This window comes from Gopherus flavomarginatus, chromosome 3, assembly GCF_025201925.1.
Source record: "Gopherus flavomarginatus isolate rGopFla2 chromosome 3, rGopFla2.mat.asm, whole genome shotgun sequence".
NCBI classification, from domain to species: Eukaryota; Metazoa; Chordata; order Testudines; family Testudinidae; genus Gopherus; species Gopherus flavomarginatus.
In genome coordinates this window covers 215,957,001-216,101,179 of record NC_066619.1, presented here as the reverse complement: position 1 = coordinate 216,101,179, position 144,179 = coordinate 215,957,001, and the positions used below count along the sequence as shown (strand labels likewise).

At 40.7% G+C, this 144,179-nt stretch overlaps 2 protein-coding genes across 14 annotated transcripts; one reads left to right on the top strand and one right to left on the bottom strand.

The window, feature by feature from the left end:
* Positions 1 to 53,634: 53,634 nt before the first annotated feature.
* On the bottom strand, positions 53,635 to 98,551 carry CEP44 (centrosomal protein 44). Of its 10 annotated transcripts, none has more exons than XM_050945377.1 (12): positions 98,434 to 98,519; positions 95,520 to 95,841; positions 89,057 to 89,206; positions 78,580 to 78,730; positions 73,609 to 73,755; positions 71,643 to 71,753; positions 66,065 to 66,196; positions 65,195 to 65,404; positions 58,463 to 58,538; positions 56,292 to 56,419; positions 55,992 to 56,029; positions 53,635 to 54,790 (listed from the first exon to the last, which is right to left on the bottom strand). In XM_050945377.1, the coding sequence occupies exons 3-12, from the start codon at positions 89,143 to 89,145 to the stop codon at positions 54,670 to 54,672; spliced, it is 1,203 nt and encodes a 400-aa protein (XP_050801334.1). In that variant the 5' UTR covers positions 89,146 to 89,206; positions 95,520 to 95,841; positions 98,434 to 98,519; the 3' UTR covers positions 53,635 to 54,669. The 10 variants fall into 10 exon arrangements, with proteins under 10 accessions (XP_050801334.1, XP_050801333.1, XP_050801339.1 ...); XM_050945376.1 differs by lacking the exon at positions 98,434 to 98,519 and adding an exon at positions 98,314 to 98,404; XM_050945382.1 differs by lacking the exon at positions 95,520 to 95,841 and having other exon boundaries at positions 98,434 to 98,551.
* Positions 98,552 to 98,612: 61 nt separating this feature from the next.
* On the top strand, positions 98,613 to 128,608 carry FBXO8 (F-box protein 8). 4 transcript variants are annotated; one of them, XM_050945390.1, is made up of 7 exons: positions 98,613 to 98,808; positions 108,999 to 109,335; positions 111,166 to 111,292; positions 113,451 to 113,570; positions 123,646 to 123,764; positions 124,888 to 125,084; positions 127,972 to 128,608. In XM_050945390.1, the coding sequence occupies exons 2-7, from the start codon at positions 109,007 to 109,009 to the stop codon at positions 128,157 to 128,159; spliced, it is 1,080 nt and encodes a 359-aa protein (XP_050801347.1). In that variant the 5' UTR covers positions 98,613 to 98,808; positions 108,999 to 109,006; the 3' UTR covers positions 128,160 to 128,608. The 4 variants fall into 4 exon arrangements, with proteins under 4 accessions (XP_050801347.1, XP_050801345.1, XP_050801344.1 ...); XM_050945388.1 differs by lacking the exon at positions 98,613 to 98,808 and adding an exon at positions 98,962 to 99,130; XM_050945387.1 differs by lacking the exon at positions 98,613 to 98,808 and adding an exon at positions 99,233 to 99,302.
* Positions 128,609 to 144,179: the final 15,571 nt, after the last annotated feature.

The following is a 144,179-nucleotide window of genomic DNA, read 5'->3' as shown; positions in this document are numbered from 1 at the left end:
ACTTGGGTGTGGACTGTATGTCTGGAAGCCATGAATTAGGGTCCTGATTAACTGTTTGTTACAACGGTTTCTGTTCTGGAAATCTGATTAAAAGGGACCATGGAATTTTGTTTAAAAATGTTTAGCTTTTCCTTGCATGGGGTCGTTAAAGTGAATCGACTGTGGCTGTACTTGGGGAAGTTAAGGTGGGATACACCTGCAGCCCCACACCAGACTGCAAGGAGGCTCTCAGGGATTGCCTGCACTTTTACAGCCCAACTGAGTTACTAAGTCAAAATATTAAGTTTTCAAGGTATAAAAGTTAAAGTGGAAATCTTAGAAATGTTAGTTTAATCACAAATAATTATATTAATATGATAATATTTTTAAGAGCTGACCAGTATAAATCTGTACTACACAAGTTACAAAGAAAGACACAGGCCCTGACCTGAAAAACCTATAGTGACTAGTGGCGGGGGAAGCACCATAGGGTTCCACACTGATTATGTCTCAGTTATGTCTCAAATTCAGCTTGCAATCTGAGTGCAACTGAATTTTTCTTCATATGAACTGTCACCAATAATAAATGTTTTGCAGATTAAATTAGGCCATATGTGACATCAGTATAACATAAATTGTCTTCAGTGGGAGCTATACAGGTGTTACATATTAGAACTTTGAGCCAGATTGTGTTTATCCTTACATGTGGGCAGAGATGGGATGGGGGGAAATGACTGAGCAAGGAGCTTTCATCCCCTACTTGCATATGTCCTGTATAAATACTTGTAACAATACAATCCCTCACTCAGGGGAGGGTAATGACTGCTTCTTCCATTCAGCCCCAGAGGTGCATATTGTCCCAAAGTGGGAATGATGGGGACTCCATTTATTAGTCCATAAAATGTGCCCGGCACATCAAAGAGAGCTCTGAAAGGTAATTTTTCCAAAGCAGAACGCCTCTCAAAGCTCTCCACAGGATGGTGTGGCTTCACGTTGCTGCCAATCCAGGACTGTCCTTAAATGGCACAACCAACGCCTTAGAAAACTATTCTGATGATGATGCACAAGCAGGAAGAGAATCCAGCTCAATCTCTCTCAGCAGAGCTATACTTGTCTTTCAAGTCAGCAGATATGGTCCTGAAGGTGTCCCAGGACCAGATATGTGGAAGAGGAAGATGGCATTTTCACAGTGTTCTATATCAGAGTAGAAGCCAGTGAAGAGAATTGAAGATGGAGTGATGTTATCTGAGTGCTGGACAAAAAAGATCATTGTAGATGCTTCATTCTAAATAGACAGGAGGGAACAAAGATGGAAAAAGGTGAAGCCAGGGAGGAGGTTGAAACAGTTAAAGTGAGAGACAACCCAGGCATTGACAAGCATCTTAGCCAGTGGGACAGAGAAGGGAGATGATTTTATTTTTAACCGATTAGACCTGGGTGAATACCAAGCCCAAGTATATACACAACTGTTTTCTTGAATTGGAAAATGTATTTGCTTTGACTATGCTTATGGCCTTCATATTTTCATGAACATTCAAGCAATTGAGTTTAATTTGCATGAATGCCAACAGGGAGCTTATTTTAATATCGCGCCCACATATTCCCAGAAATACTCAAAGTTACTAAAAACAGTATTTTTTGATAAACAGAGGAAGAATTCTCCAAAAGCCTTGCCAGAACTCTGACTCAAGGACAATTAAAGGAACAAAACAAGGATCTTACCATACTCTAGACAACTATAAGTATGACTACACATTCTCATTCAAATACTCTATGAATGAGCTGAGATAAAATCATGTGCAAAATTTATACCTAGTCATTCAGTCTTATAGTAGCCTATATTGTCCAGGAATGATGCATCTGCTAAGGCCTATGTAGCCCAGAAATGAAAAGCTTTATGTTGTTGTTTTTAAAATTACGTGATCATCTTTCACATTTTTCTGATATTCAAAGCTCTGCTGGCTGGCTCAGGCAGTTACCAAGCTAATTAGTTGGCAAGTTGTGCTGAAGCTGCAAATCAAATGAAAAACTAAGAGAGAAAGAGGAAAAAAGTGTTCATGATTTTGTTGCAAAAAGCATAAATTGGCCAAGCCATATTCAAAGGCTTTATGAATGGTAGCAACCTTTGACACATAGCTTCATGTTTCTTTTCAAAACTTCTATTTTGTTTAGCTCTACATTTTGTAATCAACATTTTGCACAGCTACAGCAATTTTACAAAAGCTAAGACGTGGGTCCAAATTCTGCTCTCATTTAGCTACAGCAACATAAAACTGGAGTAACTCCATTGAAGTAAATGGTGCTACATCAATGTATATCTGTTATAAGTGACACAGATTTGTGTCCTCAGATTCCACATACTAAATCACACAAAAATGATAACTAGAAAACAGTTGTTTGCAAAAAATTATATTTTCACTTGAGGATTAAGTGCTACTCCCGATACCCTATCAATCAGAGTGTGATCTGATATAATAGTTACAGTTCTCAACAATGGAAGACAAGAGCAGGGAACAAGTTATGCAATTTGCAAACTTCCCTCTATGCTTGTTTTATTGACTGTGGGTCTAAGATATTTAATAAAACAGCTGTTTTCAGAGTCTCACACACTAACCTGGAATTACTCCATCATTTGACTCCAAAAAAATCAGTCTGGTATAAGTATGATTGTGTCCTGAATTACAGTACATCCCCCATAATAGCCGTCTGAGAGCACAACCAAGCACTCTTGAGATGTCAAAGAGTATGGAACATTTTATTGAGACATCATCACATTATTGTCCACAACAGAAAAATTACTCAACTGTCTAAGAACCAGAGTGCTGTAAAGGGGGGCATTTTGGAATGGTTCTCCAAAAAACCAAAAACAAAAAACCACCTCTGTCAAATATGGGGGCCCAAAAATTATAAGAAAGAGTTAACACTGAGATAGAGTTTGAGTTACTTGAGAAAGAAGACAGTGAAGGCTAAGTAGGGCTTCCTCACTGATGAGTTAACAAAAAAAAAAAATTTGAAACTCAACATTGTTCCTTGAATGGCAAATCCCAGTTATCAGAAAAGGAAACTGGAACCAGATACAATACATCTTTATCATATTCTCAGAGATACAATTGAGCTAATAAAATACACTTTAAAATGTAGTATACTATATGTTTACATAAGTTAATGGCAGGAGAGAACAGTCTTTGAAAAGACTGTATACACACCATATAGCTGGATGGACAGACTCTATAAATGGAAATATAAAGAAGCAGATATTCTGATTTGATGAAGCACGACCACAAGTTGCCAAGTATTGCACATGCCGGGTTGCCACGTGGCATTAGCAATAAGAATGGTTACATTCATCTTTATGACATATAGGGCCACATATTTAAGTCCAAGGATGTAAGAATATCTGTTTTTACTGCAATCACATGTGAAAGTGGGGTAAATGCCATACACAGACAGCAAGTAGCACATGAAATTGAAATGTACTATTTGTTTTCACAGCACTCAAATTTTGCTAGGGGTTGTACTAGTATACAACGTATTTTGTCCACAGCACATTTTGTGCTATCCTTTCAGACTGTAAAAAATGGCTCATAACAGTGTTTAATAAGATATACTAGACAATTATATTCTAGTGTAGATTTGTATGAACAAGAAGGTTCATACATATGACAGTGCAGGTGCTCTCCAATAGTGACTCTTCTCATTCATGTGACATCTCAAATGGAGCGAACAAGGCTGTGTATCTGCTTCAGTGCTGTTCAGTTTGTTCTTTTCCTGTGTCTTCAGCCATGCCACAAGGGACTTGGGTTAGGGGATATATATTTGCTACTGAGTAGATGACTCTCTTTGATCTTTGAAGACAAGGCTGAGACCAAGACACAGGAGAGACGTCTCACTGTAGCACTATTTGCAGATGACTCTGCCCTGATGGCCCATAGACATAACCTTCAGGCCATTGTTGATAGATTTTCTGAAGCATCCCAACTCCTTGGCCTTACCATCAGTCTCAGCTAGACAGAGGTCTTATTCCACCCAGTACCTTATTCCAATACCCCAGTGCTGCCATCTCTATCCCAGGTACACAGTTGAAAAATGTGGATCAGTTGAAACGTTTGGGCTGTACCCTCTCTAGTGACGGTTCGCTTGCTAAGGAAATTGCCTCCAAAATCAGTAAGCCAACCAGGCCGTTGGCCAGCTCCGAACAAAAGTCCTTAACAGACACAACATTTGTCATTCCACCAAATGGAAGACCTATAATGCAGTGGTCCTAACATCTTTCTTGTATGGTTCCAAGACATGGACTCTTTATAGATAGGACATTAAACTGCTTGAGCAATTTACCATGCACTCCCTCTACACAATAATGAGCATTTGTTGGAGGGACAGAGTGGCCAATATTAAGGTCCTTGAGAGAGAAAAAAACAACCAATATTGAGGAAATGCTACTACGAGCACAACTAAGGTGGACCGGACATGTCATCAAAATGGAAGACTATTGCCTCCCAAAACAGATGGGGAGCTCACCCAGAGCAAAAGAAAGAAGGGCCATCCATTTAAGCGCTTCAAAGATAACTCGAAGAGCAATCTTCATTGGGATGCTTTCAATCTCAAAGAACTCAAGAATACAGTTCAGAACAGGACTCATTGGTGGTCTCTGACAAGATTAGAAAGCAACAGATTTGAGCAGGATTGGCTAAATCATCTCCAGTCTGCACGTGAAAGGTGCCACAGAGATGCATTGTCAAACATCATGCATAGGGACTTCATGTCCTTAGTGCAGCAGATTTTGTGTATCAGGGTTTGGACTTCAGAGGCATGTACGTAGCCACAGATGAGAATTGCAACAATATCGTCAGCCATGGACTACTACTAGTAGTATTTTCTAGTATATTTCTGCCTAGAAACAGCGCATACATGCTTTTCGAACTATCAGAGTGACAAAGTGAAATGTCTACTTCCACAGATATGGACAATATTACTTTATTTAACTACTTACAAATAGTTATGAGACTGTATACATTTTTTATGATTACAGAAATATTTCTAAACATTTTTCACATACTAGGATGTGGATTAAGAGGTCAGAAATAATTACCAATATTTAATACCTAGTTAATGAGACAACATTGTCCCACCTCAAACAGATCATGAAGCTACAGAGATATAAATGTGCTGGCAACTTTCACCAACTGTCCCCAGATCAGAATACTTCTAACCCTCTGGAAAATAATTTGAAAATCCTGTCATCTTGCTTAGCTTGATTTTCTCATTGACTCAAAGTAATAAAAAAGAGTAATGACATTCAAATAAACTAGTTATAGTCAACAATAGCAAAATTATTGACAATAATAAGTTTTTCTTTAAATATTTATATTAAATATCTATTTTCCAAAATATATTAAGTATACCTTATAAAAATGCATATACACACACAAAAGTATTCATACTCATATCAGTCAAAGGAAAACTTTACATAGAAATAGACTATACTGAAAACAATATAACACTGATAAATTAAATTATATCAAATTTAAAGTCAAGTATGTGTCCCTTAGCTTAAATATCTCTGGACCATCTCAGAAATCAATCAGCATGGATACGAATTACGTTCTAATGGGATACTTGCATGAGATTTGCGTGAATCATTTCCATTTTGGACACAGATCCTGGCACACTATCAGCTGGCAAGAAATCGGATAGTGCAATTTTGGTGTGGTAGACCAAACAGAAGAATAATGCGATATGTTAACCTGATGACCCATGTAATGTATCTGATACCAGCACAATACTCAAATTTAGAACAGTATCACAAAGATCTGTATTTTGATAGCTATTTCAGTAGACTTACCTGATTCTTCTTAACATATATTAAAACAGAAGAATTTTAAGCAAATTATTTTCACCACCACTGCTCATGTTGAGAGGTTTGAGAGTTGGGTTCATGCCATCCCTGAGGCAGAGGGTACAAAGTCCCCAGAAAGTGTTTTATTATTAATTATTAATTATTATTATTATTATTATTATTCAGGACAATCTAGTTTTCCATAAGGTTGAGCAAACTGTTTTTCACCCATAGTTTCGAGGAGCCAGATATTGGCATCCATGAAGTAAAGTATGTGAACTGATTAATGCATAATCCATGTTCACTTTACATTAAGAGCAGCCTGAATAACTTGTTTTAAAATCATTTGTTTCATAGTTTGTCATTGAACTTGAATTTGATAAGGTAGCACACAACCATTTGGTGATTTCCTAGAGTACACAACAGTCCAGATTCTATACCAACCACTCCAAAAGTATCCTAACATAGCTGTGAAGTATTTTGTTTCGCTGTTGTGATGAAAAATGAACAAGCATCCATATTAATTGCATTTTTGGTCTTCACCCAAAATATTATTTATGTGCTTGATTTCTAAGATTATATGTTAGACTAAGGAAGGGGAATTGAGGGGGCCGCATGTGCTCAGGCTATGTGCACACTACACCTTATGTTGGTATAAGTCAGGGTTAGCCAATTACTTTTGGCCAAAGTTGAGTCAAGGTCCAGACTCCAGAGACAATTTATTTAAAAAAGGCAAATAAAAAGATTTTGGGGTCCATTCAAAAGTGTCTGGCAGTCCAAATTTGACCCATGGGCCAAACTACCCCGGATATAAATTATTTTGCTCAGCGATGTGAATAAGCCACCCCTTTGCAGCTTACACCAACCTAACCACCAGCGTGGGCAGCACTATGTTGGCAGGAGAAGCTCTCCCACCAATATAGCTACCATCGCTTATGGGGACTGGAGTATCTAAGTTAATGGGAGCAAGTTCTCCCACCAACAGCTGTCCACAGCTGTGCCACTGTAAGCTTGGTAGTGTAGCCATAGCTTTAAGTTTCAACACCTCACCTATATGGAAGATGTACGAATCAGGTCAGTGGTTACAACTCATTGAGACTTGAATGGGTCTAACCACTCCAACAACGAACCAACATCATGAAGGCAGTCTCCTTGATAGGTCTTGGTGGGTGTTCTGGGGGAAAAACAGCTTGAAGCACCAGGAGGACTTCACACATGGGACTGGAAACAAAGAAAATGATTAAGCACTATGGTAATAGTTTCCCTGTGGAATGGGAGGGCCTCTCTTCTATTTAAGACAGACTCTCCCAAAAAAATGGGGCAAGACGAAGATCAGAGGGCACAATGGGAATGTAGTCAGGGTGGGTCATAGAAGGGTCTTGGCAGTTGAAACCATGTGAGTTGTCGCAGTTCTGTTCCTGTAACTTAAGAGGAAAGCCCATCTAAATTTAGCTTATAGTGAAGCACAAGATTAAATGAGACTAAATGTGTGTAGGCTGTTTTATTTTAAAATGCTTTTTCTGTGATGCTTTGTTCCAACTGCTACATAAAAATACTTCATTTTAAGAAGGCTCTTCATCAAAATCACTGGTCACAAGGTCCTAAAAAATTACATACAGGTGCCTGAAACCCAGTCAGAGAAGCAGGCTAATAAGCAGTTAGTATACGCTGGATACTATATCTAGGTCTCAAGCTAAGAGTGGAAGGATTGCAAGATTCCACTCCTGCTGCAAGTAAAAAGACAAGAAGCCTACATCTGAGAGGATGCACTCAGAGACCAGAAAGGGGAAGAGATACAGCTCGCCCCATAACTGACATATCGGTGGCAGAATGTGTGGATTATGATGGTGGTGAATTTCCAATAAGTGACATCAGCAAAAAATGAATAGTATTGTACAGAAAAAGCAAGGGAAATGTTGTGTTCTTTTGAGGAAGAGAATAGGAGAAAACAGGCTGGAAAATGAGTTATAAACTGTCCAGAAAAGATGAGCTCGTGGAGTCATTCAAAGAAAGTTGAACTGTAGGGATCTTAAAAAGATGCAACCTATTAGCCTGCTGCACTCAGACAACTAGAAAAGAAATGGTTTGTAAGGACTTAAAAGGAAGAACCAGTACAATGGTGGAGCCTGAAAATGTCAAGGTTGATAGACGCCTGAATGGACTAGGAGAACTCGGATATTAAGAACAATGACAAGATTTTAAACAAATGTGCAGATGAGGATGCCTGAGCTGTATATAATGACTAGATGGGCAAACCAGACACCCTCCAGACCAAGGACTCTGAACCAGAGTAGTCCAGGGTGGAAAAAACTGCATCTCAGGAGAAAGAAGGTGGAGAGAGACTGGTTAACAGAGAAAAAGACCAATAGCATGAACTGGAGAGACTGTGCAAGCAGCTATCCACCAACTGAATAAGTGGAGACAGACTTTGCTCATAGATTGTTACCTCAGTATAAAGACAGAGATAGCGATGTATTTCTAAAAGCTTTCAAGAGTGGGTGTGAATTAAACCTGGTGGCTGCTGAAGATGATGCACTATCTGACTCCCTTACTATTGGGGAAGGCCTTACACACCTATAATAAGATGGCTGATGAGGACTACAGAAATTAAGACTATTTTACAACTTGATATATTTCAAAAATTGGAATAGATACCTGAAGCACATAGGAAGAAATTTTGGAAGGGTCAGAAAGCAGGAGATACAAATTATTCCAAAGTTGCAAGAGAAGCTAAGGACTATATAAGGAAATAAGTGGGGCCTGACAATTATTGAGGGGGCCTGTGATCTAATGTGGCTTGAGTAGATTTATGCCTTATATTTATATGACATAAAATTGTGGTTAATAGACCAAAAACCTATAGAAGTTTACACAGCTAATAAATTGGCTGATAAATATAGACTGTAGCCTGGGACCAATAGGAAACAAGAGGAATGGAGGCCACGGACCAGGCCTATTGCACTTCTTTGGACGTTTACATTTTTTGTCATGTTTTGTGAGAGGAGACAGAAGAAAACCATCTTACAATCAATTCTTATTATTAGTCATTCCCATTCTGTGTCTTTTGATCTCTTTTAACGTGACAGCCACAGCACTTTTACCTTCAGTTACAAAAGTTATCCCAACGTGCTTTGAGGTTTTATTACAAAAACAACAAACTTATGTATTTGCATATCAACAACCAGTATATTTTAAAATTATGTGCAAGATCATGGTCCCTGCTGGACTTAATTTTAAAATCCAGGCAATTAAAGGGGAAAGTTTGCACTTTCATATGTGAAGCACAGTGAACTAGTTTTCATTAATAACTTTTATGGGGTATTATTCACCTTGATTCCTCAATATACCTGTTTTTAACCTTGCTGCAAATAGATCCTAACCTTCTTTGTAATGTGTAGAGCATGCAGGGCCACCCAGAGGAGGGGGGGAAGGGACAGTTTGCCCCAGACCACCCATCTGAGAGCTCCCACCCCCAAGTGATGTTGCAACTTGGCACCAGGGGCCACAGTACCAATCAGATTTGACCTGGTCACTCCTCCAGCATGGGGCAGCCAGTCCAAACCTGAGTGGTGTTATGAGCCTGCAGGCAGGTCACAACGCCTAGAGTCAGGAGCAGGGCCCAGCCTCATGGGACAAAAGCTGCCACTGCAGGATGAGTTTGGTTGGAGAGGGGGGAATGGCTCACTCTCCAATCACCTCCTCCCCTGTGGCCTCTTCTCTGTGTTTCTGCACACTTGGTTTCTTTGGAAGGTTGTGGGAGGGCCTCAGTTTCACGTTTTGCCCTGTACAATGCAGAAACCTCTCTGCAGCCCTGGGACCATGCAAAGTCATTTTGGAGTTTCTCTAAGCTCTGCAAATTTAGGTTATATTAGGATAGAAGCAAAGAATACATGTGACTGTTTCCAGATATATTCCTGTATCCAGTCCTATTAGAGAAATATTGCTGTCTCATACTAATGGGGAAAAAAATTCAGGGCTTACATACAAATTCTCCATCATTTTCTTCATGCAACTGAATGTTTGTAATCATCTCAGACATCTGATTCAGCTACAAGTGGGAGTTTAATTGGTGTGGTACTATGAACTCATTTACCTTTCCAGATACCGTAATATTGCCCATGCATATGAGGGGGGTGGGGGGATGGAGATAGAGAATAGACATTTATACCTAGAGAGAGGGTCATGTTATAATTTACAGCTATTGCAAATCAGGCATCAATCATCAGAATTACTGGATAACTGTACATTCAGCTATGGTGATATTCTCCCATAGCTGCTGGCCTTTGACTCTGGCTCCAGCTCTTACCATTGGCTCAATTCCCAGCTCCAACTCTGACCACTGGGTCTGACTGCCCAAGGCCCAGTCATGGCTCCAACTACCTATAAGAAAGTAAATTTATAAAGGAATTATAGAATGCCCCTTTTCTCCAGGAGATCCCTCAAGTCCTATGGATTTAGGTGGGAAGGAGGGGGAGGGGGAAGAGGAAGTGAACACATCTTGTCTCTTAGGCTATGTCTACACTTCAAACCTTACAGCAGCATAGGTGTAGGCTACGGCTGTGCCACAGTATGGTTGCCCATGTAGCTGTTCTTTGTCAGCAGAAGAAAACTCTCCTGCCAGCATAATTAAACCTTCCCAAACGAGTAGCGTCAGCTATGCCTGTGGGAGAGCGCCTCCTGTCAACATAGCGCTGCCCACAGCAGCACTTTTGTCGGTCATGAGGGTGTTTTTTCCACACCTCTGATTGACAAAAGTTTTGCAGACAAAAGTGCTAGTGTAGACAAAGCCTTCAACAGGTAATGACACTGTTCTTCCCTGACAGAAAAATTACTAGGGGACTTATGAAGATTCCATTTCCCTAGCAGCTTGTACTTGCCTTGGGGAACATCAGCCACTGAAGTCAACAGATTTTATTCAGATTTAAGTGTAAGTGAGGGTAGAATCTGCCATAACATATTACTTGTATTATCAGCACCTAGAAGCTCAATCATGGACCAGGAACTCTTTGTGCTAGGCACTGTACAACCACATAACTAAAAGACAATCCTTCCCCCAAAGAGCTTCCAATCTAATTATAAAATACAACAGATGCAGACAGACAGACTAACAGGTAAGTACAAAGATATGAGACAATATTGGTCAGCAGGGTAGACTGTGGTCTCAGTGCTCCAGCAGCTTCCACAGTTATCAAAAGGCTGCTCCCCTAAATCCCAACTGCTCCCTCAAATCCCAACTGCTCCCCCAATATGCTCTTGTGCATAGATCTGCAAGGCAAAAGAGCCGGAGGGAGGAGCAAGATAAGGCCTACATTATCCCTGTGCTGCTTCTGCACTGGGGTTATTCTCAAGGAAAAGGGAGAGTTCTGCTGCCTGTAATACTCCTCTATGCCTCCAGAGCAATGTAAAGCCTCTGTGGAGGACAGAATCTGCCACTCAACCTCTGTTCCAGAAGATAACTAAAAATAGATAAAACCACCACATTGTGTGATGAAGCTCTTGTACATGATGCATACATTTATATCAACATTTTATAGCAGAACAAATAGCCAGAGCATAATAGATTGCCATTTTTAAATAACTGTATGAAATTTCCTTTGGTAACAAAATGTATGATAATATCAATTACCATATATTATAGCATCCAGAGCAATACATATGGATATCTAATCACCACAATAAATGATGCTTGAGTCTCTAATGAAATACTATCCTGTTCCACATGGTTTTTTAATATACTGTAATATTTCTAAAGAGTTCAGGCTGCTGATAGTAAACATTCTACAGTAAAATCACCAGCCTCAGCACACTGACAGCAAACAAAATACTAAAGGATACCTCAGTGATAAGGCTGAAATTAAATTAAAACTAACAGCAAGAACACCATGAATGTAACTCTCAGACATGCAAACACTACCTCTGAGGAAGTGGCATATTGTGGGAGAGTGGTTAAACCCAAAGAAATTCTGGTCTGGATTCAAGCCCTTATAAACCTGAATCTATGGAGTTCGACAAGGTTCTCATTTGTATTTAGGATATTTGATGTTCCCATATGCTGAAAGAAAATGTAGGACTTGGGTCTTGCAGGCTTCAGGTACAGATTTAAACCTAAATAAATTCATATAAAAAGGCGTCAGGGATGCCAACTCTGGGTAGTGCTCCACCACCTTCTAGCATCTGAGCTGTAGAAAACAGCCTCTACATGAAGTCAGTGATACGTGGGGAAGGAAATCCTAAGTTTTCCTTTCTTTCCACCAAACCAGTCACCTATTTATATCATTAGCTTTCTCTTTCTCCAATTGGTACATTTAGTTCCCAAATGTATATCCCAGAATATTTTGCAGTGGCTGCAGTAGTGTTTTAAAGGTGATGCAGTAGCAGCCATGGCAAAGGATCCTTGGGTCTCTCTGAGATGTTAAACCCACTCACTGCATGCAACTCAGCAGAAATGCATACAGCTCACCTGAGTAAGACAGCCAGTGTTTGGTCCTACTAACAGAATATGCTCTCCACTACAGACAAGTATGAATGCACCTAGTTCCTAGAAGTTAAATTACTACACAAATTAAACTGCATCTGCAAACATTCTACTCCTACTTAACAATCTCTTATTGCCTCCCACTTGCTATTATAAATCTATTTGTTTCTCAATTTGCAGAACATGTCTGTAAAATTGTTCTGCACTCTCTCATGCTGGTGAAGGAAGTTCCCATGGGTGCCATGATCTGGAACCTCCAGGAATGACAAATGTCATCAGCTACTTAGAAAACCAGAAACACAACACCAAATTCTCTGTTGGTGTTATTCCATAAACAACTGGTACTTTTCAGGTGGACAACTAAGTGGAGGTAGAGCTGAGCACTGCTGTTGTGTGGTGTGTTGCTTCAGTTCAGACAGATTGATGGTGAAATTGATTGTATAGAACACTGATCTTCTAAGGAAGCATTTTAAGAAGGCACTTGAAATCCCTGATTGCAGCAATACTTCTTAGGCACTCATATACCATGGTGGTGATGAGTGTGGTATGAGGAACTACTTGGATTAGACTAATATAGAATTAAACCATTGAAAGAGACCAGAATACTAAACAGGCCTGTTTATTTCAGAACATCTGTATTGTCCACTTACAGGTTTAAATAGATTCTGTCAGAATCTACCTATTATTCTACTAACAATCTTATTTAGCATTAGGGGCCAGTTAGTATTGTATCTTCCAAAAATTGCTCTCTTCTATAGTTTCCTGAATAAAAGTGAGTTAAATCAAAAGAACATGACATAAGATAATCTACTTAGCATTCCTACTTTTAAGTCTACATCTGTTCTTACATGTATTATAAACTGTAGTGTTACAATATAGTAATGAGAGCTGATGGAAACTTTCAGGTTTTTCAATCAAAAATGCCATTGAAAATTGAGTTTAACAAATTGTCAAAAACTTGAAATTTGGAATGTTTCCTGCACCTTTAATAATTTTATCTTTTTATTCACCATCCTCTTGTACTCTATAAGGGATAGTAACAGGATAGGATTTGCTATAACAGAGACCCTCCCTAAGTATGTGTTCTACATATCTAGATTCTTATACTGCACCCACTCCCAATGTGTCTGAAATCAAGAATACCAGACTAACAATATCTACAGATCACAGTACTCCCTAGTTTTCTTATATACTTTTGGGAACCTGTTCAGAATCTGTCAAATATTTGTTTGACTGAAGAGCATGAAATGTTAGTATTGTATGGAGCTTTAAGAGTTAATTGCCAAAACTACTTTGTAGCACCTGCTATACACACAGCAGGAAGGCAGATTACCCAGCAGCTGCAAGAACAAGGACTTTTGTTATACAGCCTCAGAGGTCCCAAAGCTGCAGATTGAGACATATGTGTAGCATATCAACACTGCAAATGACTGGTCTGCAAGGTGCAACAGCCTCCTGATGGTCATTATGTCCCTAAAACCCAGTTTTATAGAAGATCTAATTTATTACCAGAGAACTGAACATTAGAAATCACTTTAATTTCTCAGAGCTATCAATTATTTGTGCTTGGAAGAGCTACAGGCCTATGTTCTCTTCAATAAGGAATTGATATTAGTCTACAATGTTACTCCACATCACTCGAGCATCAGATTGTAAGGGCTTTTGGGCCTGTTTCCCCACAGTTGTATAACTTCCACAGATTCACTGACACTCATGGAAGTTTTATATGCACATATCAAGGATGAAAATAACCACCTTTAAAGCTGATAAAAATGGATCCTGTTGTGAATAGCTGTATAAACCAGGTGGGCTAAATACTTCAGGTTACTTTAAGTCCTTGATTTTTGCTCTGGGATATGCAGACGTAAGTTGATATACACACAGACATGTCCATATTTATATGACAGACACATACACACACAATAAGTGACTCTGCATTTGCAAGCAAGCTTTGCAGCCAATTTTGCAAGCAACATGATGTTATGCACCCATGTTTTGGAGGGAAGTATCAATCTCTGAATCAATAGAAATAAAAGACATTCTTTAAATATTTTTAAAGATATTAACAGAACAGAGTTGGGTCTTATAGGGTCTGCATCATCTAGTATCTAGAATAATGGGCCCCCAACATCCTACTGAAACAAGTTTACAGAGTTCCTTGTGTGGAAGTTGGGAAAAGCGCAGACATTCTTAGTTTTCTAGGATCGAGCAAGAGTCAGGCTAACACAGTCAGGCTGACACTGACTCTAATAACACGAGACTTGAAGGCCTAGGCTAGTAGAAAGTGAATGAGAACAGACTGTAAGAGATACTGTTTTGACCTTGTGTTAGATAAGAATGGAACGTAGACTGTGGCAGAAATGAATGAGAAAAGTGAGATCAGGAAGAAAATGTATAACAAAATACATTTGTTGCTCATTATTGTATGTAATGAAAGGTATAAAAGCTTGCCTAATTGTTTATCTAACGGAGACCTGCCCATGTGTACTCTCCTGAGCATTTGCAATTGCTCAAAAATAAAGTTGCCTCTGGATTGTTGCTTCAAACTCAGAGTGAGGACTCCTTTTTCTTCCACACTTGCTAAAATGTTGCTACCAAACTGAAGAGATGGGCAGGGGCAATTTTCCCTGCCTCCAACTGAATAACCCTTTCTCCCCATACTGTTAAATCATTCCTGCCAGAGATTCCTTAGAACACAAATAAACTCTGCAAACACATACTTTGCCTTTGTAATGGGATCAGACTGCACTAAGCATCAGGTATTTTCAAAAACGTTTCCTGAGGGAGGATATTCCCATAATCCACTACAGTATCTTTTCTGTTGCTCTTAGATGCACATACTTTTCTATTTCAAAGTACATACATTGAATATATGGCATACCATCAACAGAATATTTTTTTCAAAAAATGTCAATGAAGTGCAGCCTCTGTAAGCCCACATGCACCCTTACACATATGATTTATTTATCATTTTGGCAAAATTCCTGAGGATAGCTCAGAGAGAACTTTCGAAAGAACCCCTCCTTATTGACAGCCAATAAATGTTGACTTTTTAATGGTGACCACTTTACGTTGCTTAGTACATTTAATAGGACTTAGACTACTCTAATAAAGTTACAAGCTCTCAGAGAAAACATGTAAAGACGGTAGGAAAACAACTTGTGAGAGATGAAGTATATTGCCACTGCCAACAGATGATGGACAAGCACCACATGAGCAGGTGAAAAAAAAAATCTAGTGATGGTGAAGGTCTGATGACAGCTGTGGGTCTACTTCATTTATTAATCTGTTTCCATTTATACTCACTTGTGTATCTTATGTATTTAGGGTTTTATTTTATTAGTAACTTTTGATGTATTTAAGCAAGTACTCAGGCACATTTGTTTAAGACAATTAAATGAAAAAGTTAATAGGGGCACATTAAATGACACAAGAAGGTTAGTGAGCAAGGCATGCTCATTGCAAGTAAAAGCAATAACTGGTGAACATTATTATTGGTTCTTTATCATTTAAATAGTTAAAATTTTTTCTCTCTGTTTTATTCATCTTCATAATAGAGCAAGATTGTCTGGGACAGATTATAACAAATACATGTATGTACCATATATGAGGACCTTCACATTCTAAGGTTTCTTTACTGATCCACCCCATCTCCTCCCTGTCCCCAGCCCCATATTATAGGATGTTATTTTATAACCCATTCTATGATCTCATCTGCCTTCCTCTGTATTTATCTTGTGACAGAGGCACTGATTCAGAAAAGCACTTACGTATGTTTCTCATCTATGACTGCCAGTAACAAAAATCCCCAATGGCCCACAAAGAGACACTAGATGGAAAAGCCCAGGTGTCTGGCTGGTGGGATGCCCACATGCTCATACTTGAGGTCAGGATGGAATTTTTCCCCAGATCAGATTGGCAGAGCCTCTGGGAAGGTTTTGCCTTCCTCTGCAGCATGGGGCACGTGTCACTTGGCGGTTTAAACAAGTGAAAATGGTGAATCCTCAGTTCTGTGGCGATCTGGAAGCCTACTTTCGCCATCTCCGACTCAAAGAATACATTCAGGACAGCACTGAACAGCGCACTGATACACAGTTACACTCCCACCAACAGCACAAGAAGAAGAACTCCACATGGACTCCTCCTGAGGGTCGAAATGACAGTCTGGACCTATACATTGAATGCTTTCACCGACGTGCACAGGCAGAAACTGTGGAAAAACAACATCGCTTGTCTCATAACCTAAGTCGTGCAGAACGCAGTGCCATCCACAGCCTCAGCCTCAGAAACCACCCTGACATTATAATCCAAGAGGCTGATAAAGGAGGTGCTGTTGTCGTCATAAACAGAACTGACTACCAAAAAGAGGACGCCAGACAACTCTCCAATACTAAATTCTAGAAGCCACTTCCCTCAGATCCCACTGAGGAATACACTAAGAAACTGCACCATCTACTCAGGACACTCCCTACACAAACACCGGAACAAATCAACATACCCTTAGAGCCCCGACCAGTGTTATTCTATCTACTACCCAACTCGCAAATCCAGGACGCTCCATCATCCCGGGCATTGGCACTCTCACTGAAGGACTGTCTGGATGTGTGGACTCTCTACTCAGACCCTATGCCACCAGCACTCCCAGCTATCTCCGTGACACCACTGATTTCCTGAGGAAACTACAATGCATTGGTGACCTTCCAGAAAACACCATCCTAGCCACCATGTTTGTGTAGAGAGCCTCTATATCCATCCCACACACAGATGGAATACAAGCTGTCAGGAACAGTATCTCTGGTGATGCCACAGCACAACTGGTTGCTGAGCTCTGTGCCTTTATCCTCACACACAACTATTTCAAATTTGATGACAATATATTTCTCCAGATCAGTGGCACCACTATGAGCACCCGCATGGCCCCACAATATGTCAATATTTTTATGGCGGACCTGGAACAACGCTTCCTCAGCTCTTGTCCACTCACACCCCTTCTCCGCCTACGCTACATTGATGACATCTTCATCATCTGGATCCATGGGAAGAAGACTCTGGAAAACTTCCACCCCACCATCAACCTCAGCCTGGACCAATCTACACGGGAAGTCCACTTCGTAGACACCACAGTGCAAATAAGTGATGGTCACATTACCACCACCCTATACCGAAAACCTACCGACCGCTATGCCTACCTTCATGCCTCCAGCTTCCATCATGGGCACACCACACAATCCATTGTCTACAGCCAAGCACTGAAGTACAACCGCATTTGCTCTAACCCCTCACACAGAGACCAACACCTACAAAATCTCCACCAAGCATTCTCAAAACTACAGTAACCGCACAAGGAAATAAGGAAACAGATCAACAGAGCCAGACGTGTACCCAGAAGCCTCCTACTGCAAGACAAACCCAGGAAAGAAATCAACAGGACTCCACTGGCCATCACATACAGTCCCCAGCTAAAACCCCTCCAACGCATCATCGGGGATCTACAAACCACTCTGGACAATGATCCCACACTTCCACAGGCCTTGGGTGGCAGGCCAGTCCTCACCCACAGACAACCTGCCAACCTGAAGCATATTCTCACCAGTAACTGCACACCGCACCATAGTAAATCTAGCTCAGGAACCAGTCCATGCAACAAACCTCAATGCCAACTCTGCCCACATATCTACACCAGTGACACCATCACAGGACCTAACCAGATCAGCCACACCATCACCGGTTCTTTCACCTGCACGTCCACCAATGTAATATACGCCATCATATGCCAGCAATGCCCTTTTGCTGTGTACATTGGCCAAACTGGATAGTCTCTACGGAAAAGGATAAATGGACACAAATCAGATATTAGGAATGGCAATATACAAAAACCTGTAGGAGAACACTTCAACCTCCCTGGCCACACAATAGCAGATCTTAAGGTGGCCATCCTGCAGCAAAAAAACTTCAGGACCAGACTTCAAAGAGAAACTGCTGAGCTTCAGTTCATCTGCAAATTTGACACCGTCAGCTCAGGATTAAACAAAGACTGTGAATGGCTTGCCAACTACAAAACCAGTTTCTCCTCCCTTGGTTTTCACACCTCAGTTGCTAAAACAAGGCCTCATCCTCCCTGATTGAACTAACCTCGTTATCTCTAGCTTGCTTCTTGCTTGCATATATATACCTGCCCCTGGAAATTTCCACTACATGCATCCGACGAAGTGGGTATTCACCCACGAAAGCTCATGCTCCAAAACCTCTGTTAGTCTATAAGATGCCACAGAATTCTTTGCTGCTTTTACAGATCCAGACTAACACTGCTACCCCTCTGATACGGTGAATTCTCTGTAACTTGCAGTCTTTAAACCATGATCTGAAGTTTTCAGTAACTCAGACAGAGGTTAGAGTTCTATTTCAGGAGTGAGTTGGGTGAGGTTCTCTGACCTGCCATGTGCAGGAGGTCAGACTAGATGATCATGATGGTCCCTTCTAACCTTAAAGTTTACGAGCTTGAGTCCCATTGACTGCAAGTTAGTCAAATTAGTCACATGCTTAAGTGCCCTTCCTGAATACAGATGCTCTGCTCAGTCATGGTCTAAGAGCATTTAGAATCATTGCTGGTCTGGATCATTCTCCAAAAGTGCTCTCCTACCTACTTATTGCCTCTTGAGGAACAACACACTGTTGACAGAGTGCAGTGTAAGTTTGTGGTAAATGTAGTAAAATAATATTAATAGATGACAGTTTCCTGAAAAGCTTTAGAAAAATGTATTACAGAGAATTAGCTTAAAAACAGGATTAAGTCACAAAATGTGGATGTGAGTTTCAACTTCCCTGATTCTTTAAGGGCATAAGGAGGTCTGATGCAGGGCATTAGAGACAGCCCAACCCTTAAAGTTTAGCCCCCAATCTGGAGGTGTAGTTGCTCAAAGTTCAGATCTGGGGATCAAGTTTAGGCCTAACCTGTCTTGAGCCCATTTCTTATTCTGCACCTGAAGTTACAATCTCCTCTTTTTGATATCATGATCATCACAGCAAGTAATTGTCATGTCACTTAAAAGAAACTAGGACTGCTAAAAAACATAAGCAACAGAGGAAGATGAACTCAGTGAAAACACGATATTGTCTCGAAACATTTCCTGAACAATCAAATTACAAAGAGAAGCAGAGAACATATAGAAGCATAATTACATCTAAACTGTATTTTTCCAAGAGATAGCAGCAGATCCTTACAGCTGAACATGTTTTATAAAAATTCCAAGTTTGCCATTCCCTGCAGTGCAGAAGTCCAAAAGTTCTCTCCTAACTAGTCTTTTAGCTTCTTACTGTAACTCATGGCTTTAAATATGCTAATGTATGCACATACAGATCAATTGCTTCAAGCTCTGAGATGCTTATGAAGGGAGTTAGCATTTGGCATGGAAAATGAACACAACAGGAATAGCACAAGCAAGGTGATGTCAAAACTCAAGCAAATGCTTGCAGGACTTACCTTCTCTTCTTACCACACTGATATATTTTCTCAATTACATACTTCTGTCTTTATACCACAAAAATCTCCTCCTGCATGCAGGACTCACTTCCTTAGTAGAACTAGTTGAAACAGCTGGATTTGTCTTACTAATACCTTTTTACTTAGAAAAAGAACACTCTTGTACAATTTATAATATAAGTAGTAATAAGTTATATACAAAATTAATGTATCATCCTGCTGTCATTTGCAAAGTTTACAACAGGACCTGTAAATATGAAGTTAGTGAAACTCCTTAGAGGCCAAGCCATACGAAGCACTGGTTTGCAAAAGGTGCAGTAGGGGCATGAGGGTTCATGAGAATTAGTACTGTTGTGATAAGGCTCATCAGAGATTATATAAAAAGAAGATATATTCAAAAGTGTATGTTGTTGACTAGGCTGTAGTCCCAAAGTGGAAATCAAAATACACACCTTATATCTACACACAGACACATATGTACATACATACAGGTATGTACAAAAAAAGAGAGGGGAATATATAATGGTGTTGTGTATGAAGATTTATTGGCATGCGTTTAGGATAGCTCTCATTCACAAGTTTCAAAGCTATGAATGAGTTACACAGGTCATCTCAAACCCTTTATACTATCGCGTATGGCCATGCCCCACATTTTACCAAATGCTTTTTAAAAAAATTTTTAAAAAGGTTCTAACATATTTTTTCTTCTCTGTCCTGCAGGATTCTTTGGTACCATACACAACATGGTATAGCCCTTGTAGGGAGAAGATTTTATTTTAAACTCTAAGAAATTCCCTAAAATGAAAATATTCTAGAAGTGAGTTATGATTTTAAGCTCTAATATGTAAATTAATGGCCAAGGCCCCACCTATCTTAGGAATTGCCTCTTTCAATGCCACACTGCCACAGCTGTGCTTGAGCTAGATTCCCGTTGTTACAAAAGGAGCAGGGGGAGGGAGAAGAGGTGGCTGCCAAGCCATTTTTTGGGAGGGCTCCAGAACTTTTTCCTCACTTTGTCCAAAGTACACCAAAACCGATGACCTTCTAGGCACTCTGCAAAAGACAGCTGTTTGGAAGGGTTTTACAAGAGGTCCGTGCTTCTAGAACAATGAATGGGTGGAAAGGAGTTTCTGTAGGTGTCTGACTGGCTGAGTTTCTGTTAAAATGATTAATATAATGAAATCTCAACAGCATGAATGAAGTGTTAAGGTGCCTGGAGCCTTGGATAGGCATCTTTTAAGGTATTATTTAAAGTCCCAGCTTTTGGAGTTATGTTATGTAAAGGTATGTCTACACTGTACACTCTTTTGGTAGCATTGACAGTACATATACTGCATGTCCCTCCCAGGACCAATATAAATAATAGACAATGAAGCCCTGCTTAGGTGAGTAAAGACACTACCGAGCCCTGTGGGTATATACCTTCCGTGGCTCTCTTCAGACCTAAGCAGTGCCTTCACCCATCTACACTGCTACTTTTAGCAGTGTAGCATCCTCTTGCCTCCCAGTCTTCCCTGCCACAGGGAAAGACTCCAGCAGTAGCTCAAGGCTCTGGCAGGGGGGAGGCAGCGAGGAAAGACTTTGGAAGCTCCCTGCTGCCTTCCCTCTGCCAGAACCTTTCACTCATAAGTGTAGCCACACAGTGCAGGATGGACACAGCCTGCTTTTCACTATGGCATTTAGCTATGCAGCCCCTTCTTTTGTTGATCTTGCACTTCTGGCTAAATCTTGCTTTGGATTCCACTAGTAGACCAAATGTCAAGACAAGAGCTAGTATTCAAGCGATAGATTGCACAATGGAATGGAAATGAATTAACCTTCTGTCATAAACAGATAGCTAAGGGTTAATGTCTCTTTCACCTGAAGCACCTGACCAGAGGACCAATCAGGAAACCGGATTTTTTCAACTTTGGGTGGAGGGAATTTAGTGTCTGAGTCTTTTGTCTGTCTGCCAGCTTTCTCTGAGCTTTGGAGAAGTAGTTTCTACTTTCTAGTCCTCTGTTTCTAAGTGTAAGGACAAAGGGATCAGATAGTAAGTTATATGGTTTCTTTTCTTTGGTATTTGCATGAATATAAGTGCTGGAGTGCTTTGATTTGTATTCTTTTTGAATAAGGCTGTTTATTCAATATTCTTTTAAGCAATTGACCCTGTATTGTATCATCTTAATACAGAGAGACCATTTGTATGTATTTTTCTTTCTTTTTATATAAAGCTTTCTTTTAAGACCTGTTGGAGTTTTTCTTTACTTCAGGGAAATTAAGTCTGTACTCACCAGGGAATTGGTGGGAGGAAGAAATCAGGGGAGATCTGTGTGTTGGATTTGTTAGCCTGATTTTGCATTCCCTCTGGGGGACTAGGAAAGTGCTTTTGGTTTCCAGGATTGGGAACGGAGAGGGGGAGTCACTCTGTTTGGATTCACAGAGCTTGTGTCTGTGTATCTCTCCAGGAGCACCTGGAGGGGGGAAGGGAAAAAGGATTATTTCCCTTTGTTGTGAGACTTAAGGGATTTGGGTCTTGGGGTCCCCAGGGAAGGTTTTTCAGAGGGACCAGAGTGCCCCAAAACACTCTAATTTTTTGGGTGGTGGCAGCAAGTACCAGGTCCAAGCTGGTAACTAAGCTTGGAGGTTTTCATGCTAACCCCCATACTTTGGACGCTAAGGTCCAAATCTGGGACTAAGGTTATGACATGGTGGCAGAGGTGGGATATAGACAGAATCCAGAAGCCAGTAGGAATATTATATTTTTCTCTTCTCTGCTAAGGGCTTTTTAGCAGAGAGAAACAGTTGGTTTTAAAAGGGAACCAGAGAGAAATTTTTTTTTCTGCTCTCTCTGGCAGTTTGTGGCTTGCATGTTAAGCAAGAAGCCATTACCAGAGTGTTAAGGGTCTTTTGTCATGCAATAGCCCTCCCATTAGGAGGCAAGTACCAGCACTATATGCATGCAAATAAAGTGGTTTTTCAGGTTTAAGTAACATTGAAGATTAGCTAAAGGCACTGTTGCTAGGCAGACTTCAGGAGGCAACAGAGAACCTGCAGTTCAGAAGATAAACACCGGAGGGCACCCCAACACAAGAAAACAGGAATCATGACTTCTAAGGCAAAAATTGAGGCCGAAGAGCAATTCAAAGAAGCTGAACACAGGCAACAACTGGAGCTGAAAGAAAAGGAAGAAAGCATCAAACTGGCAGCCTACCAAAGAAAACAGGCAGCCAAAGAGGCAGCACACAAAAGAAAACTAGAAGAAGAAGAGGTGGCCTACCGAAGGAAACAAGCAGAAGAAGAGTTGGCCCACAGAAGGAAGCAAGAAGAAGAAGAGGCGGCCCACCGCCGAGACATGGAAAAACACCAAAAAGAAATGGAAAAACAACAAAAAGAAATGGAAAAACAACAAAAAGAGAATGAAGAGAAGGAAAAACAGAGAAAACATGAACTGGACTTGGCAAAAGCTGGGCTGCATGTGCCAGCCAACCCTAACAACCCGGCGCCAATTATTGCTCCACAGCACAGGAAATTTCCCACCTACAAGGCAGGGGATGACACCGAGGCCTTCTTGGAAAATTTTGAAAGAGCCTGTCTTGGGTACAACATCCCCGAAGACCAGTACATGGTAGAATTAAGGTCACAGCTCAGTGGACCTTTAGCAGAGGTGGCAGCTGAAATGCCTAAGCAGCAAATGAATGACTATAAACTTTTTCAAACCAAGGCCAGATACCGAATGGGGATAACCCCAGATCATGCCCGTCGGCGCTTCAGAACCCAAAAGTGGAAACCAGAGGTGTCATTTCCCAAACACGCCTACTACATTGCAAAAAACTATAAGGCCTGGATAACAGGAAACAACGTTCAAACCTTGGAAGAACTGCACCTCCTCATACAAATGGAGCAGTTCTTGGATGGTGTTCCTGAAGACATCACACGGTACATACAAGATGAAAATCCCAAAGATATCGCTGAGGCGGGGGAGATTGGAGCCAAATGGATGGAACTGGCAAAAAGCAAGAAAGCTATTGTCAAGGGGAACGATTACCCCAGGGGGCACACAGACCATAAACCCTACAACCGAGGACAGCCAAAGACCCCACATACCACCCAAGTAAAGCCACAGATACCCTACCCTTCAACCTCACCAGTCTCCAGTAACTCACCTCGGCCCAGTGACCCATCAGATGGAAGATGCTTTAAGTGTAATGAACTGGGACATATCAAGGCCAACTGTCCAAAGAACACCATGCGAGTGCAATTCATTACACCACCATCACACCAAAGATCCCCAGGCCCGGATGCCTCTCAAATACCCTTGGAGCGAAGGGAAAATTTGAGAGTGGGCGGAAAGAAGGTTACTGCGTGGAGAGACACGGGGGCACAAGTGTCAGCTATCCACCAATCCTTCGTTGACCCCAAATTCATCAACCCAAAGGCCAAAGTTACAATTTACCCCTTCATGTCACAAGCTGTAGACTTGCCTACAGCTCAACTGCCTGTCCAGTACAAAGGCTGGTCAAGAATGTGGACTTTTGCAGTCTATGACAATTATCCTATCCCCATGCTACTGGGGGAAGACTTGGCCAACCAGGTGAGGCGGGCCAAGAGAGTGGGAATGGTTACACATAGCCAAACCAGGCAAGCTTCCAGACCCATTCCTGTTCCTGAGCCGTCCACAGAGGCCCCGTCTGTGTTACCAGAGACCCAGACAGAGGTAGTGGACCCGGATTCCATGCCTACCACTGAAACAGCCCCAGCATCTCCAGTCCCAGGCCCGGAACTGGAACAGCAACCAGCACCAGCAAGTGCAACCACATCTTCAAACTCAACGCCAGTGGGCGCCAGCGAGCCACAACTGGCAGAAGCAACAGACAGCCATACCCAAAAGGCTCAGCCAGAGCCTGAAATACCCTCAGGTGCACCAGCGGAGAGCGGTTCACCTGCAACGGAAACAACCCCATCACCTACATCACTTCCAGAGGGACCAAGCCCAAGTCCACAGTCTGAGGAAGAACTGGTGACCCCAGCCTCAAGGGAACAGTTCCAGACTGAGCAGGAAGCAGATGACAGCCTTCAGAAAGCTTGGGCGGCGGCACGGAGCACCCCACCGCCTCTCAGCTCTTCTAATCGATCCCGGTTTGTTATAGACCAAGGACTTTTATACAAGGAAATTCTTTCTGGTGGACACCGGGAAGAATGGCAGCCGCAAAAACAGTTGGTGGTTCCAACTAAGTACCGGGGGAAGCTCTTAAGCTTAGCCCATGATCATCCCAGTGGCCATGCTGGGGTGAACAGAACCAAGGACCGGTTGGGGATGTCCTTCCACTGGGAGGGGATGGGCAAGGACGTTGCCAAGTATGTCCGGTCTTGTGAGGTATGCCAAAGAGTGGGAAAGCCTCAAGACCAGGTCAAGGCCCCTCTCCAGCCACTCCCCATAATTGAGGTCCCATTTCAGCGAGTAGCTGTGGATATTCTGGGCCCTTTCCCAAAAAAGACGCCCAGAGGAAAGCAGTACGTACTGACTTTAGTGGACTTTGCTACCCGATGGCCGGAAGCAGTAGCTCTAGGCAACACCAGGGCTAACACTGTGTGCCTGGCCCTAACAGACATCTTTGCCAGGGTAGGTTGGCCCTCTGACATCCTTACAGATTCAGGGTCTAATTTCCTGGCAGGAACCATGGAAAAACTGTGGGAAACTCATGGGGTGAATCACTTGGTTGCCACCCCGTACCACCATCAAACCAATGGCCTGGTGGAAAGGTTCAATGGAACTTTGGGGGCCATGATACGAAAATTCATCAACGAATTCTCCAATAATTGGGACCTAGTGTTGCAGCAGTTGCTGTTTGCCTACAGGGCTGTACCACATCCCAGTTTAGGGTTTTCACCATTTGAACTTGTGTATGGTCACGAGGTTAAGGGGCCATTACAGTTGGTGAAGCAGCAATGGGAGGGGTTTACGCCTTCTCCAGGAACTAACATTCTGGACTTTGTAAGCAACCTACAAAGCACCCTCCGACACTCTTCAGCCCTTGCTAGAGAGAACCTAAAGGATGCTCAAGAAGAGCAAAAGGCCTGGTATGACAGACATGCCAGAGAACGTTCCTTCAAGGTAGGAGACCAGGTTATGGTCTTGAAGGCGCAACAGGCCCATAAAATGGAAGCATCATGGGAAGGGCCATTCACGGTCCAAGAGCGCCTGGGAGCTGTAAACTACCTCATAGCATTTCCCAATTCCTCACTAAAGCCTAAAGTGTACCATGTTAATTCCCTCAAGCCTTTCTATTCCAGAGACTTACAGCTTTGTCAGTTTACAGTCCAGGGAGATAATGCTGAGTGGCCTGACGGTGTCTACTACGACGGGAAAAAAGACGGTGGCATGGAAGAGGTGAACCTCTCAACCACCCTGGAACGTCTGCAGCGGCAACAAATCAAGGAGCTGTGCACTAGCTTCGCCCCATTGTTCTCAGCCACCCCAGGACGGACTGAACGGGCATACCACTCCATTGATACAGGTAATGCTCATCCAATCAGAACCCCACCCTACCGGGTGTCTCCTCATGCCCAAGCTGCTATAGAACGGGAGATCCAGAACATGCTACAGATGGGTATAATCCGCTCATCTACCAGTGCATGGGCATCTCCAGTGGTTCTGGTACCCAAACCAGATGGGGAAATACGCTTTTGCGTGGACTACCGTAAGCTAAATGCTGTAACTCGTCCGGACAACTATCCAATGCCGCGTACCGATGAGCTATTGGAAAAGTTGGGACGTGCCCAGTTCATCTCTACAATAGACTTAACCAAGGGGTACTGGCAAGTACCGCTACATGAACCTGCCAAGGAGAGGTCAGCATTCGTCACCCATGCGGGGGTGTATGAATTCAATGTCCTTCCTTTCGGCCTTCGAAATGCACCCGCCACCTTCCAGAGGCTGGTAGATGGTCTACTAGCTGGACTGGGAGAATTTGCAGTTGCCTACCTCGATGATGTGGCCATTTTTTCAGACTCCTGGCCCGAACACCTACTACACCTGGAAAAGGTCTTTGAGCGCATCAGGCAGGCCGGACTAACTGTTAAGGCCAAAAAGTGTCAAATAGGCCAAAACAGAGTGACTTACCTGGGGCACCAGGTGGGTCGAGGAACCATAAACCCCCTACAGGCCAAGGTGGATGCTATCCAAAAGTGGCCTGTCCCAAAGTCAAAGAAGCAGGTCCAATCCTTCTTAGGCTTGGCCGGATACTACAGGCAATTTGTACCACACTACAGCCAAATCGCTGCCCCATTGACCGACCTGACCAAAAAGACCCAGCCAAATGCCGTTAAGTGGACTGATGAGTGTCAAAAGGCCTTTACCCAACTTAAGGCAACGCTCATGTCTGACCCTGTGCTCAGGGCCCCGGATTTTGACAAGCCATTCCTAGTAACCACGGATGCATCTGAGCGTGGTATAGGAGCAGTGCTCATGCAGGAAGCAACAGATCACAACTTCCATCCTGTCGTGTTTCTCAGCAAGAAACTGTCTGAGAGGGAAAGTCACTGGTCAGTCAATGAAAAGGAATGCTATGCCATTGTGTACGCCCTGGAAAAGCTACGCCCATATGTTTGGGGACGGCGGTTCCAACTACAAACTGACCATGCTGCACTAAAGTGGCTTCATACTGCCAAGGGAAACAACAAGAAACTTCTTCGTTGGAGTTTAGCTCTCCAAGATTTTGATTTTGAAATTCAACACATCACAGGAGCTTCTAACAAAGTAGCTGATGCACTCTCCCGTGAGAGTTTCCCAGAATTCAGTAGTTAAAAAGTGTTCTTAAAATGTAGAAGTCTGTTAGTTATATACTTAGTAGTATATGTAAAGGTGCATGTGTTGTATTAATCTGTTTATTTTAAAGTTCTAGAAGAAAATCGCCGCCAGTGAGCTTCCCCACTGTCTGCAATTTGGGGGGCGTGTCATAAACAGATAGCTAAGGGTTAATGTCTCTTTCACCTGAAGCACCTGACCAGAGGACCAATCAGGAAACCGGATTTTTTCAACTTTGGGTGGAGGGAATTTAGTGTCTGAGTCTTTTGTCTGTCTGCCAGCTTTCTCTGAGCTTTGGAGAAGTAGTTTCTACTTTCTAGTCCTCTGTTTCTAAGTGTAAGGACAAAGGGATCAGATAGTAAGTTATATGGTTTCTTTTCTTTGGTATTTGCATGAATATAAGTGCTGGAGTGCTTTGATTTGTATTCTTTTTGAATAAGGCTGTTTATTCAATATTCTTTTAAGCAATTGACCCTGTATTGTATCATCTTAATACAGAGAGACCATTTGTATGTATTTTTCTTTCTTTTTATATAAAGCTTTCTTTTAAGACCTGTTGGAGTTTTTCTTTACTTCAGGGAAATTAAGTCTGTACTCACCAGGGAATTGGTGGGAAGAAGAAATCAGGGGAGATCTGTGTGTTGGATTTGTTAGCCTGATTTTGCATTCCCTCTGGGGGACTAGGAAAGTGCTTTTGGTTTCCAGGATTGGGAACGGAGAGGGGGAGTCACTCTGTTTGGATTCACAGAGCTTGTGTCTGTGTATCTCTCCAGGAGCACCTGGAGGGGGGAAGGGAAAAAGGATTATTTCCCTTTGTTGTGAGACTTAAGGGATTTGGGTCTTGGGGTCCCCAGGGAAGGTTTTTCAGAGGGACCAGAGTGCCCCAAAACACTCTAATTTTTTGGGTGGTGGCAGCAAGTACCAGGTCCAAGCTGGTAACTAAGCTTGGAGGTTTTCATGCTAACCCCCATATTTTGGACGCTAAGGTCCAAATCTGGGACTAAGGTTATGACACCTTCAATAGAAGGGTTAAATATTTATACAAGCTGACTGTGTAATTCTGCATAGTCACAGCAACAAATCTTCAATTGGTGTTATAGTTTGGGAGCTGTATGGCTATAAAAAAAAGTGATTGAGAATGGAAAAACCAGACTTGTCTGGACTGTGACCAGATGAAATATTTCAAAAATTTTTGAATCTATGCCCTGAAAGAAAGAAAAAAAATCACTACTGAGGTTTTTTTAAACATATCAGCACCTGCAATATCACACCTTATGAAAAATATAAAAAAGTTTTTCCAGTGACAAAATAAGTTTTAAACTACTACTAATTCTTTAAGCTGGAAACAAAGTTGATGTGTTGGTTGTAGAACACAAGTTATTCTTAGCACAGTCAAACCAGACTTGAATTGGGGTAGAGGAATGTATAAATTAATCATGGAGATTTTCAGGCGGTAGAAAAACACTACGACAGACTAGTCAGAGGCAGACTTGTCCTCAATCTTTGTCTGTTCCCTCAATAAGAACTTGTAGGAGGGAAATATTTCTAGGGTTTGCACCATAAAATAGCTGGAGAAGCAGGCAGGAACACACTTTGTAGAAGTTTTTCACGCATGAAACAATGGCCATAAAATTTGTCATTTTTCATTTAATTTTGCAGTCTTTTTCTGGTTATTTTGTGCAAAAAGTTATTTTCCCCCAAGCCATTTTTTACACTTTTCTGAAAATAGTAGAATTGACCACTTTATGTGCAAACATTTCAAACAACTGTAAAATACGTATTACTTTTAAGTTTCTGCATATATTTTAAACAAACAATTTGTTATATTTTATATAGAAAATTGTTTGGATAGAAAAGATTCTACCAATGCATATTTATATATCACTCAGGAAGTGAATCATCTTTCTTAGCCAGAATATCTAAATACCTTAGTGGACACCTCTAAATGGTTTCTGTTCTCATTAAATCTTCAGTGTTCTGCTGCTTAGAAAGAACAGAATTATATTCTTGTAGCGAGGGGGCCCCACTCCCCACACTTCTGAGGGACATAGGCCAGAGGTGGTGTGGCCACGGGCGGAGGCCCCGCTGCCTGTCCCCGCCCCCCGGAAGTCAAGGGGCGGGACAGGAAGTCCAAGGCCACCGCCGCCTGTCCCCATACCCCGGAAGTCAAGGGGCGGGACAGGAAGTACAAAAGCCCGGCCCCAGGGCTCAGTTAGAGGGAGGCAGCCAGAGAGAGCAGATACTAGGGCCCAAGGTCCTGCTGGGCCTGGCCTACCCCGTGCCAGGTACCCGGAGGGGTACTGGCCTGACCTCCCCTGGGGCCAGTACTCAGAGGAGCTGACTGAGTGGTCCGACGCTTGGCCTGTGGAGGAGCTTCCTGGACCTCCCGACCCCCGGTACCCCGAGGAGTTGATCGGACCTCCCGGTGCCCCGAGGAGTGGATTGGACCTCCCGAACCCCAGTACCCCGAGGAGTGGACTGGACCTCCCGACGGCAGACACCCTGAGGAACCCATGGTCTGGGATGCCCCGGATGACGCTGGCAAAGGGCAGGTACCCAGTGAGGGGGAGGTTGGAAGTGGCCCAGGGGCAGCCGACCCCAGTCAGGCTGCAGGCTCGCCTGAGCCAATGACAGTGTGTTTCAGTCAGGATTCCCTACTGACTGTCAGCAGCGTTAACCGCTGCTAGGGCCCTGGGCTGGAACGCAGTGGAGTGGGAGGGCCTGCGTTCCCCCTGCCACCCCTCCAAGGGTGGCAGACTCCCCCTCCCCTGACCTGAGGAGGCCGTCTCTGCTCGCTTGTTGCTCGGCCCCTGCTGAAAGGCCTGAGCATAGGCTGTGTGCTGCCCCGCCCTGCCTAAGGGCCTGGGTTTATATATATACTGTTACCTTGTCGCTCAGCCCCTGCTGAAAGGCCTGAGCCTAGACTGTGTGTGTTGCCCCGCCCCGCCCAAGGGCCGGGGCATACTTATATACTATTCTCTCGTGCTCAACCCCACAGCAAGGGATGGGCCCGGGGCAGAAGGAGTGAGGCGAGCCGGTGTGGCTCCCCTTCCCCCTCAAGGAGGGTCGAGCCCCGGCAGCGCTCTACTACAATTCTTAACAGATGTACTGGTTGATTTTATGCTCTTTTGAGAAATGACAGTATGATTTATGACTAACAAAAGTGTAACTATTTTGGCTGGAATGCGGTCAGTAGTGAATGACAATTGTGACTGATTGGAATTTGCTGGGGAAAAAAGAGCACAAGTTGGTATTATTATAATGTGATAAAGCTCCAGTAAATTTAAGTGAAATCAGCTTCCCACGTTTTTAACATGGAATGGCCATATTCAATCTAGACAAAGTAATGGAATCCCAAAATATGGTTTGTTGAGTCTTTAAACTGAGACAGTCTTTGAAACATTCATGGGGCAACTTTTCAACACATCTAAGACTGAAAAGGCTTAAGCACATGGAGGAATCCCAATGATTTTGACTACTCGGGTAGAGTTACACACATGCTGAGGTTCTTGCAAGACCAAAGTCTAGGTCTGAGTTTGCAACATGTTGGCTTGACTCTACTTCTGCTGCAGTCACTGGCAAAACTCCTGTTAAACTCCAATGTGAACAGGATGACGCTCCTGGTAATTGTGAGTGGAGAAAAATCTATTAAGTACATATTTGAAAGGATTTAGAATTTAAAGTCTATACGTTATTTCAGTATTAAGCCAAAATAAAGTATTTTATTTAAATTAATAAAAAGTATCAAAAAATGACTTCACGTTTACTGAACTTTTCAAACATGTAAGAATGTATAACTCCACATTTTTTTTAAACAAAAAACACCCTTATTTTCTCCTCCTTTTTATATTTTGACATAATATTAAGCTTTTTTGAAGTTTTAGTCAGCAATGCATTAGCTGTTACACTAACAAGTGTTAATGTAGTTCCTGCCTTTCCTCTAAAGAGCTATAAAACCAGAGTACTTTCAGGATTTAGGCATGATATAAATCTTGGATCCAGGTGTTTCTAACTCACTTTTCATAATCTGAAATTATTCTAGTCTTGCCCAACTCTGACTACATCTCTTGAGTATGATACACGTTTGTATTAAGTTAAACTATCTTAAGAATGAGTATATAAAATAAAACAAAACTCACTGACATATTTACTTTTGGGAAAGCATATCAAATTAATCTTAAAATCAGATTAGAAAGTCCAGCTGTAAAAAGGTATTCAAGAATGATAAATGAGAGCTAAACACCATCCAGATCACAAACTGAGCTGGATAAAACGCAGTAGGTGAGTCAAAATTCTGCTTAATTTAAAATCTGCGATTAGTCTTCCAATTTATGTCAATATTGATGCTGCCATTCATTATATAACAAAAATCATGTATTTTTAGCAAGTGCAAGCCATTTTTAGTATAACTAATGTAAGCAGTGAAGGTTTCAAGCACTGCTCCTGAAAGCAGAGTGGAAAACTTCTAAGCTGCCAAGCCCAACAAAAATTCCCTCAAACCTGTGCCCACTAATCATGTTTCCATTTTCAATTAGGTCCAAGCCCGCCGCCTCTGGATTAGAAATCCTTCTCTCATTAGCTTGACTGATTACTTCAAATAGCAAATGAGTTAATCACTAGCACAACATTCTAGGCATCAGTTCCACAAAGGTACAGAGTTCAATAACACGCTTTGGGTCCATCTAATTAGGAGGAAAATTAATGTTAATGGCCTAAAAATACAATGCTGAGCCAGACTATATGTGCTTGACTGAATAATTTCCATATATTGTCTGTCCAGCACAAAACCTTCAATGATTACAGCTTTGTTTACTTAGCATATTTATTCCAGAACAAATCAATGGTTATAATTAATAGAACTTTCTACTTGGGAAGTTGGGAATGTTCAGATGTGTAGCTGGCAAAATATCCACAATGGATTAAAAATTTTGGAATGACTAACACTACAATTAAATATTTTACTATATGGATATTTTCTGAGAATTGTGGTATATGTTTGACACTCAAAAAATAGTTCAGTTTTTTTGGTAAAATACAATATTGCCCCACACTGACTTATCAGGACTTTGAAACTGAGGAACGACCTAAACCAGCTTCTTTCTTGTTAAGATGTCAAAATACCTAATTCATATTTTGTTTTGTGATATTCCTATTTGCTCACCTCCTTTTGACTCCAGACTATATCTCTTACCGTCATATTGACAGCTCTGCATTGAAGTTAATCTTAGATTTTCTAACTGCAGTCAGTTTTTTGTTGTTAGTTTAGGTTTTTGGGTCTTACCATTGACTGAATTGCTACTTAGATAAGCACAGCTATGCTATATATAATCTTTACTAAGCAATATTTTGTTCAACTCTGTGAAAAGTAGTTAGGCATATTTAGGGGCCTATTGTAAATTTGGCACCTGTTATCCATATGATTCAGTTCTAATCAAGCACAATAATGATGCTAACCACACGTGAATAGTAATGACTTCTCCATCTGTAGTAATATACTGTAAAGCTTATTCACTGGGGAGATCGGAAAGCACTCTGCTAAACATGGTATAGAAGAGTATAGGCTTGACTCTTGTACTGTGCATCGGCAGTTTGACTGGTTGCTGTCTGCTTTTCTGTGATGAGAAAATGGGGGAACCCAAAAATGATTGAGAGGGAGCCTATGAAATAAAAACAGACTTTTTATTAATTTAAAACAAATTCCTCAATGTCAACTTCGAACAGCAGAGTGAATGTCAAACATTTTATTTCAATTTATCACAGACGGTTTTAGATTTTATCAATATTTAACCTTATACCTGTGTTAAATACAGATTCTCACAAAAATATTACTTACACAACCCCCTACATCTCTCCTGAGTAGGTACAGAAAACATTCCACTTTCCACTCATTCCCTCCTCCAAGAAAAGCAGTCATAACTATGTTATCAAAAGTCATTCCATGGTTGTCATCTTATAAACCTGAAATATCACTGCTAATGTAGTTTTATGGGTAGGGGGGAGAACCAGAGGCAGCTCCAGGCCCCAGCACGCCAAGCGCGTGCTTGGGGCGGCAAGCTGCGGGGGGCGTTCTGCCAGTCGCCGGGAGGGCGGCAAGCAGGTTGCCTTCGATGCATGCCTGCGGAGGGTCCGCTGGTTCCGCAGCTTCGGGGGACCTCCTGCAGCCTGCCGCCGAATTCACGGGACCAGGGACCTCCCGCAGGCAAGCCGCCGAAGGCAGCCTGCCTGCCATGCTTGGGGTGGCAAAATACCTAGAGCCGCCCCTGTGGGGGAACAACTAATTTTTACAGCATGCTCACCAATAGGATTGTAGTATGCAAATAACCTACATCTGACAGTCCATTATCAACAAAGATATAATTGTACCACCTACATGCATTGCCATTCAAAAATGCAAGATTTGCCAGACACCTTATAGTTACCAGTTATTTCATATACAGAATGTAAAGAAAATCTGTGGTATCTAGGCTGCTCTATAGTAAAAGTTGGCAAATGCTTACATTTTTAATAGTAATGACTGTATTTGGTAGAGGGTCATAACTAAGGTTACTAAGGCTACTGTTTAGTCTGTGGGGCCACCTGAGTGACTGGCTGCACCAGTAGCAGCTGGAGCGGCTGTCCATGGGGTCGCCTGAGGGGCTAGCTATAAAGCGGCACCAGCAACAGCCAGTGCGACTGTCTGTGGGGCTGCCTGAGCGTCTGTCCCCGGAGCCAGTCACTCAGGCAACCGTGATATCAGCCACTCTGACCGCTGCAGAACCTCCGTGACAAACATGGAGCCCTAGTCATAACCACAGTTAACTAATATGAAGGGTTGTAATAGCAAAGTGTTTTAGCGAAGTGGTTGTTTTCTTTAATATATTTGACTAAATAATGTTACAGATATAATAAGACAGTTCATATTTAAAAAAAAAAACTTGACAGCTGTCAAACACAATGGAAAATTAGTTAAAAGTATTGTACATCCCAAGGTTTGGATGACAGCCACACAAGTTTTGCATTCTCAGCTATTGAAACTTCTAATGTGCCATCTATAGTAACTCACGGGTGTTGACCAAGATTACTTTGCCCCCTTTCTTTGTGTGTGAATGTAACCGTGAACATAAGGCTATGCCATACCTAATACACTACCCTAAGGATAAGCAAAGCTTAGGGTTGGGTGGGAACCTTTAAAATCAGCTGCCTCCCTGAGGCCATGTCTCCATCATGGCTCCAGCACCTAGGGTCTGGTCTTGCCATAGCCCATTCATCACAGTAACTGAGTGCGGGAGCATGGGAGGGTTTATGCTAAAATCCTTTTCCAGCAGGAGTGAGACATGCTGGACTGGATTTAGGAACTGTGCATAAAATGAAACCACTCTTCTGCAATTTCTTTCTAAAGAAAATGGAGCACGTTTTCCACTGCATGCCAGATGGTGAAGACTGGCCATGCAGAAGGTACTTAATTAAAAGCACTAAACTTGGGAATAAAAAATGTCAGTCACAGGTTTTGGGGTTTTTTTTAAATATACTCTGACATTTGTCAGAGATTTATTTGTAAAACCTTTGTAGTAAGGTAAGTCAACTGTCCTGCTGAATACAACATTAAATATTATGGAATACATGATGCAGCTCTTCTGTTTTACATTTTTTTAATCAGCATTTCTAAGTTGATTATATATTTTAAATGTACTCTTAAGCCTTCATAAAGCAATCATTCCAGATTATTACATATTTAACTCACTGAAACAAAAACATTATTTTAAATTAATCAGTCACAGGTTTAGTTTCAGAGTGGTAGCTGTGTTAGTCTGTATCAGCAAAAACAACGAGAAGTCCTTTTGGCACCTTAGAGACTAACAAATTTATTTGGGCATACGCTTACATGGGCTAAAACCCACTTCATCAAATGTATGGAGTGAAAAATGCAGTAAGCAGAATTACACATACAGCACATGAAAAGATGGCGGTTGCCTTATCAATTGGGGGGGGTCAGTGCTAATGAGGCCAATGCAGTTAAGGTGGACATTGCCATTTCCAGCAGTTGACAGATGTAAGTATCAGCAGAGGGAAAACTACTTTTTGTAGTGACCCATCCACTTCCATTCCACTTTATTCAGGGCTAATTTCATGGTGTCCAGTTTCAAATTAATTCCAGTTCTGCAGTTTCTTGTTGAAGTCTGTTTCTGAAGTTTTTTTGTTGAAGAATTGCCACTTTTAAGGCTGTTATATGGAGATATACCTATCTCCTAGAACTGGAAGGGACCCTTAAGGGTCATTGAGTCCAGCCCCTTGCCTTCATTAGCAGGACCAAGTTCTGATTTTGCCCCAAATCCCTAAGTGAATTGAACTCACAATCCTAAGTTTAGCAGGCCAATGCTCAAATCATTGAGCTATCCCTCCCCAGAAGCGGCGCCAGGGTTTTTGGCGCCCTAGGTGCAGGGCTGGCTTGCCGGTCCCGCGACTCCAGTGGACCTGCCACAGGAGTGCCTGCGGACGGTCTGCTGGTCCCGCAGCTCCGGTGGACCTGCCGCAGGAGTGCCTGCAGATGCTCCACCGGAGCCGTAGGACGAGCGGACCCTCCACAGGCACGCCTGCGGGAGGTCCACCAGAGCAGTCTGCCGCCCTCCCAAATCCTGGTGCCTTAGGCGACCACCTAGGTCGCCTAAAGGGAAGCACTGGCCCTGTCCCTCCCCCCCATATATGGAGATATAGGTTTATCTCCATAGATTGAGTGTTATTGAGTGTCCAGGGAGACTGAAGTGCTCTACTTGTTTTTCAGTGTTACAATTCTTGATGTCTGATGTGTGTCCATCTATTCTTTTGCATAGACTGTCCAGTCTGGCCAATGTACAGGGCAGAGGGGCATTGCTGGCATATGTCACATTGGTTTAGTGCATTCATAACACTGTTCATGGCTTTTAGAAAAAAGGAACGCTAATTTACTTTGTGTGATCTCCAGAATAATAGATATGTTTATGAAATTTCACCAAACTTTAAAAAATGTTTCCAAAGATTTTAGGCATAACAAAGGATTTTATATCCTACTAAGGTACTGATTTTGCTAGAGGGGTCTCTTAAAACTAGTTCATCAAATAGTCAGTAGTAAAGAAAGGAAACTACTTTGCCCAGCTATCTAGAAGGAAAGGGCTTTTGTCCGTTTAAGGGCTCTCTTCAATGGTGGGGCGGGGTGTGAAGGATGAAACGGATGGACAGAAAGGACAGGAAGACTACAGAAGCAAGGTTTCGGTACTGTTATTACAGTAACTAAAATTAAAATTGTATTGTAGACAAGGGTGGTCTTTTGAAGTATTTATTTTAAAAGAACTATGTCTGAAGATCCAAGCATTTAAGGCTAAAGATGAATACTCAGATTGTGCATCTAAAAATCTATGCAACAATTTTTTAGAGATGTGATTTTATAATCTTCAGCAACACACTGAGATATTTTTAATGCAAATTTTAAACTAAGGTCCTATAGATTAACATGTTCTGAGTAAATATTACAGTAATGCACAACTATTTTTGTCAGTAAATTCAGAAACTGACAGTATATACGTGGGGGTTGGCAAATGCCTGTTAAATGACTTCATTACCACTTGAATGGCTCTTTATCAGTTTAAATGTTGTGTTACTAGGTCTGGCAGGCTGGAAGTCTTTCACTTTTAAGAACTAGATCCCCTCTAGAGGAAGACTCACCAGGCTTCAGCAGCTAGCTATGGGAGCCTGCAGGAAGGGTCATAACAGGAGAGGAAGAGGCGGGAGGGTGGACACTAAGACCCAGGGCTGCCCCAAATTTTCAGGTGCCCTACGCAGCCGTGTATGCTGCATATGCTTAAAGATGGCCCAGGTTGTTTTGCATTTACCAATGACCACTTATTTTCTTGGGCATGGTAGGAGCTTTGTATAAAGATTCCAGTTTTGATTAGGATTTCTAATTGTACTATGGGGTGATTCAGGAGTTTGGTTATAGTTACTCACAGTGCTGGAAATATCTTATTTTACTGGGGAGGAGCTAATACAGATGATTTATATGCTCTTCCTTTAAGGTTCCTTACTTGGACATTTGCTAGTTGCACCACTTCAATAGTTACTAGAAGGTGTCTGAGAACATAGAGCTATATTGATGTATAGATACCGCAGGGAGGGAGGGGAGGTATATTCTTAGACTCTTGGTTCTGTTGCGGTGGATATTTGGCTTTTAAAGAAAGTAATAAATGATTCATTTAGCCCAGCCTCACAGGTCTTGTTTGAGGCCTCATCTGAAAAGTAGAAAACATTAGATGACAGGCACGCTACTTTTGGCTGGTCTCTGGCTGAAACTCAGCCTGTTTTGTTCAGCACTGTGCTAGATGTTCTAGAAAAAAAATTAAGCTGCTATCTGCAAATTGAATTCCAACACAACCTGGATAGTTAGAGCAAACAAGAAAGGTAATAATGGGTCCATGCTGATTAAATTCTTTGTGCTTTCCTTAGGGACCAAAGGGTCACAGCTCCATTCAAACAATAGTAGTTAAACCCTTGCTGAAGAAACATTATCTTGTATTGAAGACCTTACTACCTACCACCCTGTCAGTAACACACTTTTTTGGGTGGGGGGACAAAACCACTGAGACTGTGATGGAAAGACAGCACTAGCACTGTCTGAAATCCTTGGATTTCCATGATCCTCAACATTTAGATTGCCATAGGTTTGGAAAAGCCTCCAGGAGCAATTAAATGTCTGAAAAGAAGGAAGACACACAGGAAATAGTCCAGCACTTTGAGAAGAGGCTGGAACAGCAGCCTACAAAATATAAACTTTTCTAAAAGTAAAGCAGAGGAAGCACTCATAGGAAGTTTGTTGGGTGAAAAGACGACGACTTTCTATTCAAAGTGGAGGGTTTTACATTGACCAGTTGAAGGAGACAGATCTGAAGTAGGTCTGAACCTTCCAGATTACTTTGGAAGTTAGAAAATAAATACTTGGAGTAATTGATTTAGAAGTGATTGGAAGCAGAAGTGGGTGAGCATGAACAATAGAAAGCTTTCATCTGTTTGTAAGTAAACTGCTTTCTTCTCAGAATGTGAGGTAAGACTACTTGATTATGTAAGGAAAAGAAATCAAATGAATTCTGTGTAATATGCTAAATATTTCCCGAGAGACTTTTTGTCATTAATGTAACCAGTCTATGCATAGAGGAAGTGGTGGAGTCTGCTGCATATAGAAGCTTCGAGCAGCTGCCCTTCATTATGGGTTTCTAGTTAAGTTGATGGTTACGCCCTCTGGGCTCTGCTGACGTCTGAATAATATTTTATTTGAGTAGTTCCATAAGAAAGGGCTGAAATGATTGCCTCAACTGACATTTTAATCACTCAAATTTGCAAAGGCACCTTTTCTCGTAGGTCTTCTCAGGTAATGTTAACTACATAAGTTGGTAGAGTCCTTGATGATCTCATTAAAAGAGATTTTTGAAGAGCCTCAGTGTTCTAAGTGAGGCAAGTCTCTGCATCCACTGCCATAAACTTAGCTCGATGCTCAATTTAGCTACTGTGGAACAAATCACAGAACAATAAAAAATATGAAACAGCTCATGCAACATCAAGAATAAGGGCTGGTCTCCACTACGGGGAGACTGATACTTCTGCAACTGATGCAGCAGGGATCGATTTAGCAGGTCTAGTGAAGATCCACTAAATTGATGGCAGAGCGCTCTCCAGTCGACTCTGGAACTCCAGCTCTCTCAGAAGGGTAAGGGAAGTTACCTGAAGAGTGTCTCCCATCAACACAAAGCAGTGAAAACACTGAGATAAGTCGACCTAAGCTACATCAACTCCAGCTATGTTATTCATGTAGCTGGTGTAGCTTAACTTCAATTGCCTTACCCCCGTAGTGATTATAAGCCCTAAGAGAACTGGAGCCTTTTGAGTTGTGTGATTTTTTTTGTTTCAATATGTTTGACTTCAAACTAAGGCCTGCATAAGCAAGAAAGGTGCTAACCACCGGTTAAAGATACTTTAAAGAAACAAATTACCCAAGTCTTTAAGAGCTATCACTGAGGTTTGAGCTATGTGAAGTATATCTACCATGACTGATCACAGCAGCACTTTGGGGGAGTCACTATTTTCCTAAGAAACTGACAAAACAAGAGTAACCACTTGAGAGAATGAAACAAAATGTATCATCCTTGTCCTTCTGTACTGTTTATGACACATGGCTGATGAGTGTTTTTTCTTCTCAGAGTCCATCCCATCCTTGAGGGACTAGGAAAGGGAAAAAGCAGTCTTCATTTTAAGGGGATCTAAACAATTTCTATTTAATATCCATGTTCTGAATAATATTTGCCATTAATTGATGAAGTTTCTATAGAACTAACGTGCTAAAAATCCAACTCTGACCCTGCAAAGGAAAAGGGAAAAGCTGGGGGTGATGTCAAGACAATTTATTTTCCATGGAAAAGACTCTGCCTTTCATGGCAGCCTTCTTGGAAAACTTCTTGGGAATACCCTACTACTTAGAATTCGTAGGAAGTTACTTAAGCACCTAAGAGTGCTTAAAGTCTTAGTTCCTCATATATTTGATTGAGAGGAATCCAGCTAGTCCCCATAACACAGACTCTTCCATCACTTGGGATTGTGGTATTCTGGACATAAGATATGGTCCAATTAGAGTATGAAAAAGATCAGGTCAGTGATAAAAAAAGAGTTTATTTGGAAGTTGAAGACTGGAGATCCGTGCACCTATTTCCTGAATATTACTAGTACAAGAAGATTCTTCTTGAAAGGAAATAGTATCATCCCTGAAGGAAATAGAAGGGCCTGCAAGCACATCTAGGCTGGGCCAAAGGTGTATAGTCTCTGAATAAAGCATAATGGAAAATTTTGAATATGGAGCAAATTCTTTTCCAAACAGAATCTACAAAAGGTACAGTGGCACCTTAAAGATCAAGATTTATTTGTGCATAAGCTTTTGTGGGTAAAACACCCACTTCTTCAGGTGCATGGAGTAAAAATTACAGATACAGGCATAAATATACTGACACACGAAGAGAAGAGAGTTACCTTACAAGTGAAGAACCAGAGCTGACAAGGCCAATTCAGTCAGGGTGGATGTGGTCCATTCCCAATAATTGATGAGGAGTTGTCAATATCGAGAGGGAAAATTGCTTTTGTAGTGAGATGGCCATGCCCAGTCCCTATTTCAAGCCCAAATTAATGGCAGGGCCACCCGGGGGAGAGGAAAGTGAGGCAATTTGCCCCAGGTCCCACAGAGGCCCTGCGAGCCGCTCTGGGTTTTCGGTGGCACTTCTGCGGCGGGCCCTTCATTTGCTCCAGGTCTTCAGCGGTGGGTCCTTCAGTGCAGCGGAAGACTCGGAGCGAGTGAAGGACCCACCGCTGAAGTGCTGCCAAAGCCTCAGAGCGCCGCCCGGTGAGTACAAGCACCGCAAGCGGTGGAAAAAGAAAAAAAGCCGCGATTGGCGGCACTTGGGCTGCTCTACTGCCACCGCTTCTTTCTTCAGCGGCAATTCAGCGGTGGGTCCTTCCCTCCGAGAAGGGCCCGCCGCTGATTTGCTGCCGAAGACCCGGCCCTGCCCCAGGCCCCTTGAATTTTCTGAGTGGCCCTGATTAATGGTGTTAAGTTTACAAATGAATTGTAGCTCTGCAGTTTTTCTTTGAAGTCTGTTGTTGAAGGATGGCTACTTTTAAATCTGTTATTGAATGTCCAGGGAGACTGAAGGATTCTCCTACTGGCTTTTATATGTTACCATTCCTGATGTCTGATTTGTGTTCATTTATTCTTTTACACAGAGACTGTCCAGTCTGGCCAATATACATGGCAGAGAGGCATTGCTGGCACATGATGGCATATATCACATTGGTAGATGTGCAGGTGAATAAGCCCCTGATGGTGTGGCTGATGCGGTTGGGTCCTCTAGCGATGTCACTAGAGTAGATATGGGGACAGAGTAGGCAACGGGGTTTGTTACAGGGATTGGTCCCTGGGTTAGTGTTTCTCTGGTGTGGTGTGGAGTTGCTGGTATCTGCTTCAGGTTGGAGGCTGTCTGGAAGCGAGGCGTATACCACATCCACTCTGAATTGGCCTGGTCAACACTGGTTCTCCACTTGTAAGTTAACTCCCTTCGCTTCATGTGTCAGTATATTTATGCCTGCATCTGTAATTTTCATTCCATGCATCTGAAGAAGTGAGGGGTTTTACCCACAAAGCTTATGCTCAAAGAAATCTGTTAGTCTTTAAGGTGCCATTAGACTCCTCATTGTTTTTGTGGATATAGACTAACACGGTACCCCTCCGATACAAGATGTAGTTTCTAAAATGTGCTGAAAAGGTAACATTTTCTATCTTCTGCCACAGTCTCAGAAACAGATGGAAGACATAGTCACAACATTATAATGTCAACATGCAATGTACATCATTTTTCAACCAGTAGAGTCCTAGCAAGCAGAGATAGAAAAAAAGTTAGTAAGAAGAAATAAAATGTGGTCCAGATGAAACAAGATAGAATGAAATAAGCTTAGAGATAAGAAGGTGCTGTCAATTTCATTGTATAGCAGCAGTTAACTTGACCCCTGTGCTGTGCTACCTTTCTTATTACAATGTTCTGGAACTGAACTTTGACTTAGCAGCCTTTATGTTGCTGAGAGGGTGGATCAAGGCTCATCTCACCTACAGACTTTTAGACACTGAGGAGAATTTCAGTTTTCCAAGGAGAGGAGCACCACCAGCAGCAACAGTCAATGATAAAAAATGGAATTAAAAGATTTACAATTACAACACGTATTGTAACTAAGAAGTCAGTCTTCCCTGTTGCCATATCAATTTCTGTTAGGATGGGGATTTTCAAAAGCACTCAGCACTGACCTAAACTCTGCTCCCATTTAAGCCACTGGTAAAATTCCCATTGAGATCAATGGAAGCAGACTTAGGACAATGAGACGTGCTTTTTAAAATCCACCCTTAGCTTTAACCATTGCTAAAAAGAATTCTGATACTTGATGAAACTAAGAGGTTACACTACAATTACTTGCAACTAGAATAGAAAGGAGAAATACAAACACATAGATGACATCATAGATTTACAAGATTTCCTATGCAAATAATTATCCAAATATTAGTGTCTAGTTGACATGAATGTATATACTATATTTGTCTGTCAGAATCATTTTCAGATTTATGGGTTCACTATCTAAGTGTTTATTCCCCAGTGTCTTTCTCAAGGCTGATTTATAAACCTCTCTACTTAAAATTTTGCTAATGCACTGGATTATTGCTTTCCTGGTATTCTTCTCAACAATACCTTTTCCAGATTGCAACCTTATTCATGAAATACGATCAAAATACTTCAACTTCATGTGCTGGATACATCAACAGAAAACCCACTCATGCCTCTCTTCTACTGAAGAATCCCCCAAATGGTTTTATATTCTCTACAATACACGCAGAGCAGATACCAATAGAATCACTTAAGTGATGTCAGTTGACTGATCCTATTTATTTCCTCTCAGTGTCTCACAGGAATTACATAAAGCACTGAAACACTCTCAGCCAGTCAAACAAACAGTATTCTACTTCTGGAAAAAGTACTAGTTATGAAACAATAAAATAATCTTAAGGAAAAAAAACAACATTGTATTCACCTGAAAGAGTAAGATGTTGCACTATAAATTTTCCCTTCAGTAAGATGGGGGAACATGTGAAATTGAATGACTTAGTTTAATGAATATTCAGAAAAGGACTGAGGACTTAAGAGGAATTTCTTTGCTTATCTATATATTAGAACAATACAGCTGTAGGAAAGTTAAAGTATTAATCTAACTATTATTGAACTGCTAACCAATATTTCTAGCATACTATCCTGTATAAGGACACTACCTAAACAAACATGATATTTTTGCTGCGTGTGCACTTAGAGTAGACCATGATCCTATTGACCCTAATAACATTGGCAAGGACAATCTGTTTTTCTCCTTCTCCCCTGCAACAGCACTTACAGACCTAAAGGAGCTGTGGGGACAATACCAATCAGCAGAAGTAGCTGTAGTATTAGAAGAAATAATATCAGTGACAGCTAAAACTCCTAATCCCCAAATATATATTCCAGAATCCAAAGGAGGAGATTTTGGGAAAAGAATACACAGCTGCATTTCTAAAAGGAAGGAAATATCAGGAGGAAAAGATGTATACCATATGGGTGATCTCTCTTACACCTGTGGTAAAACTCAGTTATTTGACACAGAAAGAGTTTCACCTCAAAGTTGCCAATACGTTGAAGACTATTTGAGGTACCTTCTAAATAACAGCAGCATAAGGTCTGTGAAACATGTTGACCCATTCAGTGCATCAGATGTGATAAATTTCAGTCTTATCAATCTCCCTTTTCTACTGTGGGGAGAAGTTTGAGACACAAGAAATTACAGCAGGTGTTAATTTTGTAGGCACTGGGTGTTGTAAGGGAAGGCGAAAGGACAAGTTTGCTTATATTCTGCGGTGGTTGTCCCACTGAGAGGACATAGGTGTCAGTGGTAGTAATGCCTAAGTATTAGAATTCAAGGCCATAGTTCTATCCTCACTAACAGTCACGACTACTGAATACACGAAGTGGAATACTATCTGTGTTCACCTGACTCCAGCTTAACAAACAGCTAACGTGATCTGTATGGTACATTAATGACATTAGGTCAAAAGAAAGGAAAAGAAGTAGTATCTGGCTAAAGCACCATAGATAATGTTGAAGCGATGTATAAGTGGATATTTAACACACATTCTCTTTTGCTAAAAGAAAAAAAAGATGATCATTCAGGAAGCCTTGCTCTCCTGGTATACAATATAAAGTGTTGATATGTAAGGTATTAGTATTTGTGCAACTGCTTATGTTACCAGCATACATACAGAACTAATAAAGACCAGAACCTGTGATAACAGTATACTGTAAATACATTTCCCTACCCCATTCCCAGCCACTCTCCCAAAAAAAAACCACCAAAAAAACCCCCAGGTCTTTAGTAGTTCTTTCTCCTCTTAAGTGATTCCTGATAATGCAACTGAAATAAAATCCATCTTACTATACACAGAACACTAACTTTTTTGTTAATCAACAAGATTGTTTGCTCCTTCTATTACCCAATGACAAATTTTTCATGCCTAAAGTTATATTTAACCTAATCTCTACCTGAAACACTTATAATGCTGTTTAATTTTTCTAGAGTTCTTAAACAACCTTGCTATCTATGTATCTATAAAAATCATTTGTAGAAGGAAACATTTCAATTGAAAACTCAATTTTCCCCCAATTATAGCTGCTTGATTAGGGCATCTACAGCGATCTCACAAGAGAGAATAATTTGGCCAAAGCTCAAAGCCAGAAAGGTACAGAAAGTTGATTAAAAATATGGAATATCCCCTGAGTTAGAGAGTTTTGTTTAATTTGAACTTCATTTTAAGTGTTTATCTGCAGTTCATTTTCCTATAAGCTATATAGTGATTTTTCTGGACACAAGGACCAGTTTGGTTAGGCTGCTGAAATATATGTCTGTGTTTAGGAAAAGATTAAAAACTAAGGCCCAACTGCAGACCATTTATGCACACAATGACTGCAGCCAATCTTCTCCCTGATAAGAGTGTTGGCTACTGTTATCTGGAAAAAGCAGAAAATATCAATCTTGTATGAAAAAAATGTAACTTAAAGACTAAACTGTTTATATTATGGTAGACACTTCTGTCTAAGCTAGCCAATAAACTACACTAAAAATGGAAACTCAAGTTTATAATATATATGCTTCATTTAGATGAAGAACCTACACTTCCAGAGCTTTACTTGTGGTAAGAGGCAACTTTATTAATTTTGTATAATGACTATTACTGGGGCAATAACAAAGAAAGATCCTTTAGTAAATTCTGTGACTTGAAGTTCAGGTTCAAACATTATTTCTGAATAACAGGTTTAGTTTACTCAGTGCAGGATGTTATCTTTAGTAATAGGTTTGGTGGGTTTTCTTTTTTTCCCCTGGTTCCCACGAGGGTGGCAGATGATGCACAAATGCACATTGTCAAGAATCAAAAAGGAATAAAATTTCTTCTTCGTTGCTGAGGTAAAACTACTATATTATTGAAATAACTAAATCTACTGTGAGGATTTGTTACATGTTGCTAAACAAACCAACCAACCTTACACGCTTACTATGCCACATCCCTCACAAATAAGCTGTCAATACTGGGGAAGTTCTGATTAAGAACTGATGGTGTGATACAGCCCTATATATTATCCACATTACACAGCTGCAATAAGAGTCGAATCTCATTCACCTTTAGTTCTGTTAAGTCATGTTCTAAAAGTTTCAGAACTAATTTCAGATTTGCTTTGCCCACCAGTGAAGAAACCATGTTTTAATCCAGTGGTGGGCAAAGTACGGCCCACGGGCCACATCCAGCTTGCAGGACTGTACTGCTTGGCCCTTGAGCCTCTAGGCCCCTCCCCTGCTGTCTCCCCTCCCCTGCAGTCACACCGAGACGCAGGCAGTGCTCTGGGCGTCGGGGCTGCACGCTCCTGGCTTGTGAGGCAGCGCAGTTGCCAGACATGCTGCTCTGAGCAACATGGCAAGGGGGTGGGGAGCTTGGATAAGGGACAAGGGGTCCCAGGGGGCAGTCAGGGGACAGGGAGCAGAAGTTCACGGGGAGCAGTCAGGGGATGTGGGGGAGGTTGGATAAGCATGGGAGTCCCAGGGGGTCTGTAAGGGGGCGGGGGTGTGGATAGGGCTCAGGGCAGTCAGGGAGCGGGGGTGTTGGATAAGGGGCAGGGGGTCCCAGAAAGGGGAGGTCAGGGGACAAGGAGCGGGGGAGTTCGATGGGTCAGGGGTTCTGAGAAGGGCAGTCAGGGAGAGGGAAGTGGGAGGCGTCGGGTCAGGATGGGGGCCAGGCTGTTTGGGGAGGCACGATCTTTCCTACCCAGACCTCCATACAGTTTTGCAACCCTGATGTGGCCCTCAGATTTTGCCCACCCGTTTTAATAGATTTAAGAACTGTATTCCAGACTGATTTTTGAAAACATGGAACCAAATCTTTGGTCCTGGCCACTTTGCATTGCTTCAGGAGCAGCAGAAAGCAGTCAAAAAAAATCTACTCTGAAGGGGCTGTAGAGAATTCCCCTTCTACCCATAATGGGAGTGCCAAAATGTAGGTTATGGAGCGCTGCCTGATCTTTAGCCAGTGCAACAGTCCCTACAGAACCACTGCCACTGGCTGACTTAGAGAAGCCCTGTGGCTACTTTCAGATATGCCAGGCCATTTCAGCTGACTAGTGGTAAACTCAGCGCACTGAGGATTGAACTCTTGGTTTCTGAGAATCAGTCTCAAATGTTGTTTGACATCGGCCGTGCTGGCAACTCATGCACTTTCACAACCTGATTTAAGATGACCAATGTTTGTACTGTATTGTGAAATAATAATTTGAACACAAATGCCCTCTTCTACTGTAGACTGCGCCTTAGAGGAGTTGAAATTTCTTAAAAGATGTTATTCTCCATCTCTTGAGTTCTACTCATCTACTAGGCAAAATTAAAAAGGATGAAGGTCAGATTCTGTGGTCTATTCCAATCAGGTAATGGAAAGGGGATAGAAACTGGCAACTACTCCCCAGCTAGGCACCACAAAGCTAGCATGACCAGTTCCTACACATCACAACCACGAAGCTTCAAAGAAAGAGGCAGCATATTGTGGGAAAGGTTGCAGCTGCAGCATGCTGCGCTATGGTTATCTCCAGATAGTAGACTGCCTCCCACTCCGTCACTGGCTGTGTAACTTTGAGCAAGTAACAAAATCTCTCAGTTCACCCTCTATAAAACGTGGATGATTCTCTTTAATCCTTTGTCTTGTTTATTTAGAGCGTAAACTCTTTTGTGTATTTTACTATGTGTATGTATCATGTCTTGCACGCTAGGGGCTCCTGGCATGACTAAAACAAAAACCAAATGGTAATATTTACTTCTGTTGTACTTATTTACAAAGTGCAATCAGTATACTTGGTCTAGTACTACAGACTCCCTGCTATAATGGCTTACATTTTAAAATGAAACAGACAAAGCAGACACATAATACCGATTGGCTGAATGAAGACACAAATAATGTGGATTGTGGGAGTGATTGGTTTGTTTACTATTAAGTGGGGCTTATTGTTGAGGATTTTACTAAAAGGCCACTTTTCAAGGTTCTGAGAACAGTCCCATCTATTGAGAGCTGCAATGCTAAATAAATTGGAAAAGCAAGTCAAATCTATCAGATTTCAACTACTCCATGTCTTAAGCAAGGTTATTCAAGGAGTTTATTATCAGATTATGAAATATCCACTATAAGTCTATTGATCCTCATTAGCTGGGGCAACCAGAAAAATATGAGTTGTTGTCCTACTGCCAATTGAATCCATTTCAGATTTGAACAAGGCAGTTTGCACAGTGGTATAACCTTGGAAATCCATTAAAGGGTTCACAAAGTATAACAACAAGCCTTCAGAGGATATAGAATTTAGGCAACGGGGCAAGAAACTTGTAAGAGTCTTCAAGGACTTGCACCAATGACAGTCTTATTTCAAAATAACTGAGGTTAAGACAAAATGAAACTAGAGTGAATGAAAAGTGTGCATGTGCTGCAAATTGACAAGGGACAGTTTCACAGTAAAACTAAATGGGGGAACCCAGAGAGAACCTGTAATGGTCACAGTGCAATAAAAGCGTTGGAATAATTCACTCAGTGTACTACTTATTATTTCAGTAGATAGTTTTTACTAACCAAAGATGTTTAGATTTGCTTGATGACTATTTATTGTCATACTTTCCTATTATAGAACAATGGCTCAGTAAATTTTAATAGACCATTAAGTTTGAAAATAAGGGCTGAATTTTGGGAGTTACTGAAAATGGCTGATGTTAAAGAAGAGAGGTTTTTTGGTTTTTAAAAACCAGACATTTAGGTCTATCTATACCAAGGGGGAACAAGTCAGACTGGAAGTGAACATGCCATCTCTGTTGGCCAGTAATCTATGAAGAACAAGACTACTAGAGAATAATGCATGTGTGGATAGTTAATAGTGGGGACAATTAATGATCAGTGGATCAAAGCAGTATCTTAACAGCAAAAGTTGAAATCACTTTAAAATACATTAAACCCTTTCTTAATCTCATTCTGATGCTTAACCACAAGCTATTAATTTGTTAACAATGACTACTAGAACATCTCCATGAAAAAAAAGGAACACAAAAATCAGCACGGACAGATCAGAAACAAAATATGAATTGGTTGTTATTTAAGACCACAAAAAATGTATAAAGATTGCACAATGGTCATTGTAACTTTTTTTTAATTTATTTTTAAAGCTTTCCAATTTGTATATATTTGCAAAATTATGAACTGGGGGTAATGGTGCTCTTGTTTGAGGATTTTCTACCATGTCAGAAAGAACAACCTGTTCAAGGCATTTGCGTACCTTGGCATTGAGAAGCCCTTAGCACGACTCTGGCTGCTGAGCATGATTTTTTCCAGGAACAGACAGATGGAGCTATGGAATAGTGAAGAAGAGTGCATTGCTAGAGTGCATTGCTAGAAATAGAATGCATGGCAGAAAAAAAATCACAACTCTTAATATCAACAAGCTAGTCATTTTGAACTATATAGCATAAAGTGTATCCAGAAATGCAGGGTTTAACAGCAGTGTGAGACACAAAAGGTGGCAGCAAAATTTAAGTAGATAGCCTTGCAAGGTCTTGGTGTCACTATAACACAGGATAAATATTAGTTTGATGAAGAAACTCAAAGCAAAGAAGCCCATCCAGCACCAGCTTCCATATTTTGTTACTGTACTGGTACAACTTTGAAGTACTTAGAGAGGAGGATTTCAAAAAGAGTTAAACATTTAAGATTCAAATAAGATGGAGCCTAAATAAGTGGATAAGGAAAGGAATTGATTGGTTTAAATTAAAAAACTTTGAAAACTATACCTACAATGTCAGAGAAATTATTAATACTCCACATTTTCAAAGCGTAAGGCAAACGATTAATCCTTACAATGCTCCTGTGAGGCAAACAGGCAGTCATCACTCTCTTTTTACAGATGTTGAAAACTGAGGTACAGAAGTTACTGTAAATTAATTATCCAAGGCCATACAGCTGAAAACTATGTAATTCTGAATCTTAACTTGGCATAATATGGAAATGGAAACACTACTCTGTACAATCAAGCACACCCATACTATATCTGTTATCTACCAAACAAAATCAAATGCACCACTATAATCTATTCACATGCATATCAGAACTCCACCTATACGCCATGATATATGTTGCTAATAGTTAAAACTACTACAAATTTGGCATAAAACAAACTGCTGGATTTAGTTTACAAATACCTCCCTATATACCTAAGGTTGCGATAATCCTATTTCACACGGTCTTCCAAGCAAACATTTGCTCTCATTTGATCAGTTTAAATATAAAGTTTCAACTATACAACAACAGTTTCTTACCTTATAGTAAATAATTCATCAAGATGTTCTGTGCATGTGTCATAAACAGATGGTTAAGGGTTAATGTCTCTTATCTGTAAAGGGTTAAGAAGCTCAGTAAACCTGGCTGACACCTGACCAGAGGACCAATAGGGGGACAAGATACTTTCAAATCTTGGTGGAGGGAAGTCTTTGTTTGTGCTTTTTGTTTTCTTCGTTGTTCGCTCTCGGGACTGAGAGGGACGGGACATCATTCCAGGCTTTCCTAATCTTTCTGAATCAGTCTTTCATGTTTTAAAATTGTAAGTAATAGCCAGGCAAGGCGGATTAGTCTTATGTTTGTTTTCTTAACTTGTAAAGGTTTCTTTTGCTGGAAGGATTTTTTACCTGTTTGCTGTAACTTTGAATATAAGGCTGGGGGGGTGGTCCCTCTAGTCTATATGAATCTGAGTACCCTGTAAAGCATTTTCCATCCTGATTTTACAGAGACAATTTTTACTTTTTCTTTCTTTAATTAAAAGCTTTCTTTTTAAGAACCTGATTGATTTTTCCTTGTTTTAAGATCCAAGGAGTTTGGCTCGGTGTGAAGCCTCTCAAGGCAACCCAGGGAGGGGAAAGTCTGGGGGGAAAAGGAGGGGAATGGTTAATTTCTCCTTGTTTTAAGACCCAAGGGGTTTCAGTCTGGGTTCCCCAGGGAAGGTTTTGGGGGAACAAGAAGTGTGCCAGACACTAAATTCTGGTTGGTGGCAGCATACCAGACCTAAGCTGGTAATTAAGCTTAGAAGTGTTCATGCAGGTCCCCACTTCTTGTACTCTGAAGTTCAAAAGTGGGGAGAAAACCTTGACAATGTGGATCCCACTCAGATGCAGCGGCCATATATACACCATGGGCGGGACTCAACAAAGAAATACATTTTCTTGTATAAGCCAAATTCAGGACTTTGCACAAAAAGCTTTTTCCAGCTTCTCTCTCCCTGAAATCAAGAGTCATTAACCAATACTCAAGGCTCACAAATAATCCCAAACAAATTATCTCTAAATGCTGTTCAATTTATGACCAATACTAGAACAGATACACAGATTAAAATTCATGGATAGTCTTGAAACACATCTGTTAAAAATATACTTTCAGTGACTTATTGCAAGTCAATGATTAAACACTATGTTATGTCTTGTATAAATCATTACAAACACAATACGGCCACAGTTGTCTTTCTGATGGCCCAAGGGTGTGTCACCAAAAGCCATATTCTTTATTGCATTTGAGACTGCCCAACTGCCATCAATTTTTGGTCCTAATTTCAACATGTATCCCCTCAAGATTGCAGGCAAAAACAGCTCCACTGCACCAGAATTTTAGCTTTGTCAGTGATGTCACTTTATTTTCCCACTGGAGTTTTTCCCATAACTCAACTGTCTTTTTTCTTCGACTGAAAACAAAGAAAAAAAAAAAAAGATAAATTAAAAGTGCAGTTCCAATGGAACAAACAGACACTGCCAGGGAACAAGTTTCAGATGCGCTTAAGATGCAGAGAGCATTTGTATACCGGAGTGTTTTTTCAAAGCTGCACCAGTACCTCATGTTAACAGGTTAAAAGAGCAGCATAATATCCATTTCTTAGAATTCACAACACGAGCTCTACACGTCATCTATGGAGTGCTACAGAAAACCACCACTCCAGAAGATTACATCGTGGGGAAATCAAACACTAGTGGACAAAGTATATAAAAAAGATCTCTCTTCCCAGTAGAGCTGTCCGGAGACAATAATTCCATTCCATGGCAACTTTCTAGGGTTTAGAATTTGTTTTCATTTCACATTGGAACAAAACAGAAACCTTTCCATTGTTTTTGAAAAACAGAATTCTGTCAAAATATCCACTGTGGGTTCAAAACCTGAGCTGAGGATGAGTATACTCTCACCTTCTACAGCCTGGTGGTTAGGGCTCTGGCCGGGGGAGTAGGAGAATCAGATTCACATCCCTGCTTTGCCTGATTCAGAGTGATCTTGGATGGAAAAAAAACTCTAAATCAGGCAACACAGGGATTTGAACCTGGGTGTCCCACATCCCAAGCCAGTAGCCTAAACATCACCAACCTATGAAATATGTTAGTCTCTGTCATTGAAAGTGACCAAAGAACCCTGGACCCCAAAAACTTTCCCCATGAACATTTCTTCAACATTTGTGTGTGTTTTGGAAAGCTGAAATGTTCATAAACCCAGCATATTTCTCACCAGCTGGTGAGCTACTCAATAATACAAGGAAGAAATATATTTCTCCTCAAGGACCAGTGTAAATTTATGAAATGTAATTCACAGAAGCAGCATAAAAACAAGAAGGTGGGACATACTTACTAATGACTAACCCCCCCGCCACATATGCACAGATTACAGCTACTGTAGAGAATTAAGAATTAAATCCTGCCCCCCCCACCCAAAAAAAATACTGTTGAGATCATTTAAGTCAAGGGGAGTTAGGTCAGGCCCTTAGCGAGATACTGTTTCTGTCCTCTCTATTAGAATAACTAAGGCAATATGATACAGCCTAAAGTGCATTCTAAGGCCATATACTGCAATTGTTCCCTTACTAGCTATGCTTCACAGCATTCAAATATTAAAACCCAAGAAGCTCTCTACAGCAACCCCAAGATTAACAAAAGGGCAGTGACTCAGATCATATATCAGTAACTATCAGACACGGCTACCCTTCTGATACTTGACAGATTTTGATGGTTATTACACAAGCTAAGCATGTTCTAAATAATTTTTTTAAAATATTGGATTGCTATGGTCCTGGAATTTTTTTTTTTGTTACTTTGACTCTTCAAACAAGCATGCATGCTTCAGTTCACATCTACTAGAAGATTTAGAATCCAGTCCAAGATCAACTGCCATTTTAGGAAGAGGTCCGGCTTAGGTGTTCCACTTTAATACAAATATACTTCATTATCCCTTGCATGATCATGAGTGTCATAAGAATTGAAAGGTGGGATTCTTTTGTATGCTCTATGAGGAGAGAGAGAGTCTCCAATTAACTTCTTTAAATTATATAAATTAAGAAAAAAGATATTCAGGAAAGGAGTGTCTGTTCTGCAGTGGACTGATTTTTCTTCTCCTTTAAAGAATCATCTCTAAGAACTTTAAAATGTGAATAGCAGCACAGTAAATAGATAAAAATAGTCGTCATGTAAAACATCCACATTTTGAAACCCCGGAATTCTTGTTAGGCAAGTTGAAAGAAACTAGTCATGATAAAAGCTGTTAGACATTAGAGAATGTTTTTTCTAACTTTTTTTTTGGGGGGGAGGAGGGAGGGAATTGCCAACCGTTTCATTACCAGTCATGGAGATCTACCACTGTGTTAGTATACATGGGATACTAGCATTTTTACCTCTAGTCACCACAATGATAAAAGTGGCGTTGTTCATCTATGCTAGTGTTCCTGTTGTTGCTGAGAACAGTGCAGTTGCACTTTTGGGAGCATGCCACTTTGTTTGCAGTAATTTCCACCCTAAATTACCAGTTAGAAGCCTGCTTCAATGCAATATAGTAAACAATGAAAAGTTGATACTCAAAACATTGTCATTACTGTTTCAAATCAACAGTGATTGTGGGTAGTCTGTATCAAAACAATTTTATTCTACATTGAAAAATACTTCGTATAAACATGCACCACAAGATGGTGCTATAATTTCTATTTACTGCACACAACACACACCATCTCAGATCAGTAGGAAATTTTTCTTCTCTAGAAGAAACAAATTAAACAATTATTCTTTAGGATAGTGGAGTAGTGGGCTGTGAACAAGAGGTATTTCCAAATAAACTTTAAAGTTGCCATCACCAGTGTAAAAGCTTGCTTCCCAGGGAATCTGCAACTTAAGTATACTGGAAAAAAATGGGAGTTTATTACAAGTGTTTTCAGATCCTAAGCTTTATGAAGTTTATGAAGCAACAACAGATTATTGTATGTTACTCAGTTTGGATATGTAAAAGGAAATCAACCACATATTTATGGAGGAACATATTCATAATGATTATTAAATCAAATAAATCATTTTTACAAAGGAAGAACAAACAGATGTTCCATCTGAAAATTATACAATTAAAATCTTGATATCTTCAACTGCTGCAATGTCATTTTTTGATCTTTTCATGTGAATCAAAGGAATATGAATAGCTACAGCATGTTGTAAAAAGCTTCCTTACATAACACTTTAAATACCCAATAATTTAAAAAAGAAGGATGAAATCCCATCTCTCTACCCAGCCCACACTCACACCTTTGATTTGACTATATCATGTTTATGGAAGTCTTACATCAACTTATGTCTCAAAAGAGAAATTTTATATAGTTTCAAATCATAAAAATGTTGTATGTCTTTGTACACTGGATGGTCTCCATCTGTGCTGCTGGTCTTAAAATGTGTTGGGTAATAGAGCACTAAAACACTCACCACATCTCTCATAGTCAAAGTCTGTGGACTGACTTACACATTTTAGTGTTTAGGATCCAAATGACCCTCACTTTGTCAGTGTTAATGGAAGCCATAATGTGTTGGGGTGCTTTCTGACTAAACCATGGAAATTTATAATTAAAAAAACAAAACAAAAAAGGTACACATTTACAATATGTGCATTTAAGTTTTCATTAAGTCTTATTGAACAGTACAGATGGCAAGATGGTATGTATGAAAGTCTCTTGGGTGCAATATGCAAGTCCCAGCTGGAGTGTTTCCAACAGGATGTAAACCATGGTCCTCAAGCCTGCACTTTAAAAAACATATTACTTAGCACACTGCCAACAAATGTCAACACAAAAATACACCGCTGTAATGACTTCAACTCATGCAATTTTCTATAGCAAAAGGTTAAAATTAATGTAACCATGACACAAAAGGTATTAGAAAACATTTATTCAAGTAAAAATAAAAACAATTTTAAAACAATTATAGTCCTTAAAACTGATAATATATTCAAAACAACTTTAAAATTGTACAAATATACATAATAGTTTTGAGATCCAGAAGTCTAGACAGAAAATTGTCTACGATGTGCTACTTTGAATTTTTCAGCAATTCTGAAGTTTCTTCAATCCTACAAATATTTTAAAAATTGGTTAAAAGAAAGACTAAAACAAACATTTACTACTAATGAATGAAGCTGAAGCAACAAAGCAGCATTCCTGACTTTTTGTTTGTTTGTTTTTACACTGGTCAGGCTATTAGATTTGCTGTTATTTGAGAGACATTTAAAAAATATACATAGAGAAGGAACAAAACTCACAAAAATAAAGTTAATGGAGGAGATAATTGACACTTTGTATATCACAAATTAGCCTTAAAGAGGCTGTCACCATCAGAAAGCTTAGGTTTTTGCAAAGTGGCAGACAAGATTAATGACTTCAGCTTCCTGAAGTAACTCATTTATATGATACAGAAATCTTGTTGAATAGAAGTTTCACTGTGATGATGCATTTCATTTTACTTCAGCAAGTGTAATGAAAGTTATTTCTACCTGTAAATTTTCATTACAAATCTCAGACCCAGCAGTAGATACTGCTTATTATTTTGGGTATCTTTTGTGTGATGCCTGGTCTGAAACTGGTCTAGCTCTTTTCATTTAATAGTTCACTTCCAAGTTTGAACACAAGTTGTATGTAGTTCCAGTAAACTCTTATCAGAAGACAGATAATACTCCTATTAGTTGTCAACCAAATTCTAAACACTCTTTAATCCCTAATTAATACCATTAAGAATGCATTATATTGTTTGTTATAAACCAAAACAGTGACTCAGCCCACAAACACAGAACTGTAAGTGGATTTATTATCCAGTCGAGTCATAAGGAAATGCCACACCTGATGTAGAGACCTTTGAGGTTTGGAAAACATATGCACATTCTATATATGTCTTAGTCCAGTACAATTCCCTACTGGGAAATGAATTCCTGCTGCCCTTTTCTATTACTTACATTTTACTTATCCTTTCCATTCTTTGTCTTGTTGTCTCCTGCAATTTAAAAGCAACATATTTAGGAAATTCTTCAAAGCGAACAATCTTCAGAAATGGACTTTTAACCTGGAGAATTCATGCAAAAAAATACTTTAAGCACTGTTTACATATCAAAAGGATTTTTATGAGACAGACCTAACTGAAGTTTTGCATAGTTTTGCTGTTTTTTTGCTAGTAGTATATACAACTAAAACTAATGCTTACTTGTTCTCTTGACCTTAGAAAGGAAATCAGCTAAGCATTTGCCAGTTTTACTTACCTTTGAAATCTCTGTCAGACCATGATAATTAATGGTTGCGGCTTTAGGAGATGGGTCTGTGGATAATAGTGAACTGTATCCAGACGACTGATGAAGACTCTCTGGCATCTCCTCCTTCCTCTCAATATCTGTGGAGAAATATTCATTTTTAGGTCACCTTTGCCTTTTTGCTCTCTTGCAGCAGGGTCAGCTATCGAACAATTTGATTTACAGTATGTAATAACAGAAGAGAATGCATTGTTTAGAAAGAAAAAGGCTACTGGTAAAGGTCCAAGATGGGTTTATTATATTCTTTTAAAATAACATGAACAGAGTATGCTCAGTATGATGTAGACCAAAAAAAAAAAAAAATTCCAACAAAGATTATCCAGGAATGTTGCATTTGTCATGATTACAGTCAATTGAAACACTAAGGCAAGTACAATTACTGGGAAAAACATTCAATAATAATTTCAGACAGCTCACATTTGTTTTCTTACTATAAACCACTTCTCTTATACAGCTGTGGGATCTTTTAAACTTTAAAAAAAAGTTTAAGCAATATAGTAATTATCTTTATAAACATATTTTACTACAACATGAAAAGCTTTTCCAAACGTTTTTAATTCTGTAAGTGATTTACAGTATAAAAAGCTGACATACAACAAAAATGTTTCCAATAATCTAAGGTTAGTATTCATTCAGCAGAATCAGGGTTTAAACATGTGTATAGAAGTAAGTGCCAGTTTCAATAGGAGCAGAGCTAGGCCAACATATCAAACATATTAGAAAATCCCTACCCTTTGTATCAGGAAAAGCTTGATGCTATCCTAGCATTTAAAAAAAAAAAGTTACTATTTTAAAAACCTGTGGTCCTGAGGAAAGCAAAAATTCCCATTTAAAAAAAGGTGGAGTTTGCTTTTTGGCTTTGTTTTCTTTAATTAAAGCTACAGTCTATGGATCCAGGTTACAAGTCCTGAGTCTGCATTCAGAAAATAACATTGTAAACTGCCCTATTTAATAGTGGATCTCAAAACCTCCAGATGGCAGCTGATCTATATCATGTGATAAAGTAAATCAATTCAAACGTATATATCCCACTAACACAAATTTATCTGTGGTATTTTGACAAAACAATTGTGGGTGTTAGAGCAAGCTTGATATGTAGGACACTCTAGAAAAATATTACAGAGGTAAATGGTGTATAAGATTTAGTTTGCCACTTCACTTATCAGGCATCACAATCAGAGAGAATCTTATCTTTACTCTGCTGTCTACAAAAATTATGTTAATTAAGTAAGTCTATGACTCATTCAGAATAAGATTTTGACTTGAGAAAGATTTTATAATACAGACAGTACCATAAACATGCTGGGTAATATATATTCCTGCACAGAACACTTTAAGGGGAAGTTAAGGCTGTAGGCACATCTCAGAGCTTTAAGTGTATATTACCAGAGAAGACCAAATTGGAGAATTAGGAAACTAAGGATGGATCAGACTTGGGGGAGTGGCAAGTCAAGCCACAGTTTGGGGAAGAAGGAATAGGAAATATGGATGAAGTCTAAGAAAGAGAGTGAGTGAAAAATTTGATTCAGTTTCCCTGGCCTCAGTGATGGGGCTGTCCAGAGAGGGTTATTTACCTGAAAAGATACTTAGTGTGATTTTCTCCTGGATCCCTTTGTACTTAGGCAATAGCTAGCTTCAAAAGCTTGCTGTGTACACCTTCAGAAATTTACTTGGCTATTACCCACTACTTTTTCTAGTATTTTACAGTTTGTTAAAAAAGAAAAAAAGAAAAAAAAAGATAAATCAACTTAAAAAAAAATCACATTTGTGCCCCAGGCCTTTTTTTGAGCTTACTATAAACAAAAATAAGGAAATATGTTTCTCTAATAATTAATTATCATTGTGAGGATAGACACAGCAACACAGGAGAGGGGAGAAAACACAACACATTCTATCAAATAGGAAATGTACATAAAAGCCCCAAAACTAAGAGGGTGATTTCAGGGGCTGGCTCGTACCTGAAACAGCTGAACTTGAAATATAGTTAGTTAGTCAGTCAGTTTTAAAGTTGACAGTGTTTATTTAAACAACTTAAAATCCTAACTGTGACACAATTTTATGCAAGGTTAGCACAAGCTGCTTAAAAGAAAACCTTTTAAGTAAAGAGCATTGCAAACACTCACCAGGAGAAATTGGAGTCATATTCCTACTAGAGGTATGGTCTTCACTCATATTGTTAAATTCTGTAGATAAGTCACTCTGAAACAATAATTATTTTTGCCATTTACAAAAAAAATTCTATAACTTAGCCACAAGTCTTATTTAAATGTCACCTGAGTACTAAGAATTATAATCAAATGGGTGAATATATGTATCTATGTACAGTACTGACCACATTTTTCTAGCATTATGGAAGTAGCTTTATGTGACTACTTCTATGAGTAAAGAATGAAAAATGTGATCCTTTATATTAGTATATCCATTTATATCATTAAAAAAAAAAGGTCAATTCATTAAAGCATTTTGTCTTTTGAAATACCAACTTCGCTGTAAAAACTGAGCCCAAAAGTTTCACAGTGGAATGCCCAACAATCCAGGTGTGATTGGTTGAGCAGGTGGAGTGGTGTTTATTAAAAATACACTGTACACCAAAAGCTCTGAATGACTGACTACTGGTGGCTGCAAGTGCTCTGCTCCTCTGACACTGAGGCTGCTGATTTGAAGTCTATTGCTGGATTTTGTTGTCTAATTTTAGATAATCAAGTTTGAAAATTTTGGCTAAAATACCCACTTGGCTCATGATACAAATGGTAAAAATAACAAACTGTTTTATACATTGTCAATATTAATGCTATATCTGCTCTCTCTGTTATAATGTGACCATTTTCTTCTTCAGAATTAATTTGTTAAGAAAATTAGAAGTTAGTTTTAGCGTTTTGCCTTGACCATCGAGAATTACTGTTTTTTCTTTCAGAAACATGAACTTATGTTTGTTTACTTTAGGCCTGGATCCTGCAAGCTAATCTATGCAGATGGATGTCCCCGCCCTTGTGAAACCCCTCTGGGACTAGAATTGCTTTCATTTCAATAATGCACCATATGAATGTATGGAGTAGGGTGTGTGCGCATGTAAAATGTACGGTCTCAGAGTCACATATATTCTAATACAAAAATTTACATTAAACAACATTATTTTGGTTACATGTCAATAACTCAAAAAGTTAGCAAGTGCCAGATTTACTGCTGTCAATGCAACCTTAATTCTGCCTGCTAGCATCCATCTTGCATGCTAAATGATGTAGAGGTCCTGTAGAAAAATAGCATATGATCATGTAATTGAAGACTGTATCATAAAGTGAACGTACAAGGGGCAGAATTAAGGTTGCAGTGCCAACTTTTAACATAGATTTTTGTACAGAATTTCCTAGTTTGATTTAAAGTATAAAAAACCCCAAAAACCAAAAATAAACCATGCCCTCCACCATTGTGAGTGATCAGCAAGGTTTCAACTCTGAACATTCAGCACTATACCACAAATCTACCACTTGAGCTACTGGGCTAACTACATTAAGTAGCAGCAGAAGGCTATTACAGTGTGTGTGGGCGGGGGGTGTCCCAAGTGCTGCATGGGCATAGACCCCAGCTCTCTTTCCTAACCCCTCCCCTGGAATTTGGGAGCAGGTAAACAGTAATTACTGCCCTCAGAGTTGGGAGAAGTTTGGACTGGCTTCCTCTTCCCAACCCTTTCCATTGCAGCTGCCTTGAGAGCTCCAGGTATTCTCAGTGCAATGTGTGTCGCTGCTGCTTTGATGGTAGTGTGGGACTGGTCTCAGAATGTTCATATTATTTTGAGATTTCAGAGCTTCTCAAAAGAAGGTTGCAAGAACCAGCTCCTTCTGTACTGAAAAATAAGCAACCATGGTGCACACAAACTAAATCAAACTTGTTTTTGTATACTCCTGCTCTTACAACAAAAGTCTAGACTAAAAAGAAACACAATCTGGTTAGATGTTTTCAAAAAATGGTACTACTGTTAAAATATTTAAGTGGCAGACAAATATGAGGCTAGTCTAAACCACAGTACCATGCAAAATAATGAATATTTATCTATATTTATCTATTGTTTTAATTGGATTTAGTGGTATTGAAAAGTTCCAGATTAGCAGGCATTTATCAAGCCACAGAACAGGTAGAGCTGGGCGAGCTGAGACCAGGGGCAAGCTTCTCCACACTGTCTCCACCACAATGTGCCTCAACAAGTGACCTGTGAAAGAGAGGGCAATTCTCTTTATGCTCATCCAATCCTTGGCTTCCTGAGAGCACTAGCAAGGGTAACAAACTGTTAATAGTGGTTGTGTGATTTGGACATTCACTGAGCAATAAGAACAAATTCATCCACAATGACTGATTAATAGACATAAGATGGTATCACATTTCTGTCATTACTGACCTGAGACAAATTCAAACATGATCTAGAATTGAAAAGCTCCATATTCAACTTTTGAGCCACTGAATTTTCTTTAAAATGTTACTAAGTGAGCATCCTGAAATACCACAGAGAGAGATGGCAGCTTTCCTCATTTAACCCTCCAAAAAACCTCTTTTAGATAAACAATGCATTTTCAATAAATGTAGAATGAGAACCAGATTATATGTTTATAACGACATCTCCAACTTTCTACAACCAAACAAATGATGTGACTGACTTAACATTCTAACATGTCTGCAAGAAACTGCAGCATCAGTCAAGTATTTTTTGCAAAAATTTTCAACTTTTGGACAGCTTTTCACAATAACTGAAGTATTCTGAGGACTGTAATTTACAGCATTACAGGAAGATCCTGAACACATACTCACAAATATACTGTGCTGTGAACACTAGCATTATATTATATTATATTTATTAGATAGATAGACAGATACCCCTCAAAAGCTTTAAAAGTTAAAAAAAAAAATACACTACCCTGACGAAAAATGCTGATTTGCTGTAGCATGTTAAACATACCCAGCATAGTGATGTTTACCTAATGTTACCAACAAGGAGTGAAATGCCAACCACTAAATCAGAAATCAATAAGATGATGATAGATGATAAGCTTGCCTAATGAATGAAGTGTTTCCCACAGTACTGAGCAAACCATCTGCTGAATTTTCATTCTTAATTTTGCATCTAGTTTCTAGATGGCTTGCCTGAAGATATGAAATACTGCATTTTTCTACAATCAGAAATGAAGATGTCTAGTGTTAAACCCAGACAATGCTAAACAGAATGAAAGTCTAACCTTTTCAAGAAGCTCTTGTAAAAAGAGTCTCTGTTTTCAAAATATAATATTCCTAGACTTGGGAAATTAAACAGTATTCAGCTTCATAAGTGGTACTTTGGCTGTCTCACATAAATTATTACAGTTACAGGAAGAAAATCCAACAAGGTAGGATGAGACAGTCAGAGTAAGAGAAAAATCACATGCCACTAAACAGGCTGAATTTTTTCATTACAATAGCAACCACTCAAACAGTAATTACATTCCTTCAGTAAATGTATTAGTACCACATACTAACACAGTGGCTATCATTGATAAACTGCAGAGCTATTTCTGTAGTTCCCTCAGGGTCTGCAGGCTCCTTCTGGGAAACTCCATTACAATGCACAGTGCTGCTCCATAAGTCCTGAAGAAATAGCTGTGCGCTTTTCAGAAATAAGCCACTAACGTTTTTTTGGATGAGACAGAAACAGGGGGCCCTGAAAGGGGGAGAGAGCACAATTGGGAGAGAGGAGGAATAGTGGGCTCATAAGGAAATTGAGACTTCTGTCTTGTTTAAAATTTTGTCATGTGATCATGGTCACACATTACCTTACAAATGGTAGATATTTTAATTGCTAAATATTAGTACAGATCAGGGTAGAGAAAATGTTTGTTTTTAAAATAAAAAACATTTTAAAATTGAAATTAAATACATTTTTCTTTTTAAAAATAAACCTATTGACAATGAAATTTGGAATTACAAAAACCTACATCAGGCTTAACCTTACTAAAAATATGTTAAAATCACTTAAATATAATGAAAAGGAAGTATTTAAGCAGCACATGTTTGCTTCTGAAGCTTGGAAGAAAGTCAAGCCTCTGAAGTGGTACAAGTCACCTGGAACAATATAATTTGTTGAAATGCTAACCTAGCTTTTGACAACAGTAACTTCTTCTGTAAGTACAGAAGGAACACTTTTTCCATTTCAATTTATTCAACAATTTCAGTTTACTCATTAGGTCATTAGAAGTAAGTTGAAGAAGAGGAAACCCTTTGCTTTTCTCTTCCAATGTACAAATAAAAACAAGGTGTGAGGATGAGATCTACTAGCTCTAAAATCTTGAAGGATATGGTGACCGGAACCTACAGATATGTCTATATAGCAATTAAACACCTATGGTAGGGCCGGGTCAGCTGGCTCAAGCTCAGGGGGCTCAGACTACAGGACTGTAAAACTGCTGCATAGACACTGGGGCGCAGGCTGGGGGCCAAATGGTAGGATCCTTACCCCAGCACCCAACCTCCAGCCTGAGCCAGGACATCTATGCAGCAATTCTATAGGCCTTGTAACCCAAGTCCGGCAAGCCCAAGTACTGTAACTACAACATTAAATGAGTTATGTTCCTGAAAAATGCGACTTTAGCGAAACGATGTTAAGCGAATCCAATTTCCCCATAAGAATTAATGTAAATGAGGGGGTTAGGTTCCAGGGAATTTTTTTCCACCAGACAAAAGACTATTTTTAGTCTGTGTGTGTGTGTGCGCGCGCGCGCACGTACACACACACACACACACACACACACGTATAAATTTTAAACGAACAATTTAATGCTGGTACACAGTGATGATGATTGTGAAGCTTGGTTGACGTGGAGGAGTCAGAGGGTGGGATATTTCCAGGGAATGCCTTACTGCTAAATGATGAACTAGCAATTGGCTGAGCCCTCAAGGGTTAACTCTCACACTCTACTGTACAAGGCAGCAGGAAAGGAGGGAGGGAAGACAGACACACTCTGAGAGAGAGATGTGCATTTCCCCTTTAAGTATGAAGAGTAGGGTCAGAAGTACACTGCCTTGTTAATTAGATCAGCAAGCTGAGACCAGACTGCAGCTGCAGATGTTGCTGCCTGGAAGCTCCCTCTGTCGTGTGTCTCCCTGCTCTATGGAAGATGGGGTAAGCGGGGTGCAGGAGCAGGGGGACATCCTGACATTAGCCCCCCTTTTTCTGACAAACCCCCCCACAGCAAGCAGGAGTCTAGCAGCTCCAAGGCAGAGGGCAGAAGCAGCACATGGCAGTGGGGGGAAGGACAGCTGGAACTGCTAGCCTGCTGGGCAGCTGCTGCACAGGGAACTTAGGGGAGCAGGGAGCTGATAGGGGGCTGTCGGTCCATCCTGGTTCCAACCACCCACCAGCTAGCTCCACTGGGCTGCTCTTCCTGCAAGCAGTGGACAAAGCAGACAGCTGCCAAACGATGTTAGAAGGGAGCATTGCACAACTTTAAACAAGCACATTCCCTAACTGATCAGCAATGTAACAATGAAACAACATTAACTGGGATGACTTTAAACCCTGGTCTACACTGGGGGGGAGGGGGCGGGGGGAATCGATCTAAGATACGCAACTTCAGCTATGAGAATAGCGTAGCTGAAGTTGACATATCTTAGATTGACTTACTTCGCCTCCTCGCGGTGCGGGATCGACGGCCGCCGCTCCCCTGTCAACTCCGCTTCTGACTCTCACCCTGGTGGAGTTCCGGAGTCGATGGGGAGCACGTTCGGGGATCGATGTATCGTGTCTAGACAAGATCGATACATCAATCCCCAACAGATCGATCAGTATCTGCTCATCTGGTGGGTAGTGTAGACGTACTATAAGTGAGGAGTTACTATAAACTGACCCAGCCCTGTAGCCATGGCCTGGGTTTTTTATTACAGTATAGATGTACTCTACAAGTCTAAGAAACAATCACTTCAATTCATTAACTATAGATTATACGTCCTTTGTTTCACAATTTGCTTTTAAATGCAAAAAGGTTTTGATTAAAAAAAATTCTTAAGTATTTAACTAGCAAACACATTTTACATGCTGTTTAGCGCATTTTAACTGCATTCCAATTTTCATCTAAATGTATCTTGATACAAATCACAAGTAAAAAATTAATCTAGTAGAAAAGAATTGCCTCATTCACTATTCTCTAACAAAGTAGTAAAAATTAAGAATTTGAATAAATGTATGTCACGCTTTATAACTATTTAAATGTGAACAATTACAGTGTATCTCCTTGTTTAGCAAAAGTAGTACTAGATTTCATGTAAAGGCTACACAGTAGAACCTCAGAGTTACGAACCCCTCAAGAAATGTTCACAACTCTGAACCAAACATTATGGTTCTTTCAAAAGTTTACAACTGAATATTGACTTAATACAGCTTTGAAACCTTACTATGCAGAAGAAAAATGCTGCTTTTAACCATCTTAATTTAAATGAAACAAGCACAAAAACAGTTTCCTTACCTTCTCAATTTTTTTAAACTTTCCCTTTATTTTTGTTGTTTATGTCTAGCACAGTACTGTATCTGCCTTTTTTTTGGAGGGTGGATAGAGGAATGGTGGGGAGAATGTGTCTGCTGCTGCCTGATTGTGTTCTTCTGGTTCCAAATGAGGTGTGTGGCTGACTGGTCAGTTTGTAACTCTGATGTTCGTAACTCTAAAGTTCTACATATTTAGTTATATCCATCAAAATATTGTTTTGCATCAACCAATGAGAATCATCCTTTCTTTAGGCAAATAACATACAAATGCTAAATAAGATTAAAATTCCCGGTTTAAATCAATCCACCCTGCTACACATTCCACTTCCCAATAAAATAGAAACTTTATGGTAAAATATACCTTTTTTGACTGCAATAACAGTTCTGTTTCAAGAAGCAAGACCCGGCTCAGGAGATTATTCCAGTCCTTCTCATCTATAATCACCTTCCCTTTCAGTCTCTCTTCTAAAACATGTAGTTTATCTTCCATCCAATTTAGCTTATGAAGTTTTTCTTGGCACTCAGCAAGCTGGCTCTTTAGCAGCTCGATTTGACTATTATCTTCTGTGGCCTGGAAATAAGAATAAGAAGAGATTTTACTTTCTCTAATTTTAAGCAGAAATACAATTGTACAGACATGATAAACTCAACTGAAGAAGCACAGAACATTTTCTCTTCCCCACTAGGTCATTTCAGCCATTGGGATGAGTTACATTTATGAATGCTTTTTCCTTCAGAAATTGCTGTAAACTGCTTTATGCAAAAAGTATGCACATTAGAGACACCTGCCAGAAACCAGCCAGCTGACTCTGAAGTTGTGGGGTAACTGGGGATGCTTTATATTGAAATAATATCAAGAGAATACCAACCACCACATAACTATTCCCACAGGTTTGTTGTACCTCTTCTCCCTTTACCCTGTTTTTTGACCATCTGGTAAGGTCTTTTAGGAGAGGAAAAAACATAACCCATGGGGCAGGGACCCTTCTTTTTTGTGCTTGCACAGCACATTGGAGACACTATTGAAAATAAATAAGATGTAGTAAGTCTAAATTGCTACTCATGTTAGAACTCTTTTTTTCTTAAGTTGTACTATTGTACTACCAATGTTCTCTACACATTTATTATATACTTATAGATCAAGTTTAATTTTGAAAAAAATAAAAAAGATGTTTGGAAGCCACTTAGGCTATCATACTAAACTCTACATTTTAAAATTCAAAATTCTTACTTGTTCACACACAACTTCCAAAACATCATCAACTACACAGGATTCTTCTTCACTATCTTCATCTACTGGAATGGCTGTATTATAGCCATGCACATTAACTTCGCTATCTGGGTGACGTTCCACTTGAGGTTTCTTTGTATGTAAAAAAAATAATCCACATGTTTGATTTATTACAACAAAAACATTCTTGCCAACTAAATGCACAATGTTCTGCATTTAATTATTTTGCTTTTATCTATACACCCAAGCAATCTGATCTCACCCAGTTGTAAGACAGATCATGAAAGATTTAAACTGTGAAAAAACGGAGTTATACTTGATACTCTTTTCAGAGTCATATGGCCCATCACCCTTATTGCTTCCACATATTTAAAGTCAGAAACATCTCTCCTTTTCCTCGGCAGCCTGTTAGAAAAATAGCTTGATTAGGTGGTTTTGTTTATTTTTAGTTTTTCTAGGTAGACTTATTGAGGGAAAGCCAAGTCAAAAGATCAGTTTACATTTCTTTCTGAGCACAGCAAGGTCTCTTACCTCTTGCAAGAGTTCCATAGTGTAAGCCCTACTCCTCTGAATGTTCTGACTTCAAAGGCTCATAAGTCTCTCTCTCTACTGCTTAATAATTTTATTGTTCCAACAGAACTTAGAAGTCACAGTTGCGGAGGTAAGGGCATGCTCACTGGTAGCTAGGTCCAGGCCTATGAAGGGGACACAGACCTTGAACTATACTCTATTCAATGGGAGCTGGTTGAAAAAGCAGAACACCAAAGTGATGAGCTCATGGTAACTTTTGTGTTTTATATTAGTTGAACTTTTTCAAGGGTGTTTGGCTTCATTATAAGGTACAAGTTACAATAATCGAGTGTGGAAGTCAGAAACACATAGAAATGAAAGCTGGAAGGAAATTTGAGAAGTTCTCAAATTCAGCTCCCTTCGCAGAGGCAGCTCCAAATAAACCTAGACCATTCCCGACAGGGATCTCTCCAACTTCTTCTTAAAAACCACCAATGATGGGGATTCCACAACCTCCCTTGGAAGCCTATTCCAGAGTTTTACTTTTATAGTTAGAAAAGTTTTCCTAATATCTAATCTAACTTTCCTTTGCTGCAGATTAAGGCCATTACTTCTTGTCCTACCACCAGTGGACAGAGAGAACAATTGACCACAGTTGTTTTATAAAACCCCTTAACATATCTGAAGAGTGTTATCTGGTCCCCCATTTAGTCTTTTCTCAAGACCAACCATGGCCAGTTTTGTTTGTTTAAACATTTCCTCATAGGTCAGGGTTTCTAAATCCTTTAGCATTGTTGCTCTTCTCTGGAGTCTCCCCAATTTGTTCACATCTTTCCTAAAGTGTGGTGCCCAGTATTCAACAATACCCTAGCTGAGGCCTTATGAGTGCCAAACAGAACAGAAAAATTACTTCCTATGCCTTACATACAACACTCTTGTTAATATGCCCCAGAATATTAGACTTTTTCGCAACTGCATCACCCTGTTGATGCACATTCAGTTTATGATCCACCATTACCCCGAGAATCTTTTCAACAGTACTAGCACCAAGCCAGTTATTCTCCATTTTGTAGTTGTGCATTTGATTTCTTCTTCCTAAATGAAGCACTTCACACTTGGCTTTATTGAATTTCATCTTGTTGTTTTGGACCAATTCTCCAATTTGTCAAGGTTGTTTTGAATTCTAATCCTTTCCTCCAAATTGCTTGCAACCCCTCCCAGCCTGGTGTCATCTGCAAACTTATAAGTGGACTCTCCACTCCATTTTCCAAGTCATTAATGAAAAGATTCTTGTGGACCCCACTGGATATTCTCCCCCAGTTTGACAGCAAACCCTTGATAACTACTCTGAGGAAGATCTTTCAGTCAGTTATGCACCTACCTGATAGTAATTTCATTTAAAAGCAGCAAAGAATCCTGTGGCACCTTATAGACTAACAGATGTTTTGGAGCATGAGCTTTCGTGGGTGAATACCCACTTCGTCAGATGCATCTAAATTTCATTTAGATCGTATTTCCCTAAATTTGTTTATGAGTATATCATAGGGTACTGTGTCAAAAGCCTTACTAAAATCAAGATCATGTCTAATGCTTCCTCCCTATCCACTAAGCCAGTAACCCTGCCAAAAAAGGAAATTAGGTTGGTTTGGCATGATTTGTTCTTGACAAATCCATCCTAGCTATTCCTTATAATCCTATTATCCAATAGGTGCCTACAAAGTGATTTTTTAAATAATTTGTTCCAGTATCTTTCCAGGTATCCAAGTCAGCCTGACCAGTCCAATTGCCAGGTCCTCTTTGGTTCCTCTTTTAAAGAGAGGTGCTGTTTTCCTTTCTCTAGTCCTCTGGGATCTCACCCTTCCTTCATGAATTCTCAAAGATAATTGTTATTGGTTCAGAGATTGCTTCAGCTAGTTCCTTCAGTCTTGTAGGATAAATATAATCAAATCGCCTAGGCTTGATGAAATTCAACTTAGGTAAATATTTTTAAACTTGTTCTTTCTCTATTTTGGCTTGTGTTCCTTCCCCCTTATCAATTGTGCTGAGTATCTGGTCATCATTAACTTTCGTGAAGACTGAAGCAAAATAGGCATTAAACTCCACAGTCTCCTTGATGTTGTCCATTATTAGCATTCCTTTCCTCTAAGTAGAGGACCTATTTTTTCCTTTGCTTTCTTTTAGTTCCAATGTAATTTATAGAACCTCTTCTTATTACTTAGGTGAAACTCATTTTGTGCCTTGGGCTTTCTGATTTTGTCTCTATATGCTTATGCTATTCTTTTGTACTCCTACTTAGCCAATTATCTATGTTTCCTCTTTTTCTAGAATTCATTTTTTATTTTCAGGTCATTGAAGAGCTACTGAAAAAGCCATATTGGCCTCTTACTAGTCTTATCTTTCCTTTGCATTAGAATAGTTTGCAGATGTGCCTTTAATAGCTGAGAAACCACCAGCTCTCTGGAACTCTTATTCCTTAGACTATTTTCCCCATGGGATCTTACCTATCAGTTATTTGAGTTTGTTAAAAGTCTGCTTTTTGAAGTCTACAGCTCTCACTCCTTTCTTTTATGAAATGGTAAACTTCATAATTCAAAAGGATTGCTTTCACCCAAATTGCCTTCCACCTTCAGGTTTGCAACCAATTCCTCCCTGTTGGTCAAAATTAAGACTAAAATGGATGCCCCCACTTACTTCCTTCACTTGTTGAAACAAAAAGTTGTCCCTAATACATTCCACTTGTCCCCACTACACTTCAAGAATATATTGGAAATTTTGTGTTTTGCTGTATTACTTTTCCAACAGATGTCTGGGCAAAGTTCCCCATTACTATCAGGTCTTGTATTTTGGATATTTCCGTTATTTGTGATAGAAATGCCTAAATCCACCTCCTCTTCCTGATTTGGTTCCCTTCAAGGACATCACCCCAATTTTCCCTCTATATATCTTTACCCAGATATTTTCAACTAGGCTTTGAATCAAAACTATGAGGAAGCAAGAAGACAACATTGTTTATATTTAGCTTAAAGGAGATGCAGAGCTCGGTGTCTTTCATGCACCACCTGCACTTCAGCCTGTTTTAAGAAATCTCTCAGGGTATGTCTACACCGCAGTTAAAAACCTACAGCTGGCCCATATCACCTGAGTCAGGCTTGCAGGGATTGGGCCAAGGGGCTGTTTAGTTGCATTGTAGATGTTCAGGCTCAGGCTGGAGCAACAGCTCTAGAATCTTATAGGGTGGGAGTCCCACAGCTCTGGCTGCAGCCGAAGCCCAAATGTATACACCACAATTAAACAGCCCATTGGCCTGAGCCCCAGTTAGCTGCAGGTATCTAACTGCAGTGTAGACATACCCTTGATGGCCTCCTATTGGCAACACGATAATAAAGGGAAGAATCATGTGCATTGTGGGACTCCAGAGGTGATGGCTTTGGAAGCGGAAGAACAACTGTCCATGATGACCTTCTGATTTCACCACAATAAGAATCTGAGCCATTTAAGTGTATTTCCATTTTCCCCTGAAGTCTCTTGGAGACTAGACAGGTGTACTAGGTGATCAATAGTATCAAGTGTCACAAGAAGTTTAGCAAAATGAGTAGGAATCTATTTCTCTTGTCTATGATGGAAGACCTACTCCTGCCCAGAGCAATAAGCTCTTTTCCTGTATCATGCACTGACCAAAAGCCAGAATGAAAAGGATCTAGAACACTGGCAGCCGAAAGGTAGAATTGGAGACTTCTCTGCTAGCTTCACAATTAGCATGTTTTAAAAAGAGTGGTAACCAATGGTCAATGGTCTGCAGAGTTGTGAGTATCAATCAATGGTTTCTTCAATGCTGGTTGATTAATGCATATTTTAGTGTCGCTGACAGATTCCTCTCTTCAAAGGAGCTGTGGACTATCTGTCCATAGGAGTCCCACGTGTTCCCCGTTCTACTTTATCATACAGAAAGGGTAGAGTCAGGTTGTAAATCATGCCAGAAGCAGGTAATCCTTGTGACGAGGACAGATTTTAACAGCAAGTGATGCTACATTCTGCTATTGAGTAGAGACTGTCTGGATTTACTAAACAATTACAGTTCTGTAAAGTTCTGCAGGGTGTAACTTTGCTGCCTTGGGGGAGGTGAGGGAGGGATAGCTCAGTGGTTTGAGCATTGGCCTGCTAAACCTAGGGTTGTGAGTTCAGTCCTTGAGGGGGCCATTTAGGGAACTCGGGTAAAAATCTGTCTGGGGATTGGTCCTGCTTTGAGCAGGTGATTGGACTAGATGACCGTCTGAGGTCCCTTCCAATCCTAATCTTCTATGATTCAATCTTCTATGAATAAGAGTAAAACCTCTTTGCCTCCCTCACAGTACACCTCTACCTTGATATAACATGACCCAATATAACACAAATTCAGATGTCAAGCAGTGCTCCGGGAGGGCGCTGCACACTCTGGTGCATCAAAGCAAGTTCAATATAACACGGTTTCGCCTATAACGTGGTAAGATTTTTTGGCTTCCGAAGACAGCGTTATATCAAGGTACAGGTGTATAACAGTAGCAGAGGTTAGTAGATCAAACATATTATACTGAGAAATGTGTTAAGAAAACACATTTCCAGATTTGGCAGTATATCAAAAAGCATTTCTAATAACAGATTATTGTAGTGTTACTTACAGTTATATTAGAAAGAATTCAAACCATATTCATAGCCCAAGTTCTACCCACCATCAATAGATTATGCATGTCTTCATATTATGTTTGTCCTTCTCCTTTCTTTCATATCTGATCACCAATGAAACAGTTAAATTACAATGATACTTTAAATACCATCATTAGACGTCAGTGTGAACTGAAGCAGAGCACATTTCTCAGAGCCACTCTTTGCATCTGTTTGCATCTTGTTTTTACACTTATCTTCACAACTAAAGTTTTTGTTTATTTTAAATGGAAGCTTACATTCTAGGAAGGTACTGGCTTGCTGAACAACTGCAGATCAGCCCTAATCTGATTTGTTAATATCACTAGGGTCAAAGAACTTTAAACTGTATACATAAAAAAGCAAAACTATTTTCTTTCTATTTTCATACCTGCTGAGAAATCACAGTCCTGCAAACAACAGGATCAGCAAGAAGTTTCTCACAATTTGCTTGTGACTCAGATTTTAAAGACCTGGTTTTTTTTCTTGTTTGAGATTTAGCCTTTAAAATAAACAAAAAACACACATTAGCAAAGTTTATTTTACGGGGGAAAATGATAGTTAAAAATTATCACTGTATGATCCGATTGAATATCATACATATGAAACAGGTTTGGATTTTTTCATTATAAAATATTGACTGAAAAAATATGAAATTAAGAATGCTAATAATGGCTAAAACAAACACTTGAAAGTGAATCTAATGTACATACATTCTCAAACCACATTTTGCATATATGAGATTGGGTCTAGCCTGGTCATGGATATAAAAGAAAAAATAGTTGTAAGGTATTTAACACTGATTAAATAATAGGAAAATATATCCTTATAGTTATATGGGTCACAAGTTATAAATGCATAGAATAGAACTTCTTAACGCTAGCGTTACATGCAATGATTATCTATATCAGGAGTGGCCAAAATTACTGATCCTCTGAGCCACATGCGATAACCTTCAGAAGCTCGAGACCCGGGCATGCCTGCCAGGGTTCAGGGCTTCAGCCCTGCAGAGCTCCTGCTCTGAGGCAGGGCTAGGGAATTCTGCCCTGGGGAAGGCATCTGCCAGGGCTTCAGCCCCAAGCCCTGGCAGGTGCCTCCAGCAGGGCTGAAGCCCTGAGACCTTTCCTTCCCCTTGGGCAGAAACCCTGAGCTCTCCCCACACCGCTGACTGGTAAGCGGAGAATGGGGCAGGGAGACACGGAGGGCTCAGTGAGCTGCACTTTAACTGAGAGCCACAGTTTGACCACCCCGACCTACATCCTACAAGTTTGTATGAAATAGGAACAAGTTTCAAATTACTTTTCTGACAGGAACTTACCCATACACCCAGTATCAACTGATGTGCTAGATTTCTTACCTGCCCTAATACTAAATAGATATATATTAAGATCTATATATAAATAAGACCCAAAATGTGTATTGTGAAATCCAACTAAAACTCACATACAAGTAGTAAGAATATATACAGACACACAATTTGTTGCAGATGTTTGTTTCTGAACACTATACTGTTAGCGTCACACTTTTCAGAAAATTTAAAAAAAAAAAAAGAAAATCTCAAATGAGCAGATGTTCGATTTTTGTTCCTATCTACCTTAACAGTTTTTCCAGAAGTACAATGAACTATTTTGCAATTATATTCTTACTACATCCAGAAGCGTAACAGAGTACATGAAACTTACTGTTAATAGTGTGAATTTGTTTATCTTTGCTTGAAATTTTGTCTGTTCACTACAAAATGTTAGTATGTCTATGTCTGTGGTTCTGAAACTGGGTTGTGACCCCATTTTAATGGGGTTGCCAGGGCTGGCATTAGACTTGCTGGAGCCCCATCTCCTGGGGCTGAAGCCCGAGTTCCACCATGTGGGGCTGAAGCCAACGCTTGAGGGCTTCAGTCTTGGGTGATGGGGCTCAGGTTACAGCCTCCTACCCACCTCAGGGCTGAAGCCCTTTGGCTATGTTCCACATACACTCACACTCAGGGCAGCAGGGCTTGAACGGGCTCAAGCTTCAGTCCCCCCTCCTGGGGTCATAAAGTAATTTCTGTTGTAAAAAGGGGGTTGCGGTGCAATGAAGTTTGAGAACCCCTGGTCTAGGTCATTTGGCTAGCGGCAAGTGTAGATATTTAGAATCACTTAAATATCTGATATATCCTCTCTATTGGGAGAGTACATACTGAATTTGTAAGGGGATGGACTCTGATTTAGCGTTTTTTCCCCCCATACTAACTTCAGTGATCCTTACTGTAGTTCTTTTTCTACTTAGAGCAACATTTGAACTGAAATATGTTACAAAATATAGTTAATCTTTCTCTCAAATACTGTAAATCATATCTAAAGTATCACCCTGATCAGTACCTTATTCATATTACTTAATTCCTTATGCTTTTTCATTACAGCACTGATAATGTCACAAACAATCTGTATTTTCCTTTCTGCAAAGCCACACTGGAGAAACTGCTGTTTTGTTAAAACTGGTTTGTATTGAAACTGATCTCGAAGCAGCTGCAAGAGAGTAAAAAACTTTATTAGTTTCCCAAACCTCCGTATATTCTCTGTTCTGTAGAAACTGTATTTTTGTTCTTATTTTTGCACAATTGCCCCTTTTACCCCATTAGCTTTGCCAGTGAATCTTTTCACACCAACGTTGGTCTTTGTATATTTTAAGCTGCCCCCATAACTGGAACTCCCATCATATGCCAATCTGCCAGGCACTCTTAAATCAAATCACTCCTTTAAAAAACAAAAGAAATACAAATACCAAACTTAATACGTGTCTAAAACACGTATTAAGTTTGGAAACAAATTTGGAAAAAAGTTTTGGAGAGTTCTAGAAATATGAATGCACACTAAAAACAGTTTTGTTTGTTTCAGCTCTAGAGAGAATTATAAAATCATAGAAGTGAAGGTCTGAAAGAGACCTCGATTGGTCACCAAACCCAGCCCCCTGCACTGAGGCAGAACCAAGTAAACTTAGACCATCCATGACAGGTATTTGTCCAGTCTATTTAAAAAAAATCTCCAATGATGGGGATTCCACAACCTCCCATACAAACCTATTATAGTGCTTAAATACCCTTATAGTTAGAAAATATATAGAATCATAGATACAAAGTGTAGTGTCATGTAGTGAAGTGCATTGCTATAATAAAAAGCAGAATTTCACAAAAACGTTAAAAAATTGACAAAATGTGTATTTATGTGAACCTCTTTGGATTAAATATAAAGCTCTGCAAAAATCAAATATTTTGATTCTTAATCTATTGATATTAATATGATGTTATTTCAACAATAACTGGCACTTACAGGAATATGAAAATTGAAACCATATTTTTACTTAATGTTAAAATGGGCAGCACATCTCTACCCAACTGAAAACCTACATTTGAGTGAGTATTTCCCCCTCACAGCAAAAAACACCAACCCTCCACTCCCCCCCAAAAAGCAAAAAACAAAAAACCCCACAACTTTGTAAAGTGTCTTAACTAAAATGGCACCACACATCTACTTTTAACCCAGGCAAACAACATATTTATAAAGTAATTTAAGGATAATTACACACACTGTACCAGTGAAAAAATCTATACTGCAGTCTGTATATAACAAGCAGAAGTCTCTGCAAATTTTCATATTTATGTTTAAAATGTGATGTTTTAAACCATCCAAATTTTAAGTCTACATAACTATCTATCTATAAAGAAACTTTCAAAGAAATAACTTGACAAATTAGTCTATTCAATTCCATGAAAAACAAAACAAAAAATCTTGTAAAAAGAAAGCTGGTAATTTAATTCAGTTTGAATCAAATTATCAGCAAGATCTAAAGGTTAGAAATCTTGGATATTCATTAAAGCAATACATTATGAACACAAACTTGATGGGAAGATTTTTGTTTGCTAGCTGGTTGGTTCATGTGTGTTTCAATTTAATCTAAAGCTTGAAGCTTTAGATTAAATTGAAACACACATGAACCAACCAGCTAGCAACAAATTACATTAAAATATTACCTAACCATATATAAGACAAGGTTAAAATTAATAACTGTTTCGATTTTATTTCAATTTTAAAAGAATAAAAATATAAAAAGATGATGCATGTACAGGCTTAGCACCCTAGCTCTAAACGTACATCTGCACTGCAGCTGAAAGCATGTTTTCAGCACAGGTAGACAGACGTGCTAGCTCTGCTCAAGCAAGCATCCTAAAAATAGCAGTGTGGCTGCAGAATGGGCAGCAGCTTGGGCTAGCCACCCAAGTACTGCTACTTTTAGTGTGCTAACCTGCTGTCTACCTGCACAAGGAAGCATGGTCCCCGCTGCAGTGTAGAGACACCCTCAGTTAGTAACACCAGAAGCATTAAGCAATCAGAAAAGACCCGGCTAGGCACCTGTAAAAAAGCTCCTTTCCATCCCTTCATAATGCAAGCAGTATATCCTCAACACCCTCCAAAAGCCAGAGGAAAGCCCATAGGATTACCCAAAATCAAGCTATTTTTGACCAAGGTGAGGGAGCAAGTTCCAGAGCCCTGGAGCTCACACAAAATGTCTCGCCCACAACCCCCACTCTTTTTATAAATTGGAATCCCACTTGTGCACCACAGCTGACTGCAGCAGTGGCAGTATGCCACTGGGAAAAAAGGGATCCCCCAGATATGCAGATTGCAGACCATTTAGGACTTTAGACATCATAGCCAACACCTTAAACTAACTGGAGACCAAACAGACAGCAATAAACTGGTGTCACATGCTCCTAATAAAATGTTCTGCTAAATACTGAGCCACTATTGCATTCTGCACCAGCTTCAGCCTACAAACTCTTTTAAGGTGTAGCACCAAGTACAGTCTATTGCAAAAGTCTAATCTTACAGTAACAGATGTGGGTAACAGTGCCAAGGTCTGTATTCAAAAGGAAAATTCATAATCTCTTAGTCAGAACCAGACTGCAAAAAGTTGACTGGTTTAGTGCTATTGAATCACCTCACTGCAACTATGGGGAGGGAGGATGTCCAAAATCATCCTTCATTGCAAAACTAGGTAACTCATGGTAGACACTCTTTCAAGCAAGAAAACCAATATAAAAATTTTACTGAAGTTAATGTTTAAAATGAAATATACACAAGTTAAGAGGGAAGGTACTGTACATCTGGGGTCAGGCTTGGGCTATGGGGGGTTACAGGTATCAGTTGCAAGGATGAAGAGATATATACATATCGCATAACCGGCATAGACCTAGATTGGGGTGCAAGGGTTTTTGAAGTGTCAGTGGATAAGTGGGCTCGGGTACACCACCCATGGAATGAATAAGGAGTCCAAGACAGTATCGGTGTAGCGGATAAGTACATGGGTCAGGTGCGTCCTTTGGTTTGTCAGGGAAGGAAGGGGGTTATTTCCCTGATCAGCAGTCTCAGTTACTCAGTGTGGTATTGCTGGTGTCCTGTGATGTGTTCCATATAAATGTCTCTGGACCACCTGATGGTGTCGAACACCATGAGCTGTCTCATGAGCCGGGCATAGCATCGACCAACTCTGCACGCTCTCAGAACCAGCTCGTTGTGGGGATCCCATGAGCCCAGGGCTCCCACGATCCGGGCATGTATCTGGACCTCGTAGCCCTGGGCTCTCAGGGTCTCGGCCAGCAGGGTGTACATTACATCCGCCCTCTCCTCCAACTGCTTCCTGCACCCCAACATCATCTTCTCATTCTTCTCTATGCTGAGCTTTAGCCAGCTCACTTTCATTTAATTAGCATGTAAGACTGAAATGTGTTTTTATATATAAAATAGCAAGTCCTAAATATTCCTTATGTTATTGTAATCTACGATGCACAGTTTTTCCTACATAACGTATTCTCTAACCCATACATACTTCCATCCAGTCACAGAGTTTGGCAGTATTCCCTCTACTCAGTACTCACCATGAGAGCTGAAATAAAACAATTTTAAGTAGCAAATTGTATTTTCTCCAATTAATATAAACTAGATCAATAGTAAAATAATCAGGATACAATGCAAGTAATTCTTAGATTTTTAAGTCTAATATACCTTTAATATTAGAATTGTATAGAATTTCTAATAGTCTTGATGAGATTATGGTGCAAGTACGAAAAAGATCAAATTTGCATGTACCTTAGTTATAGCTACCAGCGTGAAAGGCACATCATAGGAACAACTCAAGAATAGATGTTTGCAAAATGAACACTTAGAATTGGTTTTAAATTCGTCAGTCGCAATAAAGCACACTCTCAGTCAACTTTAGGCTGCATAATACATTGTACAATGCATGTTTCAGGTAAGCTTACATATCTACAGTCTGTTGATTTAAGATGTAATTTAATAGAAAAGTATATCACAGTATTTGCTAATAACTTGACATTGGCTAGGCTTCTGGTATGTTGATACCACAGCTTTTCATTTTGACCACTTATGTCTCATTGTTTCTTGTATTCTGTCAATCTGCCTGTACCTATTTGTTGTCTCTTGTCTTACACTTTGGTGTAAGCTCTTTGGGGCAGGGACTGTCTTTTTGTTCTGTCTGTACAGAATCCAGCACAATGAGGTCCTAGTCCATGACTGGCGGTCTTAGGAACTACAATAATACAAACAATAATAGTATCAACTAAAGAGTAAAGATGAGCTAATATCAACCTTCACTGTTTTCATTAAAAGCAGCAAAGAGTCCTGTGGCACCTTATAGAATAACAGACGTATTGGAGCATGAGCTTTCGTGGATGAACCTGACGAAGTGAGTATTCACCCACGAAAGCTCATGCTCCAATACATTTGTTAGTCTATAAGGTGCCAAAGGACACTTTGCTGCTTTTACAGATCCAGACTAACACAGCTACCCCTCTGATAATGAAAACAAGTAAGTTATAAATCAAAATTTGGACCTGCCACATACTGGTCATGGCTCCTCTGAAATCTTGACTCTAGACACCAAGCAGAAGACACTTTGAATATGCTTTACAAATCAACCCAGCTAAATTTACTCACAGACTCAGAGACTTTAAGGTCAGAAGGGACCATTATAATCTTCTAGTCTTACCTTCTGCACAATGCAGGACACAGAATCTCAGCCACCCTCTCCTGTAACAACCCCCTGACCTATGTCTGAACTGCTGAAGTCTTCAACTTGTGGTTTAAAGACTTCAAGGTGCAGAGAATCCTCCAGCAAGTGACCCAGGCCCCAAACCTCTTGTGCAGGAGTTACCAAATGATTGTGTCACCAATATTGCCATTTTCAAAATTATTCTATTACCCAGCAGAAAAGCATATTAAATGTTCGGCAGGATAATCAGATACATAAAACTCAATGAACATAAAGTTAGATACCTTATAGATAGCTTCAATAAAACGCAAATCGCTTTTAGCCGTGAGCTCTACATCAGATTCCACCAAAAGTTCTGCTATGTAAGTTGAGAAGGACGTGAAGGAATAACTGATGATGGGTAAAAACGCAGCTGGATCACCCTTTAAAAAACTGCTGGGGGAAAAAAGGAGAAGTATTTTGCACAGTAAATGGAAGCAAATAATCAGTGATCAGTATAAACCAGTGGTGTCAAACATACAGCCTGTAAGGTATATCTGTATGGCATAAGATATATCGAAATTGTGTAGAAGCACAGCTTCCTTCTCCCCTTCCACCCTCATCCTTTTTAAAGTACGTTTACAGCCCTTTTGGCTTCAGAAATAAAAACATAGTTCACATTTAGAAGGTCACCTGATTCAGTGAAATCTGCCTGAGTCCGAAGACAGCCTGACATTGACTCACACTCCTCTCTCCCTATGACTCACACTGGAGTGTCAACTCTGAAATGATACTTCACTGTCAACATTAAAGTATTTTACCATTGATCATTTTAGCAGATGGAATGCAGAAACAGGTGGAAGTAAAGCACACTGGGTCTGAAACTGGATATTACTAAACAGAAGGACATGCAGAGACAACTCAGGGTTCACAAAGACAAAAGGAGGAAGGATGGGAAAGAGAAGAAACAAAAGGCAGAAATAACAGTGGCCCAAATGGGAGCAGATCTTGTCACTGAGCCATAAATGTGACAATAATGACCAAACAAAATAGCCAAATGTTTAGTTACAACATAATGGCCATATCAACGTCTTGATCTCTCTACAAACTTCCTAAGGACATCAGCAGATATTCCACTATGTGGAGTATATAATAGAAAATTTTTAGCCCAGCCCCTGAGTAGCTGAATATGAAGTTTAAAGCACTCTTGTATATGAGAAAGAACCATGGTATAAACAAAATTTTAATAGAGGGTGAGATTTTTACTCACTCTGCAAAAAGACAATTCCTGAAAAGAACAGATCTAAAAAAACCCTCAGTGTTATAAAATGGAAATTCAAGACACATACTATGCAGTTTATTTCATAAGCCATATTAATTCCTCATAGAAAAAGTATCAGAGGGGTAGCCGTGTTAGTCTGGATCTGTAAAAGCAGCAAAGAATCCTGTGGCACCTTATAGACTAACAGATGTTTGGAGCATGAGCTTTCATGGGTGAATACCCACTTCCTCAGATGCATGTAGTGGAAATTTCCAGGGGCAGGTATATATATGCTAGCAAGCAAGCTAGAGATAACGAGGTCAGTTCAATCAGGGAGGATGAGGCCCTGTTCTAGCAGTTGAGGTGTGAAAACCAAGAGAGGAGAAACTGGTTCTGTAGTTGGCAAGCCATTCACAGTCTGTTCAATCCTGAGCTGATGGTGTCAAATTTGCAGATGAACTGAAGCTCAGCAGTTTCTCTTTGAAGTTTGATCCTGAAGTTTTTTTGCTGCAGGATGGCCACCTTAAGGTCTGCCATAGTGTGGCCAGGGAGGTTGAAGTGCTCTCCTACAGGTTTTTGTATATTGCCATTCCTAATGTCTGATTTGTGTCCATTTATCCTTTTCCGTAGAGACTGTCCAGTTTGGCCGATGTACATAGCAGAGGGGCATTGCTGGCATATGATGGCGTATATTACATTGGTGGATGTGCAGGTGAATGAACCAGTGATGGTGTGGCTGATCTGCCCCATTCTCCGCTTACCAGTCAGCGGTGTGGGGAGAGCTCAGGGTTTCTGCCCAATGCCCCTCTGCTATGTACATCGGCCAAACTGGACAATCTCTACGGAAAAGGATAAATGGACACAAATCAGACATTAGGAATGGCAATATACAAAAACCTGTAGGAGAGCACTTCAACCTCCCTGGCCACACTATAGCAGACCTTAAGGTGGCCATCCTGCAGCAAAAAAACTTCAGGACCAGACTTCAAAGAGAAACTGCTGAGCTTCAGTTCATCTGCAAATTTGACACCATCAGCTCAGGATTGAACAAAGACTGTGAATGGCTTGCCAACTACAGAACCAGTTTCTCCTCTCTTGGTTTTCACACCTCAACTGCTAGAACAGGGCCTCATCCTCCCTGATTGAACTGACCTCGTTATCTCTAGCTTGCTTGCTAGCATATATATACCTGCCCCTGGAAATTTCCACTACATGCATCTGAGGAAGTGGGTATTCACCCACGAAAGCTCATGCTCCAAAACGTCTGTTAGTCTATAAGGTGCCACAGGATTCTTTGCTGCCCTCATAGAAAAAGACACTCATATACAGTGTTCTAAGCCCAGTGTTTAGTAGAGTGTAAATTACCATTTTTACCTGAGCTTGAATACTGACGACACTTTTACCCAATTTATTTGCTTTTGCAGCACCTACTTCCATTTTCCACCAAACCAATCCAAATATGCAAAACACACACACACACACACACACACACACACACACACACACACAGAGAACTGGTGGTGTGCTTGTTGGGACAAAGTACGGATCTACGTTCCATGATTTTACTGCCATACTTTATACAGCTAACACAATGAACAGTGATAACCTCCTGTGCAAACAGATTTTGGGTAGAAATCTAGACCTACCTTTTAAATACTGGAACAGAAAAGAAAGACGGTACTCAGCAACTGAAATATAGTCCTTTACCCTTACCTAAACTCATTCTTTGTATCTGGGATTAGTATTGTAATAAGTGTTTTATAGCGTCTCTGAATGTTTATTTTTATTTTTGTTTTGTGTCTTTATGTCATTCCAGTTTTTTGTTGCTAGTCCAAGGAAGTCAGATTTCCACCGAGTGGGAAAACACTTTGCCCTGATTTTCACTGATGTGAATCTTTTGCTGTTACCTCTTAGCAGGATTACACTTCAGATAATGGTAAACTTTTCAAGCTCTGCTTAACAGCAGTATTTAGAAATGCATTTCATTATTCAGTTTTTTATATTTTTTACAGCTTCAGCAGGCCACAAAGACTAAAGGCAGATGCACAGACATCTTATAGTCTCTCTCTCTCTCGTTTGAGTCCTTTTGTGGATGAGCAGGATGCCAAAGGCAATGAATTAATGAAGCCCTATCATCTGCACTGTGTAACTGGAATACCTTCCTTCCTAAAACTAAAGCAAGTTACTACTGCAATGACAAAGATAAAAGCAGAATGCAATAACTGAATATCAGAGTGAGACTAATATGAATTGCCCTCAGTTTCATGAAAGAATTATTTTAATCAAGAACTCTACTACTTGCAATACCCAAAACGCTGTTATGTGGGTAACAAAGTGTTCAAAAAGCACTATTCCTTCATCAATACTTTAAAGGCCAGTCTTACTGAAGTCATATGCACTCAGCCTGAATACTGATGGAATTTAAGACTTTTCAGATGGGATTATGGCCACAAAGAGGCATAAACACATGCAAATACTGACCTATTTATTAAAACAAGCCTAAATTCTCTTTTACTTTCCATTTTCTTATTTAGTCCACCCACCAATCTTGAGGTCTAATAATTCAAAGAACCTATCTAGCTACAATACCTGTGTTACAATTTTCAGGCTTCTATTAAAAAATGGTTAATTACACCTCTACCCCGATATAATGTTGTCCTTGAGAGCCAAAAAAAATCTTACTGCGTTATACTGAACTTGCTTTGATCCGCCGGAGCGCACAGCCCTGTCCCCCCCACCACCCAGAACACTGCTTTACCACGTTATATCCGAATTCGTGTTATATTGGGTCATGTTATATCGGGGAAGAGGTGTACCTTAGATAAACTGTGTCTTTTGAAGATTTGTTGCCCACACAGACTCTACTCTTGGTGCGCATAAACAGCATACATATGAGATTGGATTCTTTAGGCCACACCTTTGCCCTAGAAGTGTGCCTTCATCCATTCAAGGGCATAAAAGGCAGTTAGCCCAACTATCCCTCAGATTCCTTTACCAATACACAAGCCTAGAGGAGCACGAATTCTGTAATAACCAGAAAGGAAGATAGGTCATGGAATCCAGGTAGACAATGCATCTTAGAACCAGTCTTGAAGGTACAGTTGTCATAAACAGATAGCTAAGGGTTAATGTCTCTTTCACCTGAAGCACCTGACCAGAGGACCAATCAGGAAACCGGATTTTTTCAACTCTGGGTGGAGGGAAGTTTGTGTCTGAGTCTTTGTTTTCTGTCTGCCTGCTTTCTCTGAGCTTTGGAGAAGTAGTTCTGCTTTCTAATTTTCTGTTTCTAAGTGTAAGGACAAAGAGATCAGATAGTAAGTTATATGGTTTCTTTTCTTTGGTATTTGCATGAATATAAGTGCTGGAGTGCTTTGATTTGTATTCTTTTTGAATAAGGCTGTTTATTCAATATTCTTTTAAGCAATTGACCCTGTATTTCGTCACCTTAATACAGAGAGACCATTTGTATGTATTTTTTCTTTCTTTTAAGACCTGTTGGAGTTTTTCTTTACTTCAGGGAAATTGAGTCTGTACTCACCAGGGAATTGGTGGGAGGAAGAAATCAGGGGGAGATCTGTGTGTGTTGAATTTGCTAGCCTGATTTTGCATTTCCTCTGGGTGGAGAGGAAAGTGCTTTTTGTTTCCAGGACTGGGAACGGAGAGGGGGAGTCACTCTGTTTGGATTCACAGAGCTTGTGTCTGTGTATCGCTCCAGGAGCACCTGGAGGGGGGAAGGGAAAAAGGATTATTTCCCTTTGTTGTGAGACTCAAGGGATTTGGGTCTTGGGGTCCCCAGGGAAGGCTTTTCAGGGGGACCAGAGTGCCCCAAAACACTCTAATTTTTTGGGTGGTGGCAGCAAGTACCAGGTCCAAGCTGGTAGCTAAGCTTGGAGGTTTTCATGCTAACCCCCATATTTTGGACGCTAAGGTCCAAATCTGGGACTAAGGTTATGACAACAGTAATCTTTCTTCAAGTGACTGTCCACACAGATTCCACTCTTGGTGAATAATAAGCAGCTGTCTATTTGCTTGGAGGTAGGTAGAAGGAGTCCTACTTAAACAATGATTGTGGGACAGCCCTACCAAAGTAGGCATCTGAAGGGACTTTGTTCCTTCTGTCTGCATAGTTGGGTGTGGCTGGAGTCTGCCAAAGGTCTTCTGCAGTCTCCAACAATTCCTCATTTGTCAGCATTGCTAGCCTGCCAGGTGTAGAAGAGTGCAAGCTCTCCAGAAGCTTGTCATATTTCTCTTGTACCACTTCCAGAAATATCTCCAGAGTCTTTGCCATATGCTTGATGAAGTCCTGGAACTCCTTGAAGTTATCCAATGAGGATTTACTGCCTTCTTGGGGAAGGATGAGGAAACTAAAACAGGGAAAAGTTGTTCCTTCCCTTGTAGATGTTGTTCCATATCATTTTCCTCCTCATGTCTCTGTATCTGAGGTTGCACTAGCTGACCTGCCTAGGTTGGTCTATACTGCCTCTTTGGGAAGGGCTGTCTAAACTTTAGAAAGGGCAGAAATTACAGGGTTATGAGAATATGACTACACATGCACAGGTACCCAGTAGGGCCAAGGCTGATAAGAGGGTACTGGGATGGGGGTACCAAGATCTTCCCTGTGAGTCCCAGGTTGCTTCCTGATTATATTGTGCTACCCAAGTGGGAGAGGGTGGCTATGTAGGAGATGACTCCCTACTGCGTCTCAGTGAAGATGAAGAGAAAGAGTACACTTCTTTCCAAAGGGGATGCGGTGGGAAAGCCATCCTTTCAGGAGTGCTCTGGGTCTGCAGTATTTTCCCTAATTGGGCAGGGGATGATGTTGGTACTGGAGATACCGCCTTCATCTGCTGTACTGATGACTCATTAACCGGTAGCTTAGCTATCAGCATCCTCACTGACACTGTTATTAATCCTACAGTTAGATCACTCTGTACTTTACTCATACATGCTTTAGGTGCCAGTACAGGTGGTACCTGCACACCAGGTTCCAAGGGGCCAATGATGGAGCAAGGGCAGTCCACATGTTTTGTTGGTACTGAAGACATACGTTTAACACTCAATACCGAGGCACCAGATGGACTTCTGTCAGCCCTCTGGATCACCCTTTAACAGTTGAGCCAAATATGAGCAGGTATCTGACTTGCTCGTGTCTGACTTGGGAGACACTTATGCCTCAGCTCATATCTGATGCTAGAATGGAGGCAGACGACCAAAGGCCTCTTAGTGGACACAGTGTGCAAGTTCAGGGTGAAATACTGGCCCACTGGGGTGCTCATGGAGAGGGACTGATTGGAGAACTGAGGTCTCACTACATCCTTCTTTTTGGCATCCATGGAGGCTGACATAGAGCATTACATGAGGAACAATTTTAAGAGCTTTCTCGAGCTTTCTGAAGCTTAGAGAAGTGATATCTGAAATATTAGAGAGACAATGTGGGTGAGGTAATATCTTTTATTAACCAGCTTCTCAGGAATATGTATGGAACGTATTCCTCACCTAGGCAAACAAAAGCATCTAGAGTACCTGTTAAGTGTTGTTAAAATTTCTCTTGAGAGAGTCAAGTTTTAAACTCCAGGGATTTCACTTCTTCCATATTGTGACAGCCCCTCTATTTTGTGTGCGCGCGCATGTGGGCCCACGCTGCAGGGGGTGAGACAGGCCCTAAAACCTAAATATCTGACTAAACAAACGTATTTTTGCCAACAGGAAAAAGATTAAAACTAACTAGTTAACACTAACACTGAATATAGAGAAGTAACTGGACACTGCAGGGTTTCTGTCTTGTTGCCACGGTTGGTAAGAATGAAACAAGGGATGGTTGGGATTGCTCTGCTCTTTATACCCTCTTTTTAGAGGAGTGGGAGAGGAGCACGGGCAAGGACATATAGAACACAGGTGCAAACCCAAACACACACTGCAGGTCGTAAGAATCTGATCTCATGTGCATGGGCCATATGTACACCAGGAAGACGTGGACAATAATTCAAAGAAGAACATTGACATACACCATCTTTTCTACACCAACATTGTTTTCAATCTCTCTGAGTAGCCATATAAATCTTTTTATTACCCCTCCACCTTTATCAATAGGCCTTCTGTATATTAACATATCTATTAGAAGATATACATTTTCACTGACATTTACTCTCCATCACTGAAGAACTAAAACTTCAAAGGGATTAAACAACATTTTTGCTTTATTGAGCCACTTAAGTTTATGGAACTGGTTAATGTACTAAGATTATTTATAAAGCCAGTCCTCTGTTTCCAGAAAAATGTACTGCTTTTTCCTTTTGTACAAAATTCATAAACATGATTATAAATGAAAGAATTACATTAGCTTTAAGATCAATTTAAATGAAAAACGCCAGCTGAACTTTCTTTAAGCCAAATGTGAAGTATTCACTATAAACAACTTCAGCGACTTGCTGTTGCTTCCACAGCACAGTGGAAAAAGTGGATTTTTTGCAAAGGTCCAACTTTAATCAAGGCACTACAGGAAAAATTAGTAAACAGTGGATCAAATTATATCACCAAGTATGCCAAAATCTCCCTCTCTCTTGCATTTGTGCATGCATCTTTGGGGATTTTTTGATAATATTTAAGTTTTGCATGTTACACTTTTCATAATAGTCACACTATTACCCTGGGCCTCTAGAATTCTGTTGCACTTAACTGCCTAGCTCTGCAGCAAGCATAAGGAAAATATGTCTTTTTTTTTTTTAAGCTTTTGCAATAGTGTGTCATTTATTCAACCAAGTATATAGCACATCTGCAGTCCAGTAGCTTAGGATCCACCTTTCCTTGTAACAAGCTGTTGTTTTTTCCACTTACTGACTCCTGTGGAGATACTGTGTCCAGGAGTCACACAGACACTAACACTATACTCTTGCGCACAAGTACTTTCCCAAGTGAAACTGAAAAGGAACATACATGAAATGTGCCTGTTCACTTTCACACTGCAGGGGGTGTTGCTTGGGAAATGCTTGTGTACAGAAGCTCTAAGCTAACCAAATGCCTGTTCTGAGGCTGGCAAGACCCCAAATAGTGGGAGAAGAGAAAGTCAGTTTTGGGAGGTAGGAAAGAGAATAAAAATCAGGCCCCAAGAACTTTTTCCCTAGCTTTCTTACCCCATACAATAGCTCAGAGAACCATCATAAAAGTTAGTAAAAATGCTGCTCCTCCTCCCTGGTTCCACAAGTTATAGAATACCGAAAGGGAATATCAAAGTCAAATTACATTAGTGAAGTAACTTAAAATCCATATTTGGCTCTGTATTTGGACAATATATCATATTACAGAATTCTTACATCCTCATTGCGAAGCTGGTATTTAATGGTTACAAAATTATAGCATTTATGCCTGCTGTTTACATGGTTACATGGATCTTGTCATCAGTCCTAAACTGGATATGTATTTCCAAGTCACCTGTGATGTTAAAGCATTGCAGTTACCCTACTCCGGAGAGAAAAGGCTACGCTGACTGGGGAAGCAATCACAGCTGATCCTATAAAAGGGTTGTGAGTCAGGAGCTAAATCACTCTCTCCAGCTGTAGAGAGAAGGACCTGGCTGCCTGGGAGAGAAGGGGACCTGAGTAGAGTAGTGTTGGGGAAAGGTAAGAGGAGCTGGGAGTGCCAGCCTGGTAACTCCCCCGGCTGCAGGCCCTGTGCAAGGCCTACAGAGGTGTAGCCTGGGGGTAGGCAAAGGCAACAGGTCCAAAACCCGCTTGCCGGTGATGAGTGGTTTACTGATTGCAGTCTGCCCCAGTAAGCGGGGGCTAGATGATGACCAGCAGTAGCCACTGAGGCAAGGTGGGTATAGAGGGTGGGGGTTCTCCTGGGAGGGGAGATCCAGAGCAGGGGTATTGTGGAGGGCAGAACCCCAGGGAAAAGGGCACCAGAGTTGGGGAGGCACATGGAGCCAGCGGCAGGTGAGACAGTGGGCTGCAGAGGATGCTCTAAAGCTAGAGAAGAGCTAATTCCCAAGACAACCAGCAGGAGGCGCCACACCGGTGAGTCATTGCTTCACTACAAGGACAAATAACTTTCTCAGTAACAAACTGAGTGAAGTGTATCTTGATTTACAACTACTTACACAAATGACTGGTGATACCAAGGAAAACTGAATGTGCAATAACTGTTGTATTAAATACTGAATATTTTCATTGTGACATTGTACATTCAACAGATTATTAAAATACTGAATCCATTCACTAGGGAGAAGAGTAACTTATTTGTGCAAATGAGGCAAATCATCTCAGGCTGTACCCGTAATAACATTTTGTGTGACATCTCTCAGCACGTCAGCTGCACTTGGGGGTAGTGCTACAGTAGAAAATGCACAAGCATTTTATCAGTGTCATCTGACCCTGATCAGGTCTAGATGATAATGTGGGAAGAACTGCTGTGCTTTCTCTTAGTACTGAACTACTACTACTGAGTGTGCTAGTACAGAGCGAGCAGTGACACTTCTTATCACTACCTCTCTGGACTTGCACTGAGAAGAGGGCAATGGTAAAAATACCAGTGTCTTTCTACCCTAGTGCTCTCACTGTTACTAACACTGGTGAAGCTGCACTATTGATAGATTTCCCATAAGAGATATGTAAAATAATATCTAGTTGTAATGCATCCTGCCTCCAACATAGGCCCCTATCCTAAAGCTTCAGAGAAAATGAAGCCCACAGAAGTGTCCCAAGTCAATCGTGCAATTGTGAACAGCTGCAAAGGGTGATATTAGTATCTAGACATATGTCTACTGTTCAATAAAACACTTGCAGCTGAACCAGGTAACAGACTAAGGCCAGAAGGGACTGTCATGCTCATCTAGTCTGACTTCCTGTACATTGTAGGCCACAGCACCTCACCCACCCACTCCTGCCAACAGGTCTGTAACCTCTAGCCGAGTTACTGAAGTTCTCAAATCTTCATTCAAAGATTTTAAATTACACAGAATTCACCACTTACTCTAGTTCAAACAGCAAGTGACCCATTCCTCACACTGCAGAGAAAGGCAAAAAAAACCATCAGTGTCTCTGCCAATCTGACCTGGGGGAAAATTCCTTCCCAAATATGCCAGCCAGTATACCCTGAACATATGGGAAAGACCCACCAGCCAGACATCTGGGAAAGAATTCTCAATAGTAACTTTGAGTTCTGCCCCTTCAACGTCCCATCTTTGGCTGTTGAAGATATTTGCGAATAAAAGTCAAGACTGTCTACAATGGCAACAGCCCAATCTCAACCCCGAAACATCAATATTTTATCAGCTTTGTCAATAGGAATAACCTATTTCTTAGTGTGCAGAAACAAAATTTGACACTATATAATTAAATGATTTGGAATGTGTATTCAATCTGACTAGGTATCTACCATACCCTGCCATTAGCATACACATATCATAATTTCGATATTGACTCTGGGGTGAAATTTCTATTAACAATTGCCAGAACTGTTTACATTCTTGTGATCATCATGATGAATAAGCACAAGTTCATTCAAAATAACTAATTGCCTCTTACCCTGTGTAATCCACATCTCTAGGATAGTTTAACAAGCGAAGTCCTTGTTCTAGCTTGCGTAAACTTCCTTTTAAGTCTCCAGTTGCCATTATTTCACACACTATTCTTCTTTTAGATTTTGGGACAAGTTTAGTACAGGATATTCTCTTTCTTAAAAAGAAAAAACAAACATGACAATTATAAACTGCAATAGGATTACTGGTGAAGTCCATGTTTTTTTTTCCCCTAGACAGTGTCCTCTTTCTGACATTCTATAACATTTCCCAATACGCTATTAAGCCTAGGTACCGCACAAATTAATGTCTGTGTATTTCCTCATTCAAACTAAAAGCATGGAATATATAGGTCAGTCAGTAAACTAGAATTATTACTGCTAGAAAGAGAAATCAGAGTTCAAATTCCATAGCTGGGTTATTGCTTCCTAAATAGCTTGCTTAGGTGGAACAAAGACCTGTGTTTTACTCAATGTCGGGTAGTTGTATCATTATGGTCTGAAGACAGCTCTATACAACCAGCTTATGGGATCTGGATGAATCTTTATTTCAAGGAAACAAAGGCTTTTTAAGCAAATATGAGAGTATTATAAGGGGAAGTGTGTAAAGCAAAAAACCTTATATAAAAGCTTATATAAAAGCTGCATAGGCCCTGAAAAAGCATACTTAACTGTAATAAAAACACAAAGAGGTGTTGCAGACACCTGTTCTGTGGCCATTAGGGGATGGAGTTTAAACTCAGTTTGGGGAAATATGTAGAAAGGCAGAGAAAAAAACTGGGTGAACAAAAAAAAAATCTTTTGCAAGTCTTACTGTAACTTAGAAATATTTTTCCCTTAAGGTTTAAAGAAAAATCAAACCATTTAAGTTATGAATGGGTCTTAAAAACAAATAAATAAATAAAACAAATAAAAACTTCCAGTGTTTTCAATGCTCTGGACTATTCTGATGCCATTTCACAATCTGATAAATTCAGAACAATTCAGACTGAAATCTTTAAACTTCACATGTCTGTAGTACTCAGTGAGGAATGTGTACTTTACTACCATAAATTTTGGGGAAAATAGTAAAGTTAGCTCTAAACCATCCCTACTGGGGGGAAATATCTTTCGCATTAAGACCAGTGTAGGTATTAAACAGACCATAATCAATTCTGTAGCAACTCAAGACCAAATACTTAAAAACAAAAACGAACAAACAAACAAAATCTAGAAAGTTACTGACCCATGTAACAAGCAGTTCATCCACAAAATAAATTGCTATTCACGCAGCACTTCAACCTTTCTAGCGTATTTTGGATACTAGTATATATCAATCAGGTACATACAGGAGAGTCCAACTGACACAAAACACATATGCATGACAACAAAAAGACTACCCTGATTTGTAGCAAGGCTTGTATTCCATCTGAGGATAAGTCTACACTGCAGTTAAAAATCCATAGTTGGACCATGCCAGCTATCACAGGCTTAGGCTACAGGACTGTTTAGTCATGGTGTAAATGTTCAGGCTTGGGCTGGAGGCCAGGCTCTGGGACCCTCTGAGGTCAGACCCTTGAGACAATTGTTGATCTACCTTCATTACCCTAGTGGAGACATGAAGGGCATCTTGAGGAGAAACACGTGAATGCGTCTCACAGATAATCCATAGGAATATGCCCCAGCCACGAGATTTGTTTTTTAAACAATCAGAGGTGCCCATTCCAGGAGAGGACCATACGTACTTTGGATCAATTCATTAGCCTTGTCCTATTGTGTAGTAATTTACAGAATATTTTCGCAAGTTTTCCCAGATACTTGTTTTTGCAAAAGTTTCCCATTCAGGTCCAGTAACATCCTTTAGTAATCCATGCATAGAAATTCTGATAATTCCAATTTGTATCCCAAAGAGAACAACTTCTTACTAATCTAATTCTCTTTCTTGACCCCACCCACACCCCCTTCTCTTTTCCCCCCACTTCTTCTTTTGGGGGACTGTCCCAGAGGAAGAACTAGGCTTGTGACAACCTGAAAGTGTCTCAAATATCCTAGGGTAAATATCCTGTCTTTTCCTCCTGGTCCTTGTGTTCCGACACCAACAGCTGACCCTCCTCTCAGGTGGAGGAACAGAAGTTTTCCTGTTTTTTTTTCCCCCGCCTATAGATCTCCTAAGATTCAAGACATTAGGCTCCAGTGATTCTGATGAAGAGACAGAAGTTCCTATGGCAAGATTTAGGTTTGTGTTTTCTGGCCACCCGAGCCTTGGCCAGTTTCTCATTGCCAGTCTGACTCTAACATAGAGATTTGGAACACCAGGAAAGATATGCCAGCTTTTCCTTATTTTGAGAGGAAAGTGGGGAATCTCTTTCCTTTCTGATGGGCTCTCTTTTCTTCTTTCCTTCCAGCTATGTGGGTATTCAGGAAAAGGAAGAAAAATCTGTGGGTCTCACTGGAAGAGCTACCTGAAAAAGATGGACATTCTTCTCCTTTTTGATTTAGTCTCTATTTTCCTGAAAGGGTCACTCCACAACACCATGGAGAGGTTCAGAGTAGGTGTTTTTTCACTGGTTGTGTTGGGGGAACAGAACTGCCCTGGCCCCTGAAAGTACATCCTATGGATTGGTAACCTTCAACCAATGAGGACTTTGAAAAATGCAGTTAAGGAGGGCCTTCTTTGAAATTAGGGCTGGCCAAAACACTGGAGAAGAGGAAGCAGGAAGGAGCTAAATGAATAAAGAGATAGGCCTTTTAATGCCATCCCATTGTTTTTGCTGGGTGCAAACTGTTTCTAAATCCATCGCTTCACAGCTGGGATTTGGAAAGCAGGTGGGGGAAAGGGGGAACCACGAGGGATTATAGTCAGCAGCAGCAACTTGCTGATGTGAGCATGCATGGTTCTGCAACATTCCAAACTGGCACAGCTGTTTTGTGCGCCTTTCAGCAATTCTCCACCTTAGAAGACTGCTCTGAGTGCACTTGGCTCCATTGCAGGCTGATCAAAAAGGGGGCTTAGGCAATATCTGGATAGTTGAGCCTCAGAAGATAGTGCGATGAGTAAACTAGGCCTTTCTGTGGTATCTCCATCTACATATTCCACAAAGGAAGAATGGGCAATAAAGATCTTTCCTTGTGGTTTGTCTGCCAAATCTGCACTCCCAGCAGCGCTGCAGGGGCACTAATTGCTGCAAAGCCTCAACAAGAGCAAGACTAGGAGCCAAAAAAAAAAAAGAAAGCTTTCTTACAAACCTGGAACCAGATCACGCAGTTCTGAAAAGACCAAATATATTGAATTAAGTACTTTTCTTGGTTTCAGTTTCTGTTCTGCATCGTCTTAAAAAGCCTGTTTACACCTGAGAAAGCAGAGCAAAACTGCTGAGTATTTCAGGGTCACTCCCACTCTGCATGTGACAGGTCTGGCTCTGATAACCAAGCTCTAAGCAAACTGACAACTTACTGTTTAAGATCTGTGAATCTTCCTTCCCAGAAGAAGCTAAGGCTTGTATTAGTTTCACTGATCTTCAGCAGAGATTCCTACAGAGGGCTTGGCTACACTGGAGAGTTGCAGCGCTGGTGGTGGATTTACAGTGCTGCAACTTACTCACCATCCACACTTGCAAGGCATATACAGCGCTGCATCTCCCTGGCTGCAGCGCTGGCTGTACTGCTCTGCCTGCGGCATAACGATTGCAGTGCTGGTGATGCAGCACTGCTCTGCCAGTGTGGCCACCAAAAGCGCTGTAATTGGCCTCCAGAGGTATTCGGAGGTATCCCAGAATGCCTGTTCAGCCACTCCCAACAGCACTGCAAATGCTGCAAATGTGGCCACACTGCAGCGCTGGTAGCTGTCAGTGTGGCCACACTGCAGCGCTTTCCTTACACTGCTGTACGAAGACAGCTATAACTTCCAGCGCTGTACAGCTGCAAGTGTAGCCAAACCCAGAGAAAAATGCCTGTCTTGTAGAGAAGTTTTTAAAAATTGTGCACAAGGAAGAGGGGACACACACAGAAAAGCCACGACTTAAGATTCCTGTAATCCCACAATTTAACTCTTCCAGCAGAACATATGGAGGCTGGAAAAAGTTTTGTTTTGTACATTCTTCTGAACAGAAATAGAGAAAATTCTTACATGGAGATGGGAGGAGGATGTTAGAAGGATTAGTTGCCAAAAGAGATCTGAGGCTGTTGGCAGCTATGCCTGATTGACATGTCTTCAAAAGAAATTCATCTTGAATGGTGGCTTGGATCACAGAAGCTGAATCATCACATACTAATTTCCTTTTTTTTATAAAAAAATCCATATTGCTTCATTTTTAAAATGTTAGATTTCTACACGTATTTAGAGAGGCTTTGTGAAGAGCTTTTGCAGCATCCTACAAGTACGTGTTTGGAAGTTACATGCAACTAAGCTTGGTGGTTCTCCAGAATGGTTAAACTTTGAAAGCACAGGCTGGCTGACAGCCCAACTTTTACAAGTCCCAACTGAAAACAAATAGTCTGTGTTTCAGAATTTTGCATAAATTATTTGAACACAAGAAGATCCATTAGCAAACTGACAAGATTCCTCTATCAGTGCTTCATGAAAAGGTTTCATTAGCAAAAGTGTGAGGCAGTTTTCCAAGAGATAATTAGTTCAAAGAAAATTCTGAAAGCATGCAGTGCCAAATTATAGAAGATGGCATTTCCCCTAGTTTGCTTGTTTACTACTGTATACTTTTCAATCAGCACGGCAAGTTCTATATAAAACGGTATGCCACTTCCCCAGGAACTATAAATACAACAGAATCTCGCTAATTCATGTAATGAGAGGGAGATTATTTGCAATTTAGAAAGTAAGCAAATCAATGAAAGGTTGGGGTGGGGCAGGACATTTAAAAAGAGTAATTTTAATTAGTAACAATACATATTCTGCAGTACATTTGTTAAAGTAGGATTTGAAAAATCCACTACTTGAGAACCCAGTGAGTGAAAAGATCCATATGATAAATTTCTGCAGAATCTAAACTTTAATTAGAAGAATATGTTTCTAGTCCTTTTTTAGGTTTTCACCATAACAAACATGGACTCAGTGTAGAACGATATAGTGCCGTAGCTCCGAATCTGGAAACAGGCAGTCTCAGTGCCTCTTCGTGCGCTTATAGCTTTGCCAATCAGGTGAACGGTAACTTTAGAATCACAGAATATCAGCACTGAAAGGGACCTCAGGAGGTCATCTAGTTCAACCCACTGCTCAAAGCAGGACCTAATCCCCAACTAAATCATCCTAGCCAGGGCTTTTGTCAAGCCTGACTTAAACCTTTAAGGAAGGACATTCCACCACCGCCCTAGGTAACCCATTCCAGTGCTTCACCACCCTCCTAGTGAAAAAGTTTTTCCTAATATCCAACCTAAACCTCCCCCACTGCAACTTGAGACTATTACTCCTCGTTCTATTATCTGGTACCACTGAGAACATGGAGATTCTTTAATAAGAATCTGATCAGTTTCACAGCTATTCAGAATCTCATGCACAACAGTGACACTTTTAAGAACCATATGCAACTTGGGCAAACTATAGGTAGCACCACAGGCAGGAACTGGATTTATGATCCACGAGGACCATCCTCTCCTTCCTCCTCCAAAACCAAGCTGGGAGCTTTGGGATGGCAATCCTCTTTCCCTCTTTGCACCATCCAGAAAATTCTGGGAGAAGACAAAAGTAACAAGGACCTCTTTCTGACCACAATGGCCAGGAAGGTGAGTTAGGGTAAAGTAGTTAAAATCTTCCCCTCATGCCCTACCTTGTAATTACCTGTAGCCCCTGGAGGGAAAAGGAGATGCAGATTCAAGTTTCAGACCTACCAGTAACCAGAGGCTGATGGAAGAGATGTAGGTCCCCCTAAATAAGGTCTAGAGGCAGCACACTGACAAGAATTCTAGGAGCTGATTGGGCAGAAAAGCTGAGATTCCTAGCAAGGGTGGTGCTGCTTCAACACATTCTTCCCAGTTTTTTGTTTGTTTAACTCCAGCAGCTAGTATGTCTGGTCATTTTTTTCAAAACCTGAGTAAAAGTAGCGAAATTTCTGCAATAAGACTTTACACTATAGCAACCTATTAAATTCATGCTAAAAATTGGGGAAAGTGTCTGTCACAGCCCTGACTAAATTTTCCCATTGTGATCAGAAAAGAGACTGCTGTTCTAGACTCAACCTTCAGATATCGCCTACTAGGTCTGAGCAACATCCTCACAATCTCTAAATCCAGCCTCTTTGGCACACTCCAGGGGTACAGACCCCTGTGTAGTAGCCCTCCTAGGGATATGAGACCCCATAGTCTAGCTGCCCTAGGCCCAAAGACCAGTACTGATGCCACAAGCCTCCCTGATAGCTTTATTATGCCAACCCCAGAGCTCCACCCTCATGGGTATCTGATTTACAATTTAACCCTCGCGGATGACAAGACAGTTAAAGCAAGTAACAGACTTTGCATAGGAACTTAACTACTCACTTTACTTACAGGCAAGCACACTAGTTACAGATCTAAGCAAAAACAACAAACAGCTGCACTCGTGAGCCTCCCTCAGTTTCTTCATCTTTCCTATGAGTCTTTTTGGTCTCAGTGAGTGTCCTTCAGATCCTCTTGACCCATCTCCTCCTGCTCAATCTCCTCTTCTTAGCAATTAGTCTCCCTTTTGCACACAAGCCCTCATGCATATAAGTAGTTTTGATCATGAGTCCCACTGTGAGGTCCCAATATCCCAGCCATGCTGAATTCACATGAACAGTCCCCTTTGTTTCAGAGAAGAGATGGAGCCAATTGATTCAGGAGCAACTCAGACCTTGGGAACAAGCGGGATGTCTCATTAAGTGTTTTCTCATCTTGGGAAGAGCTTCAAATCCTCCTTCTCTTGCTATACATTACAACCAGGCTATATGTACACCAGTTTAAACTAGCTCTTACATAACACAAAGTAGAGTCATATAAAAAATGGAGATTCTAATCTACAATGTGAGGTACAATCATAATTTTGTCTTGAGAGTATCATTTAAGTTAACAAGATGACAGTTTCCCACTGCCATTTCCACAATGGAACTACAGAACGTGAAAAAAGCGTTGAAAACAAGTTATACTAACAGAGTTTTAGACATTTACGGGAAGCTGCAGAGCCTATTAAAATAAAGGAATAAGTAGCCAAAAGATCCTTAAACACATAACACTCCTACATTTTAATGGAAATTCCTTTGTTTATATAGGGTCCATTTTACATGGAATATCAATACTGCCTATTTGTACAAAAAACGGTTCTTAAGATCAAAACGACAAAGAGGAGAGACCTATTCAATATGACTAACAGAGTTCCCATTGAAGAATTACACCTCCAACAGAGGAAGAAGCCAACTGCTGTTTTTACATTTAGGCAATGTCTTAATTGCAAAAAAAGGTGGTGTTTTTACTGTGGGATAACTAATGCACATTAGATATCCTGCTGTAAAATCCTACAGGAAACACGGTACCTGTAGTTTTTAAACCACAAAGTACCTAGGTGACATCAATACAATATCCCCACCTACTGAAGAAATATGTAAACTTCCTTCCAATATCTGTAACAGAAAAATAGCAGTGGCATTCAGTCAGTGTGGCTCTTTCTAGCCCTTCCATTTTTCTCACCCTACTTCCCATTTTTGCACCATTTAAATACTGAGGGCATTAGCTTCCAATAAAACATTTCCTTTTGCAGGGATAGGAAAAATTATCACTCTGCCACAGACTATATATACAGCAATAGATCCATAAACATTTGAACTTGAGATCAACACACAAAGTTGTGCATTGTAAAAGATAATAAGCAATAATCAACTATGAACAGTAACAAACTGCCAATGATTGTCTCATCCCATGTCGTTTGAAACAATCTTTTATGTGATGAAGCAGAAACTGGAACAGTTCTACTGATTTATAACAATGGCAAGTAGCAGCATTAAATTGCTATCCTTAGCTTTGAGGTACAGGTGAGATGATTATAACTAGAGCCCTACCAAACCCACAGCCATGAAAAAGGCATCAGGGACCATGAAATCTGGTCTTCCCCCATGAAGTCTGGTCTTTTTTGTGCTTTTACCCTACACTATGCAGATTTCACAGGGGAGATCAGCATTTCTTAAATTGGGTGTCCTGACCCAAAAGAGAGTTGCAGAGGTCACAAGACTATTTTAGGGGGATCGCAGTATTGTCACCCTTACTTCTGCACTGCCTTCAGATCTAGGCAGTTGGAGAGCAGCATCAGCTGTTGGCCGGGCACCCAGATCTAAAGCCAGTGCCCTACCAGCAGCAGCGCAGAAGTAAGGGTGGCAATACTATACCCAGTCATCCTTTTTTCTGCACTGCTGCTGGCGACAGCGCTGCCTTCAGAGCTGGGTTCCCAGTCAGCCACTGCCACTCTCTAGCCGCCCAGCTCTGAAAGCAGGACCACAGCAGTACAGAAGTAATGGTAATGGTATCGCAACCCCCTCCCCACAAAACCTTGTAACCCGCTTCCCATCTCCTTTATGGGTCAGGACCCCTGAAATTACAACACTGTGACATTTCAGATTTAAACAGCTGAAATCATGAACTTCACAATTTTTTTAATCCTATGACTGTAAAATTGACCAAAATGGCCCCTGAATTTGATAGGATGCTAATTATAACACTCTCCTATTTCACTATCTGGCAGAAGCATCCAGGCGGTTGTGACCAGAGACCTCTCAAAATGGTCAGCAGCCCAGGAGTCTGTTTTCCCCCCAGGAGACTCAGCAAAGCAAAGGGGGGCACGGCGCATGTATTGCCCTTTTTCTGCCTTGCAAGTCCTCAGGAAGCTGCAGTGACCCCGGGCTCGGGTAGTGTCCCGCTCCGGAGGAACTGATGTAAGTCTGGGAGAAGCAGGGCCTCCAGGCCGGTGCTTTGCAGCTGGAGAGAAGCACAAGGGAAGTGCTCAGCCCCTCTCTCACTCTGGGCCACTTTACAGGGGAGCGAGCAGAAATTCGGGGCCCGGCCTGGGCCTCCGCGGGGGAAAGAGACTCGGCAACCCCCGCCCCCCCCCAGGAAGATGCACAGAAAACGTCGCACCCTCGATGAGCCTCGGTATGGGGGGAGGGGCAAAGACTGAAACGGACGCGGATCGGGGGGGGCGGGCAGGATTAGGAAGGCAGAGGCGAGGGGGTCGCACACAGAGAAACTGCCCACCCCCCTTTCTCGGACCAACCCCTCCCTTTTTTCCTAGGACTCCCCCGCAGTGATTCTCCGCTCGCCTATACTCAGCGCCCGCACCCACCTGGGGCTCCCGGCAGCAGTTTGTATTTTACCGGCAATTCAAGCCCAGCCGCGGGAACCGCCTCCCACCTCGTCTCCCGATTCGCATTAGCAGATTCATCGCTCGCTCTCCGCCGCCTACCTGCCATAGAGCGCCCGGGTCAACCCCACAGCGAGGCCCTGCTGCCGGGGGACTCCCACTTGCGGGCGGGCCGGGGCGGGACAGGGAAGAGTACTTAGCCTTGGGCACTGGCCAGGCTCGGCTCCTGCAGAATCTGCGCACACAAATCTGACAGCAGTTTCCGCTTCCGGGAAGTCTCGCGGCGCTTACGTCACTTCCAGCAACAACAGCAAACGTCAAAACTCAGGAGCGAGAAGGGGGCGGTGGCAGCAACGGCAGTGCAGAGGCTCTCGTCTCCTCTCCCTGCCCGGTGCTGCCTGAGTTCGTTCCCAGCCGGCGAGGCTCACGCACCGACTTGGCTCGTCGCGGCGGCGGTTGGGATCGGAGCTTGGAGAGGTACGAGATACCCCCGAACTTGGTCCGTGGGTCGGTGCGGAGTGATGGGCCCCGCGGCCAATCAGAGGTCAGCGCTAGGGTGGGGTAGTCTGAAAGGGCCAATCCGGCTCAGGGGCGGGACTTACCCTACCTTGTTGGGTCTGTATAAGAGGCTGGGGCTGGGAGCAGCGTTAACTTAAAGCTGCTCGGAGACCGCTGAGCCCCTGCTCGGCCGATTCCTGCCTGCTGCGCGCCGCGCATTCAGTGTCCGCGCCTGCCTGTCTGCCTGCCTGCTCCCTCCTAGCGTGCGCACATACGCACACGCCCCTTTCACTGTCCATGGGCGAGTAATCCCTCCACCTTCTTTTCTTCCCTAGGGCGCTGCGGGGGTGGGGGGGTGATGGTTTTTATTCCTTTGTTGTCCATGGGCGGGAGCTTTATTGGGGGCAGGGGGCGAGATAAGCGACGATACAACAGGCTGATGTTGATTCCGAATTGCTCCGAGCAGCGTGTGTGTGAGTAACGTGTAACCTAGAGTGAGGGCTACCTGGGGCCTCCAGTGAGGGAAAGGGGATGCTGTTGGCACTTTGAATTTCCCATGGAGATAGTGACAGCTCCGACAATCGTGGACATGAGGAAACGGAATAATCTTTTAAGTAACTAAAATAGTCATTTGAAAAACTCTTAAACTCTTATTAAATGCACCTCTGGCTTCCAAACATCCACATTCTGTAGTACTATTAATAATGCTTTATGGCCTGCGTACAGGACTGGAAAGGAAGGTGCACAGTGCACTAGCCCTTGTGCTCACCAAGTGGTGGGATTTTCAATTTCTGCTAAGGAACTGGCATTTATCTTGAACCAAAACAGTCACTGATGTGAGTACAGGCCAGTAGCATTGAAGGATATGTCTTTCCAGTTTCACACAGTTCAGGCAACATGGTATTTCTATCAATGAGACCATGATTTGACTTTTAGTATTCTGCAGCACACACCAGCAATGTAATACTTACCATAATGTAGCACATAGAAGCCATGTCCAAGATTAGGGCCTGCTTGTGATAGGTTCTCTACAGAAAAAGGTAGATAGGATAGTGAATGTTAGTGGCTTTCCCCTACTCACAAGGCCAATCCATCAGCGTCTCAAAAGGGAGGACTGTACAATTTGGAGGTCTTGGAAATATACCCATATGATTTATTTTGGTATAAACATTGAAGATGGAGACTTCCAAGTAGAAAATTAAACTGGCTACTATTTTATAGAATACAATCATATTGACTCTTATTTACTCCTTCCCTCAGATGGTTTTATGCCCAGAAATGGGTTTACCCATCGTGTTGTAATAGTGAGTTTCTAAAGTGTTCATCTTGGTTACTGCAAAACTGAAAATTGCTTGATGGGGAAAAAAAGACATCAGATCTAACAAATGGCAAATAAGCTCTTAGTTACAAATGTATTACATCTTATGGCTTTATGCTGATCAGTGCTTAGCTAGTTAAAACGTGTCTCCCTCTGTGAAATCTGCTCATTTTGTATTTAACTTAAAATACCTATTGTCCTTTAAAATCTTACTCATTTTAGGAATGATAAAATAATGAAGGATTTTGATTTTTAAACAGATTTCACCTTTGATATCTTTCCATAAAAGTATGGGAGTATTTCACAAAGAATATTCTGTCATACTACTGGATATTAGCCATACTTACTCTCTAATATGAAATTGATTAGAAGTATTTGTGGTCTGATTTCTGAGGTGAAAAGATTACCAGGAGCACTAAGAAAATGCTGACTGGCATTTGTGTATAAAAACACAGTGTAGCTGCTTTTCCATGTTTTATTTACAGCTAAAGGAAAGGCTTTAATCACCTGCAACCATTATGAACAAGTACTGCCTATAGACAGATAATCCATTTTGCAGAGGATCAGAAGCTAATATAAAAAAACCTCAGTTGTTTGCCTGGTGGTGTAAAGTCCACTTGATAATTCAGCAGGCGTGATCATTCTGTGCCCTACTTCTGATAATGCTCTTTATTTCTCACTTGTAAACCTCTCTGGAATACTCTGACCCAGGGAAAAAATGGTCTTTCAATGTCTTGTAATACTGGAAAAAGTGACAGCTTGAGTTAGCAATCTTCATTTGTTGGATTCTCCTCACACTTTTCAGAGCCCAGAGGATTCTTCTCCCATGCCCTACTTTCTCCCTTTTCACACTTCAGTATTGTTGTTGATCTCTTTCTATCTAATTATTATTTTATCAGCAGTATCCTCAGCACTGTACAATGTGCAAAAATAAAGATCATCTCTGCTTCAAAGAACTACAGGGAGGGGGAAAATGAGGAAGGAAAAATGGATGGGAAGAAAAAGTGTAGGCACAGAGAAAAGGGAGTAGGGGAGGAAGAGGGCAGACGTTCTGGTGAGGCAGACCAAGTAATGACTTTTCAATGGACATTTAATAGTACATGAACCGCAGCTGAAGGGAATCTAAGGTCCAAGTAACAAATACAAGAAATCTAGTTTGTGTCAGGTCATGAGAAGATGTGGGCTTTATGGCTGAGAGATTATTGGGGTAGGGATGGGCTGTATAGTGGAGGACACTTGCCAGAATCTGACATCTTGTGCCATCATCTAGACTGAATTTTGAAGGACAGCTCAAATTGCCTCAGATCTGTCAACAGCCTGCAAGATTAGCTGGTAGAGTTAACAATTCCAAAATTGTATTTGAGTGGGAGGGTCCTGTCCCAATGTCAAGAGATTGCATCAGAATGTGATGACCTGTCATGACAACACCAAAGCTGTCAGAACGCAAACGTCACATCACTTCCTCAGGTTCTGTGAGAAGGTGTTTGTGAGCAGCAGCAAATCTTAAAATGAAAGGAGGGGCTGGTTGCACTATTATTAAAGGTGCTTGACACTTTCCACTATAAAACCATGATTTTCAGTTGCTAACAATTTTGTCAAACTTTAACCATTTTGACTGAAATGCAGGTATCCTCTCAGGCTGAATTTTTAGGGGGATAATTTCAGCCAAATAGTTCAACCATTTCTGATCGAGGCTAGGAAAAACATGTTTCCCCCATGTAAAAAAAGTGGCAGCCTTTTCTTTGATTTAGCACTCCTATACTTTGGATCAGGGACTTGAAATTGAGCAGAAATGCATGTTTTATGATCTGCATAAAAATCCACCCACATTTGAACAAGTTATAATCGTCTGAAAAATCGCAGTTTGCACGTGGTCAGTAGAGACTTGCTAGAGCTTAACAGCTAAACTCCCAAAAGAATCCTCACTGAACCGCTCAAAATAATCCATTCTCCTTTCATACCTGCTAGTGCTGACCAGATGCTGCATGTGCCATCCCCACAGAGTGACTGAGCATGCTCCAGCACAGGTCAATGGGAATTATTCCTGTAATGGCTGCTCTGAGCCTAGGATGAGCATCAGAACTGAAGCCTGTCTCTCCTGCACTGTCAGCGATACCCCTGCTGGCACCTTGGCAGCATAGAGGAGGAAACCATATATCTCAAATGCACATGGGACAAAAGCCAGTTGAGGGTGAGAAAAAGGAGTAGATTGGGACAAGAAATCTGGTGAGACTGGGACTGGAAGAGGAGGAAAGAGAAACTGGGAGGTGGAGAGGAGGAGGGCTAGGACTAGCTGGGCAAGGGGACTGGGAGCTGCAGAGGGAAGACTGGGTTTGGGAGCTGTGAGGGAAATGGAGGCAGGGGCTAGAGGCATTGGCTGTGGGGTAACACTGAGATTGGACAAGGAGCTGGGGGAGTGGAGAGAAACTGGAACTAGAAAACAGTGTGGGGGAAAAAGAAAGATCTGAAAACATAGGGGGATAACTGGGACTGGCTGGGCAAAGACTGGAGCAAGATGCTGGGGAAGAGAGAGGTGTGTGTGCTGTGTGGGGGAGACTGAGATGGGATATGGAGCCTGGGAAGGAAGAGAGGGAGGCAGTGGGAGAGGGAACTTTGAATTAGAGAGGTTGGGCAAGGGTACTAAATGCAGCAAGGGGAAGAGGCTGGGAGTAAAGAAAGGCATGGAGATTAGGACTTGGAGAGCAAGATCGGGGTGAGGTGACTAGGACTGACAGGAACTGTGACAAGGAGCCAAGAGTGGGGAAGAGACCAGATAGGGGCAGAGTCAAGAGGATGGGGCAGAATGGGTCAAGCATAGGAGGAAATGAGCCTATTAGAACACACACTACAAGAGAGAATGAAATGGAACCCAAGATTCCTGAGTTTATATTTTAGCCATGTCAGTAAATATATGGGAAATCTACTGGCAAAGTGCATCTCTCATCCTCCCCTCTAGTACTTGTCCATACAGGGAATCACAATTACTATTGCTGTGAGTTACTCCATTAGCTTAAATGGCAGATTAGTGCTAACATCCTATCTCATAGAACTGGAAGGGACCCCAGAAGGTCTTAGAGTCCAGCTCCCTGCCTTCACTAGCAGGACCAAGTACTGATTTTTGCCCCAGATCCCACAAGGCTTAAACTCACAACCCTGGGTTTAGCAGGCCAGTGCTCAAATCACTGAGCTATCCCTCCCACTGCAGAATGGCTAAAGGTTCTAGACATGCTGATGACCATGTGGATGAAAATATGACAGCACCTAATTACATTTCTGTATCTTAAATTTGCTTTTTTAAAAAAACCTGGGAAATTATATAAAAGATCCCCTACAGTAAAAGAATGTTATTAAGGTGGCAAAGTCAAACACTTAAATATGAGATGCATGTGCAACATTAATTTGTCCCCTTTAATTCACTTACTGGGAACTGTGGATAAATATATGAAATACTATGTAATGCTATAAGTACACTGAAAACTCAGGTCCTATCTGTCTCAAATTGGGTGTCCAACATTAGTGGCTACTTTTGACTTTAATCTCTCTGTGCATCAGTTCCCCATTTGTAAAATGAGGAGAATACCATCCCCCTCACATCATGGGGCTGTTGTGAATATAAATTATTTGTGTGTGAAGCACTTATATACCATAGCGATTAGCACCATAGAATAAGCCCATGGAAAAACAAACAATAATTCTGTTTTCAGAGCAGGGGTCACACACTGAATAATAAAGATAAAACATGTTGAACAGCTCATGAGTTGAGTACCATTTCCATCACTGTATATGAAAATCAAGGGTAACATTGGTGTTTTCAAATGTATATTTAAACTGAAATATAATTCATTTACAGCCACTGCCATTAATTCAATTTTTCTTTCCACTATTTTAACAAGTTGTTTCTATGAACTATAAATATCACTATATCAAATTAAAAAAAAAAAGTCCTCTAGCAAAAGGACCAATCTAGGAAAGACCTGAAATTGATGCTATGAACGTTCAGCACAGATTTGTTCTTCTAGAATTGACAGGGTCATCAACATTTACAAGAAGGGCTCCACCAGGTTTTGGGTCACATAACTGATTCAAAGACAAATGCACAAATAGCAGCGAGAGAGAAGTCTCATGGATTTGAAGACGCAGCTTCACTTTTCTTAGATTTTAAACGTAATTAAAAACTGAATGAGATTTGTTTTTCAGCTGTATTAAATACTTGCCTTCCCAACCCTTCACCAGTTTACTTCTTAAAAACCTTTATGATAAAAGACAGTCATAGGTAATTGCTGTTTGCAAGTTAGAAAGTGAAGATTTGTAATAAAACTAATTCCATAAATAAAATTCAGAAATCAGCTAGATTTTAAATTTCCTGATTCTGAAAAATTCTAAGCAGTTCAGTATTTCCACATAAAAGCTTCTTAACCAGGTAAATCTAATTTGTTTCTTCACATAACTAGAACAGCAAATTGTGTATTTCTCAGTTCAATAATATGAGAAGTTTTCCCTTCCTTAATCTACTACTACTCTCTCAAATCTACAACATGGCTATCTATTTACCGAGTTTTACTAGACTGAACAAGAGAGTAAACCAGCACATAATCAACTAATCCTATTGTAAAATATTAAGCACCTGTTTTAAAAGTGCTTAATCACAGCATGTATAAAGTGACACAATCAATTGCATGTATATTAGTAAACAAGCAATTTACTTCCTGCCTTTCTTGAGAGGAACACCTAAGCTTTAAAAAAAACAAAACAAAACAAAACACACACACCCCAAACCTTCAAGGTTGTTAGCAGCTTCAGCCTAATTCAATAGCAAGTAATGATCACATTTGGAAGATATACTTTTGAATTTTTCCTTCTTAAAAATGTCTAACACAAATATAATTGCAACCATGGGGGAAAAAAGTGCCCAACTCAGTGCATATCAATATTTTAAAATGACCAGGAAATAAGTGGGTTGGTGGGAAGGGGCTTATCCAGGACTTTCTGGAGAATTTACATTTCATTTAGAAAAAGCAAGTTTTTAGTCCTTAACCTTGTAATAAGGACCTTCTGAATGTGGAGAGAATATACATGTAAATATATCTTCCGCAATCTGAAGGCAAATTGAAACGAGGTAACAACTGCTTAAGGCCTAAAGCCTGGTCCCAGCACAGAACCTAGACAGTTGTGTTACGGAGCTGCTCTGGGATGGAGGCCATCCTGAGGGGTGGAGTTGCTCAGTGGCTATTTATTTCATGGTGAATAGTAACTGGTGGCTCTGTATAGCGGCAGATTCACCAACTCTGCTGTTTCCTGTCCTGTGATTTAATTAATATTTAATTCACAAAGGCTCTGGAGCTGAGCTCTGTGGTGCCTTGTAGGCTATCAGAACCACGTCTCCTCTACTGCTGCTGCAGTCTAGTGGAACTCTATTTGTTTTGTGGCCACAAAGGAGAGGGAAGGATCGACCCTAAGAGGCACTAACTGTTTCCATTAATCTCTATATGGCATTGCTGCTGCTGTTTGTATTATAGTAGTGCCTAGATACGCCAACTGAGATTAGGGGTCCCCTTGTGCTAGGCACTGTACATGTACAAGTCTTAGAAAACTGGTATGTTTTTGGACCGGTGGGAGAGGGGCTGGGGATGGCGAAATTTGAGCATCGGCAGCAAGTAATTAACTTGCAAAAATTGTAGATGCAAATGTTGGAGGCTCTTTATGTTCAGAACTTCTGATGTCTTTGTGAGTGAATAGATTACTATGCTAACAGATAAACAGTAATGTTAAACTTAAGTCTTAAGCCCATCAAAGTCTAATAGCCTCTTGTAGAGTCTAATATATCCTCACCAGTGTATATATGCAGTGACCGTGTTGTCTGAGAATATCTTCTGAACTGTAGTTCTTTGAAGCAGGGATGATCTTTCCCTTCCCTCCATCAATGTTTTTTAACCTTCTAAAAGCACCCACTCCCCATTAAGACGTTTATATATATAAGAGAGAGGTGTTTATGTAAAATGAGAGGTTTTAAAACAGAAAAAAAATCCAAACGGGTTCCAATAGAAGTAGAAACCATTCAAGAGTTCAAAAAGTAGAAACAGGCAGAAATAAAAACCAAAGTAGTTTGAATATCCCACTTTTGCAAACTTCTAAAACAATTTGATGTTTTGGTTTTGTGACCATTAGCCTTGTTCTCCCTCCACCTCCTCTTTTTGTTAGTTTCCTACTAGTTACATTTTTAAGCTCTTTTGGAGTCATTACCTCATATGTCTGCCCTAATATAATAGATCCCTGATTCTGATTTCCAGGTGCTACCCGAATATGAATAATAAAAGCATGCATGTGAGCTCTTACTGGACCCGTATCCAAATGCACAAGTCAGTTCAGATGTGTCTTATTTTTTTGTTTGTTTGCTTTTGGTTTTGGTTTTTTTGGTGAGCCAGCAACAGGAGACTGCAGAGCTCAGGAATGAGTGCTCATTAATTTATGTTCTGCTATCATAGCAGGGGTATAAAAATAAGACTGTTTCACTGTATAGTTCTAAAACATACCAGAATTCAAAGAACGTTCCTTTGCTTGGGTTGTGAGTTCAAGTGTGGCCCTCTTTGTGAGTAACTACTTTCCTTGTTCTTTTGCTTAAATACGAGTTATTACTGAAATATTTGTCATTGAGATTTAAGTGTCTAGTTTAGAAGGTTCCAGAATTAAATTTCAGAATCTGCTGCATTTACTATACTCTACAACATAACTAACTAGCAATAAGTAAGAAAAGACATCACATACACAGGTGCTGTACAACTGAGATGCTGGTAAAAAGAGGGCACAGCCTAGTACAACTTTGGTTGTGATAAAAAGAAAGGCCTGGATGCCTTTCGACCAATGTCTTGTGTTGTGATTAAGATTCTCTTTAGCACTGGAACATAAATTCCACATTAAAAAAATGGATTCCTCAAGCCACCCTTTCTAAATCTCATGACATTTAAAATTGCCATAGAAGAATAAATTGCAACCTTTACAAAAACAAAACTTGTGTTAGCTAGGAGACTGAAGGAAAACAGAAAATGACATTTTCTAGCGTTCAGCCTAGTCTGATTTTTAAGTTTTGTAAGCAAAAGGGCTTCTATCACTTTCTTGGAAAACTGTTCCACGTCATAAAAGATTTTACGGTCAGGATGTTTCTAAAAATTCAGCCTACATTTTTCTTAGCTTCATCCCATTACTTCTAGCTATACCCCCTTTCATCATCATCAAATAATTTCACTATCCATGGTGAATACATCCTTCAGATATTTGTAGATCTTTACTGTGTTTCTCATCTTAATCATTCCTTAGTTCTTCAAGGTTTCTTTCACATTGATTAGCTCTTCTAGGTTTCTTCGGACTCTCTAGCCTAGCCATCTGATAATTGTTTTTCTGTGAACTCACTTGCATTCAATATATTTTAAGTAGAATGCCCAGAATCAAGCACACGAATCCAGGTGCAGTCACACCTGAGCTACACTGAGAAGAACTATTACCTCCCTAATTTGTGTAGCAGTGCTTCTTTAAATGCAGCTCAAGACTGGTCTTTTTATAGACATATCACATTACAAATATATGTTGCAGAGTTGTCAGCACTTGATTTTAATCACAAATCTGATATTTGGCATTTCTATAAAAAATGCAGTTATTGGGCTCACTTGTAATTGATTTTGTTTACAACGCACACAAATTTAAGTTTTTGTGTCTATAACTATGAGAGCTAAAGATGAATCCACCTTCTGTTTTTGAAGCATTTTGTCTAAATAAATAAATATTAGAAGATCTTTATATTATTACTTTGTCTTCGCCAATAATTGCCAATCTTCCTAAATTAGAATCAATTCCAAAGTTGTTAGGTTTTATCTTAATACCAATCCCTGCCTTTATTACATACTACCCCACATGCAGGGCCGGAGCAAGGAAGTTTCGTGCCTTGCGCCCGCCCCCCAGCCCTGCAGCAGCTCCCCACCCCCTGGCCCAAGGAGCCCTGCGGTACCTCCCCACCCCAGCTCACTTCTGCTCCGTGAGCTGCAACAGCTGATTGGCGCCGCAAGTCTGGGAGGTGGGAGAAGTGAAGCAATGACTGCGCAGTGGAACCCCTGGGCTGCCGGCTGCCAGCGCGCTGACCCAGGCGAACCCCTGGGCTGCCGGCTGCCGCTGCTGCCGGTAGCTCAGACTCCCTCTCCATCCCAGCAGCAGCGGGCCGCTCAACCACTTAAAAAAAATTGGGGGGGGGGGTGCTGCTTTTTGGCACCCCCAAATCTTGGCGCCCTAGGCAACCACCTAGTCCATCTAAATGGTTGCACTGGCCCTGCCCACATGCCATTTATCATTACCTCTTGATTATAGTCTCAGTCTGCATTACATTGTTTCCAGACAGGCCATTTGAGTTAATTTTACAAATAATTCTGAAAACACTAGTCTCAAACATCGTGATCCCTCTTGTAAGTCCTGTTAACTTGAATGGAGCGACTTACATTGTGCTTAGTACTATTTACAGAATCAGGCCCTGAATTTTGTAATTCTGTCCAGAGCATCAATAATGTTTGGCAAATTTTATTTTTTAAGTTTTTATTGACTTTTTTTGTGCTCCATATCTGTTCATTTTACTGGGGACAGAGGATAAACATACGGCATAATAATTGACAAGATTATTCTTCTCTTACTATTTGAAAGTCAGTTCTACCTTTGTTTTTATTCAGCTTTTCAATACCTACTAGCTATTTCCCAAAACTTTTCATAAATTGCCAATGCAACTGTAAATTTATAAGTTAATTTCCTTAGCAGCTGTAAAAATGCCCACTGACATTTGTTAATAAATAACCTTTCATTTGGATTTTATGATCCACAGGCTCGCAGATGGGTCAGGGGCTGTGGAGAGTGGCTAGGAACCAGCAGCTGCAACACCAAGGATACAGTGGGCAAGGCTATCTCACCAGAGACCCTGGTAGAAGATTAGCTACTAACAGCATTTCAAACACAAACCATCGTAAACAAGCCCAAGGAGGAATTGACATCTACCATCTGTTGAAAACAAGAAAATCTAAAGAACAAGAAGGATTCATTAACCTGGAAATGCTGCCCCCTGAGCTTAGTTTTACCATTTTGTCGTATCTGAATGCAACTGACCTCTGCCTGGCTTCTTGTGTCTGGCAGGATCTTGCTAATGATGAGCTGCTCTGGCAAGGGTAAGTTAATGTGAGGTCACCTGCATGGAATAAAGAGGATTACTAGATTGATTGTGGGTTGTCACTATGTTTACCCTTTTAAACAATGTTTCAAATGTGAAAAGTTACTGTTTAACTCATGCTAATGAACTGCTTTATACATTTTAAGGATTTCCTATTTGTCTTGTTGCAAACAAATATTACCGAAGTCAATTCAGACTTGACAGTGGGAAAATCTGAGCCCAGTGCAAGTCCAGATCTGTGTGAAAATTATAAACATTCTGTTGTTTGTGGTATCACTTCTAGAAAGAAGACTAATGGCTTGTCTTCACTGCGGTGTAAATCAAGGGTTGCCCCTAACCCAGCTCCCCCACCCCCTGCACACGCAAAATATTATAGTTCAAGTTCAGTGGTACTTTAAATTTGAGCTAGCTGGCCCATCAACAGATGTGAGTTGAAGCTCAAGTGATTGCTATGCTGGAGTTGATAATGTAGAGGTAACTCAGCTAGGCTGTGCTGCTAAAGTGTTGTTTGCAGTGTTGTCATTCTCACTCAAGCTAGAAAGGAGTTAGCTTGAGTTATCTATGCTCACGTTAGCACTGAAATGAAGACAAGCCCTCTAGCACACTGGTGTCTCCACAAGTGCTTTTCATTGCCCACTAGGTGCCTGGCAATAGAAATGTTAACCTTTGTTGTACAGAATGTTACAGTGGGTTTAAGTCCAGCATATATAATCTAAACGGGAGAGGATTAATGCAGTAAAGCAGAAGTGTCATACTGCAGTGATAGTAAAGATGATGTGGATTGTAGACTTTTTTAGTCAGTAAGGAGAGAAAAGTGAGGAATCCATTGTCTCCATCAAAAATAGAGAACTTAAATGTAAAACTCTATGAAAATTGATTTGCAACATTCAGATAAGTCATCCTTTCATAAGATCCAGTTTCAAATTAAATGAACATCTAGTTGAAGCTGCAAGCAGGCTCTGGCCAGTACTGAGTCCTGACCTGGACTGAGCTTCTGGAGGCTAGGGATCAGGTTTATAGTGCCATGGGCCATTCTACTTTGCTTCAGCCAATGAGCTCCTTCTACTTTTCCTTTCCATTCTGGGTTTCATTTGTTTTGTATTGTGTGTGTTTTTAAAACTTGTTTTAGCTGTTAAAACCAGTGTGCCATCTTATCTTCCTCTGGCTAGGAAGAAGTAAGTGACCAACAACCACCACCACTCCTGGACACAAGAATTAAACATCTGGGAATTTCACACTTTACAATGAAAAGGTGCAGTGATGCACTCCTAGCACCCAGTGATGCTGTGTAAATATATAAATACCAAAACTTGCAAGCCCCCTCACATGGCCTAAAATGAAGTCCATTAGTGACTAGGAGTTACTGTTGTCTTGTCCTGGTTCCATGGAATATCTGTGCCTAGTCTAAGATTTCTCTTACAATAAAAGTGTATACATTTTGTAGCATAAAGATTAAAGGAAGGAGAAAAGAAATCAGCATTGCAGTGTACTATATAGTTGAATCCTCTTCTGTTTTTCCCTTTGAGGTATATTATACAATTACATGCAAAACATTAAGAATGTTATTTAGGTTGTAAAGTCAAGCACTCAAAAGTTAGGAAATGCCAGAATTAACATGATCTGTGCAGTCTTTGTTCGGCTCCCTTGTGCATTTGGATTATGATACTGTCATTAATTACATGATCCCATATAATTTTTCACAGGATCTTGCCTCATTTAGTGCATAAGATGACTGATTGTCAATTAATGAGCAGCTATTCAATATTTTTTATCCCAATTGTTCAATATGCCAAGTATTTTCATACTAGATTTATTCCTATTTTGGTAGGTTGTGCAAATCCACTTGGGGACACTGCTCTATATACAATAAAAATCCACCTCTAGGATTTTCTTTTAGAAGATTGTATATGCAGCTGGATGAGGGCAGTCTCACCTTTAACGCCAACCCTGATGAGGTAAGTGGAGTGTTGCTAACATCAGTAACAGTTGCAGTAATTTTAATACAGTTACAAAAAAAACTGTACGTGAGAACATGGAACTTGTAGCAACATTAGAAGTTGATTTTTAATGGATACTGTGTTGTACTATGTGAATCCTGAATACTAAGTAATGGCCCTATACTGATCTTTTATGCTGACAGTTCCCAGACACATGATTTACTTGTTTGACTCATAAGTTCTCTGCCCAGCAGTTTAACAGATAGATGTCAGAAATTCATAACCACATCCTGACATGGAGGTGGGATCCTGGTAAATAAAACAGTAGGCAGTTTCAAAAATGGTTGTGATATGCCCACAAAAATAAATATTTAAAAAACCTTACTATGTAATATGGACTTTATCCTGCTTTCACTGAAGTCAATGCCAAAACTCCAATTAACTTCAGTGGAGCAGGCTCAAGCCCTAAATGCAGATGAAACCTGCCATAGAGCGGAACACCAATTGCATCTGTGATGGTGGGGGACACTGTTCATAAGCAGTCTTCAAAGACAATACACAAACCTCCAATTTCAAGGTGCCGGTGCTGAGATAATATCTGTTAGCTTACCCTGCCTATAAAATTACACTAATGCAACAAAACTGTTGAAGACTGAACTTTTGTAAATAGCAGTGATTTTGATTTTTCTGAATGCTTCCTTTTTAATAAACTTATCTCATTCTGTTAAGTTAAATATGTACGTTTTAAATAAAACGATCTCTCAGAACTAAAAAAAGTAACTATTAATTCATATAACTAGTCAAAACCAAACTAACTTCTGCTTTTTCCCAGTCTAGCCACATCTTTGCTTGTGTGAGGAGAAATTTGAGAGTTGAAACAGGTTTAACCTAGGATACATGTGGTAAAAACCCCACCAGCATTTTGAAAATATTCCCTTGTGTATAAAATTAGATTCCTCATGCATCACATTTTCTGCAAAAAGATGGTAAATCACACTGAACAAAACTGAGTTTTCACTTTCTAGGTATATTTATATGATAAAGACACACAAGTGGTAATTGGATAAATCCAGAGTAGTAAAAAAAAATTTTCAGTTTTATGTTTAGAAACAAATAATTCGCTATGTCAGTATCGTACAGATAATGTGTATGTACGATTGCCGGACAAAATGATAAAGCAGTCATATAAGCCAATACAACAACATGATCTGGTTTAAATTCCATGAGTCTCATTTGCCCTGGCTCACTTTTTTTTTTTTAATTTGACTGGTGAAAGCCATGCCCTTTTTTTAGATCACAAAATATAATAGTCAATTCTTTTGATACACTACAAGAAGAGGGCAGAATACTCTAGAATCCCACTGAAGTTATCAGTATTGTGCAGCTCAGGTTAAGAATGTGTCATATATTTATCTTCAGAATAATCTTAGTGGAACTACTACTAGAGATGAAATTTTACAAATGAGACTTTATACTGAGATATTTAAGACTTGTTTACAAGAGTACAAGTGCTAACCCTAGGCTAAGGCCAGGCCAAGTCCTAAATCTGGTAACAGCTCTGCCTACGTAGAGTTCCCCCTCAGTTTTAATTGGATATAATATTATCCTTCACATCCTGTCCTAAACTGCAATGTGCAGTTACACTCCAATTTAGCAGTGAAGTAATTTTTGTATAGTGTAAAGCACTTTGGGATTCTTCAGAATAAAACGTACTATATACAAATAAGTAATTTTTATATTACATGAAAATTAATAATTTGTAAATATTCTATAACATTGATTTATATATTAAATGTATTATAATACATTTGCTACTTCAGAATTCACAATGGTCCATTTGTCAACTGAAATATGGACAGTCAGCTTCAGGTCCCTTGAGAGTCTGGAATTTCATTGTATCTCCTAGGCGCTTCTGATCTTCTCTCTCTGTGGAGCACCATAGCCTAGCAGGAAGTGTTCTGGGCCTGAAAGTTCCAAGAACATTCACTTGTTTATTTTCTTTATCACTGTGATATTGACAGAATTATTACTATAAGGACACTGTGACTGATATGATATGAAATAACATTCCATTATTACAAATCCTATGTCTAAAAACTTCCTGCCCAACTCTGCTTTACATTTAGTAACAGACCTGATTAAAATATTATAAAAATAAGAATACTTATGGCCACAGGAGCAAGATTCTCCAAAGGACACCGTCCATGTCATGAAAATGGGTAACCAAGCTCCACAGCAACAGCTCCAGAACTATCAGTGGCTCACGGGGTGGGGGAGAGCGCCTGCACACTTTGTGGTAGGATTATCTAGTTCACCATTGTTGTGTGCATGGCGTTGTGAAATCTGCTGTATATGCTGTATTGACTGTGTGCATGAGCTTGCATAATTCATGGCAGGTGACCACATTCTGTTGAAGAATGTATCTGACCACATGTTTACGCATAACATGACAACCTCCTTATGCATGTGCAAGATTTGTTTTTTATTTTTATTCCATTGGCAGCATCCTCATAGCTAAAATCTATTTTGTTTTTACTTCCAAGTGTATCAAGATTTTTAAGAGTTTAAGAATTATTTTTTATAATCGGCCAACTTAATTTCTGCCATATATTATTCTAAATAATGTACAGTGTGTGTGAAACTTTCCCACACAATACTCATTCCATATCATGCAGAGTTATAACTCAAAGTTTGGAGGTGTCATGGGTAGATTTAATTTTCTCTGAAATAGGAAGTCATAATCATAAAGTATGCTTTAAAGATTATTATGAGGCACAGTTATGCACTTAAACTGTAAGTGGAGATGGGAGGGAGAACATTTGCCTCAGAAAAGATGTCCAATTTCTCTTTTACTCCTAATGTTAATAGTCTTAACTGAATTGTTTTATTTACGTTTTCCTTCGTGGATAAAGGGTGAAATTTTGGCCCTGCTGAAGTCAATGGTAAAACTGTTACTGACTTCAGTGGACCTAGGATTTCACCCATACAATATAATAATGTTCTAAATTGTAGTGAGTATAGTGTATCTGTAATTAAGTTTGACATTGCTTATTTTCTCATCTTCCCCTTTTTTTCCAATTGCTCCTAATTTTGTCAGACTAATTCATGACTTGGTTGGTGAGGGTGATTTTCTATGCTTTCCAGTTTAGAAGTGATTTTTTTTCTCAGAAGTTTTGAGCAAAATTTATTAGTTTGTTTTGTTTTATAAATTAAACTTATGTGCAGAAAATACTCCCTTTTCCATATGTGTCTGTCCAAATTCTTGTGCAAGGTTATTCAACAGCTCATGGTAAAAACATCAAATTGGCTTGTTTTATACATCTTTAAGGAATAAGCTAGGCTAGAGGGAAATGTTCAGCTGTCTAAAAGTTATGATAATTGAAAATGGAATATCATGTTTGCATAGTTTATTTAATTGACCTGAATGTCACATTTCAAGGCAACTGCACCTGTATTACTCCTCTATGATCCCACAAGGGCACCCATGTTAGGCTGTAGGGTCCTCAGATGTCACCTCTCTTAAGTGGAGACTGCTTCTCTGTCCCTCCTGACCAGGGCATTTCCAGGCTGAACAGTCCCCATACTGTACTGTGCAGCAAAAGACAGATTTCCTAAGCAGGCCTGAATCACTTCTCTAATCAGAGACAGCGCACAGTGTAATTGCCACAGTTAAGTAACCACACTTAGCTCTTTCTAAGCAAGCACATTTATTCTTAAGGTGAAAGCATTACAGAAAAAATTAACAATAAAAATCCCCTACATGTGTGCTGATAAGCTGACCAGAGATGACTCCCTAACTCCAACAAAAGCTTTGGATGGTGATTAGTCCTTCAAACCCCACACAGGTATTTCCTATGGTCATAAATTCTTCACAATTTCAGCTCAAGAACAGCATCCGTGTCTCATGGAGTCTTAATGGGCCAAAGATCTTTCAGCTCTTCCCTGAGAGTTAGGCTCCCCATTGGACCAAAGGTCCTGTACACTTGCTCTGTCTCAGGTACCCTGCTTGCTCTCCCAGACAGCCTGGTCCTCTCTGCTCCCCTGCTGGAGCAAGAGTCTCTTCTCTCCACCTGTCCTTTTATCAGGGCCAGCTGTACCCTAATTGAGTGCAACCACACCTGACTGGAGCGGGATGACCACCCTGCTACACACACACACACACACACACACCCCTCAACATCTCACGCCCAGGGGATGGGGGTGGTCCTCTAGCCTGTGTGATGTGGAGATATCCTGCCAGTCGCATTCGCTTCTCTTCACTCTCCTTCAACAGCAGGCCCAGGTCTTCTTTCTCCTTGTTCACCTTCTCCAGCTCTGCCTCTGCTGTCTGGCAGGCCTGGGTTCCCGTCATAGCCTGCTCTCTCACAGCCTGTGTCTCAGTCCCCTTTTCTGCCACCTCGTGCCGGTGGCTCTCTGGCAGGTCTACCGCCTTGACTCCAGCGTTGATCACACTCATCTTTGCCCCTTTGGGTCCCCAGGCACCTCCTTCGGCCACCCTTCCCTGAGGGGGCAGTGCCTCTTAATATGGCCCCACCCATGGCAGCCAAAGCATACTCCCTGCCCATCTGCTTGCTTGGGCCTCTTATAGTCTGTTTTGGGTCCCCACTTCTCGCTGGAGCTCAAGAGGACCCTCCACCTTGAGCCTGGGCACTCCCAGTGCAGGTGTCCACTTTGCCCATAGGCCCAACATGTTCATCATCCCCTGGGTTTGCTCACCCAGCGGGCCTTCCCAGGGTCTTATCCTTTCCCCTGCTGTGGGTGAAGTAATTTGCCCCAGTCCCAATAGGAACAATCTCTCCTTAAATATCCACGCCTCTTGCAGGCATAACAAGTCCAGTACTCTGCCACTGGCCTCCTGGCGCAGGGCTTTTCCCACCGCTTTCTGTGGTCTCTCCTGGATTTCTTCCTCAATAGTCTTACAAGGGCCCGCTGTTCATCAAGCAGCTGCCCCCTCTGTTTCTGCAGGGCCCAATAGATCTCCCATTGTCCCTCCTGGCTCACCTGTAGCAGAGTTTCTAGTCTTCCCCGCTGCTCACCAGTCCCCTTTCGCTGGAGCACCGATGCTGGAGCCCAGCCAGGGGTGGCATAAGAGCCCTCTGCAAAAAAAAAAAAAACCTCTACGTAGGCGGGATCCATTCCCTTCACTTATATTTGCACACTCTGCCCAGGCCTCACAGTTCCCCTTTTATCAGAGTGGACCGTAAATGCCCACATTCTCCACCATATGTAGCAGAGCACCAACTCACTGGCACAGCACCTCCTACTGGTCAGTCCGGGCATTAGCTCATTCAGCTCAGGAGCACCCTTCTCTGGCCAGTTTCTCTCCCTCGGTTACCTGCCCTGTTGTCTCCACCACCTCCGGCCCCATGTCAGTTCTGGCCCTTGGTGCTCCTTACCCTGGGGTGCTGCCCTACAGCAGTGCCCCCACACTCTGAGTCTTCCCTCCCAGGGGAACCCCAACCCCCTATACCCACATTGCCTCAGTGACTATGCCAGTCATCATCTAGACCAGGGGTAGGCAACCTATGGCACGTGTGCCAAAGGCGGCACGCGAGCTGATTTTCAGTGGCACTCACACTGCCTGGGTCCTGGCCACTGGTCTGGGGCACTCTGCATTTTAATTTAATTTTAAATGAAGCTTCTTAAACATTTTAAAAACCTTATTTACTTTACATACAACAGTAGTTTAGTTATATACTATAGACTTATAGAAAGAGACCTTCTAAAAACATTAACTTGTAATACTGGCACGCGAAACTTTAAATTAGAGTGAATAAATGAAGACTCGGCACACCACTTCTGAAAAGTTGCCGACCACTGATCTACACCCTTCTCTTGGGCAAACTGCAGTCTGAAATGGCCACTCATCACTGGCAAGGGTTGGACCTGCTGCCTTTCTAACCCAGCTGCCTCCCTGCAGCTCTAGTACCTCCCCTGGCCTTTAGCAAGGCCTCAGCCTGGAAACTCAACAGGACAGAGCTCCTCAGCTCTGCCTGCCCTTCCCAGCCCTGCTCTGCTCTGCTCTGCTCTGCTCTGTCTCAAGTACCCTGCTTGCTCTCCCAGACAGCCTGGTCCTCTCTGCTCCCTAGCTAGAGCAAGAGTCTCCTCTCTCAGCCTGCCCTTTTTATCAGGGCCAGCTGTACCCTAATTGGGTGCAACCACACCTGTGGCTGACTACCCAACCAGCCTCCCTTGGCTGCTTTTAACCCCTTTCTGATTGGAGCGGGTTGACTGCCCTGCTACAAGCATACTGCAGGATAATGTCATATGTCACACTGAAAAGCAGAGTGGTGTAGAGTGCTGAACCCACATTTCTACATTCAAGAGATGTCAAGCCGAAAAGCTCTGAATCTAAGAAATTGCAAGGTCTGGAAGCTGTGTAACTTTTAATTTTTTGGGGCTAAAAATAATCCATAACATACATATGTATATATCACTTTTTATCTGTAGATCTCAAAGCATTTTATAAATAGATGAAGATGATTCCCATTTTACATATAGGCAGACTTATTGACAAAGAGGGGATGTGACTGGCCCAAGGTCACTCAGCAAGCCAGTGACAGAGCTGGGAGTAGGACCCAGGTCTTACGAGTCCCACTTTAGTACCTTACCTTTTCTGCCTCCCATGTTGAATGACTAAGTTTTAAAGCATATGCACAAGGAGGCAGTATTCAAATTGAATGTTCAACATTATCTGTGCATTTCTTGACTCCTGAGTGATTGGTTTCTCAGCCTTTATATACCCATATAAATAATCCTTAGTAATGCGGACACATTATGCCTGTTTATATGTTTAATGGAATACGTTTTAGTACATAAACAGTAATGTATTAAGCTTAACATTTAACCAGGAGAACAGACTAGTGCTTAGAAATTCCAGTCAGGGAGAAACCCCATTGTGCTAGGCACTGTACACAAGGCCCTAAAGAGCTTACAGTGTAAGCAGTTGAGCTTATTTTACTATTGAAGCTTTAACCTCCCTATTTTCTAACTTTTAAAAAAAAATTACTGCACCTAAAGTTTTAAGATGGCATTGCATTTGAAATCTTTGTCTTTAAATAAATAAAGGGAAAATAGAAAATACCTAGATTTACTATTTCCATTTTCCCAGTTAGGCTTTCAAATATACAACATACTGAGGTGAATTGTATGGGGGTGGCATGAGTGTCCCCATTTGACCTCAGTGGGAGTTGAGAATGCTTGACACTGTGAAGGAGGCATGCTGAGCTTAGTAGAATCAGGCTGTCTTTTAGCTGAAGATAACTCCTTCTTGCAGAAGCCTAACACAGGAGTCACACTGCAAGTGTTTATTTTATACTGGCCGTATCTTTGCTATAGTGCAATAGAACAATGCTTAATATGTATATAGTATTCAGCCATAGATCCCAAAGTGCTTTACAAAGGCAGATAAAACATCAGTTGGAGGCTGGTCCTGCTTTGAGCAATGGGTTGGATTAGATGACCTCCTGAAGTCCCTTCCAGCCCTGATATTCTATGATATTATCCCCTTTTGGCAGATGAAGCACACAGAGAGGAGACAATTTGCCTAGCTTCATATAGTGAGCTAATGGCAGAACTGGGACTAGATCCCAGCTGTCCTGACTCCCAGTCAGGTAGTCTCTTGAGTTTTTGTAAAGTAAGAGATTACAGTCTGCAGAATATTGCAGAGTGCAGTAAAACTTGTGGAGAGAACATACTTTGTAGTTTTTGCTGTATGTATCAATGATGCATTTACAATGATGCATTTACAATCTATCCCATACTAATAGTGTTAGCAGCAGACTGAGAACAGCAGTCCCTGCTCCTATGTGAACTCTCTAATGAGTTCCAGCAGAGAGAATGTCCAGTGCTGTCACATATGGAAGTAGTTAATGAAAATGTGCTAAAAATTTTAGCAGATGCTCGCTGACCTGCACAGTAGTGATTCTTTATTTCAGTCATCTTTTTGTATTTTAAACATTTATCCAGAGCTAAGCAAATACACAAAACTCAAAACTATGTATGCCAAATGTTAAACTTTACCAAATTTTTGCATTAACCCTGATAAGAGAAGTATAGTTAGGGTGTATTTTTGGGGTGTGAACAGAGAGGGGGAAGAGGGTGATTAAAGCCATTGGCAAAAATGTGTTTTACTGTCCCATAACTCAGAACTGTCAATTAATTTTGTTCAATTTTTTTTTTAAATAAACAGGCATAAGCATAGAAGACTTTAGCCCAAAAGGTGAATAGTTGCAGAAAGTTATTGGCATATAAAAACAGAGCTGTTATAATGTAAACCACTTGCAACCTTAATTATCTATAATATTTGCTACAAGATTCCTACCATGATATATCTACAGGAGAGTACTGAGCTGTAAACAAATGATAAAAATAAAAGCTGTCCACAGTGGCCCCTTTCCAGTAATCAAATTCTCTACAGCGCTGAGTGGCATCTCTAATAAATTTCTCCAATCTGATCTTCCCTTTCTCAAGACACATCCTTGGCAATGCAGTCCGATAATCACCCAGATGTGCTTCAAAGAGTACCTCAGCCCCCTCACACATGTAAATTGTCCACTCTCCTGCTGTGCATCTATTACTTTTTAATCCATTTCCATGTGCTACAAGAAATACTATGCCAATGAAATCTTGAGTAGTCTAGCTTTGGCATGTTGAGTACATTTGAAACTAAATTTGACATAAAGGCAGTGTTCAAAGGTTAACCAGCATAGAATTTGCATCATTGTACATGTGTGATGGAAGCTGGACCCCTAAGGCAGAGGATGAAAAGTAGCTAAAATGGTTTAACAAGCATATTGAAAACATGGGTAGTGAAGAAAATAACTGCAGGAGTACTGCAGTAATGTAGAGTGAAGTGAATGCTGATGAAGAAAAATTAAATCTATATTACACAATTTCAGACATCCATCCAGGAAAGATGGAGACATTCTAAAGAAAAAGAGGAGCGATCAGAGGGAATGCAAATGAGAACTGGTGTAATGCATCGGAATTAATTGGTAACACGAGAAAGGGGTGGCATGAACAACTAGTGACCATAAACTAGAACCTGTTGTGATAGTTACTTGCCTCCCTAGTCAAGGATAGCCCACAATCATGACTGTTAGTTGCATATACTTTAAATAGCCCTTCTTAAATTTAGGATTGCATCCTGGGCTTTGCGGACCTCATAAACAGCACAATGGTGAAGGAAGACACGGGTAGTTCTAAATCACCTTTTCTAAGCCCCCAATCCTGAGGATAGCCAAAGGATAAAGCTGGCTACAGACACAATTTAGAGCAGCCATGAAACTGCTGTAAAGCATGGCTGCTGGAAAGGTCTTCTAAGTACCATTTCACTGGACCATTATTGCTGGAGCATATTGTCCTTGCTCCCCTTCCCCCAGTGTGCCCCCACCAGCCTTAAATCACTCCTACCCAAAACTTGGTGAGAAACAGGTGACATAAAGCTCAATAGACTGGATTTACTCCAGCCAAGGATTCCCCTTTGCTGAGGGAATCCTCAGATGCCTGCTTAAGAGGGATCAGTACAATGGGACTTTAAAGCGGATTATCTGACATTTAATTTTAGCTTCCTTGTAGAATTATGCCCTTCAAAAAGTGTGCATTCATAGCTGAACGTGCTTATCTAAGGTGATAAAGTAATAAAGGTGATTTATTTTGTGAGGGAGGAAGGTGACAGAGATGCCATAAACATACAACCGTTTACACATTTAGCGAGCAGATTGTCCAGTGTCTTTACAAATAACCTTCACTAAATGTGAGCAAACAAAAAATTGGGAAAATCTTTTAAAAGAAACCATTTCAATTTGGTACAACATATTTGTTATTTAGGGAGAAATAACAGCAACTCAGAAGTGGCACTGTTATTGTGTTGGAATGAATATACAATCGCACCTTGTGTGTGTGTGTGAAAAAGAGGAAAAGGAAATGAGTGAGGAGATGGCATTAACAGAAGATACAATAAAAGAAGGAAGCAGAGCTAGGGTGAGTTGAGGATGTCAATGAGGAGCTGGTAGCTTGTATAATGAATACCAGCAACACACCGTTAGTCATAAAGAGCCTTATATAGCACAGAAATGTTTTGCAGTATCTCCCAGCTCTGGGAGAATAAATTCAGATTATCTCTATAGAACAGGTGACTTTTGTTCATTGAGAAGGTAGATGGTAAATCCACTTCTGTTCAGATTGTCCAGTGTCCCCCTCTTTTAGTAACACTCTGTAGTAAGAGAAGTAAGTGCTTTGAGGACACCGCTTGTTTAAAAATAGGATTATTCCTCAAGGTCCCAGTTCACCTGAACACTTTAAGCACATGCTTATAGTTAAGCATGTACTTTAGTGTTTTGCTGAATCAGGATGCAGGATTAAGGAGGCAGAGTTAAACAGAAGATGTAATGAGATACTATAGCGTTGCTGTTTTGCTTTTTGTCATATCTGAGCAATTGTCAAAATACTTGAGGCATCAGTAAGCAATTTTAATCATTTTGATAATCCATTTTAGTTTTCCATTTAAGCCTTGATTCAGAAAAGCACTTAAGCATGGGTTTAAGGCCATTTGTATTTAGAAAAGCTCAGATAAATCCCAATTAGGTCAATGGGTATTAAGCCCTTACTTAAGTTCATGCTTTAATATAAACACAAGCTGCCCTGAATAGGGATGCTTACCTGAATCAGGCCCTAAAGTTGCCTAGATTCCTTGTTCCTAACAGAAAATTGTTTGCATATATTTAATTTTTTGCATATATTTAAAACATTGTTTTGACTATAACCAAAGAACTATGTTACTTCAGGTAACATTTTCCACAAATATAAAAACAAATGATGAACCAGAAAAAAAAATGGTTAAGTAGCATATTATGTGTGTTGTGTATGTGTGTGCTAGTCCTTCACCTGTGTTTTAGGTCACTTAAGTGAAGTCCCTGGTCATCTCAAGATTTATTTTCTAGTTTCATGTTTGCTTGACATGGTTCAGTTTTTCTGTCTTGCTTAACTGTCTCACTTCTTATAAAATAACTTTCCAGATTAAAAGCTCAGTCCTGCACTCCTTATTTGTGCAGAACTTCAATTGACATCATTGTGAAGGTTGCTTATAAACAAAGTGCTAGGTTGCCCCCACTATGTCTTTATAGATATAATTTAAACCAAAAGGGGAATTTTGAAATATATTGTAAAGTACCTGGAACTGGAAGATTTATAATGGGGGGGGAAAAAAATTGTAAGAGTTATCTTATTTGGTGATGTAGGGAGTTGCACTGATACACTGATGTCTAAAGCAAATTAAGAGACTGCATTAGATTGCACATTTGTACATGTTTCAGCATTATACTATCACGGTAGTGATGCCTTATTTACTGCTGAAGACGCAGTTTGGGTGTAAGCCCCTTTCCAAAAAAGTTATGCTCTGAGTTTAAATTTGTCACGGCTGTTCTCCTATTTTCTCTCTCTCCCCACCCCTCCCTAAAATTTTTGGTTAAAATCCAGTAAGCTGCTTTTGAATTATAAGACCATGACAAAAGTAGTTTTCATGCTTTGAGATACCTAAATTCAAGAAAACCATCCAAAAAAGATTTTAAATATTGTATTTGCATGTTCAAATTTGGCATGTACATGCATGTACATACTTCTCAGTGAGAAGTGTGTGCTTGGCAAAGTGTGAAAAAATGGTTGTAATGTAGAAGTAATAAATAAGTGAATAGAGGTATATGTTCATTCTGCCACTTTCTAAACTAGTTTTTTTTTAATTAGAGAGAGGCAGAGTGCTGTTGGATTTTTTTTTTATACATATGTACTTTACGTATATGTGTATGTATCTTGATCTGCACTTTAAATATACACACTTGCATTTATTTGAGTTGTTATACATTTAATTAAATGTATATAGTGCATTTATTTGAATGTGATCCCATACACGTGGAAGAACATTGAAATCAATGCTTTAAATAAAAAGAAATTAAAGGCAAAAAGCACATTATAGCCAAGATTTTTACATGCACCATAGTTAGGAAATTATAAATTATGGGCCCTACAACAAACATAATTTAATCACCATGTATATACATATGATGACAGAAAATAGTAAGAGAAAATACAACAGAGACAAATTATGCTTGCTGTGGGGATATGTAATTCTGAATTTCCTACTGTTGGTACATGTAAAATCTCAACCATAATGTTGCATTAATTTTATTTGCATTTGATTTATATTAATTTTAACTTGTATTGTGCATGTTGAAATGCCATTTAGAGGATGAAGGCGGTATCATGCTAAAACATTAGCAGGCTTATGTTCCAATATTACGCATTACAATATTTTCCCATAAAAGAATTGTTAAGACCAATCTTATTTATATACAAATGTCCTTTTTTTGTCTCAGGGAGTTAACTACTTTATGTCCAAGGGTATACTGGATGATTCACCAAAGGAAATAGCTAAGTTTATCTTTTGTACAAGAACACTAAATTGGAAGAAACTGAGGATCTATCTTGATGAAAGGTAATTTGAATCTGTAATGAGGAAAAATGCTGGATTCATTTTCAGTCTGTAACACCTTTCTGTAATCACTCTTCTTACGTGTTCTAAGCTAATGAAAAATAATCTTAATCAGAAAAATCTGAAGTAAAGAGCAAACACAGAGATTCAGCTAAAATATTTTATTCCTGAAGCAGAACATTTACTCAGTTCTAGCATGTGTGTGTATGCACCACTATATATAAGCATACTGTGTTTATCTAGTAGCGGTCAGATAGTGTACTTATTTCCACATTTTCAGTTCCAACCTTAAGTTGTATTTGTAAGTAGAATGTCACCTTACGTAGGAGATCTTTGGGCTGTCTAGCATTGGAATGTTGTTAATATTTTGCTATGTATATTTTTTTCCTATTTCTTAAGAATAAGATTCACCTTTTTCCTCCCCAAGGAATGTGTAACCAGGCTTTAAGCAAGACACTATGTTTAGACTAGGATGTGGGAATTGTATATGTGCAGAAGAGTAGACCATTGGCTGGAATTCTGGATGCTGATGCTCCACAACCCCTACTTGGGATGTTTCAGCCACTGGATCAGTACATTTTGGATCTCTTGCCTCTCCCCTGGCTTGCTTCCAGATTCCCTTTGCATGCCAAGCCCTTTTGATATTCAGGGGATAGATGGAGCATGCACTCCCATGGAAACTAAGTGTTGTGGAGAGCCTATGCACCATGACTGAATGTCACCTTAGTTGAGCCTAGTTTTAACAGAATGCTGCCTTAACTGCTTGTTAATGTACATAGGCCCTGAAAGGCATATTGTATATTTATTCCTTTTACTGTGGTTTCCTTAGCTTTGTCAGGTATTGTTGCAGCCTCAATTTCTTCCGTACTCCATGTGTGCAAATTCAGAATATTGCTTTATTATAATTTCTATAAAGTATTAGGCTGAACTGTACACTACTGTGGTAGCAGTCTGAGGAACGTGTTTCCTATTCTTGTTTTATCATTGTTGGATTTTTTCTTCATTTTCTTATGACAGAAAATACGTATAATTCAGACTCTTTAAGAAATCTTCATTTTAATTTCTGAAACCTTGTTTCATGTTTAAACAGTAGAAAGTAAATTTCTCTATTTTTTTTTTCAACCAGGAGAGATGTTTTGGATGACCTTGTGACACTGCACAACTTCAGAAATCAGTTCTTGCCAAATGCACTGAGAGAGTTTTTCAAACACATTCATGCCCCTGAGGAGCGTGGGGAGTATCTTGAGACTCTTATAACAAAGTTCTCACACAGATTCTGTGCTTGTAATCCTGATTTGATGAGAGAACTTGGCCTTAGCCCTGGTAAGAAGAGAGGACTTCTGTGCAGTGAATCAGTCTATATTTATCTACATATACTTTGGAAAATGTTACTTTTCATAGTGGGTTTAAATCAGTGTCTAATTAAATTTTTCTAAAAGTAGAAAGATTAGTCTTGGGAGAGGGTCAGGTCTGCGCATATTGTACACAATAAACATAGAAACTCCTCCCTGTCAGGAGCTACAGTAATACAGACAATCATAATTAAAAAAACAAACCAAAAAAAAAACTTTTTGACTTAATGATTTTCTTCTTGTACATACCAGACAGACAAACAATTTCCATGTACAAAAAGTGATTTTAGAAAATTGTTGTGTTGGATCTTTTCCCTTCACCCTTGTCTTCCCTAGAGGTTCTGATCCTGTAAAGACTTGCACATAAGCTTAACTTTACACTCTGTGAATAATCCCACTGAAGCAAATAGGGTGAATTCCTGGCCTCATTGAAGTCAATGGGTATTTTGCCATTGACTTCAGTGGGGCCAGGATTTTATTCAGTGAGACTGCTCACATACTTAGGGTACGTCTACACTATGGGATTATTCTGATTTTACATAAACCGGTTTTGTAAAACAGATTGTATAAAGTCGAGTGCACGTGGCCACACTAAGCACATTAATTCGGTGGTGTGCGTCCATGGTCCGTAGCTATCCCATAGTTCCTGCAGTCTCCCCCGTCCCTTGGAATTCTGGGTTGCCTGATGGGGCAAAAATCATTGTCGCGGGTGGTTCTGGGTAAATGTCGTCAGTCATTCCTTCCTCCGGGAAAGCAACGGCAGACAATCATTTTGCGCCCTTTTTCCCTGGATTGCCCTGGCAGACGCCGTAGCATGGCAACCATGGAGCCCGTTCAGCTTTTTTTTTTTTACTGTCACTGTATGTGTACTGGATGCCGCTGACAGAGGCGATACTGCAGCGCTACACAGCAGCATTCATTTGCCTTTGGATGACAGCAGAGACAGTTATCAGTCTGCTGCGCCATTGTAAATTGGCAATGAGATGACGGTTATCTGTCATTCTGTGCCATCTGCTGCTGTCATGGGTGCCCCTGGCTGAGGTCGGCCTGGGGCACAAAGACAAAAATGGGAATGACTCCCCGAGTCAATTTCTCCTTTATGGTATCTAAAAATAGAGTCAATCCTGCCTAGACTATGGGGCAAGTGTACTAGAGAACCAGTGTATCAGAGAGCACAGCCGCTCCGTGTCAGATCCCGCAGAAATGATGAGCTGCATGCTATTCTAGGGGGTGTTCCTGCAACAATCCCACCCATTGCTTCCCTCCTCCCCAAACCTTCCTGGGCTACCGTGGCAGTGTCCCCACATTTGTGTGATGAAGTAATAAAGAATGCAGGCATAAGAAACACTGACTTGTTACTGAGATAAAATGAGGGGGAGGCAGCCTCCAGCTGCTATGATAGTCCGGGCAGGACAGAATCTTTTCTTTACACATGAAAGGGAGGGGGCTGATGGAGCTCAGCCCCCAGTTGCTATGAAGAGGACGGTTACCAGCCGTTCTGTACCATCTACTGGGAATGACCGGGAATCATTCCTATTTTTATCCAGGTGCCCCTGGCCGGCCTCACCTGAGGCCAGCCAGGACCACTCACGGGCTCATGACCAGGACGGCTATCAGTCCTACTGCACTGTACCGTCTGCCACTGGGGAGGGGAGGAGAGAGGATGCTACTGTTTACTGCTGCAGCACCATGTCTACCAGCAGCATGCAGTATACATAGGGTGACATATAAAAAAGTCAAGAAACGATTTTTCCCCCTTTCCCATCACGGAGGGGGAAGGGTGGTAAATTGACAAGATATATCCTGAACCACCCCGGACAATGTGTTTGACCCTATAGGCATTGGGAGCTCAGCCAAGAATGCAAATGATTTTCGGAGACTGCAGGGACTGTGGGATAGCTGGAGTCCACGGTACCCCCTCCCTCCCTACATGAGCGTCCATTTGATTCTTTGGCTTTCCGTTACGCATGTCACGCAGCACTGTGCTGTGGACTCTGTATCATAGCCTGGAGATTTTTTTCAAATGCTTTGGCATTTCGTCTTCTGTAACGGAGCTCTGATAGAACAGATTTGTCTCCCCACACAGCGATCAGATCCAGTATCTCCCGTACAGTCCATGCTGGAGCTCTTTTCGGATTTGGGACTGCATCACCACCCGTGCTGATCAGAACTCCATGCTGGACAAACAGGAAATGAAATTCAAAAGTTCGCAGGGCTTTTCCTGTCTACCTGGCCACTGCATCCAAGTTCAGATTGTTGTCCAGAGCGGTCACAATGGTGCACTGTGGGATACCGCCCGGAGGCCAATACCGTCGATTTGCGGCCACACTAACCCTAATCTGGTAATACCGATTTTAGCGCTACTCATTCGGGAGGAGTACAGAAACCGATTTAAAGAGCCCTTTATATAGATTATAAAGGGCCTCGTGTGGACGGGTACCGCGTTAAATTGGTTTAACGCTGCTAAAATCGGTTTAAACGCTAGTGTAGACAAGGCCTTAGTGTTAAGAATGTGCATAGCATTTGCAGGATCAGGGCCTTAATGTGAAATCTCTTCAGGGCAAGGATCTGTCTAGCTTCATGTCTGTAAAGAATTTTGCACACTTTGGATACTATATAAATATGAATACATTCATTGGTGTTTATTTAGCACTGCGTTATCATTATAACTTTTTAATAATAAATTGTTTTCAATGAACTACTCATGAGTAAAGTTACTCATGTGCATATTTATTCAAGGAATCCATTAAGATTGTAAGAACCTTGAGCAGGGACTGGTCATTTTAATTGCCTGTAAAGTGCCATCCATACTTATGGTTCTGTAAACAATAACTTCATAATGTTCTCTTTTTCTTTAGATGCAGTTTATGTACTATGCTACTCTTTGATTCTGCTTTCCATTGATCTTACCAGCCCTCATGTGAAGAACAAAATGTCAAAGAGAGAATTTATCCGAAACACACGACGTGCTGCTCAGAACATTAGTGAAGATTTTGTAGGGCACCTTTATGACAACATCTACCTTATTGGCCATGTGGCTGCCTAAAAGCACAATTTGCTAGGACTAAGAATTTGTAGTTTACAAAAACTAAAGCTACCCAAGGAGTTAATTATTTTGTAGATATGGGGGTTATATTAGTGCTGGTCATTCTAACCTCTGTATACAATCACAATGTGTGTTGTATGTACTATCTTTTTTAGCAATTTACCATGGGAACCGAAGGATTTTGCAAAAAAAAACTTAATTTTGTTTGTTTTGCACAAAACCATGCCATTAATCTGACACAGCCATTTATGAATGTTAAACTGACATTACAATCTAAAGCTGACAAGATGGTGGATTTGTGCATTAGATTTGCTTGAAAACTTTAACCAGTTCCATTCTTTTTTAAAATACCATGTAACGTGTACATATTTAACTAAAGAGATTTATAATCATAATTATTTTATTGTAAAATATTTTAACTAAAGTTTTTTCTTTTTCTCTCTTAAAAATAGTCTTGTATTTCTTCCTTTTATATTGCAAACTTTGCTCTTGTTTTCATGATGGTGGTTTTCTCAGCTACCTGAGTTAAAGAGAAATGCTGGTCATGACACTCCATCAATAAAGTTTGTTCGAGTGGAGTGTTGAAACTAGCATTTACTATTGCATTAGCTAACTTAAATTAATTGGCAGTCAGTTATTAACTCAAGTTAAACAAATCCTGAAGACCTGTCTATATGAGGAATAAACTAAAAAAATTGACTTTTTAACATTCAAGTTTGAAAGCAGCCTTAACACGTAGCATAGATGCAGTTACAATTGTGTTAGCTCATTGTGAGATAAGGTGGGGCATGTCAAGACTAGCACATGATAGAGGTTAAGTTAACATGTTCTTGCTAACCTTAACCTTACCTCGACCAGTTTTCCAATCCAGATATTCCATTGATGGAGAATTTGGGATAAACACAGTGAATGAACACAATTTGAAAGCAGTTAAATTGTACCTACATGAAGTGATATATTAGAGTCATAGATTTCAAGGTCAGAAGGGACCTTTATAATTGTCTATTCTGACCTCCTGCACAACACAGGCCACAGACTCTTACCCACCCACTCCTCTAATAAACCCCTAACCTATGTCTAAGCTATTAAGGTCCTCAAATCATGATTTAAAGACTTCAAGGTGCAGAGAATCCTCCAGCAAGTCACCCATGCCCCACACTGCAGAGGAAGGCGAAAAACCCCCAGGGTCTCTGCCAATCTTCCCAACCCCAAATATGGTGTTCAGCTAAACCCTGAGCATGTGGGCAAAACTCAGCAGCCAGATATCCAGGAAAGAATTCTCTGTAGTAACTCAGATCCCACCCCATCTAACATCTCATCATAGGCCATTGGGCATATTTACTGCTAATAGCCTAATTTTGCCAATTAATTGATCTTTGACTATCCCATCATACCATCCCCTCCATAAACTTATCAAGCTTGGTCTTGAAGCCAGATATGTCTTTTGCCCCCACTCCTCCCCCTGGAAGGCTGTTCCAGAACTTCACTCCTCTGATGGTTAGAAACCTTTGTCTAATTTCAAGTCTAAACTTCCTGATGGCCAGTTTATATCCATTTGTTCTAGTGCCCACACTGGTACTGAGCTTAAATAATTCCTATCCCTCCCTTGTATTTATCCCTCTGATATATTTATAGATAGCATTCATATTAGCTAACTCAGTTTTTAAAAGCACCTTTTTCCTAGTCTAGTGGTCATGTAGGCAGGTTCTAATTGGTTCTAGACTCAGGAATATAGTTTCAGTTATGTACTACCTTACAATTTAAAGTGTACTTTTAGCTTTGCAGCTTCCATTACAATGGGGAACTGTATGGCTGTTAGCCAAGGAACTCTCAATACAGCATTTCTCTTTATTATGCATGAGGTTTACTTGTTCCTTAATTTTCTTTCTGGATGATGTATATTTAGATATGTGTATAGTCACATCACTTCAGTATCTGTCTGTGTTAGTCATTTAATGAATTTATCCTGGGGTCCCCTGTGAGATCTGTAAGTATTTTTATTTCCATTTTACAGATGAGGTCACACAGGAAGCCCATGATACAGCTAGGAATTGACTTCAGATTTCCTGAGGTCTAGTTAACTGCCTTAACCACAGCGCCACTTTCTTTAAGTTCTGTCAAGCTGCATACGGGCTACTTAAACTAAAGTAAAGATAGTTCTGCCATTGGTGAATGCAGTATTTAGTGTCTATAATATTTCCAATATCTCTCATCCACATACAGAAATGCACCCAGATATTGCGGGTGTGGTTCAAATACATTACCTCAAAACAAGCCTTCACTCCAGCTGTACTTATGCAGCCTACACCAGAAAGGACAAGAAACACTGGTATTGCAGAGGGTCTTTCCACCTGAGTTCTACAGTACTGTTCTATTCTACACATGACTACTTTTCTCTGTAGGCCAGGTCCATTAGCACATCCTCTTTCAGAAGACCAAAGAGCAGATGCAGCAATGACAGGTTAATCTCAACTCTACTAAGAAACCTCACAAACGGAGTACCTGCTGAATTGAATTAACTGCTGTCTCAGATATTACTGGGAGTAACAGGCTGGGCAGAAGAGATCGTCTCTCTGGGGAGTCTGTTGGCCCTTCAAAAGCCTGGAGTACTTCACTCACATATGGCACTGCTTGTGAAAGTAATCCTGACGGTTGCAGTTGAATGGGGAGAGGAGTGAGAATATTGTCCTAGCTGCTCTCTGCCATCATACCTCCCCCACCCCCGCAAGCTGTGTGAGGGCACAGTCCCTCATAATGCAGAGTTCCATAGGCAGGACAGAACCAACTGTCCCTTTTTATCACTCACTCCCAATGCACTCCTAACTGTATCTCTTTACTATCTCTCCCTCCCTCCCCCAATCCTCAGAGGATGTTTCACCTCTCCACTCCATTAACTGTCCTACACAATTTAACATTGTGTGGGGGTCAATGATGAAATTCTGTCCACGGACTACTGGGAGTTGGTGCACAGGTGTAACATAAAGGCTCAAGTAGGCAATCAGAATGTGACTGTAGATAATCAAACTAACATTTTCAAAAATGGCCACAGTTCTTGGTGTCAGCTTCTTCGTATCTGACTTGAAATAGTTTGAGCCTGATTTTCAAAGGGCCTGAGCATGCACAGCTCCCATTGACTTTCGCTGGAATTTTGGGTTCTGACTGCCTCTGAAAATCAATCCCTTCAATTTTGAACACCCAAAAACAGAGACACTGAGAATTAGAATATGTCTTTGCTGCACAGTAGCCCAGGTGATCAACGCCTGGGTGCAAGCAGTCACATTGCGAAGACCTACTCAAGTTATGGTGGCCTGGAGGCAAAAAAATAGTAGACACCTAGAAAAATCACAGGAACACTGCAATCTACAAAACAAGCACACAAGCACAGTGCCACCTAAGCTTGCCCCTGGGAGATGCTGGTGAGAAGGGAGTATCCTACACCCTTCCCCACTCTGGGATGTAGGTGCCTAAGGCTCGGTCTACACTGAATAACGTTGCTGAAGTTGACGTACTTAAATCTACTAAGTACTACTTCACTGTGGTAGGTCGACTGCTGACACTTCCCCATCGACGCTACCTATGCTTCTCACTCCAGTGGAGTACTGGAGTCGACAGGAGAGCACTGGGTGGTTGATTCATTGCTTCTTCAATAGACGTGATGAATCGACCCCTGTTGGATCAATCACTCCAGAAGTAAGTGTAGACATGCCCTGAGTCTGGGCAGCAGGGAGATGCCTATTGCTGCTAGTGATCCATGAACTGGGGAAAGATAGGTGTTCCACTGCCTGAGTCATGTAGGCCTGATCTGGTAGGCATGCTCAGAGGTTGCCTAACTTCATGAAACTCGGGAGGTGGAGGACTTCCCTTATAACCTTTACCCCAGTGGCTAGGTACTCACACGGGATGTAAGAACTCCCTGGGTCAAGTCCCCCTTCTGCCTAATGAAGCAAAGGGCTTCGAACAGGGATCTGCTACCTCTCAGGTGAGTGCCCTAACCACTGGGCTATAGAGTTATTTTAACTCTTTCTCTGGTCCAATTAATAATCACTCAGTTGTTTAAAAAGTGGAACAACTTCAACAGGAGAAACTGGAGGAGTCCCATATCAGAATATCCCATTGTCCAAGAGGTAGCACACTCATCTGAGGGGTGGTAGGCCTAAGACCAGATGCCTGGAAGTAGCAACATAGTCACTTTGGGAACTTTTATTGCAGAAACTTAAGCACTGAGTTTAAGCACCTACAGAGTTAGGTGGCAGCTGAATATGAGTTTTGTGGAACCCACTCTGTGTCTTCCCTGGTCCTGTGACTCCCCCATGAGTAGCACTAGGATTTCTGGGGGCATAATGGTTCTTTGTGATGCAGTAAGTCACTCTATAGTTCTTTCCCCATGAATTGTGGGAGAACTTGTCTTTCTGAGTTCATGGGAGGAATTGTGGAAGGGATTGGAGTACTAACAGCACTAGATTTAGTCTTCATCTTCACTGCAAATAATCCACTCTTCTTCAAGTGATGTCTAAATGAGTGCTCCACTGAAGATTGGCAACACCCCCTGTGCCTGGAATTGAAGATCTTCACCAGCGGTGCCAGTCGGACCTCGCATGCGCACCTCCCCTCTCTCGTGTTGCACACTGTATGTGTACATATAGCATTGTGTGGTCTGACCGCAATTCCTTCTCTACTGCCTTTGGTCTGGGACGGAATCCACTAGCAAAGCCTGTTTCTCCTATTCCCCCATAGACCTTTTTTCCCTTTTCTTCTTCTTTCTCCTTCTATTTAAAAAAAAAAGTTTTTTGTTCTAACTTTATCTTTGCAGTTCTCATAGCTTAGGTTTCCATTTTTCCCACTTCTTGTCCTTCCCAACTGCAAAACCTTTTCCCTTCACCCTTATGTCTGGCTCTCCTGGGTTTAAGAGGTGTGTTTCATGCGGGGCTACATTCTCAATAACAGATGGCCACCTGCAGTGTGTCTGGGAGAGGCACAGATCCCACAAAAGTGTTCCCACTGCCTCAGCCTGAAACCCAGAGCCAGAAATGACAGGGACATTAGATTGAAACTTCTCCAGCATCAGACCCTGGCCTAGATTTTTCCCCAAAGATACCAAGTCGTCTGCCATGCTCTGTGAAGAGAAAGCCATTTTGTGATCATGTGGATGACAAGAAATGGGCTTCCTTCTCCTCACACTCTGAGGTGCAGCCCATCAGAACATCGCTGACTAGGTCAGTGGCTTCAACCTCATCCAACAGGGGACATAGCTCCAGGGCTCATTTGAGTATACTGGCTCAAAGAAACGGTCTAAAGAGCCTATCTGGGCAGACCTTCAACTCTGCGCACCATTCCCCAGCTCTGGCCACCAAGACAGTCCACTTGCAGGAGCTATGGCACCAACACCATTTCTGGCACCTATGAAGCCATTGACACAGAGTAAGACCTCAGCACCATCAAAATCATCGGCATCAACCAAGTCACCAGCGATGACGAACTCATCGACACCAAAATCTTCAGCACCAGCCAAGTCTTTGGTATGGCCAAGTCTTTGGCACCATCTTCTGAAATTTCAGGGACATAAATCCTCTCTTCGGCACTGTGTATTACAACAGCACGAATGATGCTCCTTCCCCTTCTACAAGACTTTAGAAACCCTAAAGACCTGCTGGTATCTGACACTCCTGAGTCTCTGCTTCTTCAATGGGAGGTCCCCGCACTTCTACCTACCTCTCCAGACTCACAACATTCCTCTCTCTCTCTGCTGAGGATGGCATATCCCTTCCCCAGTGAGGAGGAGGAAGAAGAGGAGGACAAGGGCCGCATTGTTCCCTTGACTACTGGACAAATTGCACCAGCTTATCCTCACTATATGCAGACTACCTCTGGCCCCCAATCTTGGCAGAGACCACAATGGATGCAGCCACATGTGCCATTCCCACCAAACTGGCCACAGTGGGACCCTTGGGCCATGTACAGGACACAATTCAGGATCCCTCCCGAAAGCAAAGCCAGAGACCTACACCTCTCCCTTCTCCATCGGTCTCTCACCCTCAGGAAGTCGAACTGCCACCAGTGCCAACTGAGGAGGAAGAGAAAGCTCCCCCAACTTTATATTTTTCCTCCTCACCTGACAAGGCAGTTATGCCCGCACCCCCTACATCTGCTGTTGACTTCAAACACTCTCAAGATCTATTCCATTGGATTGCAGACTCCCTACAGATGCCATTGGAAGAAGTCAAAGACCAGCAGCATAAACTGCTGGAAATCCTCCGCACATCATCTTCCTCAAAGATTGCACTACTGATCAGTGAGGCTCTTCTCAAACCTGCAAAGGTTCTGTGGCAGACCCCAGCTTCCATTCCTCTGACCTGAAAATGCGCCAACAGAAAATATTATGTTCCAGGAAAGAATGCTGTGCAAGAGAGGGGGCATAGGTACCAATCTCGATCTAGCCATCCAGACAGAGATTGGAAATGCCTCAACCTATTTGGATGCAAGTCATACTCTTCAGCCACACTACAGTTTAGGATTTCAAATTATGAAGCTCTCATGGCCAAGTATAATCATCTGAACTACTCCAAATTGAAGAAACTTTGCCATGATCTACCAGAGACCAAAAAGAAGCAACTCCAGTCCTTGATATCGGAGGGACAACTCCTAGCCCATACAGCCCTACAAGCCTTGTTAGACTCTGAAGACATCACTACTCAATCCATCGTGACTGCTGTGGTCATGAGGTGCTCATCCTGGCTCCACCTCTCAGGCTTGCCTAAGGTAGAAACCACAGTAGAGTACTTACCATTTGAAGGCCAGAAACTATTCTAGGAGCAGACAGATAACTCTCTGCACTCCCTTAAAGACTCCCAAGCTACACTTCATGCTCTCAGGATATACACACCAGCAGAGAGATGTTCAGGGAAGTAGCAGCTCACCCCATGATCCCAAACTCAACAATACACTCCTCAACAGCACTACAACACCCAACGCCATAGACAAAGGCCTCCGACTAAATGTAAACAAGGAGCTACCGGCAACAACAAATTTGAAGGTGAGGTCGAGGCCCCGAGAAGTCTTTCCTTGTTCCCATCATCCCTAGCATCTCTAACGTTCCAACAGTTTGGCAGCTAACTCCGTTTTTCCCAACTTGGAGTCTCATCACCTCAGACAAGTGAGTTGGTGAAGGGAAGATACTCCATTTCCTTCCTATCTATCCCTCCCTTTTGCATTCCTTTTCAGGGACCCCTCTCATAAGTCCATTCTACAAGGAGAAATAAGTCAGCTTCTGCAACTGGGAGCCATAGAATAGGTCCCTCCCCAGCAAAGAGGACAGGGTTTCTACTCTCACTATTTTCTGATTCAGAAAAAGTCCAGCAGCTAGCGTTCCATCCTAGACCTTCACAAACTAAATAAATTCATTGAGCTGCAACATTTCAAGATGGTTACCCTCTCCACTATTATCCCAGCACTGCAACAGGGGGACTGGTTCTCGGCCCTCAACCACCAAGATGCATACTTTCGTATTTCCATTGTGACAGGGTCAGGCCAGATGGCTACAAGAGAGTGGTTGAAGGTAGATACATTAGTTCCAGGTTAAGCAGGTCTCTTTTCCCTGGGTAAGATAACAGGGACTATTCCAGAACACTCAGGAACTTTCTAGAACTAATTAAGGCAGGCAGGCTAATTAGGAAACCTGTAGCCAATTGGAAGCTGCTAGAATTAATTAAGGTTAATCAGGACACCCGGTTTAAAAAGGCTGTCACTTCAGTTAGTTAAGGAGCTGGGAGTGAGAGGACATGCTGCTGGAGGACTGAGGAATACAAGCGTTAACAGACATCAGGAGGAAGGTCCTGTGATGAGGACAAAGAAGGTGTTGGGAGGAGGCCCTGGGGAAGTAGCTCAGGGAACTGTGGCTGTCATGCAGCTGTTCCAGAAGGCACTATAGATAGTTGCAGTCCACAGGGCCCTGGGCTGGAACCCGGAATAGAAGGTGGGCCAGGGTTCCCCTCAAACCTCCCAACTCCTAATCCAACACAGGAGGTTCCACCAGAGGGGAAGCTCTCTGGGCTGTTCCCCAACCCACATGGTGAATCAGCAGAAACTGTGGGGATTGGTCTTACTCTTTTTCCCCATACTGGTCAGTGATGAGGTTATCTGAGTGATCAGCAGATTTGAGCCACAAAAGTGGCCAAACTGAGGGCTACGGTGAATCTCTAAGGCTAGAAAAATCCACCAATAAGCGTGGGACCCATCAAGGTAGAGGAGGAACCTTATCACACCATACATTCTGCCCATGGACTATTTCTCCAGTTTGTTGTGTGCACCAACCACTACCATTAAAAAGTACTACTCTTGGACTATCCATGGCACCTTGGGTGTTCTCCAAGGTCTTCACAGTAGCCATGGCCTACCTAAGGAAACAAGATATCATCATTTTTCCATACTTGGACAACTGTTTCCTCAAGCCCCCACCTGAAATCAATGCTCTCCAAGCTGCCCACGTAACAATGGACCTGTTCACAAAGCTAGGCCTCCTCGTGAACCTAGAAAAGTCCACTCTAATGCCAGTGCAACAGCTGGAATTCATCGATGCACAGTTGGATACCATACAAGCCAGGACCTTCGTACCACCTTACAGATTCTCAGCTATCACAGATCTGGTATCCGCCACATGAGTCTGCCCCCAGATCTCTGCACAAGCTTCTAGGCCACAAGGCAGAACACATGCAATGTCTTCAAGCATGGATCTGTACCATATACCTCGCCCCACAGAAACAGTATTCACAAACTTTTATCCATGCTGAGATGAATCAAGGACTCACTGATGTGGTGGACACAGCCCAACAACATCTGTGTTAGAGATCCTTTCCTGCAGCCATCAGTGACTATGATCCTACCTCCCTGATCAGTTGGGGAGCACATCTACACAAACACAGAGTGCAGGGTCATGCATCAAATCCACAGTGCAGGTGCAGTGCAGAGTTGTCCATTGAATCCACCTTACACATCAACCTCCTAGAGCTACAAGCGGTCTGCAATGCCTGCTGACATTTCCTACCTCTTCTCAACCATCATACCATAAGAGTGATGACTCACAATCTTGCCTGCATGTATTACATCAACAGGCAGGCCAGAGCAAGGTCCCACTCTTTATGCTTGGAGGCAATCAAACTGTTGAACTGGTGTATCGAAAACAACATCTCCATGTCAGCTGCATACCTCCTGGGATACCAGAACACCACTTCAGATGCACTGAGCAGGACATTCTCACTCAATCATAAGTGGGAGCTGGATATGCAAGCACTTCAACACATATTCAAGCGATGGGGCCTTCCCACCATAGATCTCTTTGCCACTCAACACAATTCCCGTTGCCCTCAATTCTGCTCCAGAGTAGGACTGGGATGCAGATCGCTGGGACACACCACTCCTTTATGCCTTTCCCCTTCTAGTCTGAGTACTTCACAAAATACAGGATGACTGAGGTCATGTCATATGAATAGCTCCAATATGGCCACAACAGTTCTGGTATACTTATCTTCTGCGCATGATAGTATGCTGACTGATCTCTCTCCACCTAACACCATGGCTCCACTCACAGGACACAGGATGCATTCTCCATCCTAGTCCACAGATGTTTCACCTCAAAGCTTGGCTCCTTCATGGTACTGGGGCCTGGAAATAACCTGCTAAGACACAGTCAAAAAGATACTTTTGAATAACAGATGTGACATGACCAAAGGCACTTACATTCAAAAATGGACTAGATTTCACTGCTGATGCACCTCACACCAGGTTGATACAGACACACTATGTTGCCACTTATTCTTGGCTACATTCTACACCTCAAAAGTCAAGATTGGCCAATAGCTCTCTATTAGAGTACACTTGGTGACAATCACTACTTTTCACTCACCCATTGACTGCCACTCTGTCTTCACACACCCATTCACGAAGCGTTTTTTGAGGGGTATTCAAAATATCTATCCCCATATACAAGACCTGACCCATGCCTGGGACCCCAGCCTAGTCCTACATTCTCTGACAAGGCCCCCTTTGAACCAGTAGCAACCTGTTTTTACATCTACCTATCAATGAAACAGCCTTTCTTGTCACCATCACCTCTGCTAGATGAGTTGGCAAAATCATGGACTTCCCGGCATATCCACCATACAAAGTGCTTTATAAAGGCAAAGTTACACTACACCCACACCCAAGATTCCTCCCTAAGGTCCAAACATCTTTTCATCTCAATCAAACAACACACTTCCCTTGCTTCTTTCCGAAGCCTCACAGTAATCAACAGGAGGCAGCTCTACACACTCTTGACGTGAGGTGTGCTTTAGCCTTCTACTTGAACAGAACTAAACCCTTCTGGAAATTGCCATGAGTATTCCTCTCTACCACCAAAAGATCCAGAGGCAATACTATATCTAAACAATGCCTCTCTAAATGGATGTCACAGTGTATATGTTTATCTTACGAACTCCATGATAGACAATGTTCTACCTCAGTCAGAACACATTCCACATGATCATTATCTACCTCAACTGCCTTTCTCAATAATGTCCCCATTGATGACATTTGTAAGGCTGTCACATGGGCATCGACAGACACGTTCGCCTGGCACTACACTATTATGCACATTTTCCTTGGACATGCTATCAGATCATCAGCAGTACATGTTGATCCAAATCCCAGCCTTCCAAATAGGAGCACTGCTTTATAGTCACCTACAGTGGAGCACCCACAGGGACACCACTCAAAGAAGATAAAGTTACGCACTCTGTGCAGTAACTAGATTCATCAAGATGTGCCCCCCTATGTGTGCTCCACTCCCCGCCCTCCTCCCCTCTGTTTTAAAGGCAAAAAAAAAAAAAAGCTCTGCGGCACAGAACGAACTGGGGCAGTCAGACCATATAGTGTTATATACACATCCCACACACAGCACAGGAGAGGGGAGGTGCACATGTGAAGTCCGTCAGGCACAGTTGGTGAAGATCTCTGATCCCAGGTGCAGGGGGTGCTGCCACACCTACAGTGGAGCACCCATAGGGACACATATTTTAAAGAACCTCAGTTACTGCACAGGGTGAGTAACGCTCTCTTTAATCCATATGCCCAGTTCTGCCAGCTAGACCAGGTTGAAAGTACCACTAAATTTGAGTGAAAGTTCTGGAACACGGACGGGGGGAAGGGGATTCAAAGCAAGACCCAGGTCAGAGCCCTATAAAACATGCTCTGAGAGACCACGTTTTAAATCTTTTACCATGGTGGCTTCAGCCATATACTCGAATGTGGCACAAGCACAACTGTTCTGCATACTTCCAGATGACACTAGTGTGTGTGTCAGTGTGGAATGTCATGTACTTATTTCATTAAAGAATATGATGTACTGCACATGCTCAGTATGTCATCTTCAATCTCTTCTAATGTCTAAGATTTTTTTTTTCAAAACCACTTGTTACTAACTTGCATGGCTACTATCCATCACTGAAGATCACAGATTTATGCCAAATTTGACATTCTAAAATAAAATGAAGCGGTCTGAGTTATCATGATGCAAAAAAAACATGAACGTATTTTAAGTATAAAATAGGTCTATTTTGCGGTTGGGAATAGAAGTTGTCAGTCAAAACCAATTCAATTTTCTTGAAACTTTGAAATAAAAATCACATTTCAGTTGAGACCAATTATAAAACAATATTTGCCCACACTGAAAATCATTGAGAAAATTGTAAACAATTTGAGATAAGCATTTAGAAGACTGAAATGCCCAACTCAGCAAATAAGCATCACTAACTCCTTTCTGTAATGTATACACAATACATTTACATACACTAATTTGTCAGCAAGAATTGTTATTTTCATAATGGTGGGGTTTTTGTATCTAAGCTTGTCATTGTGGAATCTACTCCTTTTTATAAAGTGAATTATGTTACAAGAAGCAAATCTGAAACCATTTTCAATCCTTGGCAACACTGATGCACTATTTTCGTTTAGAAAAGGCACAGAGTTACACAGCTGTAAGTATTTTAAAAATCAGATTTACTTCCCTTCTATTGAAATACTGTTGAAAAATCAAAGTAAAGGTTTTTAAAAATTTTTCTTTTAACATATTTGAAATAAGTATCAAAACTAATAAGCATTAAGGTTGATGACTAGCTTTCTGCTGTTGTAAAATCTTTCACTCTAATCTCAAAAGCACTATTAAAATGGACAAAGGACAGACTTGAAGGATTTCCTGCATCTCCCATAGGCACGCTATGATTTCTTTTTGATTTAAAGAGCTATAATATACAAAACTGTATGATCTATCTACAATCCTGCAATAGAGATTTTAGCAACTAAAATAAAAAACAAACATTCTAAACCTTTTGATATAATTAATCAGACGAAAATTTAAGATATATTTTATTAGTATAGAATATGCATGAGTAAAAGCATAATATATTTCAGCTAACACTAGCTGTGGAAAAAATCTCTTTCCTGTATTTGAAATATACACATTTCTGTTACAACATCATTTTAAAGTGTATGCCAACATTGTTAATTGGTTTCTAATTTTCCTTTCTTACTCCTTCAAACTAAATAGGAGGGATATAAAACTGTTACAAAGAAGATTTCCTATCCTCATGTGGAAGTTTTTCCATTTTTTAAAAAAAAGTAAATTTCCATATTTGCTTAACAGCTTTTTCAAAGTTTTTATTACTGTGATTCTGTGGAAATATTAACTAAACAAACAGGATCTGCTTTTCAAATGGGATGCTGTGCACCCATAGCTCCCATTAAAATCAGCAGGACCTGAAGGAGCTCAGCATGTCTGACAATCAGCCCCACAGTTGTTTTTTTAAGATTAGAAATAATATTATTTCCTCTGTGTGTGTGTGTCAAATATATTTATTTAGAGAGCAACAAGAACAGGATATCGAATCTTTTCAGAGGGAATTTTCATTTGTAAAAGTTTAGCTTTCTTCTTGGCAGTGTTGGAGAGGAATGTTGGATTTAATTTAAAATGATTAATGAGATTTTGTCAGACTCCCTGCCTTTACCACCGCTGCAGTTTGTCAGCACAACAACCTGGGAAACCCGGACGCCACTCTGTCGCCCCAAACAGCTTTCCAGGAAAAAATAAACCTGAGTAACTAGTGCCAGGTACATGTCAATGGTATTGTCTTTCAGCTGTTGACAGTTTAACTCTAAGTAAAGGACATTTACACATTCTGAGGAAGTGAACATCATTCATTATTTAAATAGTCTGGTTTTGAAAATGGATACAACTATATTCTATTTTAGATGTTTTCATAGCAGATGTTTAACTTACTTTTAACTATATAAAAAAATTAGATCCCCAGAAATTAAATTTTAATTAAAAAGGAAGGATGAACAAGCCAAAGTGGTTAAAAAACTTGTTCAAATATGTTTTTCTGGAGCAACCTGTTTCATTTCTGATTATAAATGGGAGACTTTGAACCTTACAACCCCTAATTCACGTGAGTAGGTTATTGCAGCCAAAGCAACTACTGACCATAAGTCAAGTTTTGCCATATGAGGCCCTAAGTCAGGCAGAGTTATACATGCCCACACATTGTGGTCAGAATCTATTTCATAATCCTATAAAGATCACTTATGCAATAACCACATTAAGAAAAATGAGTAATTCATTGGGGGGTGCTTTTTTGTTTTTGCTCTGTTGTTTAAGAAAATTCTTTTTCTCATCTTCTGTGATTTGTATTTTATTCTTTTGCACACAAATTTTACTTTGCCCGCACAAAGCCTATGTGTTTGGACTCTTTACAAATAAGGTGTGAAGAGGCTAGGGATGTAAAATTCATTCCAGAGTTAGGGTTAGGGGCACCCACACAGTAGCCCCTCCTGGCCAGTTTCATGGGGCACTGAAATCATTATATCTTTATGTGTATGCAACAACAGTTCCCCTTCCCTAACCCATCACAAAATGGATCTTCCATTCTGACCTTGCAGAGAGCAATTCTCCCAGCCACTCAGCTGGCCAGTTTCCTGATGCATTCCCATACGAGTCAAGCACAATGGAGGGCTTTGTGCTTGCCTTTTATACCATTGGTCAGTCAGACCCTTCTGTAATCAGAGAATGTCCTAAACAGCACAGTTATTGCAAAAAACATTTTTCATAACAAGACTTACATTTGCATTCTACAGCTTGGATCATCTGTGTGACAAAGCAAAAACAAGGAAACCATCTAACTGCAAAACTGTTTCTCCTTTTATATATTTCTTGATGATGACTAAGACTTTCCACATGGTAACATGACATGTAAGTTCTTATTAATTGACTCCACTTAATTAAATGCATCTGTCATATTTGTAACAGGCAGGTGCCTTCCATTTCTCATGTGATGTGTCAATAAAAGATTTGTGTATAGGAAAAGTACTCCACACTAGAACTGTACAATAAAAGTCTTATTAGAAATATCAGAATTGACTAATTTCACCTTTACTGATAAGGTCTAAACAATTAATAAAATAGAGAACTTTTACTTAGTAATCTAACTCTTTTGGCAACTTCTGTTTCAACCATCCTTTTTATAAACCCATTAATATTATTTCCTTTTATTGGTATTTATCATTATTATTATTATGTAAGTGTTGACAATGTACTCAGTGCTATATAAGCCACAGTGTAATATTCACAGTACTTAAGACTTAATTTGAGGATTTAAATACCACACAGGCCTTGTAGTGGCCCTCTAGATAGGAGTGAATTTCCTGAAAAAAACTTGAAATGCTTACAGTATAAAGGCTTGATCCTCCAAAAAGAGTCATGTTTAATGTTACTGAGGAGAATAAACATGGATCCTAAGAGACAAAATGGAGAAGACAGAATGTCCTGGAAAGCCTAGAAGAAGGATTAGTTTTAAGTTATAATATTGTTTTGTTTGTTCACTTTTTATGGGCATCATGAAAGTAGTGAGCTTGAATGTGGAGAGGGTAATGGCCTAGAATACACAACACATATATAACCTTAACAATCTTGCTCCTTTTAAAATACAAACTATATTCTATATATTTTGTTGTTCATCTACAGAGTACAGAGCAATAAACATCATAAGAAATTAGAAATGTAAAATTATTTTACAATGAGTATTGGTAAGTTAAATTACAGATATAAGACGTAGTTCTCCTTACCAAAATCATACAAATAAATGTTGCAACCAGTGCATCTTTCTGTTTAATAACTTTAATAACCAAAAAATTCATATAATTGTTGTTTTATACCAAGAATATCTACTTAAAATCACCCACGCAAGATTATTAATTGTATCTGTTTTAAAGGATTGTCCATTACTTTGTACAATACAGCAACATTGAAGCATCTCATGTAGAATTTGTGCTACTTTCGAGGATGAGTATGCTAACAACAAGTAGGAACTAAACTCAATAAGTTTGAGTTGTTTTTATGCTGCATAAAAAATCTCCTCAAGTGAAATCCTGGCCCCACTGATGTCAATTGCAAAACTACCATTGTCTGCAATGGGTTAGGATTATACACTCTGTGTTTGGAGTGAGTAAAAACTGATTAGAAATTTAAATATCTGTCCCCCTGGCAGCATTCCTTTCATTGTCTGAAGATTGTTTCTTTTTTTATATACCATATAAGTAGATTAATGTTGCTATAATCCCAGTAACTATAGAACCAGACTTCTTGCACCCTCTGAAAAAAACCTTTTAACAGCGAGGGTGATTAACTCTTGAAACAAACTACCAAGGGAAGTGGTGGATTCTCCATCTCTTGATGTCTTCAGATCAATATTGGATGCTTTTCTGGAAGATCTGCCAAACCCAAGATATGCTTAAGTCACACATACAAGTTATTGGGCTCAATACAAAGGTCATTGGGTGAAATTTTTAATGACTTATGCTCTGCAGGTCAAATTAGATCTAATGGTCCCTTCTAGTCTTAAACTCTGTGAAACTAGACAGACAAAACAGTGTATTGGCTGTGACCTTGTATGACTGGGACAGCGCTCACTGAAAATGACAAGGTCAGGGCAGGCTGCAAAA

Excerpts from the sequence above, each read along its gene's own strand:
- CEP44 (XM_050945382.1), bottom strand. The coding sequence starts at position 89,145 with ATGGCAACTGGAGACTTAAAAGGAAGTTTACGCAAGCTAGAACAAGGA. Across the intron at positions 78,731-89,056 it reads AGAGATGTGGATTACACAGG|CAGTTTTTTAAAGGGTGATC; the intron begins GTAAGAGGCAAT and ends TTTTTCCCCCAG. Across the intron at positions 58,539-65,194 it reads TGTTATTGCAGTCAAAAAAG|AGTGACTTATCTACAGAATT; the intron begins GTATATTTTACC and ends TTATTGTTTCAG.
- FBXO8 (XM_050945387.1), top strand. The coding sequence starts at position 99,269 with ATGTTGATTCCGAATTGCTCCGAGCAGCGTGTGT. Across the intron at positions 111,293-113,450 it reads TTAACGCCAACCCTGATGAG|GAGCAAGATTCTCCAAAGGA; the intron begins GTAAGTGGAGTG and ends TTATGGCCACAG. Across the intron at positions 125,085-127,971 it reads AGAACTTGGCCTTAGCCCTG|ATGCAGTTTATGTACTATGC; the intron begins GTAAGAAGAGAG and ends CTTTTTCTTTAG.